General features: G+C 39.4%; 6 protein-coding genes across 6 annotated transcripts; 5 read left to right on the forward strand and 1 right to left on the reverse strand.

The window, feature by feature from the left end:
- The first annotated feature begins 23,412 nt into the window (after positions 1–23,412).
- LOC137277600 (neuronal acetylcholine receptor subunit alpha-10-like) lies at positions 23,413–48,000 on the forward strand. Its single transcript, XM_067809406.1, has 8 exons — positions 23,413–23,548; positions 38,183–38,322; positions 39,545–39,589; positions 41,645–41,754; positions 42,510–43,045; positions 43,534–43,763; positions 45,023–47,317; positions 47,361–48,000. The coding sequence occupies exons 1-7, from the start codon at positions 23,488–23,490 to the stop codon at positions 45,308–45,310; spliced, it is 1,410 nt and encodes a 469-aa protein (XP_067665507.1). The 5' UTR covers positions 23,413–23,487; the 3' UTR covers positions 45,311–47,317; positions 47,361–48,000.
- Positions 48,001–51,763: 3,763 nt separating this feature from the next.
- Positions 51,764–66,559, forward strand: LOC137277602 (neuronal acetylcholine receptor subunit alpha-10-like). Its single transcript, XM_067809408.1, has 7 exons — positions 51,764–51,803; positions 53,423–53,562; positions 54,166–54,210; positions 63,776–63,885; positions 64,006–64,541; positions 65,146–65,375; positions 66,066–66,559. The coding sequence occupies exons 1-7, from the start codon at positions 51,764–51,766 to the stop codon at positions 66,315–66,317; spliced, it is 1,353 nt and encodes a 450-aa protein (XP_067665509.1). The 3' UTR covers positions 66,318–66,559.
- A 4,963-nt stretch (positions 66,560–71,522) lies between these two features.
- On the forward strand, positions 71,523–79,001 carry LOC137278745 (neuronal acetylcholine receptor subunit alpha-10-like). The gene is made up of 7 exons (XM_067811260.1): positions 71,523–71,562; positions 73,453–73,592; positions 74,047–74,091; positions 76,846–76,955; positions 77,493–78,028; positions 78,425–78,618; positions 78,714–79,001. Exons 1-7 carry the CDS (start codon positions 71,523–71,525, stop codon positions 78,999–79,001), a joined length of 1,353 nt encoding a protein of 450 aa, XP_067667361.1.
- Positions 79,002–84,838: 5,837 nt separating this feature from the next.
- Positions 84,839–90,369, forward strand: LOC137278746 (neuronal acetylcholine receptor subunit alpha-10-like). The gene is made up of 7 exons (XM_067811261.1): positions 84,839–84,884; positions 85,841–85,980; positions 86,393–86,437; positions 86,878–86,987; positions 87,831–88,366; positions 88,962–89,176; positions 90,094–90,369. The coding sequence occupies exons 1-7, from the start codon at positions 84,839–84,841 to the stop codon at positions 90,367–90,369; spliced, it is 1,368 nt and encodes a 455-aa protein (XP_067667362.1).
- Positions 90,370–94,535: 4,166 nt separating this feature from the next.
- On the forward strand, positions 94,536–105,243 carry LOC137279286 (protein C1orf43 homolog). The gene is made up of 8 exons (XM_067811803.1): positions 94,536–94,616; positions 96,044–96,183; positions 96,634–96,735; positions 97,275–97,374; positions 98,379–98,432; positions 99,675–99,844; positions 100,502–100,560; positions 101,538–105,243. The coding sequence occupies exons 2-8, from the start codon at positions 96,130–96,132 to the stop codon at positions 101,854–101,856; spliced, it is 858 nt and encodes a 285-aa protein (XP_067667904.1). The 5' UTR covers positions 94,536–94,616; positions 96,044–96,129; the 3' UTR covers positions 101,857–105,243.
- A 13,474-nt stretch (positions 105,244–118,717) lies between these two features.
- Positions 118,718–134,457, reverse strand: LOC137277603 (cholesterol 25-hydroxylase-like protein 1, member 2). The gene is made up of 2 exons (XM_067809409.1): positions 133,799–134,457; positions 118,718–122,302 (listed from the first exon to the last, which is right to left on the reverse strand). The coding sequence occupies exons 1-2, from the start codon at positions 134,222–134,224 to the stop codon at positions 121,868–121,870; spliced, it is 861 nt and encodes a 286-aa protein (XP_067665510.1). The 5' UTR covers positions 134,225–134,457; the 3' UTR covers positions 118,718–121,867.
- Between the last annotated feature and the right edge of the window lie 3,111 nt (positions 134,458–137,568).

The following is a 137,568-nucleotide window of genomic DNA, read 5'->3' on the forward strand; positions in this document are numbered from 1 at the left end:
CAACTTCCACTCCCACCATTCTACCAGTTTATCCAGAGTTACAAATATGTGTTTCAACGGCATAGTACCTATGTGTCTTACACCGAACATTCCCAATGGTTAAACAGCATTATACTAAATGCGGATATAAAATGTTCTCTCACTTGCTCAATAATCATACATGACTATTTGTTGTTCTTCACAACTCATGAAGATTTTTTTGTTGTTGTTCCAGGTCGCAATAGGAGACAATAACATGTATCAGCCAAGTCGGCGACTGTCGACATTGGTATATTTGATTTGAAAAACTGACAAATGCAGCATATTTCTAAATCACAAGTATAAAACAATAAATCTTGGGAATGTTGTTTTGATCCTTCCCTACCTTCACCGAACCAGTGCTCTTTTGATAGTGATTTATGATGCGTTCAATATCAACGCAACGCCATATAGACAATAATGAAGGGTGGCCTCATCTTTTTGAGTATTTGAGCAAAAACCTTTCTTTCATATTATGTGCCCAGAAATGACTCCCGGGGTTCCATATTACCTTAACAGGTTCTAACCTGCTCGCAAATCTGACCTCTGGATATCTGAACTAATGCTTGGAATGTGCAAACCAGTCAATGAGTGAGTGAGCATGGTGTTACATCCATTTATGCATGAAATGGGCTTCACTCATTAGGAATCGAACCCCGGCGTGACAAACGCTCTTACCACTAGGCTAGGCGCGTAGCAAGCCATTATTTTCGTGTAAGCCCGATACGCTGCAAAGCTTCGTGTTTAGATAGTCCTGAGTGCTTGTCTAACTTTTCAAGCTAATGCTTAGCAAAACTCATGTGTAAGCCTGGGGTCTTTTAATAATGGTATCTACGTCCCTGCAGTCTGCCCCATTTCAACAATTCTCTCGGCCAGATTATCCATAATTTCATATATCTCGTTAGTTATTTTCCGTTTCGGTATATGATGTTCGTGCTGAGTCGGTGAGCCACTCATTAACATGTTATGCCACGCACGAGAATGGCTTTAAGCTCAACTAGATCCTTTATATAATCTGACGAAATGTTAAGATTGCCACCAGGTCGGCAGTGACAACATAGGAATGTTTAATATCCACGAAATCAATATTGTTGCAATTAACTGCATAGTTACGATTGCATTTGAAATGAGCACCTTTGATACAACTACTTTAAAAATGTTCATATAATCTTGCCGCTTGTTATCAAATGTTTTGATACCGTGTTTAGAAAACGCCGTTTGATTTAAGAGATAACTGTAGTAATATAAAATTATTAACGGGAATTTTATACGGGAAGAGAAACAATTGAAAGTTTTGATACTGAACAAATCTAATAACGCAAATTTTGAAAAATTGTTTTCGGTGTACTTCTGTACATCTGGCATTGGAACACCCATAAACCTACAGCGAACTGACAATGTTTTGTACTGTGGCCCTTTGTGGCAGTCATATGCAAGTCTTCAGTAACCTACTTCCTAGGTACGTCTGCAGTAGCATACTTCCTCTGTTTTTCTGTAGTAACATATTCCGTGTGTTTGTCTGTTGTAACATACTTCCTCTACTTGTCTGCTGTAGCATACTTTCTCTGTTTATCTGTAGTAACATATTTCATGTGTTTGTCTGTTGTAACATACTTCCTCTGCTTGTCTGCTGTAACATACTTCCTCTGCTTGTCTGCAGTAACAAACGTCCTGGCTAGTCTGCAGTAAGGGGTGTGCGATCTAATGTTTGTTTAGAAGTCAGGGTAAGGAATGAGAAGTGGTGTCACATATTTGTTGAGTGCTGATTTAGAGGCACGATCAGCCATTGTGTTCCCAGAAATGCCAACGTGACTGGGTAGCCAACAGAATATGACGTGCTAGTGGTCAGAAGCAGGCTCCTTATTTACTTCAACAATATTGAAAGAAAGTGGATGTTTCCCAGAAATATTTTTAGTACGTGGAGGCAAGAAAGATGATATGAAAATATGATAATTGTTTATATCTAGGATGACGTTTAATGTATTTAAGAGATGTTGATGTACTGGTATCATTTGCCTCTGCCGTGAAAACAGTCATGGCCTAGTAATCTACCAGAGACAGTTCTGGATCCTTCAAGCCGTTCTGCCACATCCTTGGGTCCATCTATAAATAAGGATATTTAGATTACATTTACATTTATGTTAATTAGTTATGCAATTGTTTATATTGTAATTCAGTAGTGTCTGATCTTGTTCTGAATGTTGTCACAGTAAGGTAAACTTCTGACCTAACCAGTTGCCAAGGAGAAGCAAGAAGACATACTTTCTCTGCTTGTCTGCAGTAACAAACGTCCTGGCTAGTCTGCAGTAAGACACCCCCCCCCCCCCCCCCTTCACTTGTTATAACACACTAACCCACAGGTCTGCAGTGACACACATTCCCTCGTAGTTTTTAAAAAGTCCTTTTATATATTAATCTGCAGTAACATTCTGCACCAAATAGGGTGCAGCCTCTTAATGTAAGGGTGCACCCATGAAGGTTAAATAATTACGAACACACTGCTACGCTTTGTGCTGTCAAAAGAAAGTAGGTGTCCTCTATCAGTACACCTCATGGGGAACATACATGCATGAACGTCGCATTGTTCGTCAACGTTGACTTCATCCATTAACCTCAATTTCATAACCAAGAGTCAAATGGTTAGAATAACTCATCCAAATGAGTTCCATTATTATTGCCAGCGGTTTGCAAGAGCGCCGTTTATTGTGCACACACGCGGATTAAGGAGTGAGTGGTATTTAAAGCTATCCTCACCAGTTATGCACCTGTGGTGACACTGAGGGCACGGGCATGTTGCTGGAAAATTGATCATAATCAAGATGAATCTGGTATAACAAAAAGGCACACAGTGACTTGTGATATCGTTACAGGTAAAATACTGACAATCAGTTTGGACTCCTTACCACAGGGTGATTTGAACTAAGTAGAACCCGACTAACGACAATCTTAACGCTAATATCGTTTTGTTCAACTGGTCCCTGCTCATTTGAACAGTCAGGTAACAAGAATCTGGACACACCGTTCTTAATGATTTTGTTGACCAGTCATGTAACGAATGTGTGCGGTATTGCCATATCACTACTTGCAGTATTGACTAGTGGAATAGTTTATATGCCCTTTGTGGATCATTAAACATGATTAAATTTCACGTAATTACACCGTCTGTTCCGATATGAGAAGCACACAGAGAACCCTTCTGAAGAGATCGTTAGGTATCAACAGCCACAGTCGTTACTAACTATAGTTCCCTATCGATTCCCAGACAACGTGTTTGTATAAACAACAATTACAACCTTCAGGGCATGGAATAATTCCTGATCTGTTGCTTTGTAAATATTTAGTCCTGAAAATAGACAGAAAGACTTTTGGAAGACTGAAAGGATTTGGGTAATACGTTTCTAATGGTATTCACACACGGATAAATCTTTACACTTGGTTGAAAATTACTTTGTGTAGATGTTATTTAGATGTTATTTAGATGTTATTTAGATGTTATTTAGATGTTATGTGCTCCTGATGTATAGGTAATACCTATTCTGCCGCTGTTGAAAAGTGCGGATTCATTAGATTTATTGATTTATGTATATAAGTCTGATGTTGTTAGCTGGGGTCCTAGCATTCACATCTGACTGTAACTGGGTACTTTTCAATCCTCGTGCGGTCATTGTTTTATTGTATAGATGTTTTTATAACTTCTTTATCTAAAGATATATATTTTCGGTGGCTTAACACGTGTATATATTAATACCCAACCTGCAATTTCTTCTGCTAAATTGATAAGCGCAGCCCTTGACATTTGCATAATGAACTACCGTTTCATTAATCACTCTCGAACTCCTAAACTGATCTTCATATAGCAACGATTAAGAGAGGAACGACAGTGGTGGGCTATGTTTCACATGTGATCCTTCTAGGGAGCAGTCAAGACTCTGGATGCCTATATTTGTCCATTTATCTGCTACAAGGAAAGGCAATGAGTGAGTAACTTGAAAAGTTATGTCACATCGGCAATATTTCAGCCATATCGTAACTACAAGTTCAAATTTTACAAGAAATATGGTCAATTATTTTATACAAAAAACTGTCAGCAAAGGACAATAAAAAGGTATATCACAGATTTCAATTCAAAACTAGTATTTTGACATTTTAACTATTGATTACAATACAAAATACAAACAGGCTGCATATTGCCAACATCCGAGGATCACCGCGCTAGAGGCGGTGGGCACTTACAGTACTCTTGCTTCCAGGTTTAAATTTACTATGAATATAATGGGTCTTACATACCCTTTGAGGAGGACAATAATATTAAATAACACAATCATTTTTAGGGAACAGCCACTAACAATCTAAGTTACTAATCTAAAAATACATCTATTTGCAGAACATATTAATCAGAATCCATCAACGAATGGGTGGATCCATCAATATCGTTTCAAGAAACAATAAGTAAATGAGAATTAACAGTGGTAAAAAAATCCTTAACAGTTTCCACATTGAAATATTTATCCCTTATGATGGAGAATTCAACGCAGTCAAGCAGGATATGGACCCCCTGATCACAACGGATACATAACGGAGGATCTTCACCATTTAACAAGTATTTGTGAGAATAACACGTATGGCCAATGCGATATCATCGCATGATGACCGCCTCAAATCTGGACTGACACCCCAAGTAGGTGTAACCAATATAAGGTTGTATTTCATGTTAGTTATTTATACCTACTTGGTCGTGCCACATCTTCTGCATCGGATCACGGATGTGCGATCTAATGGTTGTTTAGTAGTCAGGGTAAGGAATGAGAAGTGGTGTCACATATTTGTTGAGTGCTGCTTTAGAGGCAAGATCAGCCATTGTGGTCCCAGAAATGCCAACGTGACTGGGTAACCAACAGAATATGACGTGCTAGTGGTCAGAAGCAAGATCCTTATTTACTTCAACAATATTGAAAGAAAGTGGATGTTTCCCAGAAATATTTTTAGTACGTGGAGGCAAGAAAGATGATATGAAAATATGATAATTGTTTATATTTAGGATGATGTTTAATATATTTAAGAGACGTTGATATACTAGTATCATTTGCCTCTGCCGTGAAAACAGAGTCATGGCCTAGTAATCTAGCAGAGACAGTTCTGGATCCTTCCAGCCATTCTGCCACATCCTTGGGTGCATCTATAAATAAGGATATTGTCACATACCAAAGTAACCACAACAGAAGAATAGTTTGTTTTGCAAAACTTTATTCCTCCCCTTAAGATATAAGTAACCCCAATACCTATACTAAACTAATTCTACAGGTGCAAATACAACTAACTAATCTAATTACCTAACCTAGCTACATATACAGTTCTGTCTACCACTTATATTGCTAAAGTTCTAATACTACTACTACTACTACTAACTACACTAAAATCCTAATACCCTCACTAATATAGATAATGATTACATATAATCCCAATCAGAAACTAAACAATTGAACTAAATAACAATAAAGGAATTAGCCACTCAGAGAGAACACTTTCTCTTTACAATGTAATCAGAATGTCAGTGCACTTTGGTTCCACTTGGTGACGTCATGGTATTTGTGTGGTATCCCTCACACCCAGGCGATGGTTTCCCTCACGGAGTTTAAGGGGCCTGTGTAATGGTTGATGGCTGTGCCATCCACATCTCACATTACTAGGAGATACATGCTCCTTGTACAACAGGGAAGACTCTTGTCTGTCTCCTTACAGGCGGAGATAATACCCCTCTCCTTACTTTAAGGATAACCGGCCAGTTCCGGGACACTACAATACAATATAAGTAACTACAGTTACTCAGTAAGACATGTGTCAATGTCTTATACTTTATGCATGTACTTTACTCCGATTTACATATTTGAAAGTGGAACAGTTTTTGTGGAACGATAACATTCAAATTTTGAATGGCTTTGTGGCTATATAGTGTTACAATATGCACATATATCTAGAAATACTACATCAGTAAAACAATTTCTTGCTACATCTACTCAATCAATAAATACAAAAGTAATAATGATAATAAAAACTTACGCCAGCCAGCGTGAGATGCAATCCCATACAAAAGTTGAACCCATACAGGTGAACACAGTGGTGATTCTGGCTGACTGTGCAGATTACTACCCTTCCTCACTATTTATATTGACCTCCCATACCCAAGCTACTCAACACCTCTCTATTGTTTACAAATTAACACCCCAGCTCTCTGGCCATACCTGGTCACGCTTCCCTGAACATAACCCTGTTCCCATAGTATTACCGAACATAATCTAACAACAACTCCCAACAATATATAACACACTCTAACAATACCATACTACATCTATTTACAGTACCATAAACTAATTATATAAACGAAATCATCTGTGATCTTGACATCACTCCCCTCTTCAAGTAATTGTACACAAGTACAATTATATATTACACTCAAGATCACATTTAAGTTTGTTTTAATGCATAAATATCATAAAACACAATTGTCTAAATGTACAATAGCACAGTAATACATAAGAAATAACTGCTGACAAATAATCTGGATATGCAGAGAGTACATTATTTACACACTGCCATACACATAGTATGACTAGGGTGAACACCGGCTCAAGAGATCAGCCCCAACATTCTCACTTCCTTTGATTGCACGAATTAGAAATCTGTAGGGTTGCAAAGTCAGGGCCCACCTCATCACTCGTCCATTGGTCATTTTTGCCTTGGTCATCCATATTAAGGGCTGATGGTCAGTCTCCAAAATAAATTCTCTCCCATACAGATATCTTTCTAACTTCTGTATTGCCCACACAATAGCCAAACACTCTTTTTCTATTGTAGAATACGCTCTCTCACGATCTACTAACTTCCGACTCACAAACAATATTGGAAATCGCTCACCTTCCTGTTCTTGTAGCAGTATGATGTCGTCTATGAAGTTGTCTGTATTTGGTATGTTGTGCAATACTTGTCTCATCAGTCGGGAAAATACTGCAGGTGCATTAACTACTCCAAATGGCATCACCTTCCATTGGTATAATCCATCAGGAGTTATAAATGCTGTCAGTTCTTTGCTACTCTCTTCCATTGGAATCTGCCAATATGCTTTGCTTACATCAATTTTGGTAAGATATTTACAGTTCCGTAACCGTGCAAAGATGGAATCAGCTAATGGAATTGGTTCGGCATCAAATACGGTCACCTGATTCAGTTTGCGAAAATCGGTACAAAATCTGTAAGTCGAGTCAGGCTTCTTCACAAGTACAATGGGGGATGCATATGGTGACTGAGAAGGTTCTATCACCCCCATGTCTAACATTAGCTGTATCTCCTTAGCTACAACATCTCTCATATGATGAGGAAGTGGATAGGGCTTGGATCGTATAGGCTCATTACATGTCAGCTTGATCTTATATTCCATACAATTTACCTTCCCTGGTAAATCACTCAGTACATCTTTGAATTCACTTATGAGCTCCTTCACCTCATTTTGTTGCTCCTCTGTCAAATCTTCAGAAATGTCTACATCCTGATACGTTTCCTTAGAAACTAAAGAAGGTGAAGCTATGTCTAACATACTCACCTCTTCAGCCTTGACATCCACCAGACCAGCACTGACATGCACAAGTTGAGCTATGCTGACGTCACATACAGCTGTGTCCTTGACCTCCTCTCTCTCAATGTACCTTTTCAGTAGATTGGCATGATAGGTTTTAATCTTGTTACCAACCTGTATTCTGTAATTGCCAATGCCAAAGGTATCCAGTATTTCATATGGCCCTTTCCACTGCAGCAACAGTTTGTTTGAATCAGTGGGCAACAGAATTAATACTTTATCACCAACCTTCATTTTTCTTGGCTTGGACTTCACATCAAAGAACTTTTTGTATTTACATGCTTTCTTTTGAAGTTCTTGCTGTGCTACGTGAATAGTCTCCTCAAGACGGTTTTGAAGATCTAGCACATACTCATATGTGGTTCTTACCTCTGGATTTGGTATATCTCTTGTCCAGATTTCCCTCAGAATCTGTACTGGTCCTCTCACAGTGCGTCCATATAAGAGTTCAAATGGGGCAAAACCCAAACTCTCTTGAGGTACCTCTCGGTAAGCAAATAACAAAGCAGGTACATACCTGTCCCAGTCATTTGGTCGTTCTGCACACATCCGTTTCAGCATCGTCTTCAAGGTTCCATTGAACTTCTCCACTAGGCCATTGCACATTGGATGATAAGGGGAAGTAGTAAGCTGATGTATGGACAATAGTCTACTTACCTCCTTCATCACGCCTGACGTGAACTGGGCTCCCATGTCTGTTAATATCTCCTTGGGGATACCAACCCTACTGAATATCTCGAACAGAGCTTCGGCAACATATTCCGTCTCTACTCTGGGTAAAGCTACTGCTTCTGGGTATCGTGTTGCATAATCAACCACCGTCAGTATATACCTATTACCCTTGTCTGTGACAGGATACAATGGACCAATCAAATCAACAGCTACCCTCTCAAATGGCACTTCAATTAATGGCATTTGTCCCAGTGGTATTTTCCTTACCTTTCCCTTCGGCATGGTACGTTGACAAATATCACAAGACTGAACATGTCTTCTGACATCACCAATTACTCCTGGCCAATAAAACTGTGAGATTACCCTATCTAGAGTCTTCTTGATTCCAAGATGTCCACCCATCAGTGCTTCATGACATACCTTCATTACCTGTGTGCGCAATCCAACCGGTACTACTGCCTGTACAACTTGTTTACCATTGTCCATTTTATTGGAAGTATGCTTCCTATACAGCATATCATTCTCCACAAAGTAAGAGGAAGTACTATGTCGGGTCTCCCTAATCTTACCTTCTTCCACTAATTTTCTTATTTTGTTCAGACTTGAATCCTGATGTTGTAGGGATACGAACTCACCTCGACTCAGTGTCAACCCAACAGGTTCCAATGTCTTCAAGGGTTCCATGCCTACTTGGCGTACTCTTCTCTGGCTCCTTGTCTCTACAGCACCTACTGTTTTAATGTCCTGCTTATCCCACATCAAGTCGGGATCTCCTGGCTCTCTAACTCCGGGAATATTGCCTAATATTAAGTCACAGATTGGTGTGTCCATACATGCTGCTCTCACCATACCCGTGTAAAAGGGCGTATTTACAGTAATCCATGCTACCGGAAGTGTCAAGATCCTGCTATCTGCTAATTTACAAGATTGTGTTTCTGAAGTCAAACATGCATCTTTTACCATTGACCTCCTCACTATTACACCGTTACATCCCGTGTCTCTAAGCACATCTACTGGAGTGTCGTTTACCTTTCCCTGATAAAATGGCATGCGGTGATCTTTGGTAAGCACACTCCCTGAGGCTACATCTGCTTTAGTAACCTCCTCTGAAGTTGCTGCATCACCATCTAGAAGTTCATGTATGCAGGGCTCTACTTTTGTGTTATCTGGATGTATTAGAGACATGTTTGTGTTGTCTTCACTCACCTGGATACTTGCCACTTTAAACTTGGGTTTCTTGCACTGTGCTGCCAAATGCCCAGTTTGATTGCAGTTGTAACATGTCCTTTCCTTAATAGGAACAAATTGTTTGGAACAAGTACCATGTTTACCTGATGCGCTACCCTCGACTATTTTCCCTTTGGAAACCTGCTTGTCAGTTTGACCTGGAATAACTGGTCTATTGTATCTTCCATGACTCGTACCTCTAGCTTCTATAAATTGCTCTGCTAGTCTAGCCATTTCCATCGCGTCTTTTGGCTTTCTCTCTCTCAAGAATATACCCAGATCCCTTCCAGTCACATTCAAAATCTGTTCACGCAGCAGCAAATCTCTCACACCTTCGAACGTCTTTTGTGTACCACTTAGTTCAATCCATCTGTTGAAATAGTTCTCAATTCTAACTACAAATTGTGTGAAAATCTCACCTGTTTCAGTTTTAGCAGTCCTAAATTTCTGATGGAATCCATCCTCAGTCATTTCATAGCGTTTAAGTAATGCAGTTTTAACTGCATTGTAATTTTCAGCCTCAAAGGCATTTAACCGGGAGTATACTTCTAAAGCCTTACCTTTCAGCAGAGTACACAGGTAAGCTGCCCAATGGGACGGGTCCCAGCCTTGCGCTGTAGCTACACGTTCAAACCTTTGCAGATATGCATCAATATTGTCATTGTGGTCGTCAAATGGAGGCATTTTAGGCATCTTGGGAATGGCTGCCGATCTATTCTCTCCTACCTGCCCTTCTTGATTTCCTGCCGCACTCTTTTCTAACTTGGCTAGTTCTATTCTTTCATTTGACTGTATTTTACACTTTTCTTTCTCCAATTCTAATCGTTCTCTCTCTCGTTCCCATTCTAACCTTTCTTTCTCCTTTCTTTCCTCCAGTTCTAACTTTTTAATCTCCCGCTCCCTAGCTCTTTCCTCCCGTTCGAGCCTGTCCTTTTCTTTCTCATTCTCCAACTCCATTTGCTCTTTCACAAACACTCTCAAATCATCTTTCTCATACCCTAAACTCTGACCCAGTTTGATAAGTTTGTCAATGTCCATAATTGTCTGTATGAGGGCAAAGCAGGGTACACAAAAAGTCAAACTGTCTGGAATAAATAGGGATCCTACCAAGAATAAAACCGGAGGTGATTTCCCATATATCCCAATGTTCAAAATGTTCACGACGAACCAATGGCCTTAACTGACCAATAACCACAATACACCCTCCACCCTTGAATTCCAAATCATACACTCAAGGACGCAGAAGTGGTGCCGTATGTTCTAACCCTTCTTTATGGACACAAAGATTCTGCAGCGATATACAATCAACAACGCTACATCAAATGCGCTACAGAACACAACTAGGGTTCCCTTTGATAGTGACAAATAATCTAATTATCCCACCGCTGCCACCAAAAATGTCACATACCAAAGTAACCACAACAGAAGAATAGTTTGTTTTGCAAAACTTTATTCCTCCCCTTAAGATATAAGTAACCCCAATACCTATACTAAACTAATTCTACAGGTGCAAATACAACTAACTAATCTAATTACCTAACCTAGCTACATATACAGTTCTGTCTACCACTTATATTGCTAAAGTTCTAATACTACTACTACTACTACTAACTACACTAAAATCCTAATACCCTCACTAATATAGATAATGATTACATATAATCCCAATCAGAAACTAAACAATTGAACTAAATAACAATAAAGGAATTAGCCACTCAGAGAGAACACTTTCTCTTTACAATGTAATCAGAATGTCAGTGCACTTTGGTTCCACTTGGTGACGTCATGGTATTTGTGTGGTATCCCTCACACCCAGGCGATGGTTTCCCTCACGGAGTTTAAGGGGCCTGTGTAATGGTTGATGGCTGTGCCATCCACATCTCACATTACTAGGAGATACATGCTCCTTGTACAACAGGGAAGACTCTTGTCTGTCTCCTTACAGGCGGAGATAATACCCCTCTCCTTACTTTAAGGATAACCGGCCAGTTCCGGGACACTACAATACAATATAAGTAACTACAGTTACTCAGTAAGACATGTGTCAATGTCTTATACTTTATGCATGTACTTTACTCCGATTTACATATTTGAAAGTGGAACAGTTTTTGTGGAACGATAACATTCAAATTTTGAATGGCTTTGTGGCTATATAGTGTTACAATATGCACATATATCTAGAAATACTACATCAGTAAAACAATTTCTTGCTACATCTACTCAATCAATAAATACAAAAGTAATAATGATAATAAAAACTTACGCCAGCCAGCGTGAGATGCAATCCCATACAAAAGTTGAACCCATACAGGTGAACACAGTGGTGATTCTGGCTGACTGTGCAGATTACTACCCTTCCTCACTATTTATATTGACCTCCCATACCCAAGCTACTCAACACCTCTCTATTGTTTACAAATTAACACCCCAGCTCTCTGGCCATACCTGGTCACGCTTCCCTGAACATAACCCTGTTCCCATAGTATTACCGAACATAATCTAACAACAACTCCCAACAATATATAACACACTCTAACAATACCATACTACATCTATTTACAGTACCATAAACTAATTATATAAACGAAATCATCTGTGATCTTGACAGATATTTAGATTACATTTACATTTATTTTAATTAATTATGCAATTGTTTATATTGTAATTCAGTAGTGTCTGATCTTGTTTTGAATGTTGGCACAGTAAGGTCAACTTCTGACCTAACCAGTTGCCAAGGAGAAGCAAGAAGACAGGGGAGAGAGATATTTTCAACTTCATCAACCAAATGTGCAAACGTTTTGAACTGCTGCTAATTTCCAACCCGATCGTCGTCAATGCCCTCATTTATAATTACCGTCAAGAAAATAGTTGACACTATTATACCTGTAGGTGAAGATGACAAAAAAATCTCAGAACAATTTGGAAATGTTTTTCGAGTTTTTGAAGGTAACAGGTCTTTCTTTAGAAACCTCGTTGTCAAGAAGAAAAACTTTACACACCTGTAACAAATGGATCTAAAACTGCTTGTAAAACATGACTCATTAACTGAATCATTTTCTCGGAGTGATTGCTGCCAGCCAGTATTGAATCAGTCATTAAACGCCCCTGTAAACAACCAATGTATTCAAATGCAATATGGTCTAATCATTTCACAGATGCAGGTTAGATAAGCAGATGTGTGTAAATACACCCACAAATGATGGAACCGCGATGAAAAATATTCATTTGTCATTTGTCGCTGTCCATATGGAAAGTCCGACAATCTAATCCGTCTTAAAATCAATTCTTTCTCGATTGCAGGCCGGACAACACGTTCAGCATGTTACATATGGGCATGAGCTGACAGTGAACTGATGATCACATGACTATTGCATATATCTCCAGGTTCAATTAGCAGCTACCTTTTTTAAGCTGTTATCACCTTTAAATAGTTAAAAGCAATATTTCGTGACACCATCACAAGATGTAGCAGTTAAACAGAAATTTATAGACGAAGCTGTTACCATGATTGCATGTATACTGAGGATGTCGTTTTGTCCTTTATCGTTTTTTTTCTGGATTTGATAAATAATTTTCCTAACGGGTTTTACCGATAACGTTGGGCTACGTTGCTACGTTAACTTATACTGTGATCAAATGAGATCGCTTTAAACAGAGACCGTGCTTAACAGTATGTGGCCCATTCCCACGCCACGTGTAGACCATATCAATGTTTCCATTTCGAAGGAACGCCATACTGGTGTAGTGTTGAGTAGAGATTAATTGTGAGGTCGATAATCTACGGAACCATTTAGTAGAAAAACAATGCGAGTAGTTGATATTTTGAATTGGTTTTCTTGCAGTTGACAAAAGGCTCCCTCGTCAAGACCCTCATTTGTATTTTATTGATACATATCACATTAAGTTCCATAAGGTTAAATAAAAACGTAAATGTTTTCGGGCATCGGCGTCTCACTTTTATTTGTGCGCTTAACATTTTCCCATTGCCTTTAAAAGAAATAATTTTGACTTGGCCGCGTTTTGATCATCCATTTGTCCACTATAAGAATACGTGTCAGTAAGAACGAGTGTGACAGAATCTCCAACTCATTAACACTTTCTAAACTTCCCAAGCTGCATTTCTGAGAGAGAGAAAAAGTAAAAATATATTCCTCCCTCGTCACCTTTTTTCTGTCAAGAGTTAAAAGAAAAGTTTACCGCCCTTGTCACTTTTGGATAAAATATGCCCAAGAAACATTTGATTTTATATGCAGCCTAAATAGAACCTCACTTCGCTATTGCCAAACTTTGTAGTGGCAACTTAACGACACACGAGGACAAAGTAAGTAAAGTAAATTGATCACATTAATCCACACTGTCCAATATTTACCATGTATGTGTACATAGTACAATGTGTCATTGAGTATCGACATTACGACAAGGCTACGAGTATGCACTAAGTAAATTATGTGGATGGTAGGTGCTACGGGTAGGACACGTTATCCTTTTCACAAACACCTGATGTGATAACTGATTTGGGGGTTTTAGTTTTAGATTATCACACTGAGATCATTGCGACATTTACATCAAATGAAATTTGTTTCAAAAGATAGCATTTACATCAAATGAAATTTGTTTCAAAAGATAGCCAAGACTGGGTTAGTCTTTCATTGGCTTTAATATAATCTTTTACATAGGCTTTGATAATAGAAATCTTACAAATCACAATTCAAATGTTGCATTTTAGTAGGGACGGAAGGCAGGCCTAGGATACCCGAGAATCTGGCTGGGTAAACACAGGAATGATCCTTGTTGCTTTTAATGTCACCTTAACCTTGTCAACCAATCAAAAACAATGTAAGTAAACAAGAGCACAAATGTCTATTCCTTACACACATTTATTTATTATATGGCTTAAGTAAACATTTGGGAAGGTTTTGATATGGTTAATCGAATTTTCCTGTGTTGGTAATGTTTACATTTAGTTGGAAAGAACTGGAAGTGCATGAAAAATATCTGGTGACGCGAAAACATATGTTGACACATGACGTATCCTCTATATCATCATTGTGAATCAAATATTGTCTATAACACGTGTGAATATTAATATCACTTTGGCGTTTACGCCACTCGTGAAACATATCACATTATTTCACGTCACTTGATGACAGACATCATATTGCACATGACACATGAAATAGCATCTATACATAAAAGAAAACAAGTTTGAAAACTATCAGAAAATATCATAACAGCAATGCCAGAGATCCTCTTTGTTACGCATTCGACCTGGATTTCGTCACCCGCTGATGATTGTAAAATTCTCTGCCGTATGGTTCGCGATACCAAGTGTCATTCAAAGAGCACGGAGAGTGTCATATGGCACTAGCCTGTATTTAGTTGAATATATTCATCAATATCATCAAGTACGTATGGTTAATATCATACGCGTGTTTCAAGAGATAATGCTTTCCTTGAAACCGAAAACTATTTAGAAGACGCGTGTCATATAGTTGGGAATTCAAACTATAGGACATTTAGCGACCACTAAAGTTTAACAATGATATTTATGATGGTAATAGTTGTTTTCCCAGTGTGCTTATGTGACAAAATGATACAATAAAGAAAATACAATGCGAGTACAGTATAAAAGCCATGCATCCTTGTTGCTAAAGCCTCAGTCACACACATAACACACATGCAAGCACACACGGACACATGTGTTTAGACACCAAGAGCCAACGTGTGGTCAACTGGTGTTTAATTTTTGCATTTACAACCATCCATGTTAAAATCACAACGAATGGGGTAATATGAAATGACATAACATAATTAAGGTCACAACATTCCAGTCGTTTCAGATTACCTTTATGAATCTCGACAGGCACGGTGATTGTCTATGTTCGGTTGGCAGTTAATTCCATAATTTAACAGACTCTGGAAGAAGAGACCTTGCATCATTTACAGTTTTACAGTTTGTAGTCTGAAGATTTGAGTCATGGTGAATAGTGTAACCAGTGACGCGTAATACTCTAGGCGGCAGAGGGTTACGAAGACAGGTTGATGTACTGTTATCTTAGTTAGCTGGTACCAAAACAGCACCACCACGGCTGGCTGGCTGGCTGTTTAGTACAATTATCCCATCATTTCTGATGACTGCAGTAATCAAAAACTGGTAATATAAACTGTTTCTACATGGTTTCTAACGTTTTCTTAGACTGTCACCATTGATGCAAACTTTTTAGCACAGACGTTAATGTGTTTATAAAATCCTGCTGAATTATTAGACCTAAATGTTTATTAATTTGAACGGAATTAATGACATTACCATTCATGGTTAGATTTATCATTGGGGCTGGTTGCTGTTTACGAGTGAGACGTACTGACAGGCGTACTGTCTTATTGAGATTAAAAGATAATCTCTGGAAATAGACGTATATTTATAATTTACTATTAATACCCTCAACTATACTATATATCGAAGTAACAGACAAGAGCGGCCCCAATACTGAACCCTGGGGTACACCAGCAAAAACTTCATTATCAGATGTAAATCCATTAACTACGACACGGTGTCCTCTATTTTCAGGTTAACTCTCAAACCATATTAACAAATTACCATTTATACCATATCTTGTTAATTTTTATTTGATACCCTTGTGCCAGTCCCCTTGGAATGCTTTGCTTACATCACAAAATACTGTTGTTTCATTGTTCTTTATCTACTGCACCAGCAGTGAAGTAATATAGACACATTAATTGACTAGAGGTAGAATCTCATTGGTAGAATCCTGATTGGAGATTAAAAACTATGTCGCCATCGCCAACATAAAACAATTGAAGACGTGTCTGAAAACGCAATTTTCAAGGTTTTGCCAGAATTCTTGTGAATGCAACGGATCTATAATTGGGAGAGTCAGATTAATCCTTCTTTTCATGAACAGGGGCGACAAAGGCTTCCTTCCAAACTCGAGGAAAGGTATTTTCAGCAATGGACTGGTTAAAGACATATATGGAAGATTTTAATTACATCACCTCCATCATCCCCAACATCACCTTGCCTTTGTGGCCATAACTATGAAGACTCTGGTGATTCTTTCATTTCATGTACTCTTTACAACGATATACGTAAAGTTATATATGTCTATGCTAGAGGGTTAGACCGAAAATCAATTTTGTCTTGAAACCAAACTGTTGCTCAATAATAGCAAAGAACCTTTCATTTCAGTGCACTAGTTTACAAATAAATATCAGGGAGATTTGATCCAAAATAATTTGCTTATATGACAAATACTGTTTAACAATGATTGGAGTTATTTCTCGTTTTTGCAACCTTTATATATCATTCGCATTGTGCATTCATCATGACATGTCTATTCGTCATTCCAATGTATCTCGAATCTCTTATTTACATAAGCTTATACTTGTTTACAAATCCAATTCCTTTAATTGGAAATAAATATACTTAAAGCACACAAGAAAATATAGAAACGCGATGTAATGATCTTAATTGGCAACAGGCTGTCCACAGTGTTTCGGAGTATACATGAATAGTCGGTGACAGACACGTCAATAGTGATTGTATGACCTACAAACTGGCACGATGAGTATTGATCATAGCTTCCAGTGCTGGACGTCCACGTTTTGCAACATGTTCCAATTAGGAGATAAACATCATGTGTTGGCCAATTTCCGGGTGTTATTGAGTATTTGAAGTACGGGAATGCATTTGGAACCGACGGCGGCAGCCGGAGGTTTCAAATGAAATATTCCCGTGCTTCAAATACTCAATAACACCCGGAAAATGGCCAACACATGATGTTTATCGACATTGTAAACACAAAAGTAAACCAAAGGGGTTTTAGTGTCTGCACTCGTTTACATCGAATACGGACACAGCAGTGAAGTGTCATCAGCTGGCCGTTTCAGCTGGTTCTCATGGTAGCATCTGGAGTTGCTCATTTGTGACGTCATTCTAACTTTATGTCACAATATGATTTGAATGAAGTCACCACTGTTGACGACACAACAAAACAATTGTTTACGTGTCAATACGCGGTGTATAGTCTTTGAGTTTCCGGGAATCTGATACCATCATGTTTTTCAACCAATCAGATTACAGAACACAGTAACTTTTGGTTTACAATACATGTTCGTACAGGGGAATTTATGGTTAATGCATTTAAGGAAAATATGGTATGTTCCTCAAATGTTAATCAGTGTCCTTGTTTGCAAAAAATCAAATTCCGGAAGGTGTGTCTTCTTCTGATTTAAGAAGAATGAAAGATCCCAAGTCAATGTCAAGAACTATATTTGCCATCAATTGTTCCATTGATTCTAATGTACAACCGACCCATTTTCCTACACTGCTTGTCCATGTGAAATATCGCACACAAACGCATAGTTTATTACATTTAGTTAGCATTTGAAGTCATGATTTTGAAGGTACAAAATGATGACATCAAATGATAACTAAATAATAACTAATTAATAGCGAAACCTAAACCAGTAGATGAAAAAATATATTAATAAATAAGTACTCTGTGATCTGCACTGTGGGTTCTGCATATTTGCAATATGTGATAACGTTTGAAGGCATTTAATGTCTTCCAGCGACACTGGGCACATTCTTTACCATAAGGCACGTGGAGCACACAGTTGAATGTAGTGAGTAAGTAAGTGGGTCATTTGGAGTTCAGCATCTCTTTTGGAAGTATTCGAACTGGCCTGTCCTCAATGGTCTACATCCCATTTTGCTGGAATGTAAGAAAGATTATACTCAGTGCAGCGTCTAAATATTTGTAAACGTAATGTTTATTATATAACACATACATAAGTTGATCAAATTCAATCTCCGGTAGGTGAGTTCACTTGCATGATGTTCAGTGGTGCATACATTTGTTTTCATACCACCGTAAGCGATACGAGGTGTGTGCCAAATGAGGACAAACCTCCTAGGAAGCGTTAATGTGGAAGGCAGGCCGTGGAGGGCTGCAGGTGTCAGGTTTAAGAGCTTTGGCGGAAAAACTAGAAACACGATCAGGGCGAATCCTTCAAACATAGATTTTCGAACAAGAAGCGGACCTCTGCACTCTGTCGATGATTTTTCCTTGATTTCCTATTAAATGGGCTATATTCAAGAATATTACATGAGCAGTATCATTTTCTTCACTTCTTCATCTCTGCAATCGCCATTTAAGAATGTGTGATGAAATGCAAGTTTTCTCCAACTTCTTCTTCCTCCTCCAACTAAATGATGCTCAGTTTCCGAGACGACACAATTCGAACCTTGATGTTTGATTTAACTGACTGATTCTGAATTCGGGTTCATTGTTTCTCCAAAATAACCCAGTCCCTGTCAGAAGTAAATTCTCTGTAAATTCGATGTATTCCGTTTTCAAAAGTTCTGTGAAAATTGTTTTAACTGTAAAGTTAGATTTAATTTACAATCGCCAGTTGGTTTTCAAAAATGGGATCAGCTTTGAAACTGTTTGTTCCGCACGAATGGCGGCATGTATGGTTTCGTAAGAAAAACGTCATGAGCACGTGTACAGAGCATTTGGTTAATGATGTTTAGCAAATCAGCAAACAGCGAGGAAACGCGCATGCAGAAAAAAAACATGCACGCACGCACAAATGGAGAGACAACATAATGTATAAACAGGAGTATTAATTAAGCACCACCCATATTCATGCTATAAGATTGTATTTAACACACTGGTCATTCATGATATGGAAACCAAACATATGATTATAATTTCGTTAACTGAACCATCTAAGGTGTCAATCCATCAAATTCCAACTATGCTGCTACTTTCGGCTGTAATTTATTGACGGTCGTATGAGGGCACGAAAAACGTTATCAGTAATCATGTCCCAAACTATGGTCACACAGACAATGTCTGTGGTCCAACGCTGACAAAGTTCTCAAAAAACGTTCGGTGTTCAATCCTAAGCCAACAATAATGGTGATATCAGTGTTTGGTGTATCCTCCCCTCGCACGGATAACTGCTGCAACCCTCCTCCTCATGCTGGAAATCAAACGCCGAATGCCACTCCTCATGAAGACCATGGGCTAATTCCTGTAGATTTTGCACAGGTGGATCCCTTTACTTAAACTTGACGCCCCAGATGGTCCCGTAAATGCTCAAATGGGTTGAGATCAGGGCTTCTCGCAGGGAAAGTTAATCTGTCAAGTGCGTTGTTCTGCAAGTATGCGATAACAGCTCTGGAACGATGGGGCCTAGCATTATCGTCCATAAATACTGACCGAGTGGCGAGGGGGTGGTTATCAACATGCGGGACAACAGCAACTTCCAGTACTTCCTGTTGGTCTGTCTGACCATTGAGTGTCCCATGAATGGTGATGAGATTCAGCTTACAGTCATAGGCGATACACCCCCACACCATTACAGAGTCACCGCAAAAATGGTTCAGCTGCATGGATCATCCAATGTTAATAAGCCTCGTTACTCCTTCTCCAAACTCGCCAACGGCCATTAGTAACACGAAGAAGAAAACGGCTTTCATCGGACCAATGGATCCTGCGCCATGTCCTCAGATTGTTGTTTCGTCGTTGATTGCACCACGCCAAACGTTGAGCCTTGTGTCTATCAGTGAGAAAGGGGCGTCTGTTTGGATGACGTGCACCTGAGCCTCCTTTGGATGGTGCTGGCTGAGAGACGAACACCCTCTCTCCATTGTTCTCTGAGATCTTTGGCATTGGTCATGGCGAACTAGTGCACGGTCTTCACGGGGAGTGGTCTTTCTCGGCCTTCCTGATGGTGGACGCTCCTTGACGTAACCAGTGACCGCATGTTTCCTTACAAGGCGTTTAATGACAGTGTGATTGATATTCAATCTGGACCCAATGCTGGGACAGGACAAACCAGTTCCATGCATACCAGTAATCTGCCATCTGGTATTTTCAGAAAGCCTACGCCTCGGCATTACCAAACATGTTCAATTTCAGCACTGTTCACTTATTCGATAAGAAAGCAATGAGAATACTTCATTTCACCTTTTTATACCCCTCGGTCGTTTGTACCATGACAGAACTTTAGCATGAAAAGCATGCATATGAGTCAGCACGTGAATTTCATGCTAACTGCATGTGTATTTAGATGTAACTGGTTGATTTCTTTGTTTTGATCCGTTTTCGTTACAATCGACAATTAGTTTTGGTGGTGCTTAATTAGCGCCCATGTACATATATATAGTACTATATCGTCACTGCACCTTCGGCTTCTTTGTTTCCATAAAACCACCATTGGTGGTACAAGAGTAAAGAATACACAGTATTAACAAATGTAGAGAAGCACTTAAGTGGTGCTTAACAGAAACTCATTCAATCATATCCAATATCACTAACACTGTAACAACATTTGACCATAAGAGAGATTAGACATGATTGAAAAGGATTTTGACACATTAATGGACCGCGATGTTTTTGCTGATTGATGATATCGACTTCGTACGATCACGCCACGCCCACACATCACAATACAACACCAAAGTCTGCTATTGAAATGGAACAGGTATTCAGGACTAATTGAAGAACAATTTAGGGATGTTCACTCGCATTTCCTCGATTAAGCAATTTCATTACGTTCATAGGTCCATCTGAGAATTCTCATACAAGCAATTTTGATCTCCCATTGATACCTAGGGAGTGCTTGCTTGTTTAATATTTATGAATGAAGTAAATGATCGTGAGTAGGAAATGACGAGAAGTCACTAGTGATGTTCTGGAAATGGGGCATTCATCATAGAACTTGGACATTCATGATAACAAACAACAGGGAGTTGTTTCGGTTCGTTTCCCAGTAACAATAAACCTCATAAATGTGCATAATACAATGGTGTTTCACCTTATCAGTTTTACAGTTTGTCTGGAGTTGAACTGATAGTCCAAATCACAAAAGTATGTATCGTATTAAGTGGTTTTACATGTTTATACAAACGACAAAACTGTCAAATAAACTGAACTAAACGTCCATGATTCCGACAGTATCGTAAAAATCTGTTGAATGAATGTATTAATTTTGTTATTGTTCTTCAGCACTGACACCAAGATGTAACCCTGAGGGACTGAACAGAGATATGATATGGATGTGTCATACCGCATACGCATGCATAACCTTTGTATAAAATGAACTCAGTTCAACCATTATATGTTCAATATATCAAGAGCAGTTAAATGTGAACCATCGAGTTAAGCAAAAACGTCAAAGATTTTCGATTTTCAGTCAGCTTATTACATCCTGTTCAAACCGTGTCAGTTTGCTGCATGGCAACATCTGTGACATGAGTATTGTATACACACCGTGTACAAACCATTACATGTCAAAAAGGTCATCTACTGCGGCTATGATCACATTCATACTCCACAAAAGCAGGTTGAGCTGTAATAGAACCAAGTGAAACAGTGTCCATATAGCTTCAGTGGTATTTTAGGAGTTGTTGAAGTAAAATAATGGAGACTACATTGATTAGATCACTGCAAAGCAATGATGTTGGTTCCGTTGTCAGTATATCGAGAATCTCACCAAGTGTCTGCTGATATCAAATATATCAACACGAGTTGATAAAGTAACAAATATCCGAGGCTCGACGAGGATACTTTTAGCTTATAAACGAGTGTTGATATAGCTGACATCAGTAGACACGAGGGTGGGATTCTATTTATCATCCAGAATCATTCTTCATTAGTTGTCAATGAAAAATTACAGATCTGAACACAGTGCTGCCATTAGATTTGCAATGCTGCGATGTCAGTGCATCGTGACATCATCAAGTTCATGACGTCATAGCATTGTCAGGGCAATGTACAAAATCTACTGTCAAAACGATATAAGCGATATCTAATGTGGATCACATTTGTGGATGATAAATAAATATACATCCCTTCTCTTCATGTTACATTCCTGCTTGACAATGACAGAGAAATCTGCATCGAAACGTCACACTCACAAAATAAGAGAAGTTGTTTTCCTTATATTTGTCTCTAGCGGGTTCCTTGTAATGACACAATCATATGTTATGAAAAGCATGTTTACCTAGGCTGCCCCTTATCGATACAGATTTGTGACATTATCTATGATGCTATTTATGACGTAAGTTAATACGCTCCAGATGCGTTCTGTATGACATTAGCCTCTGCTCGTAAGGAGGCGACACGCGGTCCTTTAGCGTAGGTCACAAATCAACAGAAAGTCTTTATCAAGTTCCATGAACAGTAACGTGTACAGGTATATCTGTACTAAGTAACTGGCGGTACCAGCACTGTATTCTTGTTAAAAAGTGCTCGATTTTACGTCAAAAGTTGTGAAACGTAAACACCAAAGGCTGGACCTGCAGGCACATTGTTGTGCATAAAGAGAAGTGTGACTATTAGAAACTTGAAACTGAGCCATTACCATGAACAGTTACATGAAATTATTTGCAGTGATATGTTGATGTTGTTTCATACCAACAAACGGATGATTGTTCGATTGTCACTGCTTATAGTTGTATCGGAATATGTAATTACAATAGATTTTCCAATCTCAATGGCTCTGCATAGAGAAACAGGAAATATGTTTAAATGTTTGATGACAAGGCTCTCACAAATCGCATTAAGCACCATGTGTCTGATAGTTAGATATTGTTGACATCGTTGCTATGACAATGAGCGTTGCCTCATGAGAATGTCCCACAGCACAATGCGTCTGTTTGCCGTAAACACACGGACAGTTCCCCGACAGTCGATGATTATTTTGCGCCTCCGGTCTCATTCTGAGAAATCAAACGCTAACAGTCATATTAGGCGTACGGCCATAAGTTCCAGAGCGCGCTCGACTACTGGCGATAATAGTGCTCTGTCTGAACTCTCTACACAGTTTTTAAACCATCGATTTTGTGTGTCCCTAAAGTTGCTGAACAGTCCATGTGGTAGGACAGAGATTCAGACACACTCTATTCAATGGTTTGTGGAACTACCCCTATGGCTAATGTGCGAGTTGTCGTTATCATTGGAATGTTAGGTAAGTCAGCTTGAAATCAAATGTTAGTTGTTGTTTTTCCCATTATACATACGCTGTGCGTTTCATACACAATACTGATTAATTAACATTGTTATTTGTTATTTGTACTAAGCGAAGCGTAACTCTGCGTCATACACACAACTCCATGTGCAACCAGAGTACCAAGCTGTTTGTGCCTGGATGTTGAATACCAACTGGTATCATGTGAGATAATGTCATTATACAGGTGACTGACAGATCGTAACTGTGAATGTAGAAGCTACCCATGTACCCATGTACGATCGTCTCATCATACAACATGCTTACATATTCACATACTGACATGCTGTATGTGCCTGTGTTTTCTTCGCAGTGCTACATGTACGATCATGACATTACACAACATACTTACATACTGACATAATGGTGTGTTGTATGTACCTGAATGTGTGATACCAGGTGCAACGATGTACGATCATGACATTACACAACATACTTACATACTGACATAATGGTGTGTTGTATGTACCTGAATGTGTGATACCAGGTGCAACGATGTACGATCATGACATTACACAACATACTTACATACTGACATAATGGTGTGTTGTATGTACCTGAATGTGTGATACCAGGTGCAACGATGTACGATCATGACATTACACAACACACTTACATACTGACATAATGGTGTGTTGTATGTACCTGAATGTGTGATACCAGGTGCACCGATGTACGATCATGACATTACACAACACACTTACATACTGACATAATGGTGTGTTGTATGTACCTGAATGTGTGATACCAGGTGCACCGATGTACGATCATGACATTACACAACACACTTACATACTGACATAATGGTGTGTTGTATGTACCTGAATGTGTGATACCAGGTGCAACGATGTACGATCATGACATTACACAACATACTTACATACTGACATAATGGTGTGTTGTATGTACCTGAATGTGTGATACCAGGTGCAACGATGTACGATCATGACATTACACAACATACTTACATACTGACATAATGGTGTGTTGTATGTACCTGAATGTGTGATACCAGGTGCAACGATGTACGATCATGACATTACACAACATACTTACATACTGACATAATGGTGTGTTGTATGTACCTGAATGTGTGATACCAGGTGCAACGATGTACGATCATGACATTACACAACATACTTACATACTGACATAATGATGGGTTGTATGTACCTGAATGTGTGATACCAGGTGCAACGATGTACGATCATGACATTACACAACATACTTACATACTGACATAATGGTGTGTTGTATGTACCTGAATGTGTGATACCAGGTGCAACGATGTACGATCATGACATTACACAACATACTTACATACTGACATAATGATGTGTTGTATGTACCTGAATGTGTGATACCAGGTGCAACGATGTACCATGTGGCGTGTAGTCCTTTGCATAGGGCTCAGGTCACAATCAGAAGACGTTAAGCAGCGACGGGTGCGGGCAGTGCTCAGGTGCGTGACCGACAGCTTTACTCCTGAGAGTTTCTAGAACTTCAGTCCTGCCCCACAACGAAGCACAAATGATACATGTGCTCTCACCTTAGGCAAGTGTGTTTGTTCAAAATTGCCTCTGTTCACCCAGCGGAAAATGGGTACCCGATGGGATAAATCATGTGGCTATAACATTCCAGCGTCTAACAGGCGGCTTGATTTGTTCGGGGTAATAAACAAAAAGTATGCCTTGTTTGACTGTTAGTGCTGTAAGCATTCACCGCGTGAATGGAGTTTGGAGCAATATAAATGCGCATATTATTATTGTTTCATTATCATGTGAGTACACAACATACATACATACATACCTAATTTCATGTTGTATGGGCCTGAATGTGTGATACCCAGTGCTGCGATGTATGATGATTTCATTATACAGCACACTTACATACAGATATAATGGCACGTTGTATGTTGGTTTAAATATATTTATTCGTGAAAAACGAGTGGGTTGGCAAACAAGCTAGAAGCTTATGTTAATGCCTCTCCAATCCAATACATTTTACAAAAGTAAATACACCAAAGTTCTAATACAGGATAGTCACATGACAAACCACAAGGTAAATGCACATGAAACTATTAATGGTTAATGTCTCAATACAACCAATATATTTCTTAGAGCTATTAATTCTCAACCACATTTAGTATCAAATCTACGAGAATCAGTGACGAAGAGGTTGACAGATTTTAAGATTGCTGGCTTATCAAGATCAGATAATTCACTATTTCCATATAAGATTGTCTTTAAGCTGTATCCATGTTTGTAATATTCTGCATCATTTCTTAGTATAGTGTAATTAGGACAGACAAGTAGATAGTGTTGGGCATCTTCTATGACAGCTCAAATCACTACAGCCCTGACGAAGCCTGCAGTGAATAATTTGGCAAAATCGACTTCCAGAAATCCAAATGTATGTCCAGGTTGTGGGGTTATTTTTTCAATAAATGATTTTTGGGATTGTATCATTTTAACGTCATTTGGTAAAGCATTCCAAAGATCTACCGTACTTGGTAAAAATAATCTTGAAAAAAGAATTGTTTTTACGCGAATGTTTTTTAAGTTTGGTGAATCTCTTAAGTTGTATGAATTACTGGCCGGAACGCTGTCCTGGACAAGAGCACATAAGTAGTCTGGTACTTTGTCGTTTATCATTTTATGAAGAGGGTTAATTTATGTATACGTCTTCTCTCAATAAGAGCGATGAACTTAGTTTCTGCAGATAGTTTGTTATGGCTTGTTCCTCTTGTTTCCCCACAGATTGTCCTTAATGCATCTAAATGTAATTTTTCTAAAACGGTATTCTGACCAGAGGTGCAGTTGTCCCAATCCTCCAGTAATCAAATAATGGCAGAATGAAAGACTGGAACATGAACTGAAGTTATCTACGTGATAAACGATATTTCAAACTTCTCAAGCAGTTTATCATAGGAGTAACTCTATCTACAATATTATTAATAATTTCAGCAGCCCAATTAGCATCCTTTTGAAATATAAGACCAAAGTGTTTATGTTCATCAACTTCATTTATAGGAATCCCTTCCATAAATAATGGGGGCCTAGGGCTGGCAATCCGTTTTCTGCTAAATTGAATTGTTTCCGTTTTTTTGTTGTATGTGCTCGAATGTTTCATACCCAGTCCTACCATGTACGACCATGTCATTATACAACACACTTACATACCGATATAATGGCACGTTGTATGGCACTGTTACCTTTATGTGGAACAGTTAATAATTTACATATTTGGACTTAATATTTTGTCTACTACTGACGAACATGCTTGTAACGCTGAAGTCAAATATTGTATCACTAACTGTTGTAATGATACTATACTGAACCACTTTAAAAACATCATCTTCCTATTTCTGAATTTACTGTATGATTGAACATACAATGAACATGACGCTGTTACTGCAAATCAGCAGCAACTTTAGTGTCGAACTTCACCCTCGCATATGCTCATAGCGTTAAGTTATGAAACAAGGGACATAATCTTTACACAGGTGTTGCTGTAATTCCTTCATTTCTTTTCCAAATGCAATTTGAAAAGGTATGTTTTCAGGTGACAAAAAGTAATGATTCTTTTTTTCACATAATCCTGTATTTCTAAATGGCGGAACATTTTGAGGACAAAAGTGAAAGGGAGTGAAAATTTCGATCTGACGATGTTTTATGAAAGCGAAAGATTAAAACACAGTTTAGCTGTCCTCAATGAGCATATCGAACTGTGTTTGGACATTGACATGGGGATGATACAGTAATACACCTGACGAAGGAGCAAGCCTACTCTCTGACACTTCGTGTTATTTACAATAAAGAAGTTGGCATCAATAAATCTTGTTTTCTAGTGCATTTCACATCTAAATGCCCTTCAGAGATAGGAACCTTGAGTGATATAAGACGTGATCTGCACGAGCTGATAATGGACGTAGCCAAATTGGTTCGGAAAACGGAAATAGAGAATGAATTCGTTCAGCAGTAAATCTTTTTGAGGTTAGGTTAACGTACCACACAACTTATGTACAGATGATCTGAAGTCTGAATAAAGGAGTGATTAGTGAATGGGCATTTCTTACATACTATAGCTGTACCTGGAGCAAATAGGTAACGACTCGTGTTACTAATATGCAGTAACAGTGTGTATCACTATGGAATATGTATCCAGCATAAAAGTATTGTGATGTTTCAAAAAAGATTCCAATAGTATCGACATTGCGTTATCTAGATGATAGACATAATGTTTTTGTTTTTAAAAATGTTTTCTTTATTACATTCCACCGATTGCTGAACGTGCTATTAGCAACAAAATGATAGGATGACTCGAACCGACTGTGAATACACTGCTTTGCTCTAATCCACTTTCAGCGCGTCATTATATAAACACATTTCTTCCACTAAACACGTCAACAAACAAATATGACACGTCATTGGGGGACTGGTGGTTGCAGGAGTTGTATGTTCATAGGGTTATGAAGGGGTCGTGATGGAGTGATATAGCTGTAGTTATTATATATTATGAATATACAGGTATTACATATGCAGCATATGTCTTCTGGATGTATCAAATGTCTCGGTGTTTTGCCAGGTTTCTGGATGCTGCAGTACCTGAATATTTCATGACTACGTATATAAGAAGCATCAGCAGGGAATCCTATTTAGTGAGGCGTTCGTGAAGGGCAACAGAAACTATATTGTTATGAAGCACAAAGAGCTTTCATTTACCCTACAAGATGTGAACAACTGGCGTCATAAATATGATATGTTCGCTGGGTTGACAGTATTGGGAAAATCCTTATCCAGTGAACGGTGAATATAGCCCTACAGGATATCAATGACACATCATATATGAAAGTAATCACTAAATCAGATCACTAAAACAGGGGTCCCCAGACAAATTGATATCTGCTTGCAGTGGTCGTCAACAAAGAAGTAAAAAAACGAACAATACCACTTTGTACATTAAGGATAAAACACAACTGTCTTAGTCGTTTCAGATGCTACAAATCTATAGAACTTAAGTCTGTAAGGATAACGGGGATTGATATCTAATGGCCACTTCAAAGGGAACCTATGTTTGCCTCACGTAGCAAGGCTCAAATGTCGATCGTATTGAGGACTAGGCCGAAGAAAAAGAATATGTCTGTAACTTGGACTTGAATTGACTTCATCATTTTATATTTCCGTGGATTGTCGCTTAAGTACATGGCCATTTAGAATATGGACACTAGGGAGTTTAAACAGCAAAACGTTTAGACGATTTCAAAACGGTTGCATCATAATGGATTATTTTCTGTACCTATGAGAATGTGTTTAAGTCAAGTAGCAATTAAGTAGGAATTTAAGCGGGTGTAGTGAGTGAGTGAGTTTAGTTTTACGCCGTACTTAGCAATATCCCAGCCTATATGACAGCGGTGTGTAAATAATCGAGTCTGGACCAGACAATCCAGTGACCAACAACATGGGCATCGATGTGCGCATGTGTCAACCAAGTCAGCGAGCCTGACCATCTGATCCCGTTAGTCGCCTCTTATGACAAGCACAGTCACCTTTTATGGCAAACAGGGTTTGCTGAAGGTCCATTCTACCCCGGGACCTTCACGGGTCGAAAGGCAGGTGTAAGGATGATTAGAGACAAAATAGAACATTTCTTTAAACACAAACTTGGAAGACATGGGAAGGAAATGTCCATCAGTGACGAAAATGATGCCCGATGTAATTCCCTATTTTGATTTATACCACACGTTCCCAAATTATTTCAGGTGGACTAGACATAGCATATGTCTATAACGAGTGCCACCGGTGGGGCAGGATACACTCACCTCTGTGAACACCTGCTATCAGGGCTATTTTATAGTGATTCATAAACATATGCTCTGTCATCGTAACGCATGGTGACAATCCTGGATTGTCTAGTCCAAATTCGAAGTGTTTGCAAATGTGTTTACTCATGATACAGTCACAGTTGCTTTTAGCAGAGGGTTTTGTAGTTTCTATTATGACAGTGTCAAAATCGGCATAATTTACTTCCAGTTTTACTACAATTCGAAAATACTCTACAATGTATATTTGACTTATTTTACCTGGCAGCTGGTATAACATCACTTATTACCTCAAGATGCGAACTGCCACGTGCAAGTAGAGTTAGTCAGAGTAACATAAAGTCATTTATACATCGTAGAGTATTTTCGAATTTTGGTGAGAACTGGAAAAAATATGCCGATTTTGACACGTTATACTAGTATAACAAATGTGACCAGGAAGTCTGTTATTTAGGAACGAAGTACTATCACCTTTCACAACATTTCAGACTATGAGTATTTTAAAAGAAAATGCTTCTATAATTTACTTACTTTTGGTTCTACACGAAACATCTTGATTCTTATCTCTTACAATTCATGAGCTGTTGATGGTCCTGTCACTTGTTATTTCATTAAATGAGCACATCTTATATTCTTTTATGCTGTCAGACCTGTTTGTAACAATACATGACTCCCTAAATACTTTCTTGTTGGACATTGTAAAAATGTCACACCTTGAAGAATATTAATACGTGTAGGAGTATAAATTATAAAAGTAGTGTGCGTACGCTACACATGGATACAATTTACAATACAGTTAATCCTAAGCCGATTGCTTCGTAATCCAGGCAAATGAATGCAAGCCCTAATGTGAAATGAATTATTAATATTGATTCATAAGGGAACTTGGACATATTGCATGTACTATACCTATTAGGAGTAATAAACATACCATCCATACATGCATTAGCCTTAGCACCTACTAAATCATTAAGTAGGAATTGTCATATTTGACACCTTGTATGGTGGTATATTGAGATTGATAGTTAGAGTTTTTCAGGAACAGGATGAACGGTAATTGGATAGTTACGTTCATTGTGCGTCCCAAAATCGTAACATCCAGACCTGATTACGATTAGTAGTGTGTAAGCAACCATCCTCTGAGATTTCAACAAAGTGATTAACGTCAACAACTTGCTTTGTCCAATGTTTGTTTGTCTGCCCGTTTGTTGCACGATTTAATCCAGTTCAATCTGAATCAGTGATCGATATTGTGAACAAACATCTACGTCAGGGTACGACCTCACGCAAACATCCAAGAACCGTGCTTAGCTAGCCGATTCATTGGGGACTCATCTTAAACCCCAAAATCCTGCGCATGCATTAGTCGTTATTATTAGCAAGCCTTGAGCACATAGTAGTTGCGTGGATATGTGCACTTTAAAGATGTCTTAGAAAAGGTATTGCTGCATGTGTGTATTGATGAATCAAAACAGAATTTTCTAAAGCCTGATTCACAACGTTGTTCAGCTTTCACGCTAGCTCTGTGTTTTCACGTCCTGTTGTTAAATATGTGTAAAAGTCATAAACACTCTCATATATGATCGTGTTTTATAATATATGAGGTACACGTTTACATATCCCCTTTTAGCCTGACAATCTGCAGTGTACGCTTGGCCACTCTTTTGTCCTGGACACAGGGTTCCCTCTATCTCATCTTTCAATGCTTGACGATACTAAAACGTCTCCACTAATTGCAATAAAGTATTAAGCTTGACACTGATCTTTCAATGGCCTGTTCCAAGCCTTGGTAGCTTAATTCATGCCACCAAGGCAAACAAATAACCAATAATAGATATTTAATACACAGTGGCTGAGTGGATGTTATCGCAGGTGTCCCAGATGGGACTCAATCCAAATATAAAACTGTATTTTCCAGATAAAGTGTAATTAAAAATGTAACATATGTCACGAGCATAGTTTGAGGAACAAGTGAATTGTAATTAGGTTAAACAGGTACAGCTGGGTTGATGCAGTACATTGTCACATCACGCACCCATTATGGACTTAAGTATTATTCATCCAGTCGAATGTGTTTACTGTGCATGTAAATGGGTTTTAGTAATGTCTTTAGTCGCTGTTCAGTCGTGCCAGTACTCCCTGTTGTGAGAGTCCCAGAAAGACCTACAGAAAACTGACCATGTTGTCCAACTGAGTGAACAGGTGAATATCGTTTTACGTCGCTTAAGCAATAAGTACACAGTGTCCCGGGTGGGAATTCATCACAAAGGATTGTTCAGGCTTGTTGGAACTGTATGATGGAGCTTTGGGGTGGGTGTCGAAATGTGGTGGATTAGTAATGCATGGAATCAGCATCAAACAATACGTGTAGGCCCTCGAAATCTACATATAGTGCTGAGTTTAGGGATACAAATGAAGATGTCTTAAACTGATCTTACTGTACCACGTCATTTAAAGGAACGTTGTCTGTGTAAGATCACTGAGTCATTTCCATGTTCATATCAAAAATATTTAAACCAGTCGACACTGATAGTGCCATTAGAAAGCGATGCTCGGTATGAACGAAATAATTATTTTCACGTTCATAAAGCATCTGTAGTCATATTTATTTTGGGAATCTTTGAACGATGACGTTCAGAAAACACCCATGTGTAATGCTCATTTATGCAGAAACTGAATGGACATTTTCAGCTTTGTTCATCATTGAACTCCCCGAACAGTCATCCATACAACTTGGAATGATTCTCATGATTGCATTATTTTATTTCATGAAACTGAATAGGGTAATCCCCTTTTATTGCCAACGACAATCTTGGCAGTAACTGCATCACGCGACTTCAACAAGATCAGTTCCACAACTTGTAAGTTATCCACGTTTTGAATGCAGTCTAAATTGTACCACTGAGACATTTGGTCTGACAAATGGACCTCATTTGATCTTGTAATTTTACCATTTGTCTTACTTTCTACCCTAAATGCTTGTGTAATTCTGATGAAAGGAGGTCCAAACACCGACTTGAGTATTAGCTAGAGGTATCAATTACTTCTCTCATATATAAACAAGTGTTACACGAGTGTAACAAGACATCGATTCCTTCGCCTTCGCATAACTACATCCCACAGAGGAAGATCACAAACTAGTGTCTTCTCTTTAACAGAGATAATTTCATTCTTGAACTCATAAATCTATGCTACAACTGATTTCCACCAATCCACCCTTGTTCCAAGCGGCGTCTGAGCTGATGACATAGTGATACTTCCTGACGTGGTTGATATGAATGCAAATTTGAGTTGCCGACAGCAATGCGCATAATTTCATTTTCGGGATGTTCTGAGTCAGACTTGACTTTGTACAAGCATCCATAACCTTGACATAATTAAAACACAATTATCACTTATTTATGACTTATAAGTTACATTGTTGACTGTGAAAGAGCAAATGAACAAAATTATGAGCAATCAAAAGTGAATCAAAAGTGCAATATTTTGTTCTTGGGTGTATTTTCCTGGAAACGAAGTCCCCGGGAGGCCTAACTCACTCAGAGCGAGTAGGTGCGCACTAAAGTGTAACGAGTTGCCGACAGCAATGCGCATAATTTCATTTCCGTAATGTTCTGAGTCAGACTTGACTGTGTACAAGCATCCATAACTTCAACATAATTAAAACACAATTATCACTTATTCACGACATATAATATACACTTTTGATTGTAATAAACAAATTTATGAGCGATCAAAAGTGAAGCAAAAGTGCAATATTTCGTACTTTGGTTTATTTTCCTCAAAACGAAAGCCTAACTCAGTCAGATAGTGTAGGTATGCACAGAAGTGTAATGACGTCTTTCATTGGCAGGTTCATTTGCCGATACACTGTGGTTTCATTGTGTGCATATAGAGATGATCTTGTTGATTGGCATTTTAGAAGTATGGTGAGTAATACGAGAGTAAGATTCTTTGTGGATAACAACGTCTGTTACTGTATATCATGCGTCGTTTCGGTATTGATTCGTATACCGTTGTCAAGCAAGAGCGTTTGTTACAATATAGTTTATTCAATGTTCAAACGGATTGGGCACAAGTTATGTAACTTGTTACCGCAAACATTAAAAAAATGAAAGGACGCGATGAACAGACACAAGAATATCAAGACATCGTATTCATAAGTCGAAGCGCATGCGTCGTACAATGCATTGATGCACATGACTGAAGATATTTTCATTAATAGTATTTTGGCAGAGCAGGATTGCCCTAAGGTATGGTATCAATGTCTAAGGGAACATTTGATAATTTAAAGTCCTGCTTCAGATCAAAACGACAGTGGACAAATTTTGGACATTTTAAAAAGAAATGGTTAGCAACGTCCACTGGAGCACCACAATTGCAAGCTTTATTCTCTGATAATGTGACACGAAAAAGATTTGCATGCGATGAACTATAGCAATGTCTTAACGTTCATATGAAGTACGTTTGTCTTTGTTTCACCAAATAGAAAATATTTTGGAACTTTGTCATTTTTTCAAAAATCTTTGATGTAAACATTGATAATGAATTTGTGCATCTTTTTGTAGATGAGAGATCTTCCATTAAACATGCAGAATCATAAATAAAAGACTTTTGCAGAATTGAGGAGCGAAATTTCGGAATAGTCAAATCTGATTTGTTAAGCATGTTGTATCCGGAAATGGCTTCAGTAAAAGGTGGACGTAAATCTACCAGGTAATCAAGAATCTGCATATTAACCATTTTGTAGTTTTGTTTAGTTTTCTTTAAGTTCATTTTTCGATGACAACCATCTATATCTTGAAGCTAATTTAGGCAATCCGGTTACAATTCTTAGTGTTTCAAGTTGTAACATTTCACGTTTCAAATAGAGCTAGGACAATTATCCCAGACCTCAGATGCACATTTCATACATACTAGGAAGGATATATGAAGGTAATACGTAGTTTAGCCTCCGTAATGAGGAAATAATTTTTAGGCCTTTTCCGTGTTAACAGATACATGGCGAGACCATCTTGTATTGTCCGAAAAGATAACACCGAGGTGAATATGTTGATGTGCACGTTCCAAATGTTCATTATTGAAACTCAAGTCAGAACTTGTGGGCAATGTCCAATTTTAAAAAGCAGTTTGCAGTTTCATGTAGCCATACGAGAAATAAGGATGCAGTTTGTTTGTAACCCACAGACATAAAAAAATAAACAATTATAATTATGTCATTTGTACAGGTATCACGTGTACAAAAAAGATGGTAAGATGGTTAATTTGTTGTTATTTCATTGCTGAGATCCGTGTGATGTACTCAATACACTGACAGTGCCACAATCAGTTCCATTAGGCTACACTGCCGTTCCAAATCATGGGTATACAGCATGTCAAGACACAAGAATAAAAAATCGAATTTTTTCAGTTCAGTATTGTGTATGGCCGCCTCGCGCGCATTCACCACTGCCAAACACCGTCCCCTCATCGACTGCCTGATGCCTGTGAACACGTGGTTAGGGATTCTGCACCATTGCTCTTGCAAGGCAGCGCAAAGCGCAGACCATGAAGCCTTCTCCCAAGTGCATCCCAAACGTGCCCTGTTGGATTAATGTCAGGGGACCTCGATGGCCAGTCCATTACGTTGATTCCAGCGTTTACAAGGACATTTCGAGTCAACATCGCGGTATGCGGCCGAGCATTATCATGCTGAAATTGTAGAATTTGGCCATGAGCCGCCATGAAAGGAACGAGTTCAGGGATGAGCACCTGGTCGCGGTAAGAAGCAGCTGTAAGGTTTCCACAGATCACCAGAAGTCGGGAACGGTTGTTCCCACAGAAAGCACCTCAAACCATGCAACTTCCGCCCCCGAATCTGTCGACATCCTGTACACAACACTGGCCATACCGTTCACGACGTCGTCTCCAGACTCTATGAGAGCCGTCCGCGAATCTGAGAGTAAACCTTGATTCATCACTAAAGACGACTCGATTCCTGTCTCTCTGGGTCCATCGGAGGTGACGTTGGGACGTCGAGAATGGAGATTGGCATCCCGCAGCTGATTTCGAATGGCCTGTGAGGACAGTCGACCTCTAAACATCACAGCCCTTGTTCGTGTAGCCGGCAGAAATCTGTCACGTATTTGACGGTCTTCTGCTCGTGACGTCACACGTGGACGACCCGACCTTGGGAAGTGTCAGAAGTGGTGCTAGTTTGTTGTAGATGACCTAGCAAGTCATACACGGTGTGACGGGTGCATCCCATTGCTCTAGCGACGTCAATAATGATCTTCCCGCTTGCAACATGCCAACGGTACGTTCACGTTGCACATTTGACAATCGTGGCATTTTTTCAATTCTTGAGGCCAATGCAAACACGTGCAAATGAAGAAAAATTCGATGCGAAGATCACATGATCGACCGCACATGCAAAACCTGATTAGGTACTAACGTCATTTGCACAACGAATGGATGGGTTTGAGTGGGTTTTTCTAGAGTCGAAAGATAGGGCCCATTCGGATGAATAGATGTATCATCAGAGAAAAATTATTCATTATTTTTAGAAATTACATTTTGTGAAATGTTTTTGGACTTTTTTATATATGAAATGTGACAGAGACAGAACTCATATGCACGAGCTATAAATCAATGTGGTTTGTTTGACAATGTGGTGAATAGCCTGATAGGTGTTGTGTATTGCATATTGTCATGACAGGCAGACAGACACATAGGTGTCCATAAAACAGAGTTTTGTCTCTGATCATGACAGCTTTTCACAATCACCATATCTGTCCATGTTTCCAAAGGCATGTATTAAAGCATTTCAGCTGCAGTTTTCAAGCTATGCAATAGCAAAGAATGAAATTAGTATTTATAATGCTATACTTTTATTGGCAACTTGATTTGTAAATCTGCAACCAAGCGTGGGACCAGTGTATTTTTATGACTGCAGGAACAAGATGCTTGTAATCACAAGGAACATCTCTTGCTATCCTACTTTGACCGCAGCGATAATCCTTGCACGTGTCACTTGTGTTTTTACGAGTCGCCTTCGCGGTTCAAGCCGCGCAAAACTAGGCATGAGCTTAGCGCAGCAACAACTCTTGAAACCACTTTTCAACCCTGCGCTGAAATTAGTGAATCGCTTGAACTCCCCGATTTCGCTGGGGGTTTTTTCATCACATTATTTTTCACCTTTCTAAGTTGAATTTGTATTTTTGATAATTTGCTACTGTAAGTCCATACCGAAAGGTATCAGAATCCACAGTTGTGTTTTCCGTTGCCTGTGAACCTTTAAACATCAAACAAGAGGTTATTCCATAACCGACCATAACAATATCGGTATTGTCTTTGTTTGATCTGGCACTACTGTAGTCTTTCCCATTGATCCCCAGAAAGCTGAAACAGCTGTGAATCATACATACATCCTACATTGTATGACATATACAATGGTACCAATATCGAGTCGCACTATTTACAAAAACATGCTTTTCGTAATAATTAGTCTCCTCGAAAAGTCTAACACATGTTGCTGTACTCTGTTATCAAATGACACCACAATATTGACGTAATGTTAGTTCTATAGCCTTTTGTTATTGAATAACAAAGTGTGTTACTTTCTTTTGTCGTTAGTGCATTGGAATCATATCTCAATATTTAGTGATTAAAACTAGTTCAGTTTTGCTCTCACTGTTAGTTCTCGTTAAAGGCACAACTGCACACATTTCACACATAATTTGTCCTGTACTCTATATATTGGGGCATATGCAACCGCTTTACCTTCCTATTGACTTGCTGAAATCAATAATTTAAAAAAGCGAATAGAGAAACAGAGAGCACTTGTCACATATGGAATGAAAACAAATGATCCGTATATCGAAAACTGTCGCACGATTTGTTATGGGTGTTTGTCGCACTGGTCTCAATCACCAATCACTTCACTCACAATGTGCGCGGTATATATATATATATTTTTTTTTCTTCGTTGTGTTTTTTTGTTTTGTTTTTTTGTTTTGTTTTTTTTTTTTTTTTTTTTTGTTGTTTTTTTTTGTTTTTTTTTTGTTTTTGTTTTTTTTGGGGGGGTTTGGGTGGGGGGATGGGGTTGTTTGTGGTTTTTTTCTTTTGTTAATTAGACCCAGCATCATTTAGTTTAGGACTGCGTTCTATCTCCAAAGGACTTGTAGGATATTCAAAAAGAGCGCTCCAAGGGACATGATCCCATTGGTTTCGCTTGAAACGATGTTTTGTTGCGTTAATTCACTCGAAGCATTGCATTAATTCATTCGAACTCATTAATTTAATATTGTAATCTAAATACCGTAACGTAATTGTTTTGGAAATAAATGATAATGTAGCTCTTAGCCAGTACTTTTTAGAGCAGTGCATTATATATTTTCAGAGATGTTCGCGCAGTGTGGAACAGTGACTTCAAGTTATACATTTGCAAATTGAGAATTGTTTCTGACCATGTCCAACCAAAGATTTACTCAAAGGCCTACTGGATATAATTAGGCTATATGGTATATCTATATCTCTCTTGATTCCAAAGAACAATGTCATATTTTGTTTTTATTTATTTTTATTTTTTTTGTATTCATTTTAACTTTTCATTTTATTGGGGTTTTTTAAAGTTGTTTTTTTTTTTAAATGCCAAGAATGTGGAATATTTTCCTTTGATGCCACTGTTTTTATCTTATTGATGTATTTTCCAATATAATTATTCATGACGGGGTGCAAATTATTTTCGATCCAGGTGTTTCATATTAATGTGGAATGTTTATCTTTCCCTTCAGTAATAAGTGTCCATGGCAACCAGACAGCACTGATGGACAAAGTGTTTGACCAATACCACAAAGAGGTTCGGCCAATCTGCGGAACAGATGCTCCTATAGAAGTCAAAATCGGCATCGCCATCAGACAAGTCATTGAACTTGTGAGTGTTCAAATAATTGTTCTTTCAAAATTCAGAATAACTTTATGTAGCTCATGTGTAAGTATTGAGTTACATACACTGATGTGTGCGTGCAAGGGAACCACACTGAAACACAATTATTGCAGTATTCTTGTTTCAGGAATACACAATAACACTCCTGCAGAAACCTAGTAAGCTGAAAATGATTAATATTTTAGCATTTCAGCTCCTAATTATCATTTTTGATCGAAATAGGAGCTACCATGTAAATAAAGGTGATGACACATATCGACAGGAGCTTACGATAGCATTTGCATCTGACAAAAATATCCAAGTAGGTGTGTACGTTTAATCAATGAAACAGGTATTCAGTTTTCGAAATGGTCTTGTGAGCAGTTGCATGTGTGTCGAGTGTGTACACATCAGAAGTATACGTACCAGCTGACGGGAATGGCTGTTCACTTGGTGCAATTTACGCAATTCGACCTTTTATACAGCATGTGCACTGTTTCAAACATTCTAAAATATTTTAGCGAAATCTGTTTGCAATATACCAACCCAGTGTGTTACAGAAATTGCATGTTGAGAATATAAACACAGTGTTATAATTATATATACTTAATTACACTTTAAACTTTTTATGCTCAAAATATCCAAGAATTTTTAAATGTTATCCAATAGCTTCATGGTTTGGATACTATAAACATAGTTTTTATCACTTTCTATGTAAAGAAATCATTGCTTTTTAAATTTCGTTGATTGCACCTTTACACAGTACATATGTGCATAGTACATTTTGTAACAAAAATGGTGAAAGAAAAATAGCATTGCCAACAGCGTTCTGATAGCATGACCTGACAGAAATGAAACAAACGTCTAAGCAAAGCTAAGTACTGATTAACCTAAACTGAACTATAAAAGAAAGTACACACCTCGTGTTTGAGAATAATATTAAATGCTCAAACTGATATCCCATTCACAAAGCTGTAAAGGATATCTGTGGTGTTTTGGCAACATCCACATCATGTTTGCAATTTGTAAGTCACAATTAAAACAATTTTCAAAATATTTACGTTGCCTTTTGGAAAATGCCAAGGTAACAAATGTGTACTTTCTTTTGTGCGTCAGTTTAATTAGACGCTTCTCATTTATATCAAGATTGGTTGTACTTTAAATGAATCCTTTGAGACGAATACCTGTCCCTATTATATTGACCTCTCCATGATATTATTCTTCGTTCCAGGATGAACCTAAACAAATATTGACACTCAACGCATGGCTTCGATTGGTAAGTGCCGCTGCATCCTTTATTTAATCATGCACGTTTATTGGATGGTTTCCTAATAGAAACCCAATACAGTCGTAGAACCGTGTCTGTGTTGTTTCCGTGACCATTGTTCTAACTGCTCGGGATGACGTAGCTCTCATTTCATTTGTTTTGTCTGAACGATTACTGGGGTACTCTGTATGTGAATTAAAATAATATCCCCAAGGTGCCAGAGGTGCGGACGGAAAGATAGTTATTGACAACGGATTGGCTGTGGCTGAGTTATAGTATTGAGAACGCATTAACTACCCTGTCCCTTTGAAATGATGAGTGTTTGTTGAAAGGGTTGGTAACAGTGGTCTCTGAATAAAACATCAGTCGTGAATATTGACATCCTAATGTGGGTTGAGGTCTCTTTATCATTCCTCGACAAGTCTGAGCCATATCGTATTGACAAAACCGTCAGATACAAGATTTGGTCTGTATTAAAACTTACACCACAAGTTGACGATAGAGATGTACTGACAAGGAAATACACAGGAATACTTATCACATGCTACAGGCCAAAACTGGCAATTGATTCAGGCTTCAATATGATCATTGAAGTGGCTGCCTGTTTGTTTGGCACCTTTTTCAGCATTTCTAATGACTGTGCGTAATGCATATGGCCACCTGTTGTTTTTTCTCCTTACAAATTATTGTTTCTGCATTAGAACTTATGTTTCGACAGCTTGTTATCAAAATGAACACCGTAATGACTGAATTAGTTTGACTGCATAATGAATTTCGAATGTTTGAGCTGAGCTATAGCATCGGACACATGACCCAGTCATCATGATTATTTATGAAATCTTCAGTACCCATATAACACCAAGGAATACGCGTGCACCTGGTCACAGTGGTGAACCAGGGTAAGTGTTTGTCATGGCTGAGCTCTTGTGTTAACATTTGTAAATAGAGACATAATACGTGATGAAATATTATCATCTATATACACTCGTGGAAACAAATAAGGGAACACCTCAAAGTACAAGTCTTCCTTTATTTTTTTTACAGAATTTCACCCACAGTGTAATACAAAGCTTGTAGAGAAATTTGGAAAAGAATAAAGGAGCATTTGTACGTTCAGGTGTTCCCTTATCCATTTCAAAGAGTATATACTCAACGGGAGACTAAAGTGATTAAATGGGATGAAAGCCAATAGTCATTGGTAAATATCACTGATACATATCATTGAACAACTATGAACAAGTCATAAACTATGCGAGCGTGTTCCAGTTAATGCACAAGATTGTTAAACCTAAGAAAGTCAATCAGTTCAGAAGACAAACAGCAAGACGCACCGACACCTAATAAACCGACCGTGAACAAAAGACTCAAAGACATTACCATCCGTAACGACTCAATAACCCCGGCTGTCTGGACGCAAGTATAAAATGTCTGTCCTCCATGGATGCTAAAATGAGAGATGGGTACCGTGATTCACACCTACCGAGTCTCCGGATAGAGTGTCCGCAAGATACATCTACAGAGTATCAAGTCAATGTCAACGTATGAAACAGGTTTCATGATACATATATGTACAAAGAGAGACAGAGCGTTGATGTGGGAGACTGTTCACCTGACCAGTCTCAAATATAACCTGCCACACTGTCAACAAAAGGTTGAAACCTCCTTATCTGTATACTATTATATATTTATCTTTCCAAAAGTGTGATACTAGCGGAGTGTTCAGGAGTTAGGATAAACATCCAAGACTTCCTCATCAACTTGCGAGACAACAATGACATTTCATTGGATAACAACCTGTTTTACTTCGTAGGAGCGACGCTTGGACACAGAATCAAGAATCTGAATGAAACCTCACACTTGCAACATAAGACAAGTTGTTACCGCAGAGATGTCACTACTGAACTTCTCAACTTCAAAATGTCACTCAAGCAACCTTAAGGGTCTATTAAATAAGGTTAAATAGACATCCTATTCAATAAATGTGATTCATCATATATTTATTACCAGTTCCGCATTATAATTTTTTTAAATCAAGATTAACGCCATGTATGTTTTTATATGTAGAACTGGTATGACTGTCAGTTGAAATGGAACGCTACTGAGTATGGAGGGATCTCATCACTAAGTCTTCCCTACAACACAGTGTGGACACCGGATATTACCCTGTATGACAAGTAAGTACGCTTCACGTAAATATGTTGACAGCCCACAACACTGAGCTGAAGTTTAATTCTACAACAGTCAAAGGGTCTCCACTGGTTTAACGATTAATGGATTAAATTATCAAACACTCGTTCCTTTGTCTTCAACCTGACGAAAATGCTCTGTATCAAATTGAGTAACTTCACAATTTCCACAGTTTTGTTGTTCTAACAACCTTAATATATCAATCTGTGTGTCCCCATGAGTGTTTTTAGCTGTTTTCTTTGTCAACTTTGTGTTGTTTGTAGTCTCGTCGTAAACCTCTATTCTCATATATCCTGTATATTTTTACCACGCTTAAAGGATAATCGTGAAGATAGGAATTCGAACTGGTTTTCAGAAATCCATGCTTGTCAGAAGAGGCGACTAGCGGAGTGCAACATTCATATCCGAGTGGTGTAGATCTTAGTTATTGAAGCCAAACACTGGATTGCCTAGTGCACACTATACACTATACAGCTATATATACTATACATATATAATATATTGGTCGCATAGCTCTGGGCACAACGTTAAGCCGCAACAGTACATCGTACAAGTGTATCCACATGCTGCGGTGTATGTGTCTTATGTCCCTTCTGTCACATGTTCCCACAAACTGGCACTAATTCACTTCTTCACCCGTACACCTGGTCACCGTCTGTTCACTTCATCTCACCTTCATCCCTGTGTCTTTCCTGCATGACCTGTACTGTTCTAATTACTTCTCCTGGACGCTATCACCCAGTGCTGCTGAAGAACTTGTCGGACTGAAGGACTACCGCCCCGTCATCAACTCAGATGGTTCTGCCTCATACAACTTCCCCACAATTATAACAAGCCTCTGCAAGGTCGACGTCACCTACTTCCCCTTTGACACTCAAACATGTGCGCTCAAGTTCGGCTCCTGGGCCTACCATGGACTGCAGATCAACTCCACCAATAGATCATCTGCCGGAGACATGTCCAGCTTCAAGGTCAACACCGAGTGGGACCTGATCGGTGTTCCGGTTAAACGACATGTGGTGCACTATGCGTGTTGTCCAGAGCCTTACCCCGATGTGACGTTCTACGTCAAACTGCGCCGCAAGCCGCTATTCTATATGTTGAACTTGCTGTTTCCGTGTATTTTGATCACTACCGTGGCTCTACTGGGCTTTCTGTTGCCTCCTGACTCCGGGGAAAAGGTGTCACTGGAGATTACCGTGTTGCTGTCTCTGGCAGTGTTCCTGCTGGTGGTATCTGAGACGTTGCCGCCTACTTCTGAAGACTTCCCCTTGATAGGTACGTACCTGACGGTATAAACAATACTTTCCTGTTCTTGAGCGAAATAAGAACATGTTTATAGTTAGAGTAGACCATTTGATATTGTAGCTCACATTTCCGCCGACCGCCACGTGCAAATAGAGCGAGTGTGTAGGTGGATATTGGTAAAAGGATATGAAACTGTTTGAATAGTGTTATAAGCGGGGTAAAATCAACCTCACTCATTAACTCACTTCCAAGGATGAGACGAATAATGCGTCCAACTGAAATATAGGAGACTAAAGTATCCAGATCAGTATACTCTATACATCTTTTCTATTGCGCTGAAGACATCGACGTGAGTGACCATTAACCTTCAGGTGTAACGCATAGCTTAAAAACAGACGAGTGCGTTTCCTTTCAACGACTATATGACTTTTGCTTCCGGTTAGATTTACAAATTAGACAATTCACCTGACAGGTCTTTTGTCATACGTTGAGACCACTAAACATTTTTCCCTCCACAGGAATCTACTTCTGTCTGGCTATGATGTTGGTCACCTTCTCCACGGTCCTCACAGTGATTGTGTTAAACGTGCACTTCAAAGGTCAGCATGGTATCGGCGTGCCTCGATGGGCGAGGAATCTGTTCCTCGGGCCACTTGCAAGGTTCCTTTGTGTCAAGAAAGAAATGACAGTCCATCCAATCAAGATAGCAGTCAATGGTGATCTTGACCTTTTCCTCGAAAGTCATACGGTAAGGAAAGAAGATCAGAGTTCAATGTCAGTCAGTCATTTATAGAAAGTGTAAGCAAACATATTTATATTTTCTTCACAACTGTATCTTCTCTTTCATTACAGAGAAAATACCTTCAAAGCTTATGTTGCGAGGACAAGGTAAAATACTAACATTATCACCAAACATGGTCTAATTCATATTATGCATTATCAGTATTTACCTAGCTTTTAGATCTTTATTTCGCGGATTCCCAATTCTCTGAAGAATTTTCTTGGATGTGGCTTCTTTAGACCGTTTTTTGTGTGTTTAGCTTCAAGGTTTTGCTTAGTGAAGTGAACCTGAAATGGCAAAACAAACGATGCGCAATTGCTTGCTTTTGTAGCCTTTACCATTGACGCCAACCAAACATAGATATACTCCTTACAACCCTGTATAGCAATAATAGAAATTGGTACCTACTTCATGTCATTTCGACATCTGTATTTTGTGGTATTGTTATGTCCTAAAATTGTTCGGTCAGGTTGATGCCAATTAACTGAGCTTGAATACATCTGAGTTCTAACAACACGCTTTTTGCTGAAATTACTCTTTAGAATCCATTGTGTGTAGATGTCCAGAAATGTCCCTTTAGAGAGGGTGTGATGACGTGAGGTTCTCTTTCCTTCGATGTATCGTTTTCACCACTCACAAGTTATGGTCTACGGATACATTTCCAATTGGGGGAATCGAATCTGCACGAGTTTTAATCACTTGGCTACCATGCTGCCTGATTTTTCGTTGTGAGTGCTGAACACGTATGGTCCAGCTTGGGTTTCCACCAGTATCAGGCTAGTATCCCCATATACAATCATCTATCACAACAACCGATCGATTCCTCACATTTGATGCAATAATTTATTACCGCTGTGGATATTATACCTGCGAAAAATTGCCTAAATAAATTTAATTCGTGTGGTGTAAGAACAATACGTACTTCTTTTTTTGATATAATTCAGGTAACTGTTGGCGTGATAAAGTATTTCTGGATTCACTTGGGGGGTGGGGGCAGGGGGCAATCTGCTGTCATACGTTGCCGCTACTATTCACACCTAAGACCTGTCATCTTGCGCTTCTATCACCAGTTCGCCCTTGATGATGTTGGATGGCACTCACAGTAGTAGACATGTAGGTCCAGTATCACACTGCAATAAGCTCTTAGATCGAGATGTAACTGCTTTAGGGCCTTAAACTCACCTTAATCCCGTCACCTGGGTCACGTTTCTCCGATTCTGTTTCAGGACGATTTGAACAAGACAAATCAGAACGGAGTGAAGCAGTTTGACTCTCGCGACTCTGAAGTACACGACCTCCGGGAGTTGTCTCCCCTGAAGAAGGTCATGAAGGAACAACTGGCTGTCCTGAAAAAGATCAACAGTCGGTACGCTGAGAAGCATAAAATTGAAACGATTGGCGAGGAGTGGAAGAAAGTTGCAATCGTGATGGACAGATTGTTCCTGGTCATATTTTTCCTCCTGTCTGTCGTTTGTACTTTGGGGGTTTTGCTGCAGTGTGTTAACAGTAGGTGAAACGGTTCAGTGATCGGCAGGACATATCGCAAACAATTGTGTCTGTAATATTCATGAGTGTTGTCTGGTCGGGGATGGGTGGGATGTCACACCAGATAACACACACCGTTTACAGCACTGATATTCCGAGGCGACGTTACATTCACGAACTTAGTACACTTAAGAACCACAGTTGGTCGGTATGGTGCCAGAGTCCATCTTGTCTAAAGCCTCCCTCATCCGCTACATCATCATCAGCTTAATTATCACATACACTTGTGCATATCAAAACTATATTGTATAATACAGACGGTATACTCTTCAGAAGTGTCTAGACCAGTTACTGGTTGAAAACGACAATTGGCACCTGAAGCTGACGACGAGACAATTGTACGGTAAGCACAAGGGCGAGATATGTTACACTTGGGGCGTATTTTTGGTGGATGAGTTTATTTTTACACCGCACTCAACGATATTCCGGCTATATGGAGGCGGTCTGTAATTAATAGAGTCGGGACCAGACAATCCAGTGATCAACATCATGAACATCTATCTCGCAGTTGAGACACGATGAGGTGTCAACCAAGTTAGAGATCCTGACGACTCATCCGTTTATCGCCTCTTAAGACAAGTAGGTGTTACCGAAGACTAATTCTAACATGAGATTTGTTTTGATCCGAAACCTCTTGCCGTCAAGCATCATGTGTTCTGGGGGTTGAAATTGAAGGGTTTTGTGAATGGGCACTTCCAATCCGCATGGGATACATGCTAAATTTGTTCTCCATGCCTTACAATGCATGACGAAACGTGTTTATTTAACATGTTTCGTCAAATTGTTGTCATCAAGTGGAAAGAAAGGATATTAACTGGCTGTAAATGAAAGGGTCGAAAAAGGTTTATCGATACTGATGTGATTGATACGGGTACTATGATTGCAGACGTCATCGCATTGTCTGCAGCCTCGTAGCGTATAGTGACTCGTAAGGTGGGGTTGTATTGTTTTGGTCAAATAAAACTGCCAAGACGCCAGCATATATGTTCAGACAGACAAAAATGTGTCCTGTGATAGTTTTCTATGTCAGCCACAGGAAATCTTATGCGTGACAAAAGGCCATCAACTGTCAGGAAAAAGAGAAGATGACTTATATATATCCCGATATTTTCATACATACCGTTTCTATGGATCGTATAACAAATATATTTCCTGGTTTTTATATGCACACACTGGTAGGGTTCGGCAAGTATATGTGAATGTATCGACAAAGCCATGGTAGCATAAAAAGACTAGCATCACTTCAGTCAGTCTACAGGAAAGGGGAAATCTATTTGCCAAATGATGTTCCAGTTGATGGAAGTGCTTTGTACATATTGCGATATATGTATTTGCTTTAAAACGTTGTAACCAAGAAGGACATTTGGAACATCTTTCCGCCGAACCAAAATAGGAATTTGTTTGGTTTTGACTCACGATTTTACTCCGTACGTCCGAACCCTTTCATGCCAAGCCAGTTCTGTATGATATGTATGAAACACAAAGTCCTTTGGCATCGACCATGTTTATTGAGAAACATCGGAGTGTTGGATGACAGTTGAGTCAAATATGTATTTGCAAAATACTTGATAGTAGTTTACGCTTACGCTACGTGTGTCCATTGATTCATGTGCCAGTGTGTAGTTGTTTACTAGCTGCTAGAGATCCTTGAATGTAAAGCCAATACTTAGTATTTCGTTACCTCTACGATTGAGTATTTCAGCGGGAGCCAGAAGCGATACAGATAGAGGCGAGAATCTAAAGATGTCAGCTTCGTCTTTTTTAGAACACATAAGATGTCAGCTTCTGTCTTTTGAGAAGCACACATGAATGTCATCTTCGGTTTCGATGAACACACCGAATGCCAGCTTCTTTATTTTGAGAAACATACAGGATGTCGACTTCTCTCTTTTGTGGAATACACTGAATGACACCCTATCAATACTGGAAGATAAGATTGCAAACAATGCTGTAGCCCTATCAATACTTGGAAAAAGGTTTGCAAACAACGCAGTAAATTCTGTCAATACTTGTGAAAAGGTTTGCAAACTACCTGCCACATTACCAAACTTGCAATTATACAAGCGGGTTCAGGGGTGCTTCGAGGAACTCTCTGAATGCCAACTTCTATATTTCGATGAAAACACAGAGATGTTAACGTCTTTTGAGAAAACACTGAATTCAAACTGCTTTACTTTCAGAAACACGAAGGCACATCAACTTCTTTATTTTGAGGAACACACATGAATGTCGCCTTCTATTTTGAGGAACACTCAAAACGTTCGCAAACCAAAAAAACTGACATCCTCAATTTTCGCATTTACTGCTGTGGTTATTTGGCCGTTGGTTACATAACGTTTAAGAACAAGTGACCGCCTGGTCCTGATACACTCTGTTTGTCTCAAACTATACATAATTTGGATTACTTTTCATGATCGTAGAAATTTGATTCACTAACATTGCCGTGAAACGTATCACACATACGTGCATTGTGTAGTTAGAAGTTAGATGTACCATATGTTTGTTTGTCAGGAAAGTTCTGTCTAACTATCAGTTGGTATTAACGACACACGATAATGGTCTGAATAATGTGCAATGATGTATTTTCGTCTTGACATACATTTTCATCACATGTGATAAATTATATCTTTTGTAAATAAAAACAAATACAGATCTGTTACGTTTTGTCCGATCTCGACTAAAAGTCGTGTCAGGTTTACACCTCCATGGTGTAGATTGACACTGTCAATTACTGTGGTGTGTTGAATGACTGTGGTTTTATGTGCTTTAGCGATATTCCAGTATCACGATGGGGGACACGCGAGATTGGATTTTCTTAGTACCCATGCAGAGAATCGAGCCCAGGTCTCCAGCGTGCCCAGCGGACGGTCTAACCATGAGGCTACCCACCGCTCAAATAGAAAACAATGTCACTGCACCACATCACCATGTTCATGTCACCACGAGGGTTTTCTGTTTTATGAAAAGATAGCACTAACAACTGTTTTGATATCCAACTTGTATAATGCGTAAATGTAGGTAACTGTAATCACTTCTCATTGAAAATAAGAAAGAAATGTGCTTTCGAAACATTCGTATCGTGGTATAAGTTTTGGGACGAGTATGGTTTTACACCTCTTTTAGCAATATTCCAGCAATATGACGGTGGGGGGCACCAGAAATGGGCTTCACACACTGTACTGATGTGTTTTCACCACTAGGCTACTCCCTCGCCACTACCGGTTTTGAGTGAGTGAGTGAGTGAGGTAACAGGACTTTTGCTGCTATTACTGCTGAATAAGGCGTCAAACAAACACATACTCATGATGAAGTCCAAACTGTGCTTTTAGCAGAGATTTCTCAAGGGTTTTGTCATTTCCGTTTACTTTTACCATTAAATTTACTTTTAATTTCTGTGAACAGAATAGGGTATGAACAATCACAGATAGAGAACTGAATGGGGCCCATTTCTAAAACCTAAATGCTTGTAAGTCGTCTTATCGTTAAAATGAATGCCGTTGTCTGAAATGCTACTGTGAGCAGCTTCGTAAATACAAGCCAAGGGTTTCAATTCTTCAAACCAGGGCAGTCGACGAACGTATCCAATCACTGTCGGTTTGCGAATATCATTCACGCATCAAAGAATTACATATTCGCTGTACACTCTAGCCGTACTAGAAAATAAGATTGCAAACAGTGCAGTAAGTCCGATCAATACTTGCGAAAAGGTTTGCAGACAACGAAATAACTTCTGTCCACAAATGTGAAAAGGTTTGCAAATGGTCCGCCAATTGCCAAATTTGTACTTATACACGCAGATTCAGGAGTCCTTTGTCACTCTATGTTCTCCTTATGGATGTAAAATCCCAGATGAATGCACATTTAATATTACAATCAAGAGCACATATATTTGAATGAATAAAAACAGGCACACTAGCGTACTATACATAATGGCTAAAAATGAGTTAGCAGAAACTCGATTAAAATGTATATGATAATACCTACAACTACATGTTTCTGATGACGTTATCTTTAATCCAGTCAGGTATTACATTTTCAACTATTCTTCTTTAACTATTTTCATAGAATCATGCCTTGAAATAACTTCACCCACCACCAGCCTCGCCCGCCAGTTCGTCTTTCTGGCATCCTGGATCCCTGAATATCAGCGGTCACACCAGAAGGTGTTCATGAAAAGAGTAGGCATGTCTTGATCAGTCAACATCCGTCACACACCCACTTCTTATAAAACAAATGTTTGTTCGTTGTCACAGAAATGCCGTGGCCGTCACTGTAGCCTTTCAACAAACCAGACAGGAAACTCCAGTAATACGATGGAAGCGGTGTGGAAGGTTTCAATTAAAGGAAAACATTTTCCCTGACACGTGATATCTGCAGTACATTTGTGAATGGTTATTAAAATCAACGAATGACTATACTCGTAACCAGCAGTCTTACAAGCATCGTCAATCATATGTGCCCAGTAGGGTTTCATGGTGCGGATAGGACCCAAGTATGGCATGAGTGTGTTTAGGGCCAAGTAAAGAGCATCTCGTAAAGATCATCTGGCGACTGGTGATATATCAGCTGCTGCTTTCTCTGACCATATTCGGTTATTTACTGGCTACAGAGCTGTGGTACTTTTGACTTGCAAGAACATACCTTTCCTATTTCCTTTACATATTCCAATATAATTCTGTACCGCCGAGTTCAATATGCATACAATGCGACAGAATGTACAGTTTTTGTCCATATCCCAAATGACATTTGTCTTAAACCAAGCAAGCAAGCAAGCTAGTAGATGGCTGGGGAATCAATCAATCAATCAATCAATCAATCAATCAATCAATCAATCAATCAATCAATCAATCCAAAGCGCTAATATAATTAAACACTATATTCATTTTCCACTCAAGGCTGCCTTGACAAGCTTTCTAGCCAAGTAGTAGCAGGTTAATAGTCACAATGACCATTGTAAACCCTAGTAACTGGTGGCTGAACTAGAGGGTAACAAAGCCTATTGCCATAGGAGACACCGTACGTGTATATTGTGCTTCTGTGTGTCTATATATATTTCTGTATTGGCAGGCAAAGGCAATGCATTGGATAATGAGTAACAGACTCACTTTCACACTCATGAGAAACATCATTTTACGATCACGACTTAACAAATGCATAAATGTCTACAAACAACAGTGATATTGATTATTCCAGATTATTTGGGACACTGTGACCGTGTAATTGACTACCATCACAGTTACATCCATTACATAGGGAGTCTGTCTTCCACAGACACTAGGTTGTTATGTTTGGGAGTTTGAATCACACATGGTGCTGGTGTGTTTCAACACCCTTATTATTCGCTGTTTTTGAAAAGGTTTCATTTTACTCAAGTCAATGAATATTGAAACAGTTGCTTCCCTGCAAGTTCTAACATGTCGTTTAAAGTGCCCATTAAGCACACAAAAATGTGTATGTAGTATATATTTCGGTGAAAAATTATAGATGATGAATAAAGACTATAAAGAATCCATTGAGCTATCTTATAAGTTTATAATTGACTAAGTACATTTCACTCACTTGTATGTACATATGCTTGTAGATACCAGTGAGTAATATTGCTTTGTGCCGTTTTCAGCAATGTCACAACAATATCACGGCGGGGACACCAGGGTCTCACACATTGTGCTAAAATTGGGAATCGAACTCAGGTCGAACTTCAGCTTGAGGACACCACGATTAAACCATTAGGCTACCTATAAATACAAAAGATGTGACAATGCCATTGTGACAAGCAGTCCATTGTGACAAGCAGCCCGTTGCCTCATTTGTTTACAGTTATTTAGCAATTATTATAGAATGTAAGGTTAAATTGAAGGAAGGAAAAAGATTGCAAACCCAACAATGAGAGAACGCCGTACATGGCCAGTAAATGCCCTGCCCTAGGCCAGGCAAATCAGAGATTAACACAACAGATCCACTAAATCGCCCGATAAGACCTACATGGAGTGCTTACGACCAGTTCTGAACTGTATGATTATAGAAATATATGGTCAACAGATGGATGTGCCTTACAAACACATCAAGGTGTTTTTTTCTGTTTGACCGAAGCCACAAGTCCTATCGTTAATACTCATTGTTTCTGCTTTGTATCAACACTTATGCAAGAAATAGAAATACATTTAGCAGAACGTACGTGATAATGCGATTACCAGAGACGATTAACGTATACCTCAGACTCGGAGTCAGATACCCCATGCTTCATTAATTAGAAAAGGTGCTACCATGAAATAATACCTGTTTTCATGCGTTTGATTTAACGACGCTTTTAAACATGACCTATTTGTATTTTCCCCATTCTTTACTGTGCCACCCATACAAGGGTTAGGACAGCACTCCACTTACACACTTGCATGTGAAGCGTTCTGAGAACGTCCGCAAATATGGCTTACTTAGGGGTGGCAATCCTCCTGGGTATGGTGGGTAAGTGACCATTATGTTTGTTTGTTGCTGTTTACCTTTTCTTTAACGCTGCAATCAACAGTGTTTCAGCTATTTGTAAACGATCGAGTCTGGAACAGACAATCTGACATTGGCATCACGAGCGATTGGAATACAATAACATGCATGTATCAGATCATGTACCACACTACCCGATCGCTTCTTATGGGAAACATGCCTTGATCCAAATCATTTGTAAACCGGATCGTCACGGTATTCTGCGAATACACTTCTGATCCGGACTCAAGTTTTCCGTTTCCCGCGCGTGACCTTGCTGTGTGTTAAATAATTCAGAACTAAAACATTTGAAACAAGCATATGAGCATTCCACTAAATTCATAGATCGTTGTTTCAGGTTTTGTAATGCGGCGTTTGGGTACAACTGCCGGGTTCATATCAAACATGTTATATCCCTTACCATTAAACGAAACCACATCATCGTTCTACTGTCATCATTACACTCCCTCTCAATCAAGTTCTTTGCGTTGTGAATACATCTGACGTAGTACTTTCGTTGCCGGATTGGGATTTTGGGTATGATTACGTTTTGGGGGGAATTAGTAGCAGCAGAATGGCCACGACTGACTGACACCTTAAAGAACAAACCATGCCTCATAGTGACAGGCAATGTAAAGTTTCACGTGATTTTACAGTAGATACAGTATATTACAAACGTACATTAAACATAAAAGCACCCGATCATTTGACCTATAAGGCACCATTGTGACAGTAAATAATACCATAAAATATGAGAATACAAACAAAACACATCAGTATATAGATTTCAGATTGATAGCATATTTTGTTTACACATGTAAGAATGCACTCGTTACCACACCTATCAACCATACTGACGCAAGCATATGCACTCACACACTCCACTCACGCAACCATACATTCGCACCAACTGTACAATCTCGCACTCACACACACAATCACAGGCTTACGCTATTGCACTCTCAAGCTATGAGATTCTCATACAAAAATATACGCATACACAATAACGTACTCGTGCGCACCTACGTCTACATATATCTATAAGAGGGCATACACCGAATACATTTGCTGAATACATTACATAGAATTTCGGTGCACTTTGGGCATATATTTAAACAAATAAATCGGTTGAATAAATAAAGTTTTAAAGAAAGTTAGTGAAATGACTTTGTCTATGACACATTTACAGATCAAGCTCCTGGTATCTCTCTGAACTTCTCAATGTGCAATCCCATATCAGAACTCTCAGATCTCAAGATCACTGTCTTTCCAACAAGTTGGTCCTAATCTGAGGAATTCTCTCTCCACATAAAGCCGACTCCATCATTGGAAACTTTCAAAATTACTTCTGTTTCTCAGAAGCCCATTTTCTAAAATCAATCTTTTTGTCAGCAGTTTTGATGTATACTTATTTTACTATTTAACCTTTTGTATGAAATGTATGTAGCTCTTTTATGAAAAATATCCGTTATTATTGTTAATAATAAATGGAGAAAAGAATTAGTTATTCTGCTGTTGAATACAGAGAACTGACAATCAGATTAAGCGTTTTGGCATGTATGCCTTTCCGTGACAAATATTTAACATATATTTGTTTCTAACAGTGGTCAGTGTCCATGGCAACCAGACAGCACTGTTAAACGATCTGTTTGCCAACTATAAAAGTGACGTGCGGCCAATCTGTGGAACGGACGCTCCAATAGAGGTTAAAGTGGGCTTGGCTGTCCGACAGGTCATGGGGCTGGTTAGTACTTCATCATGTGTCACACTTTGGTCCTACTCATTACGTCAGATTTACTAACTTTTGTGCAATCATGTGTATACGTTCGATGTCAGTGATATTACAGCATTTGCTTCCGATGGTGTCAGTATTGCTTGTCCCAAAGTGTCAAACCTCTTCGACAGTACTGCTGGTTTTCCTCTGTCAACAAGCTGACACACCTCGCTGTATCCGAGCTACTGCTCGAAGCGACGTCAAACAAGACTTACTGACAAATCATCCAAATTCAAAGTATCAGTGAATCATGTGATCTCGGGCTCACAAAAAAAACACGGGTCGGTGGGGTAGCCAGATGGTTAAAGCGTTCGCTTGTCACGCCGAAGATGCGGGTTAGATTCCCCATATGGGTACAATGTGTGAACTCATTTTCGGTGTCCTCCGCCATCATATTGCTGGAATATTGCTAAAAGTGGTATAAACCTAATTCGCTCACTTACAATCATACACGAAACGGACTGTGTGAGGCTTGTCATGCGGAATATTTTCGAAGTTTCCTTTACTTTATCCAATTCCTGTTTCGCCAGTGTTTTAATGTAGCCATGAAGATGTGTTTTGGGTACATTCCAGGATGAGCCCAACCAAATACTGACTGTCAACGCCTGGATTCGATTGGTATGTACTGCTGAACTCTTTATATAGTAAATAAAATCAATACAAAAATGTTCCTTTCCAAACCCAAATCACGCATATATTTGTCCCGACGTCATAATTATTGTCATTATCATATTTAGCGTCATACTGTGGTATTTTATGATTCACTGACTGGTATGGAGAATATGAATCAAGGAATTCATCTAGACTGGTATTCAGATGATAAAACAAGGACTGCATCTAGACTGGTATACAGAGGATGCAACAAGAAATTCATCTAGACTGGTATTCAGAGGATGAAACAAGAAATTCATCTGGACTGGTATTCAGAGGATAAACCAAGGAATTCATCTAGAGAGGTGTTCAGGGGATAAAACCACGACTTCATCTAGACTGGTATTCAGATGATAAAACAAGGAATTCATCGAGACTGGTATTCAGAGTGTCAAGATCACAGATGATTTCGTTTATATAATTAGTTTATGGTACTGTAAATAGATGTAGTATGGTATTGTTAGAGTGTGTTATATATTGTTGGGAGTTGTTGTTAGATTATGTTCGGTAATACTATGGGAACAGGGTTATGTTCAGGGAAGCGTGACCAGGTATGGCCAGAGAGCTGGGGTGTTAATTTGTAAACAATAGAGAGGTGTTGAGTAGCTTGGGTATGGGAGGTCAATATAAATAGTGAGGAAGGGTAGTAATCTGCACAGTCAGCCAGAATCACCACTGTGTTCACCTGTATGGGTTCAACTTTTGTATGGGATTGCATCTCACGCTGGCTGGCTGTCCCGGAACTGGCCGGTTATCCTTAAAGTAAGGAGAGGGGTATTATCTCCGCCTGTAAGGAGACAGACAAGAGTCTTCCCTGTTGTACAAGGAGCATGTATCTCCTAGTAATGTGAGATGTGGATGGCACAGCCATCAACCATTACACAGGCCCCTTAAACTCCGTGAGGGAAACCATCGCCTGGGTGTGAGGGATACCACACAAATACCATGACGTCACCAAGTGGAACCAAAGTGCACTGACATTCTGATTACATTGTAAAGAGAAAGTGTTCTCTCTGAGTGGCTAATTCCTTTATTGTTATTTAGTTCAATTGTTTAGTTTCTGATTGGGATTATATGTAATCATTATCTATATTAGTGAGGGTATTAGGATTTTAGTGTAGTTAGTAGTAGTAGTAGTATTATTAGAACTTTAGCAATATAAGTGGTAGACAGAACTGTATATGTAGCTAGGTTAGGTAATTAGATTAGTTAGTTGTATTTGCACCTGTAGAATTAGTTTAGTATAGGTATTGGGGTTACTTATATCTTAAGGGGAGGAATAAAGTTTTGCAAAACAAACTATTCTTCTGTTGTGGTTACTTTGGTATGTGACATTTTGGTGGCAGCGGTGGGATAATTAGATTATTTGTCACTATCAAAGGGAACCCTAGTTGTGTTCTGTAGCGCATTTGATGTAGCGTTGTTGATTGTATATCGCTGCAGAATCTTTGTGTCCATAAAGAAGGGTTAGAACATACGGCACCACTTCTGCGTCCTTGAGTGTATGATTTGGAATTCAAGGGTGGAGGGTGTATTGTGGTTATTGGTCAGTTAAGGCCATTGGTTCGTCGTGAACATTTTGAACATTGGGATATATGGGAAATCACCTCCGGTTTTATTCTTGGTAGGATCCCTATTTATTCCAGACAGTTTGACTTTTTGTGTACCCTGCTTTGCCCTCATACAGACAATTATGGACATTGACAAACTTATCAAACTGGGTCAGAGTTTAGGGTATGAGAAAGATGATTTGAGAGTGTTTGTGAAAGAGCAAATGGAGTTGGAGAATGAGAAAGAAAAGGACAGGCTCGAACGGGAGGAAAGAGCTAGGGAGCGGGAGATTAAAAAGTTAGAACTGGAGGAAAGAAAGGAGAAAGAAAGGTTAGAATGGGAACGAGAGAGAGAACGATTAGAATTGGAGAAAGAAAAGTGTAAAATACAGTCAAATGAAAGAATAGAACTAGCCAAGTTAGAAAAGAGTGCGGCAGGAAATCAAGAAGGGCAGGTAGGAGAGAATAGATCGGCAGCCATTCCCAAGATGCCTAAAATGCCTCCATTTGACGACCACAATGACAATATTGATGCATATCTGCAAAGGTTTGAACGTGTAGCTACAGCGCAAGGCTGGGACCCGTCCCATTAGGCAGCTTACCTGTGTACTCTGCTGAAAGGTAAGGCTTTAGAAGTATACTCCCGGTTAAATGCCTTTGAGGCTGAAAATTACAATGCAGTTAAAACTGCATTACTTAAACGCTATGAAATGACTGAGGATGGATTCCATCAGAAATTTAGGACTGCTAAAACTGAAACAGGTGAGATTTTCACACAATTTGTAGTTAGAATTGAGAACTATTTCAACAGATGGATTGAACTAAGTGGTACACAAAAGACGTTCGAAGGTGTGAGAGATTTGCTGCTGCGTGAACAGATTTTGAATGTGACTGGAAGGGATCTGGGTATATTCTTGAGAGAGAGAAAGCCAAAAGACGCGATGGAAATGGCTAGACTAGCAGAGCAATTTATAGAAGCTAGAGGTACGAGTCATGGAAGATACAATAGACCAGTTATTCCAGGTCAAACTGACAAGCAGGTTTCCAAAGGGAAAATAGTCGAGGGTAGCGCATCAGGTAAACATGGTACTTGTTCCAAACAATTTGTTCCTATTAAGGAAAGGACATGTTACAACTGCAATCAAACTGGGCATTTGGCAGCACAGTGCAAGAAACCCAAGTTTAAAGTGGCAAGTATCCAGGTGAGTGAAGACAACACAAACATGTCTCTAATACATCCAGATAACACAAAAGTAGAGCCCTGCATACATGAAGTTCTAGATGGTGATGCAGCAACTTCAGAGGAGGTTACTAAAGCAGATGTAGCCTCAGGGAGTGTGCTTACCAAAGATCACCGCATGCCATTTTATCAGGGAAAGGTAAACGACACTCCAGTAGATGTGCTTAGAGACACGGGATGTAACGGTGTAATAGTGAGGAGGTCAATGGTAAAAGATGCATGTTTGACTTCAGAAACACAATCTTGTAAATTAGCAGATAGCAGGATCTTGACACTTCCGGTAGCATGGATTACTGTAAATACGCCCTTTTACACGGGTATGGTGAGAGCAGCATGTATGGACACACCAATCTGTGACTTAATATTAGGCAATATTCCCGGAGTTAGAGAGCCAGGAGATCCAGACTTGATGTGGGATAAGCAGGACATTAAAACAGTAGGTGCTGTAGAGACAAGGAGCCAGAGAAGAGTACGCCAAGTAGGCATGGAACCCTTGAAGACATTGGAACCTGTTGGGTTGACACTGAGTCGAGGTGAGTTCGTATCCCTACAACATCAGGATTCAAGTCTGAACAAAATAAGAAAATTAGTGGAAGAAGGTAAGATTAGGGAGACCCGACATAGTACTTCCTCTTACTTTGTAGAGAATGATATGCTGTATAGGAAGCATACTTCCAATAAAATGGACAATGGTAAACAAGTTGTACAGGCAGTAGTACCGGTTGGATTGCGCACACAGGTAATGAAGGTATGTCATGAAGCACTGATGGGTGGACATCTTGGAATCAAGAAGACTCTAGATAGGGTAATCTCACAGTTTTATTGGCCAGGAGTAATTGGTGATGTCAGAAGACATGTTCAGTCTTGTGATATTTGTCAACGTACCATGCCGAAGGGAAAGGTAAGGAAAATACCACTGGGACAAATGCCATTAATTGAAGTGCCATTTGAGAGGGTAGCTGTTGATTTGATTGGTCCATTGTATCCTGTCACAGACAAGGGTAATAGGTATATACTGACGGTGGTTGATTATGCAACACGATACCCAGAAGCAGTAGCTTTACCCAGAGTAGAGACGGAATATGTTGCCGAAGCTCTGTTCCAGATATTCAGTAGGGTTGGTATCCCCAAGGAGATATTAACAGACATGGGAGCCCAGTTCACGTCAGGCGTGATGAAGGAGGTAAGTAGACTATTGTCCATACATCAGCTTACTACTTCCCCTTATCATCCAATGTGCAATGGCCTAGTGGAGAAGTTCAATGGAACCTTGAAGACGATGCTGAAACGGATGTGTGCAGAACGACCAAATGACTGGGACAGGTATGTACCTGCTTTGTTATTTGCTTACCGAGAGGTACCTCAAGAGAGTTTGGGTTTTGCCCCATTTGAACTCTTATATGGACGCACTGTGAGAGGACCAGTACAGATTCTGAGGGAAATCTGGACAAGAGATATACCAAATCCAGAGGTAAGAACCACATATGAGTATGTGCTAGATCTTCAAAACCGTCTTGAGGAGACTATTCACGTAGCACAGCAAGAACTTCAAAAGAAAGCATGTAAATACAAAAAGTTCTTTGATGTGAAGTCCAAGCCAAGAAAAATGAAGGTTGGTGATAAAGTATTAATTCTGTTGCCCACTGATTCAAACAAACTGTTGCTGCAGTGGAAAGGGCCATATGAAATACTGGATACCTTTGGCATTGGCAATTACAGAATACAGGTTGGTAACAAGATTAAAACCTATCATGCCAATCTACTGAAAAGGTACATTGAGAGAGAGGAGGTCAAGGACACAGCTGTATGTGACGTCAGCATAGCTCAACTTGTGCATGTCAGTGCTGGTCTGGTGGATGTCAAGGCTGAAGAGGTGAGTATGTTAGACATAGCTTCACCTTCTTTAGTTTCTAAGGAAACGTATCAGGATGTAGACATTTCTGAAGATTTGACAGAGGAGCAACAAAATGAGGTGAAGGAGCTCATAAGTGAATTCAAAGATGTACTGAGTGATTTACCAGGGAAGGTAGATTGTATGGAATATAAGATCAAGCTGACATGTAATGAGCCTATACGATCCAAGCCCTATCCACTTCCTCATCATATGAGAGATGTTGTAGCTAAGGAGATACAGCTAATGTTAGACATGGGGGTGATAGAACCTTCTCAGTCACCATATGCATCCCCCATTGTACTTGTGAAGAAGCCTGACTCGACTTACAGATTTTGTACCGATTTTCGCAAACTGAATCAGGTGACCGTATTTGATGCCGAACCAATTCCATTAGCTGATTCCATCTTTGCACGGTTACGGAACTGTAAATATCTTACCAAAATTGATGTAAGCAAAGCATATTGGCAGATTCCAATGGAAGAGAGTAGCAAAGAACTGACAGCATTTATAACTCCTGATGGATTATACCAATGGAAGGTGATGCCATTTGGAGTAGTTAATGCACCTGCAGTATTTTCCCGACTGATGAGACAAGTATTGCACAACATACCAAATACAGACAACTTCATAGACGACATCATAGAAGGAACTGAGAACTGGTCACACCACATGGTAAGTCTGAGAGCAATATTTACGAGGTTAAGACAATTCCATCTTACAGCTCGACCTTCAAAGGTAAAAGTGGGATATAAACATCTGGACTTTTTAGGGCACAAGGTGGGTAGTGGTCTAATTCGACCAGAAGGTAAGAATGTAGAAAAGATCCTAAATGTGGAGCGACCTCAAACCAAGAAACAAGTGAGAGCGTTGTTGGGACTGACCGGGTACTACCGGAAATTTATCCCAAACTATGCAGCCATAGCAGTTCCGTTAACTGATCTCACAAAGAAAGGAAAGCCAAACAAGGTAATATGGACAGAAAGCCAGGAATTAGCTTTCACTACGTTAAGAACCCATATGTCAAGTTTTCCTATCTTGAAACTACCCGACTTGAAGAAACCATTCTTGGTAAGAACAGACGCTTCTGACGTTGGAATCGGAGCTGTACTGCTACAAGAACAGGAAGGTGAGCGATTTCCAATATTGTTTGTGAGTCGGAAGTTAGTAGATCGTGAGAGAGCGTATTCTACAATAGAAAAAGAGTGTTTGGCTATTGTGTGGGCAATACAGAAGTTAGAAAGATATCTGTATGGGAGAGAATTTATTTTGGAGACTGACCATCAGCCCTTAATATGGATGACCAAGGCAAAAATGACCAATGGACGAGTGATGAGGTGGGCCCTGACTTTGCAACCCTACAGATTTCTAATTCGTGCAATCAAAGGAAGTGAGAATGTTGGGGCTGATCTCTTGAGCCGGTGTTCACCCTAGTCATACTATGTGTATGGTAGTGTGTAAATAATGTACTCTCTGCATATCCAGATTATTTGTCAGCAGTTATTTCTTATGTATTACTGTGCTATTGTACATTTAGACAATTGTGTTTTATGATATTTATGCATTAAAACAAACTTAAATGTGATCTTGAGTGTAATATATAATTGTACTTGTGTACAATTACTTGAAGAGGGGAGTGATGTCAAGATCACAGATGATTTCGTTTATATAATTAGTTTATGGTACTGTAAATAGATGTAGTATGGTATTGTTAGAGTGTGTTATATATTGTTGGGAGTTGTTGTTAGATTATGTTCGGTAATACTATGGGAACAGGGTTATGTTCAGGGAAGCGTGACCAGGTATGGCCAGAGAGCTGGGGTGTTAATTTGTAAACAATAGAGAGGTGTTGAGTAGCTTGGGTATGGGAGGTCAATATAAATAGTGAGGAAGGGTAGTAATCTGCACAGTCAGCCAGAATCACCACTGTGTTCACCTGTATGGGTTCAACTTTTGTATGGGATTGCATCTCACGCTGGCTGGCTGTCCCGGAACTGGCCGGTTATCCTTAAAGTAAGGAGAGGGGTATTATCTCCGCCTGTAAGGAGACAGACAAGAGTCTTCCCTGTTGTACAAGGAGCATGTATCTCCTAGTAATGTGAGATGTGGATGGCACAGCCATCAACCATTACACAGGCCCCTTAAACTCCGTGAGGGAAACCATCGCCTGGGTGTGAGGGATACCACACAAATACCATGACGTCACCAAGTGGAACCAAAGTGCACTGACATTCTGATTACATTGTAAAGAGAAAGTGTTCTCTCTGAGTGGCTAATTCCTTTATTGTTATTTAGTTCAATTGTTTAGTTTCTGATTGGGATTATATGTAATCATTATCTATATTAGTGAGGGTATTAGGATTTTAGTGTAGTTAGTAGTAGTAGTAGTATTATTAGAACTTTAGCAATATAAGTGGTAGACAGAACTGTATATGTAGCTAGGTTAGGTAATTAGATTAGTTAGTTGTATTTGCACCTGTAGAATTAGTTTAGTATAGGTATTGGGGTTACTTATATCTTAAGGGGAGGAATAAAGTTTTGCAAAACAAACTATTCTTCTGTTGTGGTTACTTTGGTATGTGACACAGAGGATGAAACAAGATATTCATCTAGACTGGCATTCAGTGGATAAAACAACGACTTCATCTAAACCAGTATTCAGGTGATAAAACAAGGAATTCATCTAGACTGGTATACAGAGGGTAACACAAAGAATTCATCTAGACCGGTGTTCAGGGGATGAAACAAGGACTTCATCTAAACCGATATTCAGATAATACAACAAGGAATTTATCTAGACTGGTATTCAGCGGATAAAACAACGACTTCATCTAGACCAGTATTCAGGTGATAAAACAAGGAATTCATCTAGACTGGTATACAGAGGATAACACAAAGAATTCATCTAGACCGGTGTTCAGGGGATGAAACAGGGACTTCATCTAGACCGATATTCAGATAATACAACAAGGAATTCATCTAGACTGGTATCAGAGGATAAAACAAGGAATTCATTTAGACTGGTATTCAGAGGATAAAACCAGGACTTCATCCTGACTGATGCTCACGCTGCTTTCCATTTTTTACAAAGCTGGTTCTTTGGCAATCTCCAAGAGAACAAAATCTGTTCTTAGCAGCATCATTAACGAGGTAAAAAAGGATTCATGACAGGAAGATATACAAGTGAAATTACAAGACTTGGCGATGGCTTAATGGAATATACAGAATGTTATCTGGTTCCAGGACAATTAGAACTTATAAATTTTGAAAATGCTCTCGACACTGTAGACTGGAAATTCTTAGATAATCTTGCAAGGCAAACATGTTAATTATGATGGAAAGGTCTAAAATGCCAAAACGGGATGATATTATATTCCGCCATAAATCTCCCCTTTGTAGAAACACTGTGTTAAAATCACTAATTTTGGCAAAACTCAGAGCATGTGTTTATAACATACAAATATTTTATTCGGTGAAAGGACACTGGCCAAAAATACATTCATAAATATATATATTGCTTGAGTTGCAGAAAAGTTGAGTTTTACAGAAAAACAACAGATTTGTTTTCTATTTTCCTGGCATTATATTAAAATAGGCAAAAATTACAACATTAATATTTGTTGAAGTCATTATATTAAGAAAACTGTGTTGTGAAAGAGGAGGTTTCAAACATTTATCAAGAGATGTATCCCTTACAATTAAGTATTTTTTACAATGAAGTAAAACATGTATTCGATCGTCAGTTAACTTAAGATAAATGTTTTGGCAAGAGGACAAAATATTATATCATAAGGGACATGGTTGCATCTACTAATCTAACTAAGTTTAAACTTACGACATCTAAATATTGTCAAACCGTTTTCTAATATAGTGTTCAATATTCAAACTGAGATTAGTCTCAACATCTACGTGGTACTTCAAGGTATATAATAAGAACACTTGGTTGTATTGTGTAGGGATGAATGCCAATCTGGTGGAAGATTAACAGTCTCTGCTTAAGAACTGAAGGAAGCCATCAATATCTCCAATATCCTTGGAAATCTTAACAAAGCCATCCAAAAATCTAAAGGAAGTATTCTTTATATGTGATGCCCCACATCGTGCGTCCAGATTTACCCAAAAACTTAAACATGAAATAAAACTGATGATGTAATCTACAACTTTGAGTCAAAAGTCGGCTCTAATATTTAACTGCCCTTGACATATAAGTAAGCTGAAGAGGGAATATGTCACATTCACATAGAATCGTATTGTTAAAAGCATTTTTGCCAACTTTTAAGAAATATCTGCATGTTTGTATCTGAATTTGTTCAATGATTTTGAACCCCAAATTTCTGAACTGTAACTGTAACATAATATTTTGAAAAGTTCCACACATGACAAATATGCTACTCTTTTTTGGTATATACAGATTGCCATAAGGGCTTTATTGGCTTGAGAAGTAAGAGTTGTGTAAGTTTAATCCATACTTGCCTAGGAGTGAACACAAAATCCTAACATTTGTAGTATGAAATAACTTCCAATCTAGAATGGTGTAGCCTAGTGGTTAAGACGTCCGGTTCCATTCCCCACATGGGCACAATATGTGTCCCCCACCGTGTTATTGCTGAAATGTTGCTGGTAGCGGCTTAAAACTAAACTCAGTCAATCAGTTCAATCTGGCATGTATTTTATGAATCACTACTGAAACAGTGATGATATAAGGTGAGCGTATCCTGCCCCACGGGTGGCTCCCGTCACAAACATGTACAGTCTCACCTGACAGAAATCGGGAACTCAAAATAGGGAATTGCATCGGAGTCAACTGTCACATTATTGAGTTCCATTTATTAATCAATATTTATGTTGTAGAACTGGTACGACTGTCAGATGGTATGGAACGCCACTGAGTACGGAGGCATCTCACAGCTTATCCTTCCTTTTGAGAAGATGTGGACACCAGACATTACCCTATATGACACGTGAGTGAACTACAGATACTGAATGTATTTTTGTAACTTATAGTGAGGTTAACCATTGTACCTTAAAACAGTTCACCATACATATGTTCATTTCGTAAGCTTCATCTTGAATATTTCCAGTAATGTAGAAGAAATTCCTGGCCTTAAGGACTATCGCCCAAGCTATAACTCAGACGGGTTTGTGACCTACAACTTCCCAACAGTTATAACAAGCCTCTGCAAAGTCGACGTCACCTACTTCCCCTTCGACACTCAAACATGTGCGCTCAAGTTCGGTTCCTGGGCCTACCATGGACTCCAGATCAATATCACCAACAGATCCTCTGCCGGGGACATGTCCAGCTTCAAAGTCAACACCGAGTGGGATCTGGTCAGTGTTCCAGTAGAACGACATGTACTGTACTACGGTTGTTGTCCAGAGCCTTACCCTGACGTCACGTTCTACGTCAACCTACGCCGCAAGCCGTTCTTCTACTTAGTCAACCTGCTGTTTCCCTGTATACTGATCACAGCTGTGGGTCTGCTGGGCTTTCTGTTGCCTCCAGATGCCGGGGAGAAGGTGTCTTTGGAAATCACCGTGTTGCTGTCGCTGGCGGTGTTCATGCTGGTGGTGTCTGACACATTACCGCCAACGTCAGAAACTTTTCCGTTTATAGGTATGACAATGTATCCATTTTGTGTATTATTCTTAATTTTCCTAACTCACCAGTCTTACATTTGTTGGCAAAGCATTTTAATAGATGACGAAATTATATGTGAAGCTGAAATATACATGTGTTCGAGTATGACAAGATGCAACTTTAAAACCAGTGTAACCCATAAGGATCTGGTTTAGAATTGGTTCTCAGCAACCCGTTTTTATCGTAAGAGTCATCTAACGGCCCGCTGGCTTGGTTGACACATGTCACTGTATCCCAAGCGCGTAGATCGAGGCTCAACATGTTGATCACTTGGATGTCTGGTCTAGATTCGATTATTTACAGTCAACCGTCATATAAATGTATTGCCCTGTACAGCGTTAATGAACAAATAAATTATCATAATAACAGAATAATATTCACTAACGTCCACATGGCTTACCTAACCTGTTTCCACACTCTGGCTAAACGATCTTGAGTTCCACATGAGTCTGTCTCACAAAAGCATAACAGTTGACATGCACTACCGTGTGTCCGTTACTCCACACTATGGCCACATAACAAACATACGTCACACGACACGCCTACCATGAATCCATTAAAACACTCTTTTCCTCCACAGGAATCTACTTCCTTCTGGCTATGATGATGGTCACTTTATCAACCGTCTTCACTGTGATAGTGATAAACGTGCACTTCAAAGGACAACACGGTAGAGGTGTCCCTCGATGGATGAAGAAATGGTTTCTCGGGACGCTTGCACAGATCCTTTGTTATAGGAAAGAAATGCCAGTCCATCCAATGACGACATCCGTCAACGACGACAGTGGCCTTCACATCCAAGACTGCACGGTAAGAAATGTACAGCAAGAGTTCAAGTCAAGCCAGTCGCTACTATGAAGGTACTATACCTTCAATTGTAGTGAGTGAGTGAGTTAAAAATTTACATCACATCGGCACTATTACAGCCATTTAGCGACGAAAGGAAGGTAATCAATTTAAATTATCAGTCGACAAAGGACAGTAAAGCAGATTAGATTATGAAGCTAGCTCACCATATTAGGAACCATGGGGTCTTATATTACTTCGGCTACCTGCATGGACCCTAGCTGGGTTTATAGCATCCTTTCAGCCGCTGGTGATGGTGGGAAATGTTTGCCTACATTTAAATTAACAATAATACTACATTTAAAAAATGGTGATTTTAAACGTTACTTTGAAAGTTTTGGGACTTAAGTACCCTTTCAGGAGGACAATAATTTTACAATATCCATCAATTGTAAAATCAAAACGGTGCCTTTTCTGTAGTAAATAAAATATGTATGTCATGATTTCTTGAACAAACTTTGATTGGTAATATTTAATAATCAAACAGCCTTTTCGCCGAAGTCTTTACGGTATCTTTAACCATTCCAGTCCCGATTTTGCAAAACACATGTCAACAATAGTAGCATGTAAAATCATTCGATTATCTTTGGTATAAACGTTCTCTTTTTCCTTTTTCACACTAGGATAAAACTCATAGATTTCAAATTGTTTCAGGGAGATGTCAAAGGGGAAAGCACAAATGTACTGAATTATGAAAGTGAATTGACACAAGTGATGAAAGAGCAGCTAATTGTCCTGAAGGAGATCAACAGTCGGTACGCTCAGAAGGATGAGTCTGAAGCGGTGGAGGAGGAATGGAAGAAGGTGGCAGTAGTGATGGACAGATTATGCCTTGTCGTCTTCTTCATTTTCTCTGTAGTCTGCACTTTAGGTATTTTGCTGCAGTGTATCGTCGAAAGTGGATGAGCTTCCCAACTTCATCACTGCTTGTTTGTTTAATAAGAGAGGACGACCTGGAGTAACGCTAGTGTCAAATGTGCCCTACTTTGGTGTAACCCACAGGTATGGTAGTGACAAATCAAGAAACATAATCAGGAAAGACCGACATTTACACCCTCGACCACAGCTTTTTGATATCTCCAAGGGACGTGACTCTGCCAACGAATTAAGGCACCTTGGACCATTCAGTGTGCTATGTTCTCTTACCCCTTGACAACAGAACATTGTTCACATATATATTACATTACTCTTTGTGGAGACATGGTTATTCATGAACGAAAAATAAATATTAATGTCCATCATTTAGCAGGTGATGTTACTGATGTCAAAATCACACTTACAAAACCGTAAACCAAGATAATGCTGTGACTGGTTTCTGTTTTCACAGATCAAATGAAAGGTGCCAAGTCATCATTACCATGTCTTTCCCTTTGTACTTATTTGTAGAAAGCTCCTATCTTATATGATTTGGAATAAAAAAAATGGGAACTTTTCAGTTCCAGAAAAGGCATTTCTGTATCTACCTTTCTCTCCATATATTTTATGTTAATTACACAGGTGCAATGTAGCATATGTTTGTCAGGGTCATAACTCATGTGATGAAACTATGAGGGCAGGTGAATTATTCAAGCATATACTCGGTGCCGTTTTTAATCGAAACATGAGGTGTTAGATGTCACAAGAAAATTATGTACGGGTAAGAAAATTGCTCATCGATCGAGCTGAAACGTCTAATATTTCAGCGCAAATATTATGTTCACAAGATAAATAATAACTTCAGAAAAACATCAATAATTAAACGATTTTAGAGTGAAATCAACAAACATCAAAGAAATATTCTACAATTAACTACGTTTATTTGTCAGAAGTGTGGAATTTCACTGGTGTTACAAGAAAAAGTGCACATTATGGCATAAAAGGAAACAACAGTTGTAGTAGGTCAATACCAGCAGTGATAATCACCTAGCAACATCTCTGTTCAATCTTCGAAAACAGACCCAGACTGGGTGTTCACTGTGAGAATGACGTGGATTACAGACTGATAGTCTGAAGCGTGAAACACTGGCTGAACAGAGAGATGTGCGCTTGTCCATTACATATGCTCTAAATCTCTTCAGGAACATTATGGTAGAGAGGTAGCCGTATGGTTTATGCGTTCGTTCGTCACGCCGAGGTCCCGGGTACGCTTCCCACCATGGGTACAATATGTGAAGCCCATTTCTGGTGTCCCCCGCCGTGGTATTGCTGGAATACTATTAATAGTGGTGGCACCATAACATGCTGGATTAAACTATGCTAGTCAAGACTCCCATGTTCTGGAATCTTCCAGACTGCAGTTGACTTCCAGTTTAAATAGAGTAACACACACACATACATACGTACAAACACACATACACATACATACATACATACATACATACATACATACATACATACATACATACATACATACATACATACATACATACATACATACATACATACAAATACATACATACATACATACACACACATACATACATACATACATACATACATACATACATACACACACACATACATACATACACACACATACACGCACATATACACAAGTACACACACACATACATACACACACATACATACACACACATATACACACGTACACACACACTCAACCGATTCACTAATCCCTGATTATCCCAGGAATGTAAGTGGATTTGATCAGCGTACTCGAGTCAAGGAAATAAAGTTGCATTCAAGTTAACAAGGCTAATCATAAATTAACCACTGTGAAATAATCTTGATTCATGAATCTTTATGTACATATGAAACCCTAAAACATTAACAGGGAATCACGATGACCCTTGTTACGATATTACATCCTATGTGGGAATTATGTATGGTATTTCCAAACACAACAGTCAAAAACAATGATGTGCTCTGGACATTCTGTAAAATCAGGGGCATTTAAGGCCATTAGATGGATGGATGGATACAGCTTACTAGAAAGGAAGGACGACAGAACAACATTAAATGGCCATACACCTTCATTGTCAATACCATTACATTGGCAGGGTGAACTCCGTATCACTGGTAGAAGGCACCAAAACAATAACACTGACGTTGCCTTAACCACGGTCAAACCTCCCTGGACTGGAAATACAGTGCGAAAATACTGATCTATTAGATCTTCCTCAAACGAGTGTTTTGACTGCCATGTGAAAAGATATGCCCATTCTGCTCTTACAGCTTGAATGATTACTCGTGACTCCAAATCTAATATGGAAACAAGCAGTTCTCCCCTCTGTTGAGTCGTAACGAAAGGTAATACAATTTAACTGTTGAACCATGAGTATCACCGCCACCTAAGAATCATAAATCAGTGTTATATTGTTTGGTTCATGACAGTCTGCACTGGCGTGGTTTAAGGTCAAATGTGAATTCATATTTAGATGTGAAAATGTGAATATGTATTTAGATAAGTTTTATAATAATTTAACCGCATCTGCGGTCCTTGGTTAAATCAGCTTTGTTTGCGACCAAGCCAGGTATGGCACTGTGATGATAAACAGTTTAATTCATTGAGTGTATGCATAGTAACACGAATACAAGTGGTATCGGATGCACATGCACATCAATGAGGTAAGTAAACACAAAGTGGTACTGTGTGAAAACATTCACACCAGGCCCCGATTTCTCGAGTGTTTACTCAAATCTCAAACTGAGTTTGACAATTTGAACCAGCTGAATATTTAACTAAACCGCATTTTCTTGAATAAAAAGTCTAAACAACTAAAGAAATTTGTACACCAAACTCAGATTGTCTACTAAGTTTGAGTAAGATACTGATACAGTTCATTCTGGAAAATGCATGTTCCTGCTTTTTCGCAAATCTGAGCTAAAAACTGAAGTTAAGTCAAAACTCAGGCTTAAGTTTGTTTAGAGAAATCGGGGCCAGAACCATATTCCGGAGTAGTGAGTGGGTGAGTTCACATTGACGCCGCACTAAGCAATATTCCATATGTTAGTTTACATCTGTATTGTAAACCAGCCGCGAATAGAGCGCTTGTGTTGATTTGAGTCAACTGTTGATTAAGTAATGTTTTGTCAGCTATATTTAATCAAAATGCTGTAAATAAAATCTACTCATTCTAATTCACAATTCCCTATTTCCGGTTCTTCGATCACCTGATTTTCCGGTTTGAGTTCAGGCCGCCCTCGCTTGGCTGGGGTATGCGCGGAGTCAAAGGTATTTCTCATCATCACACCAAAAGGAATCTGTCTGCATTGACCTTTATATATTTGATGAAGTATAGGTGGTATGCCTGTTAGTTATTGTATTTATTTACAGACAGCGATATACCGCAAAACGTGACTCAATCCCTACCCCCTAAATGTGTAGCGATGGGCGCGTCTTCTCTCGCCTGATCTGTTGTTCGTGTCCTATTTTGTGTTTATATAGATCAAGGCAAATGGGTATCCTATTCATTATGATTATTAATATAAAATTCATTATATTATTTTGTCCCTTTAGTAAACACCATATCAGTTTCCCATAGCAAGTTAGTCACATTTAACAATGCCTTGGGGCATGACGGAACAAAAGAATCAAGTACACTTCCGGAAAGTGTAAACTGAGATAAAACAATGTTTGAGCAAGATATGTTCTCTAACCAGAGAAGCTTATTTTAGCTGGAAATAGTCGGAGTATCGATGATACATGTATTTTTATGGCAGTGTGTTTATTCATAGATATATTTACAGAAACTTACATTCTTTCTGGCATGAAATCCACATAAAGCATCCTGTTGTCCCACTTATCATGTGTAGGGCAAAGGGGTGAATGTGCTGGGTTCGGATCACAGTATAAACAATATTTCCGTTAAAAATGGAGGGGTCACATTGATGTGAAAATCCGAAACTTGTTTAAAATTTTAGATGCATGTATACCTTTTGACTAACATCATTTTAAGAAATATTGATCTTTTTGAGAAATATTAACAATCTTCGCTGCTTACTTCAAATTTGGAAATTCAGTGCAGATGCTCCTCAGTGAGATCAAGTTCATCCTCATCTACGTGTTCTGGGTCGGGGTAGCCATGTGGTTAAAGCGTTCGCTCGTCACGCCAAAGGCCCTGCTTCAACTCTCCACATGGGCACAATGTGTGAAGCCTATTTCTAGTGTCCCATGTCGTGATATTGCAAAATATTGCTAAAACTGTAGTCTACAGTTTAGTTTCACTTCAATCCACACACTAATTGTCTTCTGAAAAGGTGTTATATGCCCGCAGGACAAATACGGTCCCGACTAAACTATAACATCGGGTAACTCGATGCATCAACCTAATGTAACACACGTACTACTTGTTTCACAGGTGCTGGTTAGGAATAATATGTTTGTGGATTATCCACAACAACCAGTGTAAATTGGTAACGACTTGTCAAGCAGGTCACCAGTACATAAATACCATGACTTGTTTGAGTGGAAGGTTAACAAGTTGGACAAGCATACGGGGATAAAGAAGTTGCCATCTAAATGTACTTGTTCTACCATAAATACACAGTTACTGATGGAAGGCCGGGATAGTGCCTCATATTTACACCCTGCCAAACAGGTCTTACAGCTTCAATCACTGTTAGCAGTATTCCAAAGCCAACAACTGAACTGTTGACTGCTTATTTGACTCGAATCACAAATACATCATATCAGTCTATAACCAAGCGGGGTACTAATAACAAGATCGAGAAGAGAATAAAATAGAAATGTCCCCCTATCCACAATTTCAAAACGTTAGTCACCCCTTCTCCTTTCAGAAAATACATACTTATACAGGTTTACTAAACCCTTCTTGCGTACGAACGCCAAAGAATGTATGGGCGTCATCCACACGAGGACCAAATCCTTTGGTACATTACACCTAAATACACTAGCTAACAGTCTTTCCCTCAAATGTGTCCCTTCTGGTTTCCGTTCAAAGACCTTACTTTCTTTCACACGCGTAACAATCCATAACAATTGGCCAGCAATTACGGGTATGGTCAGGCAACGGGTATAACGAGATGAAACCGGTCCGTGCATATCTAAATTTAGGTTGGGATATACGCTACCTTCTCCCCATGTGAACAATAGCGGACCGGATCGTAACAAGCTCACGGAGAGGGATGCAAGGTGAAAGGCATACTGACATGGCTAACTTAGGATTTGTCGTACTCTTGGGAATGTTTGGTAAGTCATACGATATGGTAAAGTTACGCCACGTTTTGAAATATTTTAGTTCTGAACGTTGGAAATATATGTAAAGACACAGCTGCTTATGTGTTCTATCTGTTAGCAATATTCTAGTTCCAAAAACGGAAAACAACGGATATATGCCACATTTTATTTCAAACATTTTAGATATGGTCATGTAATCTGAAGATGTAATAAGTAATCAGTAGATATGAGCACATTTACATCACTGCCTTGTTCTTTTTCCACGAAACATGAAACAAGAGACAAAGGTCAGGACACAAAAAATCTCACACTCGTGATTTTAAATTCAAATATATCACTACGGGTTTGTATATATTTGTTATCAAAAGACACGTGGTCGAGGGTCTGTTTACCATGCAATATTATGCTTTATTTGTTGTTCAAGAGAAAGTAAAAGCGAAACATCACCTGAAACAAGTTCATTTGCAGAAATGCGTTTGGATATAAGCAAGTGAACAAGAGTGTTGGAAGAAATAACGAGTAACACCATTACGTCATTAAAACAAGCCCATTAAATGTACTGCCAATACAGTTGCTTTGAATTTTGCAATGCCCAAGTTTCACCATTTCTTGATGGCATTTTAAATAAATTTTTATAAAAAAAAACATGTCAAAAATGAATTTATTGTGGTGGCCGTCTTTGTTTACAGATAAGACAGCTAATGATGAAAATATTGACCAATCAGTAATTAGTTCAAAAGTTACCTAAACGATATCGCTTAGGAGTCATCTCTTAATCTTCAACAAGCAATATGTCGTCTGGAAATCAGTACTGGATGATAAAATGTCTAAGACTGTGAAGGTCATCGAAGCCATTATAAACTGTTGAGCAAAGATACACAAATGATTAACATTGTGTTTCTGTAAGAATGTGTTGTTAATATCACACAGTAATTATTGTAGACGGGATGAAGATGCATTAAGAAGCAGATCTAGACGAATATTATTCTTTTCATTCAACAGTGACGTTTCGTAACCGTCAAACAGGAGACCAAGGCCAGGATTATGGCTTAAATACCTCGCTATGACTTGCTTCTGTGAAGAACTGACAGCTAAACAAATGTTAGGTCCGGTCATACTTAGACGCCAAGTGTGTGAGGATCATGTTCCCAACGCATCGAATCGAATGCTCCCAAATATCGATATGGTCTGCATATCACACAATCGTTAGTGTTCACATACGACATAAGTAAGAGGCTTCTTACTTGAACGTGTGGTCAGGCTCGCAGTCATTGTTCACTCATCGTATCGCACGGCGTAGATGTTCATGAAGTCCATCGCTGCACAGCTCATTGATCAGAACCAGTGACACCTTACTGATTTCTGACAAACACAAATACCAGTGACACCTTACTGATTTCTGACAAACACAAATACCAGTGACATCTCACTCATTTCTGACAAGCACAAAAACTAGTGACAATTTACTGATTTCTGACAGTTTAGTGACTTCTGACAAAAACATGAACCAGTGACACCTTACTGAATTCTGACAACCACACGAACCACTGACACCTTATGGATGTCTGACAAACCCACAAACCAACGACACCTTACGGGTGTTTGACAAATGAACGAACCAGTGAAACTTTCCTGATTTCTGACAAACACACGAACCACTGACACCTAACTGATTTCTGGCAAACGAACAAACCAGTGACACCTTTCTGACATCTAACAAACACGAACCATTTACACTTTACTGATTTATGACAAACACACGAACAAGTGACACCCTACTGACGAACGAACGAACCGGAGCTGCCTCACTGATTGCATGCCCTAGATAATGTGCATAGAGCATGAAATGCTCTTTCCAAAGCAATATACTCAATATACGGCAATAAATATTTTTCCTTGCAGTGACTGGTTCCTGTGGCAACCAGAAAGAACTTATTGACAAACTGTTCACAAATTACAAAAGCAGCGTGCGGCCAATATGTGGCACGGATGTTCCTATAGAAGTTAAAATTGGAATAGCCATCAGACAGGTCATTGAACTGGTTAGTACATCATTTGATTATATCGTGCAGAGTATAGATTCATTAATTTGAACAAATGACAATTGATTTTCGTGGTTATAAATGTGTGACTATATTGTTTCTTCAAACGTTTAAGAGATATTACCTCATGTTCAAATTACTTTTCTCTCGGGGTGACGGCGGTACCCATTATATGGGCACAGTGAGTAAAGCCTATTTTGATATCGGCGAGGTACTGCTAGCACTGACTCCGTTTCAAGCATGCATGTACTTTATATGCGATGTAATCAAATGTTAACTCGATTATCAACTATCTGGAATGTACCAATAAAAAAATATTTACAAAAAGACCATAATGCAAGTTTCAACTCTGGTCACCATAATCAGTCCATTAGTTGTACACTCTGTGATTGTCTTGAATGCAATGACTTCATGGCGTTACTCTTATGGTGCCTCTGTGTCTCTTCCATTACAGGATGAACCCAACCAAATACTGACTCTCAACGCCTGGATTCGACTGGTATGTACTTCCTCCTATTGTGCCTAATCACTCCAGTAGCATGAGTACCATGTATGTGTCCAGCATCAGATACATCTTGCTGGCACGGTAGGTGTGGCGAAACGGGGGTTTAACGTCGCATTTAAGAATATTTCGTTTCAAAGACGACGCGTGTATATGTGGTTGCGTGTACCAATCCAGACCTTAGCTGGTTTTATAGTGTTACTGAGATACCATGCCCCAATTAAGCATGAATATCCTACTCACATCAGACCTGTCCTTGTTTTATACATTAGTGTATGGTACTAGCAGGGACCAGCAAGTACCATATTCCATCAAGCCCGCGACCTTTCGTTCTCCTGGCGGACGCTCTAACCACTACACCACGCGGTGTTTGCACTGTGAGCTGATAAATCTTCACATAAACGCCTGCGCAAGCATACAAGCGTGAGTTCACAACAGTGAGACACAAGAAGACACTCTTTTTCCTTGAATGTTTGATCTCGTGTCCCCGAGTTATTTTATGCTTGGATTCGTTTCGGGGATCGTTTCTGAAATTACAATCTATGAAACAGTTCTGTGATCTTCCAATCTGACAATTAATTCATGGGATGTTATGCACAATAATTACAAACGCCATGTTCACTCTCTCAGTGTAAAAAGCTGAAATCAAGATCCAACAATAGCATTCGTTTTTACCCACATGTCGGATCTCGTATGTATTAAATCGTCCACTGCCGACACAGATAGATATGACATCGTAAGCTATTCCCCCTCTTTCTCTATTCCAGTATGAAAATTCTAGAATCAAATCCCAACTTTTTTCAAACCTTTTTAAAAAGGGGACAGCTGCCCCCCATCAACCCACCGCTCTCTAGATTTGTTTAAAGATTACTTTTTATGCATCAAAGTATTGATGCAATGTTCTTTTAACGTTGATATTGTGCCCCTTATTAATAAAAATCAACAACGGCCCTTACATCTGTGAGAAACATATCAACAATTAATCTTCACATCGCCCTCAATTGTATTATGCATTTCAGACACACCAAACTGTAGCTGACCAGTTACTTTGTGAGTGTTCTTTTGATGGATTCGGATACAAATACTAATAAACATAGCACGTATCGGTGTTATTACACTTCTGTGTTTTTACTTGACATACAGATTATAGCATATATAATACTGTGTGTTATGTATTGATCTTAGAGGTTGTATCATGTACTATGTTGTACGCGAGGTGTTTTAACAAACTGTAGCAGCTTATTAACCAATTACCATTCATTTATTTAACACAGATGTGTTTAAATAAAAAATACATCATATTTATGGCTTTGATGACAGCCTGTTGAAACCTCTGTGGTACAATATCGAATACAATAAAGTGCAGAAACGTTAAAAGTCGTTTTACAATAGTCTCGCTTCGACGTGAAAGTCCTGGCATCGAGGTATATATTGTCTCTCTCGGGGTCTTAACGCTGTATAAACGTCCTGGCATCGAGGTATATATTGTCTCTCTTGGGGTCTTATCGCTGTGTAAAAGTCCTGGCATCAACACACTATCTATCAGGAGCCTCACTTCTTTCATTCACCATTGTCAGTCAAATATTCAAACATTTGAACTTAATTTACCAATTTCAACAACGCAGTTATGGGGGTGAGTGCGTTGCGTAGACATATCGCAACCGTTCCAACTGAGTGAATTTAGGTTTACACCGTACTCAGCAATATTCCAGCTCTATGGTGAAGGTCTGTAAATAATCGAGTCTGGGCCAGACAATCTAGTGATAAACAGAACAAGCATCCAGTTAGTCGCTTCTTACAAGAATGGGTTACTCACGGCCAACATTCCAACCCTTACCTTCACGCGATCATCAGGTTATGGGCTGATTGGACAATTCGTCCGTTTCTATAAATCTAAGAAAAAGTAATTTATGTACCCAGATTGGTATATGTTTGCAGCTTGGCTTTGTTCAAAACGGCAATAATATGAAAATGGGAAAGAAAAATAAACTCGAAACTGCTAAGAAGGTAATTATATAACTCATGTGGAATTAGAAGACATTTGGCATATATTATTGTGAAAATATCAACGTAACATCGTATCTCCTGTATTGTACACAAATTCATATTACGCGTGGTGTTATACAGTTGCGAGATTGCTCGATTCTTGTCGTAAGAGGCGACTAACGGGAACCGGTGGTCAGGCTCGGTGACTTAGTTTACCCATGTCATCGGATCCCAGTTGCGTAAACCTGTTTTTGATCACAGGATTGTCTGGTCCAGACTCGATTTGTTACAGACCGCCACCACATACCTGAAATATCCCTGGATACGGCGTAAAACTAACTCCCTCCCTCCCTCCTTGTTTGAATTCTGCTCGATCAAAATAAAGGATTACCCTATAAACATCAGGTATCTCGAAGATCTGATATTGTGCCACAACAGTGAAGTCGATAATGGCAAGAAGTGTAATCGGGTACTAACAACTACACATTCTCATGCCAGAGCAGGAATCATGCAGCCATTTCCTTAGAACATGTTTCCAGTGCAGTTCCGAGGGGTCATAGTCTGCATCACGTTAACACAGCAGTGTTAACATAACAAGCGTTGAAATTATAACCCTGTTACTATCAGTATCATGATACCATCTGGTCAGTCTTCATGTGAAATGACCAACAGCTTCTGGTGCTCGGAAATTCCACATCCATATTGCAATGAGATATGCTGTGATGTTGTTGTGCCTCGGCTTCAGGTCCTTCTTGTGTCTTTTAGAACTGGCACGACTGTCACATGACGTGGAACTCTACTGAGTATGGGGGCATCTCACAGCTTATCCTACCCTTTAAAAAGGTTTGGACACCGGATATAACTCTATATGACAAGTGAGTATTGTTTTCTATTTTTTTAATTCTTGTTGTACATTTTCTTCTTGATATGTTTTTCCTGTGAATATCCGACCTGTGATGGTGCAGGTTAGAATACTGGGCCTTCCGTAACGTCTTCCGGGTTAGGTTTAAGTCTCACTTACTCACATTAAAAGCAGTTCAGTGGAAACATGTGTTCTATATATCATCCTCTGTTTCGTCTGGCATTCTCAACTATTGAAATATACATGTAGTTAACTGTTGTATTTGAGTGAGATTAGTAATCGGATTCTATGTAGCAGTTAGTAAATACATAAGTGGGCAATGATATACTGAACAGCAAAAGAAACGCAACTTTTTGCTTTATTTGTTTTGTTTTGTTTTGTTTTGTTTTTCGTTGTTGTTTTTTTTAATAGAACACCTCAACATGAACGCTTACTTTTATGAGATCATATTTCTCGAAACTTGCGTTTCTTGTTCTATTCAGTATATCATGATTCAACCACATCACCATGATACCACCATGTCACTCAGCATCACTCTTTTTATCACCAGTGCAGGAGAAGAACTTGTCGGACTCAAGGACTACCGCCCGGTCATCAACTCAGACGGGTCTGTAACCTACAACTTCCCAACAGTTATAACAAGCCTCTGCAAAGTCGACGTTACCCACTTCCCCTTCGACACTCAAACGTGTGCGCTCAAGTTCGGTTCCTGGGCCTACCATGGACTGCAGATCAACTCCACCACTAGATCCTCTGCCGGGGACATGTCCAGCTTCAAAGTCAACACCGAGTGGGATCTGGTCAGTGTTCCAGTAGAACGACATGTACTGTACTACGGTTGTTGTCCAGAGCCTTACCCTGACGTCACGTTTTACGTCAACCTACGCCGCAAGCCATTCTTCTATTTAGTCAACCTGCTGTTTCCCTGTATACTGATCACAGCTGTGGGTCTGCTGGGCTTCTTGTTGCCTCCAGATACCGGGGAGAAGGTGGCGCTGGAAATCACCGTGTTGCTGTCGCTGGCTGTGTTCATGGTGGTCGTGTCTGACACATTACCGCCAACGTCAGAAACATTCCCCTATCTAGGTAAAAACAAATTAATTTCTATTCATCTGATTTGGGTATCAAATGTACGCAGTGCGCCAGTTAAAGCATGCATAACAAAAGCAAATAGAACCAAATTCATGACATATTTTCCAAACAGCAGTGAAAAGTAATTACCCATTACTTAATTAATTGTTTTACTGATCTATGGCTTCAACCAAATGATGATAAGGAAATCTAAATGTGACTTTTGCGCCGTCACAATTTTTCAACACCTAGACAACCATGTGGATAAATCATACGAGGACGACGCTATGTAACCACTAAATGCCCTTGACATCCAAGAAGACATGCTTGACAAATCATACCAACTGATATTTGGGGGATATTCACACAATATTTCTATTGCGAGACCACTTAACATTTTTCCCTCCACAGGAATCTACTTCTGTCTGACTATGATGTTGGTCACCTTATCCACGGTCCTCACAGTGATTGTGTTAAACGTGCACTTCAAAGGTCAGCACGGTATCGGTGTGCCTCGATGGATGAGAAGTCTCTGTCTTGGGACGCTCGCACGCCTTCTCTGTGTGAGTACAGGAATGCCAGGTCATCCCAACAACGAGATTAAGGTAAGGGCGTTTACCCTTCCCTTCATCATGTGTATTTCAGGTGGGTGGTGTATGTTTAACTGACAAAAATCCCAATACATTCTTCATTGTTGCAGAAACTTTTCAAAGAGATTGGCCAAAACAGATTAAAGCACAACAACTCAAACGTTAGTTTACACCACAACCAGCAGCAGCAGCAGCCATGCGCCTTGAGCAAAGTGATGGAAGAGCAGCTTGTGGTCCTGAAGGAGATAAACAGTCGGTACGCCCAGAAGGATGAAGTAGCATCTATTGAAGAGGAATGGAAGAAAGTGGCTGTTGTGATGGACAGATTGTTCCTCGTCGTATTCTTTGTTTTGTCTGTAGGTTGTACTTTGGGGATCTTGCTACAGTATATGTTGTAAAAGTGGATGCGTTAGGCACAATCTTCACTATGAGTGACTGACATCGGATTAACACTGCAAGTAACTGTATCCGTTATATCTTGGCACATTAGCAAGGAGGGTATGGTCCTAGATGTTTGCCACTTAAATTAAATCAACGAGCACAGGTATCGTGCAGCTAAAGCGAGAAATATGATACTTGAGATCACTGGATCCTGTAGTACCAAAGGAAAGTAACTCTGTTCAACGAAATGTGGTTCCTTACACGGCTTGGCCAACCATACCCATGTCAGCACTACAGACAGCATGACAGTTCAGATATTGCCATGTCACGGTTTGTGGTCCATGGCTATTCTATATTGCATATACCATGAGACGTGTCAGAGACACCAGCCGGTGTGTCTGGATACAATTCACCACCTGCATCGCATGTGTCACAGAGATGTATCATATAGACACCAGCAGCTTCCTTTGGATGAACATTTTCATCATCGTCGTGCACTCAAGAACCCTGTCTAGTAGGTGCTTGCACAGGCGGATCCAGAGTTGGGGTTCAGTTGTGCTTGAGTGGGAGGGTGCTGTTTAACACCATATCGGCATTTTTGCGACGTTTTGCATTTCCGTCGTGTTTTGTTTCTCAGCATGTTGAGATACATAATTCAGGTAATTTTGAAAACCCTAAATTTCAGCATATCAGAGTTAGCCGGCATACCTGTACATGTTTGGGCTGTGCTTGGCATGTCTTTGACTTCTATCTGCAATTATTACATTTTGTTTTGTCAAGTATATGTCGATTTTAATGTGCAAAGTTTCTTGTAGGCCTTAAGGCCGGTATTTCTTTACCACGCTTTTATATGTGCAAATATTGTCACATGTGGCGTTGTAATAAAATATAATGTCTTCTTTTTCTACTGTATTACTGACAATAACAACGGCCTTTTGAACGGGGTCTTCCCACTTCCCACCTATTGTTTACAAGTTCCAGATCAGTGAAACGCTATAATTCCTGAGAACAAATGGTGAACTTTTTATTTTGATCCCAAGTCGATCTGTGATATTTGGTCACCCTAACCGGTCAGAGGCATAATCTCATAAAACACTTCTTTATTTATGCACGCATTATACATTACATACAGTTATTTCACGTTTTTCATATTGCATAGTACTTATTAAACATTCTACATGTACACAAATAATTTACATAATTATAGAGCACTTTCAAAAAGTCATTCTCATATCATGCATTTATTGCACTGCATAGCACTTTCACATCTACATATCGTACAGTTACATGTTACATTACAGTGGAATCTGTCAAATCAGTACTCTGTTCAATGCGGTTTTCTCCCCAAACCGGACGAAAATTGGGTTCCGGCAAAACTGGTCTCAATTTAGCATTAACGCTTGATTTTTAATCCGGACTTTCTCAATTACGGATTGCGGACTAAAATAACAATCCCGACATTTCAATTGCTATGAGAGCAATACTCTGTAACCCGGAAATAGCTGACTAAAACAACAGTCAACTGAATAAACATTACATTTTTATATTAATTCTCTCTTAGTGGCAGTTTTTAATAATAGACACACATACATCTCAAACGATTATTAATGCCCGGTAAAATGTGACACTGCAGAGATATGAAATACATTTCTTACTGTCTATTGTACAGAGACCAGACATTATCATTTTACGATATCTCCGCTTACGAGGTGATTTACAACCATCAACACGAAGCTGCAGTACGCTTGTCTCCCTGTGTGCTTGTTCATTTTTGATAAAGTCTATGGATTTGAAAATGTTCGGATGTGAGCTGGCTATCTAAAGTTTCAGCTTACGGTGCCAGCCTTCCACATGGTTGGTGGTATGTGACCCCACTGTATCATAATGCCCCCACAAACGCCGCCCGTGGTTTCCTTACATCCGCAACTTTGTCATGTAGCCAATAGTGTGTCCAGCATTTCGATCATCGGGGTCTTGTTCTAAAGTACTAGTCTTCCACCAAACATCATTCACTAAATCAGCAGGCACTAGCGGCAGTGCTATCGCCCGTCTCACCAGGACCGACATAGCAGAGTTGTTCTTGTAGTGGTTGGTAAAGTTCCAATTCTGCACATGCTTCCACACAGCATGGATATTGTGAAAGAAACATTCGTTCAATATAGACGCGGGGAACATTCATCTCAGAGCACTCATAGTCGGTAAGATGTTGATGAGGGCAAGGCGGAGGTTCACCTGATTTGCCCGAGTGTTGATCAAGTAGAAGAACCGATTGTGTGCCTGCTATGACTTACTCGGGAAAATCCCATAAACTAAGGGACACGTCTTCTACAAAGACGTGGTTGGTGTACAGTTGGTAGAAGAAAGAATAGAAGGACCTTTGTCCACTTCCAAAATATTGAATCAACGTCTCCAAGGAGTAGCAGATGCTTGTCGGAAGTGAAGATGGAGATCTTGTCGTCGTCGCCGTCGGAAGCCACCGGGAAGTCTTTACCGGCCGTTGTTTTGGTGTAGACTTGGGGCATGTGACATGACAACCATTTTACGAAAACAAGCGCAACGAAGAAGGATATCGCTATGACTAAAATCTTCTGTTGACTGGAAACATGTGAAAACATTCCGTGTTGCCATAGAGACTGATACGTTTAACAAACATGTTTTCACGCACTTCCATAGACTTGGTACTGAAGTGCAGTAGCGTCGTCTTCAGAGGAAAGTAAGAAATGTGTGTCTGTGTTTATGAGAAACGCCATACAAAGACTGTTTATAACATGGGCTTAACAAGGAAGTCCTGTTTTGCATGAGAGACCACTAGCGGGGTTCGGTGGTCAGGCTCGTTGACTTCACTGAAACATGTCATCGTATTCCAGCTCCGTTAACAAGCGCTCATGGTGTGAATCGGGGGATCGTCTATTACAGACTGAGTATTGTATAACGGCCGTTCTAAAGCTGGGAGACAGCTGGCTTTGCCTACTTGAGTCTCGAATACCGTTTAAACGACGTTTGACCCGTGAAGATCTGGGTAAAAACTGTTCTTCAGTAAACTATGCTTTGTCGTGAGAGGCAACTAACTATTGATCACTGGATTATCTGGCCCATACTCGATTATTTACTGAGCACAACCATATACCGGAATATTGCTGAGTGCGGCGTTTACCGTGTACTTTGCCTACTTGAATCTCGCATACTGTTCAAACGGCGTTTATAGATGGACCTTTCCCGGTTAAGTCTCGAATAATGTTCAACCACTTCCATTGTGTTGACACCATACTGATAAAATCGCTGCTATTAGCTGAAGAATCCACTTCTTTGACATCTTCCGTCACAGTATATTACATCGCTTATGAAGATCCGGTTACAAGTGATCTACAGTAAACCATGCTTCGTCGTAAAAGGCGACTAACGGGATCGGTGACTTGGTTGACAAATGTCATCGTATGCCATTTGCGTCGATCGATGCTTGTGCTGTTGATCACTGGATTATCTGGCCCAGACTCGATCATTTTTAATGAGCACAGCCATATACAGGGAATATTGCTGAGTGTGGCGTTTACCGTGGACTTTCCCTATTTGAATCTCGCATACTGTTCAAACGGCGTTTATCCATGGACCTTGAATGCTTGAGTCTCGAATAATGTTCAAACACCTCCATTTTTTTGACACCAGACTGATAAAATCGCTGCTATTAGCTGAAGAATCTACTTCTTTGACAACTTCAAGCACATTATATCACATCGCTCACAAATTCTCAATTCCCTAGCTATGTTTCAGTGTCAACCTCAGCCGTAAGTCTCGATTATAAGATGAGTGTTGCATCTGGATTATGCCAGACCATTCGAAACATTTACATCAAACAAGTACAATTCTGGGGAAAGATGTGTTTTAAGAAGTCTGTAATAAGTATATAAAACAATTACATGAATGGTTGCTCACGACCAATTTTAACACAGATATCTTCTTTGTGAGATCACGATTATCTGAGATTTGGTGCAGAATTCCGAATCCTGAGACGGGCGTACTACCCTCGCATACCGCCAAAGATACACATCGATAGTCATACAAACAATCAAATAGAAGCCTCGTTATCCACCATCCGTTTGACAGTGACTAAAAGACAATCTGCTAATTATTCCAACTGGACTCCACCAACTGGGCGTTGCTTGGAATGGTTGGACTTGCTTGGAATGTCACATACCACCTCTGTGAGCCGTATCTAAGACCTCACTGGTCGTCAGAACTTCAGTAATTACAGTGAGAGCCTTGCCAGTCCGTCACCAGATATAAGTAGATGTTAATTAGGTTAGGATTTCTGTAACTGCATTATATCACATTTCTCAGAAATACGTATTTATCCCATTCCACATTCGTTATGTAAATCACTGGGTTTTCCGGTCAGTGAGCTTAACAACCCATTAGGACGCGTTTCATACAGGGTTTATAATTATGTACATTTTATAGGCAGCTTGGGTTATCCGGGGTAATAATAATCCCTGTTGCGTAGAGATTAGCGCATTATAAGACTTCTCAATAGTATATACAGCTGTAGCAGGACCCGGAGTCATCCCATAGATGACATCCTTACCTTGTCAACTTGCTGACGGGGTTAACCTCTTGGTCATGTGGACAAGGCGTCCGACTTCGGATCAGAAATCCGTCTTTCGAATCCCAGAACGGGACTCGGAAATTTTATGGCCGCTACATTGGCGCCCAACGTGGGGCTGAGCACGTTCAAATCAAATTTGAACAAAATAAGGCTCAGTATCCAACTATGCGGCCCGGGACTTGCCTTATGTTGACGGGGGAGGACTTACAACTGCACTGACAAGCCATGTGGTGAATGAAGCCAGGTTTGGGTACACACCAGCAATCGAACCAAAATACTGAAACAACATCGGTTAAGACATGTTCCCGTTCATGCATTTGTATGTAGATTCTTTGAATGACATTTATAAGTGATACACGTAAAGGTGATACTTGATGTATGTTAATTCATACATTTGATGTCTGGTATACCAGGACAGGATATAAAGACTTGTCATTCCAGTTTACCTTGGTATAAAAAAAAAACGAGACTATACAAGACAAATGTCAGCCACGTAGAATATATTCGTGCGTAACTTACACTAACAACTATATTTAGAAACTAACAACGTTGGCACCTAAGATGCAACATCAGAAAAACGTAATTCTATCATAACAAAATAATTGCAGTTGAGTATGAGTGGCAGCAACTCAACTAGGAAACTATTACGCCCACGTCAGGTTTCGAGGTTTCGATTGTAGGACCAAATAAAACCTTGTGGACGCAAGCCGCAAAGGGAAAAAACCCAACAGCGCGTTCGCAACTCTTCGTCCCTTTCCGTAACTAGTAATAAGGTAACGGAAAGGGGGGGAGTACTTACGAATGACGAACGGCGGTGGATGCAGCGCCACCTGGTAGTCACTCGAGGTCCTGCCTCCTTTGTCCAGGGACCTGTTGCCCTTAATTAACAGCATTGTCTAGATAAGACTACTCAGAAGTAGACTGCTTGGGGATTAGCCCACGGCAAGGATGCTATCAAAGCAGGTTCAATGACACGTAATTTTATACAAGTAGTTACATAATAGATCAATGTTTCAAAATGATACTGAACACGGTTACGTAATGCCTTGGCGACACCATAAACCTTTTCTCGCATGTTTAATCGGCAGTTTGGGCAAACTATTTAGTTTAATACAATCGGATTCACTGGAAGGGCTCATCAATTCGGTTGCATACGAAAGTGAAACCCTGTCTAAAACTATTATCCTGAATCAAATCACTGGGTATTGTAACAGTGCTGCCGTCAAGTTAAGATCCATTGGAAAGTTTGCTGAAATGGCTAACATCGGAATATACATTGTTGTTTTCCTAGGAATACAAGGTAGGTACTGATACGGATTTTTGACCTTTGAACATATTATAAGCATACGTTTTGACGTCCAAAGTTTGCAACAATTTTCACAAAGCCAAAATACTTTGGTAAGACTTCTGCCTGTATCCCCACTTCTAGTCATATCACCTGAATGCATATTCCCCGATGAGTTTTCAACGTGTTTCTTTAATCTTATCTTAACATACTGAAACACATACCCAACTTTAAAAATACGACACTCAATGTTACAATTTCGGGGGATATGGGTGGAAGTCTCACGACAAGCAGAATATTTCGTTGATAATACTTTCACCTTTTTATTGCTAAGCGTTCTGTGAATTCCAGTCTGGAAATCTGTTTTCAGGATGGCACCACTAAGTCACAAATCTTACGTAGTTCACGGTTGAGAAAAGTCTTGCTATTGTTCATACGAACCGGAGCGGAATTGATGCAGTTTCCTTTTGCTTTTTTTTCTACTCCGCGATTGTTTGGGGAAAATGTCTTTAAACAATGTGTATCGTGTGACCAAATTTGGCCTGGCCACGAATTACAACGAGGAACTCACTAAAACAGTTTTCTCCACTTTCCAGACTCGAAAGGACAGATCATAATGTATGGGTGAATGGGGAGAGGGGAGGTTTTTTTATGGAAAAGCATGTGCAGTGTTCTAAAATCTATGTACAAAGTTAGTCCCCCCACCCACCCATCGTGTTCAAAATCTGTAACACCCCACACCACACCACCTCACACAGTTTTAAGCAGTTTTTTAACACTCACCCTTTAATCAGCATCAAACCACCACCCACACCCATTCAGCCATTTATTTTGAACAGTCTCTAAGTACGATTTATGCATTTCGTTATGTGGCAATTCGTAAGAATTTGATTCCACAAACCATCACTTTATCAAATATGGTGACGTGTGTTGGACATGTATTCTTTTCACATTGTATACTCTTTTTGTAGTAACATGTATCCATGGCAACCAGACAGCACTGATGGAGAAACTGTTTTCAAATTATACCAAAGATGTGCGGCCAATCTGTGAAACTGACGCTCCTGTTGAGCTCAAAATTGGCATCGCTGTAAGGCAAATCATTGAACTGGTAAGTAGGGAAATTGACAAGCATGCCGAAACTGTGACACTGTCGTTTAAAGTAATTGACACAGTCGCATTTATCTGTTAAAGATCACATAAAACACGTCACAATCTGATCCTGCTCTCACAAAAAGAATTTTCAGATTTGCTCAGTATTCACGTTGGAGGTTGTATCTATTCAGGATACAATTTATTTTTTATCTTTCCCATAAAAACTAAAAAGAACCACTTACCCATTCCAAGACCTCATCCGACTGGGCTTAGCAGTAGAGGATTAATCACCAAGTAGCCTGCAAACACTCCTGAATAATATTCGATTCATTACAACTTTTCGGTATGAGAATTTCACTGCAATAATCATTGTCTGTTTTTACTGTTGCTGTCGTATGGAACTAATCAGTTTGTCTGTTGTCTTCCAGGACGAGCCGAATCAAATATTGACAGTCAACGCCTGGATTCGTTTGGTAAGTCAGTGTCTGTCTTCTCCGTGAAGGAGATATGATGAATTTCTCCACTCTTCACTTGCACATGTAATGAATCGAATCAAGTTTAAGTTGGAATAAAATCAATACTGTGCTCTAGAAGTGATTTTTACTTGAATGGTTTGTTTGCCACATTGTTACAGAAATACAGCTGAGCGGAGCCAGGAAGTGGCGCCTGCTTACTGTGGGACAGGCCATGTTTAGACATTTTGTGGGCACCTGGTGTCGTTTAAATGATATAATCGATAATCTTTTCTCATTTCTAATACAATCCTAATACCTTGACAATGTGTAGATTGTTTCACGAGCTAAAATGTTCTGACTGCTTAACAGATGATTCGACTCTTCAGATCGGAACCTGTGACATCCACAGCAGCAATCACCCGAACCATGTAAATATTTCCGTCATATCCATGTTGTAGAACTGGTACGACTGTCAGATGGTATGGAACGCTACTGAGTATGGAGGCATCTCTCAGCTTATTCTTCCCTTTGCGAAAGTGTGGACACCGGATATTGCTCTGTATGACAAGTAAGTCACTTGTAGTTCATCCGCTGTGTTACATTCTAATTCTATTTGTTTGTTTTTAAACATTGTCGCATGGTAATTCCTGTTTTGCTTGCGAGTCACTGAGATACAGTAATATGTATTCTGTTACTTATTTTGTTGAGACCGGGATTGTTTCATAAGCATTATAACCGTCACCCATAAAATGTATTAAGCATCTAGAATCTTCCGACTACAAAATGCCCACTATAGAAAACAGACAATTATTTATAGCAGAACTCTTGCTGTCTTAAACCTGCATGCTCTCTTGACTTTAAACGTCAGTATATATCCTCAAATCAGTTGTAAATACTGCTCTTCTCCCATAGACGGAATTGTGAAGATCATGCTTAGAACAGGTCTTCGACAACCCACAGTTTTCGGGTGGTCAATCTAGCAGACATCGTTGATACGCGTTATCGTGTCACAATTGCGTTGATCGATACTCACGGCAGCGATCTGCGTGATCACTTGAGTCAATCACAGGCATGGCTAGTCCAGACTGGAGTATGTACTGATGGTCATATAGCTTCAATATTGTTAAAACCCTTGATTCCAGCCCCTGCCAATCCCCGATCACCAAAGTTTAGCTTGTTTCCTGGGGCGGTGGGGTAGCCTAGTGGTTAAAGCGTTCGCTCGTCACGCCGAAGACCAGGGTTCGATTCCCCACATGGGTACAGTGTGTGAGGCCCATTTTCTTGTGTCCCCCGCCGTGATATCGCTGGAATATTGCTAAAAGCGGCGTAAAACCAAACCCACTCACTAGCTTGTTTCCTGGGTATGTTTGATTTGTTGTGATCTTAGACTAATAATCTCATTTTCATCCAGTGCCGGAGATGAACTTGTCGGACTCAAGGACTACCGCCCCACCTTCTACTCAGACGGTTCTGTGACCTACAACTTCCCCACCGTCATACAAAGCTTGTGCAAAGTGGACGTCACCTACTTCCCCTTCGATAGTCAAACATGTGCCCTGCGGTTTGGTTCCTGGGCCCATCACGGTCTGCAGATCAACTGCACCCTTAGGGACAGCTCAGGGGACATGTCCAGCTTCAAGGTCAACACCGAGTGGGATCTGGTCAGTGTTCCAGTAGAACGACATGTGCTGTACTACGGTTGTTGTCCAGAGCCTTACCCTGACGTCACGTTTTACGTCAACCTACGCCGCAAGCCATTCTTCTACTTGGTGAACCTTCTGTTCCCCTGTATACTAATTTCTGCTATGGCTCTGTTGGGTTTTATCTTGCCCCCAGATGCCGGGGAGAAGGTGTCGGTAGAGATCACCGTGTTGTTGTCGCTGTCAGTGTTCATGTTGGTGATATCCGATTCGTTGCCACCAACGTCTGACAACTTCCCTTATTTAGGTATGTTTTCTAAACTACTTCCGCTTGGTAATATAAAAAATCTTATAAAAACGCACAAGCTTATAACATTCCAAATCCGCTCCATAAAGCGCACTCATCGCGCTACATTATTACCCATGGATAATGGATCAGTGAGCGCTTGATTTATATTCTCAGCTCCCTAAGGAGTATTCAACCCAACCTAGAATACGGTAGAAGTCCGATTAGCCAGTACTCATTTACTGCTTGGTGAATTACGAACAAAACAAATCGCCTAGAGAGACCCCACATGTGAATGAGTGAATCAGTAAACCTGCCCCAGAATTATAGGTCTTTGACGACGGGTTTATTTTTATTCAAAAGAAATAATGTGCATAACCATTTATGAGTTAATTGTCGGTATGAATAACGGGCACGAAACGTGGCAAAATTGAAATATACTCTTTTTTTGTCAATATTCTAAATACAAGGCATAAATATGAACGCTTGCTTTTATGAGATTTCAATTTTCGATAGTTGCATCTCGTTTTCTGTTCTGTATATATTGAAATATTAGTTACATCCTCATACTGAAGTCAATATGTACTTGACCACTGAATATCCTTGACCCTCGCAGGAATCTACTTCTGCCTGTCTATGGCACTGGTGACCCTCTCAACGGTCTTAACAGTGCTCGTGCTGAACGTCCACTACCGGGGTAACAATGGTGTCCGCGTTCCTCGTTGGTTAAAGACACTCTTCAGGCTTTCGAAGAGTGAACTGCAAGATCACCATATGAAGATAATTCCCAAGGGCGAACTTTACCAAAAGGTTCAAAACGTAAGTCAAAGTGTCAAGTCCGAGTGACTTCTCCTGTAGCATGAAAACATTTGGAACCGTGTTAGATCTGGTTTTCAGCATCCTATGCCTATCCTGGCTCACTGATTTGAGTGATGCATATCTGTGTATTTCATTGCAACAATTGATGCTCATGGTGTCAATCACTGGACTGTCTGGTCCAGACTCGATTATTTACTGACCAACGTCATAAAACTGAATTATGGCTGAATGGGCTTTAAACGACACATAAAAGCAACATTTGCTTACTTAGTTCATTCTACACGGATCTATGACTTCTTTGCCATGCTCCTGGGCCTTGAAACACCAGCTTTCCTGCCTTAAGTAATCTGGATCTAAACTAGCAATAAACGGGTACTCGACCAACGTCACCGTGTGTGTAAAATCCATCCTATGTCACCTGCCACTGAATTACTTCCGGCCCGTCAAGATCTGTGATAGAATAGGTATTCAGCAACCCATGCTTGCCACAAAAGGCGACTATGCTTGTCGTAAGAGGCGACTAACGGGATCGGGTGGTCAGGCTCAGATCGACGTTTATGCTGTTGATCACTGGACTGTCTGGTCCAGACTCCATTATTTATGGAATATTGCTAAGTGAGGCGTAAAAGCAGACTCGCTCACTGCATTATTTCCACCTGGGATTCAGGACAGGAACCGTTACCCACCAACCATCCAGTGCTAGTCGAGGCGACCAAAAAGATGAGAGGGCAGGCGCGGTGTCCTTATATCCCATCGGTGTGGAACTTTGCTCATAACAATCAAGACCCTCATCGTTTACATGCTACCGTAAAACAGCCGATGTTGCTAGGTTCACTAAAACCTTGAAAAGAAATCTAGATTTTCCTCAGAGGACAGGTATTACTTGTATGGACCAACCTATCAATCTCGCATCACTGATATTGTTTCAGGGTCTTTTCAAAAAGATAAATCAAACTGGAACCAATCAAACTAATTCCCCAAGAGGTCGAGAGCCACTCTCTCCTTTGAACAAGGTGATGGAAGAGCAACTAGGGGTCCTGAAGGAGATAAACAGTCGGTACGCCCAGAAGGATGAAGTAGCATCTATTGAAGAGGAATGGAAGAAAGTGGCTGTTGTGATGGACAGATTGTTTCTCGTCGTATTCTCCATTTTGTCTTTGGTTTGCACTTTGGGGGTGTTGATGCAGTGTTTCATTGAAGCTTGAGCTTCGGACAAGCAGCGATTCATGTCCATGGTCTTCTTGTCACTTAAAGATTGACTCTTTCTCCACAGACATTACAAGTGACATTCTTTGGTATCCAAGTTGTAAATTACCTGTACTATTTATTTAATCGTGCTTCATACCTGCAAGGAACTGTGGAGTCTGATTAGCCCTGGAACACAGAAATGATTCATGGTGTGAGTGGGAAATATCCGTCCATCTATCCTCATTGATACAGCTCCTGTTTGGTGGATTATGAATTGAACAGGGAGACTGTTAGGAAACCAATATTACATTGGAACGGGGTTCACATGACACCATGTGAAGTCAGATTGACTTACGTGTAACTTAACAGTAGACATGACAAAGAGTTTATGTCTGAAAACATGTAAATAAATAATTAGTGAGCAATAACCGCTGCGGACTTGAATCAATACAGTCACCTTAAATGCCTTGGGTATTGCCTTTTGAATTCATACAGGTATTATCATTATGTTTTTAACTTCTTGTAAATAGGGTGATGGGGTGGCCTAACGGTTAAAGCATCCGCGTCGAAGACCCGGGTTCTATTCTCAATATGAGTACAGTGTGTGAAGCCCATTTCTGGTGTCCCCCGCCGTGATATTGCTGGAATATTGCTGAAGGTGGCGTAAAACCATACTCACTCACTTATACTGTTGCTGGTACCCTCCTGTTCTGTAGTGCAAAACTTAGTGCTAAACTGACATAAACACATTCAGACACACACTGGTGATATAAACCCCCGTATATAGCAAGGCGTGAAGAACTAGCTTAGAATATGATCTTCAGTATAGCCAATGCTTGACGTAAGAGGCGACTAACGGGATCGGGTGGACATGATGATCTTGTGGGTCAAACATGGATCAGTTTTGGAATACATGGCTCTAACAGTTTCGGTATCATCCAAGGAACAACACGTGGGTCACATGTCAAACAGCGGAATTAACGGACAGCACGAGCGGTAGATGTATTTGGGTAACATTTGTCAGATAGGGAAAGTGCAATCGAGATGCAGTCAAACAACTATGAGTACATCCGATTATCACATAATAAAGCGAAGTGCATTTCGTACACCAAGAGGTACACGTTTCCTGGCCATTTATTTTACGAAATGACCATTCGTGTTCCCCACTGGACCTTCGACTTCATCACGTACAAGCCAGTTCGGCTCTTACAATCTGGTACATCCCGCCTTTGACACATGTGACGTCTCTGCACGACCTCACAACAGATACTTATTTTCGGCGAAATACAGTTGTACGATTTTCCGCACAACCGGATTGGATGTTAAGAAGATGGAGACTTTCAGAATACATGTTAAATGCTCATTAAGAATGTTGACTGTTATATTTTACAATAAAGAGTCAAAGGCAGAATACGCACACGCACACGCACACGCACACGCACACGCACACGCACACGCACACGCACACGGTAACCATCAACCGGAGACATCCACATTCTTCCGGATGATTCGTACTCCACTTTCAGCTACAAGGCCTTGATCGTAGATTACCAGACATGACTTGAATCAGTAATCAGTGATCGTATCTGTCAAATGACACGTGTAATATGCATGTACGTTTGTATTAGTATGTCACAAGTCCCGGACCATATATGTCCACTCCCATCCTTAGCTTATTGCCATCTTAGCGAGCTTATCATAGAGGCTTTTTTCAAATTAATTCAAGAAGTTTTTGCTCTTTGTTCAAATGCAAATGCTGGTGTTAATTTACAAAGATGGTTTTATCGACCCTGTCCACCGAGATGCCTTGAGGAAGGTAATACCGACTTTCCCCGGGTCGGATAGTTCTAGTAACAACAGGTAACATTTCTTGATGTCGTTTGGTATGACACGACCATAGATCGACCAACGACCAACGACCAACGACCATCGACCATCGACATTCCGCTCTGCGTGTGCACAGCTTCGTAGAATAGGCAAATGGGTGGTCTTTAACTTCAAAGATTCACACACAAAAATATGATTCAGAATCATGCTTCGAGATGTCATCCATGAGCCAGTATCCTGAACTATTCCAAGTAACACTGCGCCTTTCATATACAGGAGCACTACAAAGCCGCACGTATATTGACTGAAGAAATATGGCGGTTTGAGGGTGTGGAATGCATGTTTTGTATGGAATTCGTAATGTTTACCCAAAAAACAAAGCATTGGTTTCACGTTGCTTTAATGTTTGATCATTTGTAATCCATGAGCCTTGTTTCAACAAGAGTCGGAACCATTTTGGTGAAATGTTTGAGCTTAAGTATTCTATAGCCATACAACACAGGTCTCGACATTGTGCAGTTAAAATCGAGGACTATAGGGAGTACTTGAATATGCAAGCAACAAGCAACCATTGGGTTTGATGAAAGCTGCTGCTCAGTTTGATTAAATACTGACTGATTAAATCCAAATAAGTGCACCTCGTGTAAATAGATTGAGAATACAATGAAAACAATACGCCCGAGCATCACGCGACGGCAGTCTATTGTTTGGTAAAGGTCAATGGATTTTTCTTACGACATACATAGATCTTATTGTTTGTTTTTCATAAGCCTTGAGTATTAGATGACATGTCTGTCGGCCTATGCTGGTCTTTAGTATCAGATGACTGATGATGGAATACACAAATGGATTTAATATGAAGGTTTTGTTTTGCTTGGGGATTGAGTGTGTGGTGGTGTGGGTGTTTTTCTTTTGATTAGCGTCGCACTGCATTTATGTAAATATTTATAAATTCATGGAAATAATGAGGAGTCTGCATGTACCAGACAAGCCAGTGATTGACTTTTCCACATGGTCAGTCATGTTCCCGTGACAACCGAACAACCCAGTGCCGTTTACGAATGATTCACAGACCGCTTCTATTGAAATATCGGGCGTTTGCTAATCACGCTATTATATTAACCGTTAGTCATTTCGCCTCATAGTTATTGCCTCAGTCTGTAAGCCATGTGCTTCAACAACACACGATTTCATCATATTTCCTCTGCGTCAAGCACGTATTTCCCAAACCATTATGCTAAAAACCTAATGTGTTGAGATTTAACGAATTGTTTAACTCTGAATGAATGGATCATGAAAACTGTACAATCTTTCTTGTAAACCATACCATGTATTCTCAAATGTACCCTTGTACCTGTTATGCCAAATATCACGGTCTGAGCGTTCTCACGTTCTCAAGTTCTCTTCTGTTCTGATCCTGTGTAAGTATATCATCATTTTACCCGTAAAGGTACGGGCCCCAACTTCACTCTGAAACGGAGATATATTTTTCGGGGTTTTTTTTTTGTTTTGTTTGTTTGGGTTTTTGTTTTTGTTTTTTTATTGTTTTTGTTTTTTTGGGGGGGGAGGTGTTTTGTTTTTGTTTTGTTTTGTTGTTTGTTTGTTTGTGTGTTTGTTTGTTTGTGTGTTTGTTGTTGTTTGGGGTTTTTTTTTGCTTTTTCTTTCTTTCTGTCTTTTTTGTTGTTGTTTTGTTTGTTTTGTTTTGTTTTGTTTTGTTTTGTCGGTTTATGTAATTAACCATTTGAGGTGCAAACTGTGTGTTTGTTTCACTTAAGTATTAGAAGCGTATGTAAAATCCTGACCCTTCTCGCGACTTTTCGCTTTACATACATTTGTCATTTTGTCATCGTATCAAAACACTAAAATGAAAATTTGTAAAACACTGAATAGGTTTCTAGGATTAATTCTGATTGTACTTTTTCTTGAGTTAAGAACATGATCGTACATCCTTTGTGGTGATATTTTAAGCTCATTAATACAGAACATCTTCAGATTGAATATTTTTCATAAAACGTATCTAAATTACACTTCGATATGACTTACTTTTGTAGAAACTGAAGTTCACTAGTTCTTTACAAATTTTTGTCAAATATCATATCTGGTTGCACTATTAGAAAATAAGCAGATAAATTGGTATTTCGTTCAGCTTGAAAAAGTAAATGTTTTGTTTGTATGGCAGACGGACAGTTTCGTGTTAGATAAAATTGCAAATTGACACAGTCATCTTTCGTGTGACAGGGAAAGGAAAACGGTAAAAATGCCGATGTGTGACGGGCGAACCTAACATTGGGATTCTATGCATTTCCTTTACGATCCCACTTTTGCATGACTGTTCGTTTTGAGACAACCAACATGGCGGCGGATTGATTTCCGGTTATTAATTTTTCTCCGGTAAATATGTGTTTACCGCTAGTTTCCTTTTATTCGGAGAATCAAGGTAAGCGATGTATCTTGCAACTGTGTAATGAAGACAAGTTAACGTTCGGTGGCTTATGTATGCTCAGATAATTAACTCGTCAAATATTTTACCTTGGCTTTGCCTGCGATAGGTGATCGACCTCGACTTGCTGAATTAGTGAATATCCCACATTGAAATGTGATGTTCGTGTTTTGTCGTTTTCCACGATTGTTCGTGCGTGAAATGGCAATACCTTTAAACGCCAGATTCACAACCGAACTGTAAATACACACGTTTTCACTGATATGTCAATGTAAAACAAGCAAAGAGGGAAGACAACAGTGTTGAAACTAGTAATAGTAGTATACTAGTAATGGACAGGTGGAGTTCACGTGTAACACATCAGATGAAATTGTGTTTAGAAGAATCAGATATGTGTGTAGTTTGGAGGCATCATGAAATTGTCACTTTAGACGTGATAAATATTCGTATTCCAATATTTATGTTAAGAATACTATCACGACAGTTAATTTGCACTATTCATACACAGCTGACAATGATGTTTAACTCACGTGACTGGTTAATTTAACTTTCATTCAGATAATGTTATCGATTTAGCTGTTTGACTATAGCATGACAGTCAGTTTAACTTTTAAGACTAGCCCATACATTTACTTGAAGATTCAAGTTCGAATTGGTCTTAGCTGTCTAAAGGCATGATTGGTTAGTGGACATCATTTTATCCTTCTTGCATCGATAAATGATCACTATGTCAGTTAACTAGATTGTCTGATCCAGGGTCAATTGTTCAACAACTGTAGTCATGTAAGTGAACCCTGCTTAAAGAGTGATGATCCCATACAACAGTGAAACCCACGTAAATTGAAATATATGTCACAGTAAATACTATTAATAAATCACAATTTCAACTATTTTAGGACAAAAAGTTAACATCACAAGTTGGAGCGTTTAGAGCAACATTCAGCAATATTTTAGGTACGTCAGTCTTCTGCAATAATCCAGCAGACACTCCAGGAATTTATTTAACAACCATCAATCTATACAAATTGGATACAAATATTACAATGACATGCATCAAGTGACTCAGCTAACCTGAACATTCAAACCCATTCATCACTTCTTTCAAGCACATGTTGTTGGAGACCTAGATTCCTAATTTTACCTAGTTATACTTGTGTATATTTCATCTTGCCATTTTTTAAATCAGAATTCAGTTAGCATGGATAGTTGATGTTTCTGCAAGCATTTCCAATTTTTTGTTGTTTTTGACTCAGAATGCAGTTAGTTGATATTTCTGCAAGCATTTCCAATTTCACCATCATGTTAACACTAACCAGGTGATCACACCACAACAGTTTTCATGTCTTTTCATGACATTCATTTGGCTAGGAAAGTTGTTGAATAGGTGATGTCTTACTATTTACTGTTTTCCACTTTCATTTCAGATTGGCATTCAGACATGAAGTGCTTCACAGATTAAGTAGCTCCATCATGGTTTATATGATCAAACTGTGTTTATCAGTTTCTGGACATGGCTGAATTGTCAATTGTCAGTGTAGTCCTATTCATAGCGTCAGGGGGCTTGGTAAGCTGTTTTTATTCAGTCACTTCCATTCTACGTGTTAAACTTATTAAAGCGTAGTAGAAATTCAGAATGTGCTGTTAAGACATTCCTGATGCAAAACAGTTTGAGCTGAGCAGTGGAGGCAATCATTCTAATGCCGCTTTCATGTGTGTTATGTTGTTTTGTTTTATTTCTTCTTCTTTCTTTTGTTGGCAGTGGCCTAATTGTTAAACTATTTGTTCATCACACTGAAGACCCACATTTGATTCCAAAATGGATACAACATGTGAAGTCCATTTCTTGTGTCTCTCATCATGATATTGCTGGAATAGTGCTAAAAGTAGCATAAAACTAAACTCGTTTCTTTCTTTTGTATGAGTGCCATATGTCTTGATATGTGTTTCATTATGCAGATCTAAAGATGATGAAGGAAAACTGTATTGTCACATTGCACCATTTCTGCATTTAAAGGTTTTCATCCTACTCTTCCTGTTTGCGAAGCGTCAGATTACAAGATTCACACTCAAGTCTGCTAGGAGACCTCATGTCAACATTGGAACAGATGCACCCAAGGTATATTGCACTTCTCATTGATCACATGCACTGTTTCAGTCAATGGTCCTTGAGAGATGTGTTATTTTCTGAAACAATTTCAACCAATCACAAATACAAAAAACAGAGTGCAGAGAAAGAGACGGCTGGATGTGCGAGAAAGGATGGAGACGGCACAGCGCAGGTTAATGAATCAAAAACTTTATCAGCATTTGCGTCTGTGCTGTAACAAACAGTGAGCTGTGTCAATATTTGAATGAGGAACTTTTCATTTTTTTCAGGACAAAAAATCTACAAAAACCTCAAAGAGTTGGTATGATGTGTTGTTATGATCAGCGTTTCATTGAGCATGTTTATTAGTCTCTGAGTTAGATTGCAATTCATCAGTCTGCTTTTGAGCCAAACAGATTCTGGAAGGTGTGTTCTTATTTGCAATGCAGGATATTGTAGAAGTCATGTTATGATTTTGTTATTTGTCAAATTGAACGTGCTCAAACAGTGTTTTGGTGTTTTTTTACATGTATCCAACACTAACACTGAAGTGATGTTATTCTGTTTAGATCATGAGACAGGAGATCAAGAGACGCCTGGATCGAGTGGAGCATTTTATGTATGAACCAGTGCTGCTGACCGAGAAAGTCCAGATCGTGGCTTCCTCAGGTAGGTCATTCTCCTGTCTGTTCAAGCTCAGTGACCAAATGTCGTCAGCATAGTGTGACCAGTTTGTGACTTTCTCAGGTTTTTCATACTCAGTGTTTGACTTGTTTATAGCAGCATCTACGAGGATCCGCTGTTCTTGAGTTTAAATTTGTGATGATGTGTTCATTGGCTTGTGTACGCCTCACACAGGTATGTGATAATGATGTGCAGCAATTTCGGGATGATATTTAAACAATCACAGGCATCCCTCTGGCTGTTCATCATGAAATATTTGTTCACCAGGATATTTCAGTCTTCATTTCTTTTACTATTTTTTTGTTTAGATTTTTACTAAACTTATGCTTCCATCCCTAGCAAACTTTGAGAAGTACCTGGTGAAGGTGCAGGTGAAGCTAAATACACTCACTTTTCCATGTAGTCATACTGATAGGTGGGGTAGCCTATTGTTAAAGTGGTTGTCACTCCAATGTGGTATGGCAAGGCTTTGCTGGAATGTTGCTGAAAGCGGTGTAAAACCATACACAATCACTGTTGAATGTTACATTCTAACTTTTTGTGATTTGGATGTCAACAATGTGTTTGTCTGTATTTGAATGTTTGATGTTACTACAGAGCTAGGTGATTGTTGGAATATTGAAAGCATTTCTCTTTAACATCACAATTCCCATCAATCAAAGCAGCAGTGCATGTACCATTATGTCTTGATAACACATACCTATTGTTTACAGTTCTCTGGTTATTATTTGTAATATATTGACACCTATGAAACACTAACATTGTAAGATCCATGGTTTGACTTCCCCATTGGTAACTAATGTTGAATATACACATTCATGATTGCGTCATTGATACTTTTCAACCAGACTGTTACATGTGATATAATAGTGACTGCAGTCCACATGACTGGCATGTTCACAGCTATGTAGTATATAGAAATATTAATGAAACATTGTTTGTCCCGTTCCTTAACTTATATATTTTTATTCCTCTGGTTTTTTTTTTAGTTCCCAACCATTACTACTACAGAATGAAGGCTCTGGATGCTTACACTAATGCAAGTAAGTAGACGGAAAACAGTTTCTTGGACTAAGTTGGAGTTAACCAATCAACCTTCAACTTGGCTGTAGCGGAAATTTTGTTTTCAGTACTGGATGATATTTTTTGTGTCATCCCCTTCCAGAATTATGCATATAGGTTATCACACTTGTGTGTTTTGGGATGGTTAATATCCTGCATTAGGAATAAACTCTGTATTCAGCAAGCCTTGGCAGGCTAAATCATAGAGTTTATTCCTAGTGCAGGATATTGACCATCCCAAAACACACAAGTGTGATAACTTATTCATCATAAAATGTCATGGTTGTTTTATGTTTAAAAATATGCGCTTTTGTTTGCTACAGATCATGAAACTCAACTTCATTGGTTGTGCCCGCATATATATGTCACAAATATGTGTGTAGTAACATGTCTCGTCACAAGTTCGTTGACACATTTTTCTACTGATCACTCATTTGACTGCGTTACATTATCTAGTTCCCAGTAAGGTTTTATGTTAAAGAGCATTGACAAATAACAACAGAAACTTGCATGGAAATTCAGAAAATTTCAATAAACCTTTCGAACAAGAAAGACACTTTAATGTTTACATGACACTGTGCACCTGGATTCCTCTACTGCCCTCTCCCTATCACTGATAGTCGGTCGGGAAGCTGTTGTTGGTATCTTTGCAAACCTATGGATTTCTATCTTCGCTTTGTGATCTACTCCATTTACCATAACCAAGTATGAGTTTTCTCATATCAAAGCACCGACAGAACCATAACCATGGTCATCACTGCAGACACGATCATCAACCCTTGATGCCATGTTTGTTTACACTCTGAAAGTAGTCCCTAAAATTTGCATATGATCCCAACAGATACCAAAAATATCATTTGGCTCTATCCAGCCGAGAACACTATCCATTGTATGATAAAATCAGTTCCTTTGGGCAGCAGGGTAACCTATCAAGTGTTAGCTCAATGTGCATAAGTTTGATCCCCTATGTGGTACCAAGTGTAAAGTCCTAAATCTTGTGTCATGTAATGTGCTTTTGTTTGATTTTTCCTAAATTTGGCTCAAAACCATTCCCACAACCTCAAACTGTTTCTTGAAAAAAAATCTTTCTGCCTTGTATGTGTTGTTGACTTGAAGTTGAATTGGAACCCGTTCCGACACCTGAAGTTTTGTCACATCCCCATAATAAGGTGTGACGACAAGATGCTGCCCTCATCTGATACTTCTAACCCTTCCCTCCACAGTCGAGAGTCTGCGTGAGAATGAACCCACAATGGAGATGCGACACCCGACACAGACTATCCTCCAGTACCTGTTTTCTCTCTGTCCATCAGCGATCACAGGACCTGCTCACAAGTCGGACATCCTCCACCGATTCGCTGATGGCTATGTTCAAGCCAGGCATGACCCAGCTGTAAGTAGCAATCATCCTCTTTTAGACACAGGACCACTTGAACATGTATTAAAATTAGGGTGATCTCCATGGGATTCAAGATCAAGATGAACCTTTTGCTTGCATTTATGTTTGTTTAACCTTTATGTGTCATCCCAGCTGTTAACCCTTGTGTGTCATCCCAGCTATGTTAAGCCTTGTGTGTCATACCAGCTACACTGACACTCGTGTGTCATCCCACCTGTGTTAACCCTTGTGTGTCATCCTAGGCATGTTAACCCTTGTGTATCCACCCAGGTATTTTAAGTTTTGTGTGTAATCCCAGCTATGTTAACCCTTGTGTATCATTCGAGCCATGTGAACACTTGTGTATCATCCCACCTATGTTAACCCTTGTGTGTCATCCCAGCTACGTTAACACTTGTGTGTCATCCCAGCTACGTTAACACTTGTGTGTCACATGTAATATATTACAGATGTTACTGTTTGGTTAGTGTGTTGTTTATGGTGTGGACCAGACAATCCAGATATCATTTTGCAGCAACATGAGTATTATAGGAATCCGATGACATGTGTCAACTATGTACTGATCCTGTTAGTCAGCTCTTAAAAAAAGCATGGGTTACTAAGGATGAGTTCTATTCTGTGTGTTAGGTTTTACAATGTTGTATGTTTCAGGTGTTTGAAGGGGAGCAGTTCATCAACTACATGGAGCTGCTGGACCAGGTGATTCGCCTGTAAGTAGCAAGTGGAGACAAACATGGTTTACACTGACTGCAAAGTTTAACAATAAGGCAGGTAATAAGGCATTTACCAGTAACATCTTGTTCAGAGGTATGATAGAAAACAGCCTGCACATGTTTGTATAATCCTCATAAACTAGAAAAAGGATAAGATAATAACATCACATACATCCTTGTTTCTGTCCATATGGTTAAAAATAATATAAATTGGAATCGCATGCAAGTCTCTCTCACCCACTCACTCCTGTTTGCATCATACAGACATCATTTGTGTCACTTTTTTGTGTGAAAAGTGTGACTTGCTCACTCACTCACTCATTCACTCACTCATGTTTGCATCATACAGACATCACTTGTCACATTTTTATGTGATAATTGTGGCTCGCTCGCTCACTCACTCACTCACTCACTCACTCACTCACTCACTCACTCACTCACTCACTCATGTTTGCATCATCCAGACAGCAGACCTGATTTAGGGAACTCAAGTAAGAATGTTTGTATGACCACGAGTGAGTGAGTGAATTTAGTTTTACAACCCACTCAGCAATATTCCAGCAGCAGCGGAGTGTAAATAGTCCAGCCTGGACTGGACAGTCCAGTGATCAACAGCATGAGGTATAGCCATGACTACACTCACTCTGTCTCAATAGTACCTATGTAGACAACCCTTTCTTGTCGTAAGAGGGTAAAACTGAATCAGGTGGTCAGGCTCGTTCACTTGGCTGACTCTTGTCATCATATGTGAGTTGCGTAGATTGACAGATTTTTGGGCAAGACTCAGTTATTCACAGACCGCCACCTTAGAGCTGGAATATTGCAGCATTAAACAACAAACAAAGCCACTAACATTGATGGTTTATACATACAAGGATTCTGTCACTCAGTACATAAATCAGTGTGACACTCATGATCACATAAAGTCTACATATAATTATTCTTGAATTTCTTCTGTTGCTGTCTTTCTCCAGCATCAAGCAAGATGCTGATAAGCGCTCCAGCACAGCAGTGTGGTTCAGCAAGAATGTCAAGGACACAGAAGTGGTCTACCAGCCGGGCAAAAAAGGTTTCGAAGATGGCACAGTTACCGTCCAAGCCTCCAAGTCTCACAAAGACACAGAACCAAAGACAGAGACTCGGAACCGGCGCCCAGACAGTCTGGAACATATCAATCTGGTGGACAGTGGCAAGTCCAGCGGCTACAGCAGTACGGACAGGTCAAGCAGCAGCAGAGGGAGCGTGGAGAAACTCATCCCTGTCCGAGAAGCTGAGAAGGAAGATCCTGTGTAAACACTAGAAGATCCTGTGTAAACACTGGAGGATCCTGTGTAAACACTGGAAGATCCTGTGTAAACACTGGAGGATCCTGTGTAAACACTGGAAGATCCTATGTACAGAATTTTATGTACCCCTGAACCTCCTGGTGTTACCATGACTTTTAGGGATATATGAATCTTGGAGAGGATTAGAGAATGTTTGGTGAAGAAGTGTGATATGTTTGATTCATTCATCTTGAATGTTTTATAGAACAGTGTAGTTAGTATACTGAAGGGCAAAAGTAACTAAACATGTACAGGTTTATGATTATGTTGTGGTGAAACAACCAGTTAGTAATTTTTATTCTGGGATTGTAGATTTGTATATACTCTTATCTATTCTGCAGGAACAACGACATTCACCATTGCGTTTTCTTTTTCACAATGTTCTCCTCCTCTTATTCCACTGGGATTCTTCAGGGTAAATAGTTCAGCAAATATATAGACTAATCTCAGAGGGGTTAATTAAGTAACTGTTTGTATTAATTTTCTTCCAAACTTGGTAGGTTTCTAGTTTGTCTTGTACGCTATACATTCATAAGTCCACACATCATAGTGGATAGTAATTTGCATGTAACTTGTTGTGGTAAGTGTTGGATAGGTGGTACACTATGGTGGTAACAGTACACAGTTTCTATTGTGATCATACACATGGTTTAGTGGCAGCCATTACTGCCTTTAAAGGGAGATAATTTAACTGTGGTTCATATTTTTTTTTCATCTTCTGCCCACAGAGTAGGTCTGAAGAAATGTTTGCATCTAACTGATAATGAAACTAAGGTTTCTGTTGTATAACATGTATAAGCTTGAGTATTTGAAACATAGGTTCACAGAAGGATGAATGCCTAATGAATGAATGTCATTAACACAGATGGCTGATGTCTTATTCAGTAAAACTAATGATTCAGTGCCTAATGTGACTTGTCTACTCAACACCCTCATACACCCTCAAGATGTTATCATCTTGTATAAGCAAATCCACATTGATTCTTGTTGTTTACAGGAGATAAAATTATCATGCAGAACAGTATTTATACCAAGCACACCTCACTGTGACATTTCGCGAAAACAGGACTTTCCTTGTACACAGAACAGTTTTTTCACTCTAACAGCACAAGGATGTTTTAGTGTACACAAAACATGCATTTGGACTGTATTGAACCCAGAAATCCATGATGACGCAACCGTTGCTCTTAGGAACGTCAGTGAGCACTAAGCTGTATTATATCTTTCTGGCCTTGAGACAATGTCTGTTAGGAGCATACCGGTATATATTTTCATAGGACATTTTTCAGTGTTTGTACATATGCATGATTCTTTGATCCAGAATTTGAAAATCCTAAATTTGTAAAATTGATGTGTGTTATGACAACATTTTAACTAGTTATGGATATATTTCCTCATGTAATGACCATAAGACAGTGGGTGCAATTGTTCCTGAACAGGGCTTAAGTGGGACATATACCTCATTGCTCACAAACTTGTTTTGGTTTTATTATTTTGTCATCATTATTCACCATTGTTCACCATTCCCTTGCAAACTGCAAATCTAAATTGCATATTTTACTTTGTTTTATCATACTAACATACCCACATTTTTCTTTTTCATTATTAACATGGTTGATGTATTTTTACAAATATTTATTTTAGAAGGAACATTAACAACGACAATGTGATATTTGCATTTTCGTGATGATGTGTGTGTGTACATATGTAGATATCAATGTAAGTCATGTTCCACTAGGTTGTCTTTGTGGTGTGACAGTTGTTGATCTGTTCTTTGATAAATACTTATGATAGTCTTAGCACTGAGGTAGGTTCGTGGAACTGGGTACCATACAATAGTATCTTATCGCTGTTTGTAACCATGGTAACCGATGAATGCTTTGATAGTGAGAAGAATGTTAGTGAGTAAGTTTTGTGTTGGGTCTATAAGCAACAAGCTATGATAAGATAGGTCTCCTTTGATCAAAGAGACCAAAACAGTTCATATTTTAGAAAATTCAGAATTTCTCTGATTTACTGGCATTTTATCCATTAAATGTTTTACCATGGTGTTGTTATGTTAATGAAAGAAAAATTGTAAGTTGAACACTTTCATAAACTGCTGTAGAAACTTTTCAGACACATTTTTAGTTTGCTTCCAGTAGAGGTGCATAGTGGCCATATTTTAAACTTGAAATGTTTGCAATTGACTAAGGTAAATGAAAATAACTTTTACTCGCAACAGAATTTATTACAAGGCCTTGTGTTGGAGTGAAAGTCACAGTTATTTCATGGGATGGCCAAAAATAGCACATGAAAAACATAAAAACCGACAGGGGCTTTGCTAAAATGGATGATGGATTTCTTGCCATCAGTTTTGTATTATCACCAGCACCAGGTCCTCTCTTGAACATTATTATTCAGTCTGTCTTAGTGCAACAGAAACCATTTCAGTGCCATTCACCTTCGGTGATATCATAAGCATTGGATGAATATGAAATACTTGTGAAGTAAACATGTTTTGTCTCCCACTGGCACAAAACACCCATATGATGCTGAATTCTGAATGAGGTTGGCAATTACTTGAAGCTAGGAACATCTATCAGATGTGAGCACCATCGTTGGATAATAGACAGAGAACGTAAGCCATGCTGACCAAATGCTTTCTGCATATGATATTGACCACTTAAATAGTGAACAGTGATGTAAATGTAGAATATAAGAACAATAATCGGTTTATAATCCACTGTTCTAAGGCATCTACTTTCTCTCATTTTTTTCATGTATGACTGTCATTGCTAAACTGGTCACTGAAGAAGGCTTTACAGGAGATCTGTGGCCTCCTTTCACAAAGCACTAAGGTGATAATATGTCACTAAGGTAACTTTAGTACAATGTTAAAGAATGGGAGTTAACCTATCCTTAGTAAAGGTTGCTCTATGAAAGGAGTCCATAGCACCGTAATGAAGACTCAGGTGTCTCCAAATTGTGGTGCCAGTGTTTGGTAGCAGTCACCATGACGATTCTGAAATAATGCTAAATGACCAATATTCTCACCATTAAATGTTTTGTCCAAAATCTGTGATGGATTGACTTTAAATAATCACATTCCATGCCCACAGATTGATGTTTCATGAAAACAGAATCATGTTCCATGTATACAGCTCTGTGCTTGTGTATCTGTGATATGATCCCTCACACAGAGCAGTGGCTGAAAACCACAGCTCATATATACATAATCTGTAATAGGTAGAGTTCATGTAGTGTCTGAGATTGTACAAGGGAACACTTCGTTTAGAAAGTAGACAGTATTTTCTATTGACACCATTTACCCTTATATCTAACATGTCTACAATCAGACCTACCAGATTCATATAGAAGAAAAACATTTAGAGTTAAAACAATATGTTATCACATTTATCAAGTTTATTTTTAATTTATCATTTCATATTTGTCTGTGAAATCTAAACTGGAATTCTATATGAAAGGTTTCCAGACAATATAAAAATGCAATTATAATTTTGTTCTCGCTATCATCAACATCTTAAATATTATGTATGGATAATAAACTTGTAAGTACCTTTATTCAGCTGTGTCAGCTGTACATATGTATGTGTGTCAAGCGAACTTGGTATTTTATCGCACATAAAGTGAATGTGTGTTTGTGTGTGTGGTGTGTATACACACTATATATTGAACAGGTTTAGTGGTACTACCTCATATTTACACACGTCAACACTCAGTCTTGTTCCTGCACACAATACTATGTAATATCAGTTTAAAATACCGGGTATAATTTCTTGGTGTCTTTTTTCCAAATAACCTGTTGGACAATTCTGTCCTCACTATTCACTTAACAACTCCAGTTAATACAAGTTGGACTGAGGAATCTGTTTGTTTGAGAACTGGCATTCAAAGCATTATCATGAGGCCACAAACATTGATTCTTGATCAACACTTTTAAAAAAGTTGTATGGGTGACTTCAGGATTTTGTTTCAATATGAAAAGGACTTCCGCGTGTGAGCATTTTCCTAGGTCTTCCAGGAGTAAAGAGCCTTTTCATTGCATATGTTCATTTTTATGAACTTTGAAATTTTTTAATTCAATCTTTTAACTGAAGGGTAGTCACTCTCGCCATTGTCACCTAGTACACAAGAGAAAGCTGCTATGTATTTATGTACCTTCATAATCAATAGATAACACCATGATTCAGTGAAGGTTAGAGTTCACCCTAAACACAGATGTTAATTCCTGCAGCCTTAATTTTTCAGAGATCTGGATGAAATAAATTAATCAGTTGATGCCTAGTGTTACCTTGGATAAAAGTCTGACTATGAATCTATTTAGTTAATGTGTTAATGTTGGTGTAGATATATCAAGTAATAAATTTAAGTCTACCGTAAGCTAGGATTGAAATGGAATAATTTATTGATAACTCAGGTAAATTTGTGATAACAGAGACTGTAGTGATATTAACCTTTTTAACAACATTACAAGGAACACCACTGACACGTGTGTTGAGTTATCTTTATATTAAAACACTTTTCTCAATAATGTCAAAAAATTCATTTGTGACCTCAATGGTATAAAGATCAACTTTTCTTGACAAATTTCACTTTATCCCCAAACGTCACCTTAAGCAAGAAGTTCATAATATGCAAAATTATATGACATGTTGTACTTATTTCTCATATATTACTATAATACTTAGAAGTCAAGGTATCTGGTATTGCAAACTTAATGACTTCATACACAGGGCAAATATGGTGATATTGTCACGCTACTCTTGCAATAAATAGGTGGTATTATATTGATATTATATTGAGATGTACATAGCATCAGTCACTGCATTGGATGATGTGTCAGATGTAAGTTGTCACCTCATTTGTGTTTTTATCATCTAAACCCTGTGTGTTTATACATTGTCAGTAATTGGTTGATAGTTTTTTTTCAAAATGATATTTTCTTGAGACTTATGTTGATGTGTTTTGCAAGTTGTTTTTCTGTGTGACATATAAACTGATAATGTCACAGAAATGTTTGAATATTTATAACATATTTTTATTGGTGTAAGTAGAGTTTGTGGTATTTGCCAAGTCTTAGTGAGATACCTATTCAAAATGTCAATAGTGATGTAATTACGGAATGATAGTATCTTTTTAGACAAAACCCGTGAAAATGGTATTAGAGCTGATTTAGTACTGTAGTACTATTGTATGGATCATTATTATTATTTACATGGTAATGCCTTTGTTTTCATATTGTCTGAATCCTCTATGATAGCTGTACATTTGGTCCCTTTAGGTGGTCATTAAATAAGGTTACTTAGATTTGAATATAGTAGTGAATGGGTTTATAACCTATGTATATTTATAGTATTTTATGTGCTAAATCATCTTCCTGTAAATTTTGTCACCTGCCTACTGTTTTGTCAAGTGCCCTCTAGTATGCCTTAATGCTTGTTATTCAGTCAGGAACTGAAAGTATATTAAGCTGATGTCGCCACAAGTTTACATGCACCTAGTAACAGACACCTGACATAAACTGTCCATTCTGTAAGAAGTACATGCAGTATAGTGATGCATTCTCTTCAGCCATTGTCTGTTGCACAAATTCTTTGTCTGACTGAGAAGTTTGACATATAGTACCCCCACAGGATCTTTCTATATCTGCCATTTCTGTGGTACCGGTGTTCCAGTGATCAAAGGCTAGTAAGAGTTGTGTCCCTTACAAACAAAAACAAAGGATTGCTGACTTTGGGTTTGAATCCCGCATTGAGGCTTCTCAGTTCAAATTCAAAGGCTCATAACACATATCCTCTCTAACACTGAAATTTTTCAATTGTTAAAGTTCCATTGTTTTGTGGGCTTGTTATTGTGTGCCCTTGGTGTTCGGCTTTTGAGGATACTCATTGACTTCATGCTGGTATGTCTGTCACACTTGTCCATGTGGTAAACTTTATCATTGTACCCAACCAACAGCTAGATAAACAGAATTGTACCACATCCTTTGATACACGGGTGCTCCTAAACTTGTCTTTCTTGCAAATGTCTGTTCTTCATTCTGAGTAGAAACGAGGAATTGAGATATACATGTTTAGATGTGTGTGTCCTGATATAACCTATTCATGCGCAGTACTATTTATTCCTATGGTATGATCAGAAAGAGGATGTAAGAATTTTTCAGTCAATGCTGATTTTGCTTTCATGGATTTTTTGTCCAAGATAAACATCCAACAAATGCCATGTATACTATGTTGTAAATATGCACGATAATTGTACAAACTGTATGCAAACCCCTTGTACATATGTACAAAGATTGTCAAGCACCTCAAGAATTGTATACTTAACTTCTGAGAGTGATACTGAATTGTGATTACAAATTTTATTTGTAGCTCAGAGGTTCAATTATAATTTTTTTTAAAATTGAAGACCAGAAGAGTTACTGTTTAATGTGTTTTCCAGCTAGTTATATACTTTCAGTAGTTCAATGAATTTTACCTGTCTCTTTTGATGACGTTGTCATTGTAACTTTTCATCGGTAATTTATAAATAAATAACAGGGAAGGTTTGAAGGATATACAGCTTCTTTATTATTAATGTAAGTAAAATATTGGTGTAGCTGCTATATCATTATCAAGCAAGTTCTTAATGAATCTCTAAGAAGTATTTATGAATAAATAGATGTCATCTATAATAGTTTGACGATATGGATTTTTAATAATTCCTTACATATTTAGAACTATAACATAATGGAAACATTCCACCTAAATAAATAATTAGTAAAGAGGGCATCTCGGATTTTGAGATGCATTTGGTAAAGGGGGGTAACTCCTACAACCCCTAGTGATATTTAAAATTTACCAGTGGTAGTTCCACCAGCAGCTGCGATAAACTTGAAGTTCATGTGTGATCTTAGCATAGTCCCCAACAACAGGTGTTGTCACAAGAGGCAGCAGACTGGATCTAGTGATCAGAGTTGATTGATGCATTTTGCATAGAAGGGTAATGATGTTGATCACAGGTCTATCATGACTTAGCTATTTATAGACTGTTGTCATTCAAGTGGACTATTGCAGAGTGTAGTATTATTATTAATTAACAAAGACCACTTTGCAAGTATACATGTATTTGATAAGATAGTATGAGGGTCCCGTTCCTCAAAGCAGTTTTAGCGCTACGACCGTCGTAAGTCGGTGATAAATGTGGGAGTTGCGATCATTTTTGCGCAGCGATCGCCTTGAGGAACGGGGCCCAGGGCAGTCCATAAACAGATGATAACAATACAGATGTATTTTGTTTTCCTTCGCTGCATCTTCATTTTTTACCAATGGTGGCTTTGTTACTGGCAGTACACAAATGTAATAAATCGTAAGTTCTGTGCAAAGTGTTAACACTTTTATACCAGAATTTCTTCTCATTCACTGTCGCTAATTTGCCCAATTGTTTTTTTACATTATGTGGCAGTTTGCTGTGTTGTTATAGTTTCCATAAATTGGACGAGGTGAACAAGATCAGAAATAAATATTAAACAGAAACGTTTGTCAGTTGTGTATTTTCCACCTGCCAGGAAAAGCAGTTTTAGGAGTTTGGATACCGTGGTTTGTGCACATACCGTATGCGGCGGGATGCGACAATAGGAGCTCGTATTAATGCAGTAGCAGTACTGAGCCAGTCTGTAAATATCGGATTCGAATCCTGCAAACTAGAGTCTTGACATGTGAGCATCCAAGTGAACGAGTCTGACAGCCACTTTTGTCTTTCGGCGAACTTATAACAAAGTTTTACATCAGTCCCCATCCGGTTCTAGAAAATCTATGTGCATGTTTTGCCAGTGCCCAAATGAATATCCAATAATTAAGGGTTTAAAACGTCATTAGTGTTCGCGTTTCCCCTTCTCCCAAGCTAGGAACGGGCCCGAATCTTAATTTGATGCACATACTAGGGGATGTCAAGTTTTAAGCCTTGAGCATTTTTCATACCCAGGTGTCACAGCCTATGGTACGACATTGAACCTTGGGGTGTAGCTGATGTGATATATAAGGTTTGGTATCCTACTCTCAGAAGTTATTGAACAGCTCACATTGACAGAAAGAGACCCCCCTCACGGCAATGAAAATGAATAAAATTGAGAATAGAGCAGTAATTAAGTTTTTAGTTCTTGAAGGAAACTCGGCGAAGAACATTGAAGAAAGGCTTTAAGCAGTTTATGGGAAGTCTTCCCCTTCATCGGCTACGATCAAACGATGGGTCAATGAATTTAAGCATGGTAGAGAGAGTCTTGAAGATGACCCCCGTCCAGGTCGCCCAACAACAAGCACTAGTCAGGAAAACATTGACAGAGTGCATAGACTTGTGCTGGAAAATCGTCGAATCACACTCCATGAGTTAGAGGAGACCACAGGCATTTCACACGGATCCATCGAGACAATTCTTCATGAACATCTCGTCATGTCTAAGGTGTGCGCAAAATGGGTGCCAAGAATGCTTACAGATGAAATGAAGCAACCAAGGGTCACCATAAGCAACTCCACGCTAACCAGATACAACATGAATCCAGAAGATTTTCACTTTAGGCTAGTAACCTGTGATGAAACCTGGATCCACCACTATGATCCTGAGGGCAAACAAGAATCCATGGAATGGAAACATGTCACTTCTCCCAGGACCAAAAGTTCAAAGCCTCCAGATCAGTGCAGAAGGTAATGGCGACAGTCTTCTGGGATAGCAAAGGCGTCATCCACATAGATTACTTACCAAAAGGAAGAACATTGAATGGGGAATATTACGCTAACTTGTTGAGGCAAGTGCGACAGTCAAACAAGGAGAAGCGCCGGGGCAAGATCAGACATGGCATTCTTCTACATCAAGACAATGCTCCAGTACACACCTCTCGCGTTGCAGGCGCTGCTGTCCAGGAATGCGGGTACAAAATCTTGCCGCATCCCCTCTACTCTCCAGACCTGGCACCAAGTGATTACCATCTGTTCCCAAATCTCAAGAAACACTTGCATGGTCGTAGATTGCAGGATGATAATGAGCTTATTGCTGCTAGTGAGGCTTGGTGTGAGGACTAAAATGGCGCCTTCTACAGAGATGGCATCAGCGACTGGCAGAAAAGATGGAACAAGTGTCTTGACTCACAAGGGGACTATGTTGAAAAATAAATGTGGTTCATGCCAATATTTTGTGTTTTTCTATGCAAGGCTAAATACTTATTGACATCCCCTCGTACGTGCAGTTCGACTGGGCAACCATGCCACAGCATACACAAATGAAGAAGCCAACTTCTGTTGTCCCATGTCTTCATATTATCGGAAGATTGCTAAGAGCGGCATGGAACTGAACTCACACAGTCGTCTTCCGCGATGGCTTCTGGGTATGGCATAGTGCATAGGGCCGGGTAGCGGTTAAAACGTTTGGTCGTCATGCTGAAGACCAGGGTTCCATTCGCCACATGGGCAATAAATATGAAGCCCATTTTTGGAGTCTCCCAGATATACATGTATTGCTAAAATTTTAGCCACGTAAAACTAAACTCACTTACTCACTCACCCTTTTTCATGGGGTCAAGTCTAAACGTCATTTGGACCGGGACCCCAGTGGGTGAACACTGTATGTTTACTCGACCTTCAGTGGTCATTTAACGAATTTTCAGAGCAAAAAGGTGGGTATGCACCTCTAGATCTGCCTACGGGCTGGAATATTACTGAGTGCGGCGTACATTTCACAACACACGAACTCTTGTCATGATGTCACTGTGCTGGCTGTAGTGTTTCAGTAGTGAAGAACATGCACGCTCCTTCATGGAGACATAACTGCAAATCGAACTGATTATTTATCTGGTTGTGCACAGCGTCTCGTATAGGCTTACGACTTATCGCCATGGTAACAAATTAGCCAGACATGTTTGGCGCATAAAACTGAAATCCAAGATTAACAGCTTTTGCTATATATAGCGTACAGAGCAGACACACTCATCGTCTCAAATCAGATTGACCTTCAGACGCTGCTGAGAGCAGCGAGGGGTCCTACAGTTTACAGTTTGGAAAACATTCTGCCACAGGCGTTGGGCCCTGTTACAGTTCAAAGCGACTCTGGATGTTTCGCGCGGGGAGAGTCAAAGGGAGGTAACCCTCGATACCCGTTTGTCCTGTTGTTCAGTTACAGGATCAGCTCTGTGTTTGCTAGAATTGGGGTTTATTTTAAAGCATCTGCATAATTATTTTATGTTTATATGCCATCGGGACACACTCAACACCCCCTCTAAATTGTTTAAATTACAACGTTCTATAACACGGGACGGACAAACCAGAGACCATATAATAGATATGGTCTCTGGACAAACTGGTATGAAAAAAGTTCAAAGTAAGAAACAATGACATGATGAAATGGAGCCCTGAGACTTTCTTCATTTTCAGACACTAAACAAATCTGATAATTTCTTGGAATTTCCGTACACGTGAAAAAATTCCTATCACCCATTACTGACACGCCGCTGAAAGTGTATGTGACAAGACTTTTTATTGCTCCCCAAAACATCCCCCTACCCAACCTGACCCCTACACTCTTCCACTCCCAGTGTGGTGTCGGCAGTTCAGGGGAAGTATCAAGTGTCTCAACCACATTGCCCAGGGCGGGGAGACTATATTATCCCTGCTCAGGGTTAACATCCCTTGAGATTAATGCAATGGCTGGAAAACTGAATGTATCCAAAGCTATATCAAAGACAGCAACACTGCTAAATATTTCTCCCAAATCGCAATGTTCAGTCTGCATTATGTGTGGCAGTTTGGTTGAAGTCACATGGAACAGGCGAAAACTGTTTATTGGAAGCACTAAGGCAGAGCCATGTCTTCTGATTGAAAACGTCTTAGAAGTAACAGTTAACAGGGAATGTTCCACACACACTGTGTGTAGAAAATGTTTACGTGAAGTCACCCGTATGGACAATACTTTGTGCCGGCTTGTAAAATCCTTTGAAAAGACTGCAATCGATTTGTACCAATCCTGTGGAACTGACTCCGTCACCAAGAGATCCTAGGACGATTCTGAATCAATGGACTCGCTCAGGATGTCTTTATTCCAGGAAAAAATATCAGTAATCTCGGATATAACCGACACTTCACCTACTTTCACCTGTACCAGGGATACAGAATCAGTAAGAGTATGTACAATATTATCACATTTTGAAACTTGTAAATTGCACCCATTTTGTTGTGAGAGAAGTTTGGAACCATCAATATTATAGCATATATACTGTTATAACATTCATCAAAAGAATCGGGCATAATTTCATGATTTTATTGAACAGACAAAAAGATATAAAACTGATCACTGCAACATTTGCTAGACCTGCGTAGTGCTTTTTGTAGTTGGTGGTGTTTTCTTTACTTTTTTATTTTTTATTTTTTTATATATTTTATTTATTTAGCTTTTTGGTTTTTTTATATATTTGGTTGAGAATCTGTGCGATAGACTAAAATTGGTAGTGTGACAGACACCTGGTGGCTAGCACACTTTGGTAGGCAGAAGCCCAGTTACGTTTATGCTCTTTGTTTTGTGTTGAAGCAGTCTCCGGTGTCCAACTGGTGTGTTACGTAACTGGGAATGTTTATCCGGGATCGCTGCGCAATTCTTTAGGCAATTATAGTTATCTCGGTAAGAGGATAGGCGAAGTACGTTGTCTGTTGCTTCAATCTTTACTATCGCTAAAGCGATCGAACAACATGGCGGAACATAGCTAAACCAATTTGAAGTTGACAGAGCTCCAAGATATGCACTGCAATCCTATATTTACCTGACACGGTAGACTACACAAGGACCGTCGACAGATGGTTATCGACTAATATCTTTCACCTATTCTTTACTTACAATCAGATGCAAAATATTGTCTCTCCCTTGAGTTATTGTGTTTGTGTGTGTTTGTCAGTTAAAACTGGTTTAGCGTATCAGCACTGCTATCTCGTTGAGCTGCGAATGATGCAACTTTGGTACCTATAGTTTTCTGTGATCCATGCAAAATGTCATTATATTCACAATCAATACACATTCATCGTACTGTATTCACAAATTGCACATAAGTAATGATAATCAATTGCGCACGATATTGTGTAGGCGTGCGTGATATATTCATGGTGTTGAATTATATTTACGTTGTAGGTCCACAGCTACTGAACAGGTCTGGGCGCGAGTTCTGAGCAAAGTGCAATTGTCACAGCTAAAGGTGGTGGAGATAATCCTATCCAATACTTCACCTGAGCAGTTGACATGGCGTCTGATAAGAAGGTGCATGCAGCGACTAACTGCGAGTTTCTGAAATGAACATAATGAAAAAGTTCATAATACAAAGAATAAACTATAATAAAAAGGGGCCCTGAGACTTTGTTCATTTCCTGAAACTATGGAAATCTAAACTCGCCACATAATCTGGACTTGCATGGTATTGCTTGGATGGGTTTGTTGCAGTGTCTGTATGACAGACTACCGCGGAACCAATACGTCCAATCCCGCTTTTAGCAACATTCTAGCAATATTACGGCGGAGACACCAGAAGTTTCACACATTGCACCCTTGTGGGAATTGAACTCGGGTCTTTAGCGTGATGAGTGGACACTTTAACCATTGGGCTACCCCTACCGCCTTTCTGTAAAGTACATAGTATTCAAGCTTGATACTCGGTGTAATGTTGTAAGGCACATAGTGTATGTTTTGTGGTGCTAATTGTATTGTATATGGTATATGGTGCATATTGTACAGTGCAGTTACGGTGCATACTGCATGCTGTATGATGTATATTCCTTAGTTATAATAAGTGCTTTGCATTTTTAATTTGGTATGTAAATATTGTATTATCTGTATGTGATGTACACGCTTGATGTGTTGTAGATATTTGCCCTGTGTGTGTTTTTATGTTTGTTGTGTTTGTTATGTATAATATTATTTATAAAGTGAACGTAGTTTGCAGATACGAGGTACCTATGCACTGTGCTGTATGTATACTGTATGTTCGCTAAAGTAACTACACATAGCTATATACGCTATGATAACGTGCTATTTTGTGTGTTGCGTGTATCTGGAAGGTAAAGTATAACATGGAGGTTGTATACGAAAAGAGTGGTGTGGAAATATAATGTACATGTATATATGCTGTATAAAACTGTGTATGGTATTTTTAATGTTTTGTGATGTGTCTTACATGTTTCATGAACTAAGCATGACAATGCAGGCAAAACAGTACTTTCTATATCCATACACACATCACATGTAATCTTTAACCGGAAGTTGCCAGCATGTCTAGTGTTGTTACATGCGAGATACACCCACTCAGGTGAACTGAAACCAAATAGAGAAGAGGGCTGTGTTGCTATAGCAACACATATTTATGCTAAGACTGCATGAATCATTTCCACTGAAAATAGACAACAGGAAGCCACGTGCACTAGCCACGTAAAGATGTTGTTTTAGTTTAATATATTACACGTTGGTATTAAAACACAACCGCCATCATGAACCTGACGTGTCGACTGTCCCCGCTTGACTGCAAATGTATTTCAAATGTTTAACACTGAAATAAGCAAGCATATGTTTTAATGATATATTTCTTACGTAACAATATTAAATATAACACATTCATCCGATCTGGCGAGGCATGTGGTAACGTCAGACCACTGGAGTAATCAATGTTTGCCAAGCAACTGCAGCTTATTACTTCCCTGTGTCGTGCCTCAGAGTCTCTTCATGTTGAAATCAAGTGATTTTTTAAATAGCAAAAAACTGGCAGTAGAGAGCTTGAAATGTTTTCGGGGTTTCTACCACTATCTGTTAAAAATCTTCATCCGAATGGGACTGATACTATTGGAAACATACGTCCTCCAACGTAGATATAGATGACATCGTGTAAAGGACGTTTGTTTGTAACCTTCTCCACACCACTTGACATGACTTCTTCTAGTGAATATCAAGCTGTTATATACATTTTAGTTTTAGTTGCTATGACAACGCAATGTTGGCGCAAATTAGTCCTTAACAAAGTGTGCACTTAGAAACTAGCCTGAATGATGTTAAACTGACAACCTCTCATGGATGCTGTACTTTCTAGTCTGCAGATCCTCTTCCCGTTTCTATGAAGACGTTCATTCTATATGTATAGCATGTATTGTACACTTCACCTTGGTGATGTCTTGTTTATTGTATGACGGGCGCTGCATGACGTGTTGTACGTTATCCACCGTATAAATGTATGTCGGGCGCTGCATGACATGCTGTACGTTATCCACTGTATCTTGCTGATGTCTTGCATATTGTATGACTGGCGCTGTCTGAGACATGCTCCATGCTGTACACCGTAGCTTCATGTTTTGAGTGTTGTATTATGGTGAGTGTCTATGTTGTAAGTTGTACTCAGTACTCAGTACAACCTGCCTTGTACGTTGTGCGACATCTGCTGTATTGAGGATTTGTAAAAGGTACCATCTTCATGACGAAGAATCCCGAGCATTTAATGGCCGAACGGAATAACACAGACCATCGAGAGAATCGAACTCAGACTGTTACCTTGTATCATGTTATCCACTGGTTCACTTGGTCCTGCTTCTGTTGTCCAAAACGTATTCAACTTCATTATCCTCAACTTGACCATATAATAATTCTACCAAAACACTCGTAAATTAAGCAAAATGATCACTTTCTCCAGGCTATTATTTTCATGCTAATCTGAAACAATGTCCCTGACCGAAACTGTATCTTTATTTATGAATGATCATGATGTCATTTGGGAAACAATCAAATGAAATCGACTGATAAAGTTCTTACATTCTGAAGGTGTATGTGGCAGGAGAAGCCAAACCACCGTGGTCAGGGAGGTTCACTGTGGACCATGTTGCTGAGAAGCTAATGTTATGGGTATGGGTGTCGAGCCCATGGGTATCGAGGTGTGGTGGGGCAGTCTAGTAGTTTGGGCGTCGGCTTGTCACCCGGGTTCGATTCCTCACATGGGCAAAATGCGTGAAGCCCGTTTCTGGTGTCCACCGCCGTGATGTTGCTGGAATATTGCAAAAAGCAGGTTAAACCTGTACTTACTCACTCACTCATTGGTATGGAAGCTACACGTACATGTATGGGTGTGAAACTCGCCCCTGTGGTTTTCAATAAGTCATCGCCTATATCTGTCAATACTGATTTCTGTCCAAATCCTCAATAGTCAGTATATATCCTCACTCAGCCTGTGCTAGGATTTTACCAACAGTAGGAGGTCGCTATATCGTCCCCTTTAATTATATAGACTGTATACGTAAATGTTTTTTAGATTTACAGTTCTCTTTGGTATATCAGCAACGAAATACAGAAGTATTAACGCAAGCCATATCATTAAATCTTACTTGAAGGTCATATCAACCTGATAGCTCGCTACGTGTTTCAGTTCACCTAGTACAAAAGACTTCACATACGAATGTCCTAAATTTGTTTCATACAAAGTAATAATTCAGTAGATTTATTCAAATGTGGACCTATATATTGATATTTGAGGTATAGTTTCACCTGTGTTTTACAAGTCAAAACACTGATTACAAAACGGTCTCGGTTTCTGTTTACTGGGTTCCGTCCTATTGCGCAGCATTCTGCGATAACCACAACATTTTTAGACTAATTCATTTAACTGGATACGTAAAAATTTATCAGTATGATTTGATACGTCTAAACACTTCTATATTGCAACACCACGCTTCTTCTAATCCTTGCAAACACGTCGTACAGCGTGTTCTGTCGTACAGCAAGCTCTGACAAACGAAAACCTGTAAAACGTGGAAATCTCGAAAGGAGAACAGAACAGTTTGGCGGTCTGGTACGGGACTGATATTATATCAGTCACATTGTGCATTGCATAACTACACTGAATAAGCGCAGAAACCACGTAATGTGCGTAACCAGCGAGTCAGATGCATTGTGAGTGGCACCACTGACATGCAATATGTTGATATACAGAGTTATTTAGTAAATTGTGTCGCAGCTGTTGGCATGGTGTCTCTTTGATGAGATAAACAGTTTAAAACTGCAACACGGACAATGTATCACAGGATTTGTCTTAGCCGTTGAACATCGGTTGGCTGTTAGCTTTGTTAGATGATTAGACAAAGCGCCTCACTGTCCCCCTGGAGTTTTACCCTGAAATTTCAGATTCATCAACGCAGCAGGAATCCGACAATCTTTGTTTGAAATGACATGCAAAGCTTGTTAAAACGTCTACTTGAGTTAAATCAATATTTTCACTTTCAGTCTGTTTCTTACCACTGAAACATATTGTCTCGTTTCACTGTAAATGTCGAAAACATATCAGTAGAAGTTTACTGTTCAGGGCACCTTTGCTTTTCTCCCCATTTAAAGCAGCAGTTAGTTCATAGTTGTATGGTAAAATATAAACCATAAAATAACGTCCGTTATGCAACTGTTCTAGTGTGACATTTCTGTGACACACTGGCTCTCCGACGGCTGTCCGATAATTACAGCTGGTTCCTTTACATAACCTTGCTGCAATACTAACTATCTGAACATTACCATATCCTTTGAGGATGTTAGTCCTTGGCATTTACTTCCGGCAGTTGATATTCAGCTTTATCACCAGCACCGGTGTTCTGTAAACTCATGTCGAGACGAGTAATGGGATCTGGTGGTCAGACTCCTTCACCTAGCTGATGCATGTCATCGTAGGAAAATGGCGTGGATCGATGGTCGGGATGTTGGTTATCTTTATATAGGTGTCGTTATACAGCTAGAGTAGCATTGCTGAGAGCCACGTCACGAAAAAAATGGATCATTGTCCATGGACATTTAAATGATAAGCCAACGCCTTGTCAAGCAGGATAATTTATTTAGCACTATGTTGACGCTGATTCAGTTCTGTTAAGATGCCTTTAAACAACAAAATGGAAACGAGGCGGGTCCCATCGTTTTGGGAATCTGTGCACACATAAGGTTTTCGAAATCAAATTTTGCTTACAGTCTTGATCGAAGTCTCCTCTAAAGGACAATTCCAATATTTCTTTAGTGCTACTAAGTATTTGGTAAACACCGATATAATACCTTTAAGATTAACACCGAAGACGCTCTACCGATATGCCTCGAAGTAAGATGATGTATTTCAGGACAGTTTTTGGAAAGTATTAGACATTCGATTTTAATAATGCAAGGTAGGAGGCATGTTTGTGTTTTGAAAAAATGGTCAAGACATTTGCGTGATGAAATGTCCTCGGATGAAGCAATAATATTTGGTGGAGCAAAAAAGCTTTCACATGTAAATATTTTCTTTGTTGGTAGAAATCAGTGAAGTGAAACTGACGTGAATGAATATCTATTAAATAACCTATCAGGGTCTATCGGAAGACTAGAAACTTATCTCGGGTATTTCTTTCAATTAGTGAGTGAGTATAGATTTGCGCCGCACACAGCAATATTCCAGCTATATGGCGGCAGTCTGGACCAGACAATCCTATGATCAACAGCATAAGCATCAATCTACGCAAATGTCTCAAGCATAATCATGACGTATATGGCTGGTCAGCATGGAAACGGTAACTCGGGAAGTAGACCTATGTTCAGTAGTTGGCAATAAGTGAGTCATCTTTAGTGAAATCTCTTTACACTTACATGTTAATTAACTATTGCAAGAATATTTTTCACAAATTGAGTAGATGTAATGTTATTTTGATTTTTTGCAAGCGTCTTGGAAATCACATGCTACATGTACATAATTGTCTTTCATCTATCCGTTGATTATTTATTATTATAGAATGAGACCTGACAAAGCTCTATATATAGGTTTCAACGTTTACTCTATCCCATAGACAGCCATGTTAAACCTGATTGGTGTTTATAACATATGTTGTTTAAATAGCTACAATTCTTAACAATCATCGGGAAGTGATTCGAACTTATGTGTAAGTAGCTGGGATGATTTCCTAACTGGTAGATATGTACTGATAGAAACTCGACAGAAAGTAAATGTATGAATATTATTGTTACTCCAGGACTTAACATGCAAGTCCATGTGAACTTCACTATTGATGACTCGCGTATGGTCAACGACTGTACCTCTACGGTTTGGCCAAGTGATGTCATTCTGACATTTCAATTTTGTGCTCTGATACCATCAAGGCAATTTTAGCAATTTCGCTTCCACTTAAAGCCATGGAAAATGCTTGAACACATGTATCGCAGGGTGGTAGCCACATTAGCATTCTCAGGAGCTGTTTGACTGGATAAATGTATGGGAATGTCACTCTCACCTGCTAATCGTGACGACTCGTAACTTTCCGGAATATGTATGGATAGAGCTAGTTGAGCTTGACCTGAGCTACATATGCATGACCCAGGAGGTCAAATGGCACAAATGGCAGGTCCAGTTAACGTCATTAAATAGGGAAGCAGAGAATGTCATTAATGTTGCGTTCGTGCCAAGCATGCACAACATGGATTCGTTACAGAACTTGTCTCAGAAAACAACACTTCAGAAAAACCAATTATTTCATGTTTTAACTGAATTGTTCATACAGCCATATGCCATCTAATTTGGTTTACCGGCTTTACACGGTAGAGACGTCTGTTACTTTTACAATCCGATTCACTCTCGCTATCACTCTCTACCATCTGTAGCTTCTTTATTTAAAGAAAGTTAGGACATGTCTGAGGATTTCTCGACAGAGAGATGTCAAACAGCGACCTTGTCTCTGCTGTTCGGACCTGTTCACAATGATAGGCCAAACCAGTTGTGGCACGGTCACGCAATGTATTGGTATTCACCTGATCGGGTCAAGCTGAACTAGCTGTAACATCTATAAACGATTGCATGTATAAATGACAAGTTGCAACATGACTCTCAGGTGACATGAACAGCGCTCCAATCTAAAAATATCACAATTTTCTAAAATGGTTCACAATACAGATATCTAAAGATATCGATAAAATTAGGCAAAAACAACTCGAGGTATCACGAACTAATGAACCCGATAAATACATTCTTCTGTATCTGAAACGTGCTATACCGATGGGCAATAACCAAAACCATTACTGTTCGAATATGAGAATGTGTTCGAGCCAATAATTCGCTATATCAGAAGTTGACTCTATAAATATATGTATATATATATATATTGAGACGATGCATTGACAGAGCTATACCTCACATCGATGGCCACAAGGGCCACGTCATTATGAGGTATGGGCGTGCCAGCCAATGGAATTGCCTCGTAGACGGATAGGACCAAGTCCTTCATACTTGTGCACCAATAAAATGCGTTGAGACTTAAACAGGTAAAATCAACTGAAAACGTTTGTTGTGTAAATTTTGGCAAACAATGATAGAACAAACGAGACAAGTACCATTCTTTAAACAGTGAAAACGATAAAACTTCGAATGACTTAAATTTGAAAATAAAACATTAAAAGGTACCCAGTTTAAATTCTTAAACGTCCATGTGATCAATTTTCAAAGGAAGGTGTCAAATGACAGACTAGAAACATCACACTTCGCAAAGCAAAAAAAAAAAAAGAGAAAAAGGTGAACATAAAGAAACCAGGAAAGTCCAAAGCTGGATCCAGGTGTATAAGGGAGCTGCACAACATATATCTTTATGCAGGGTGAATGCTGTTCTATGACATTTTTATGATGTATACTTGTGGTAATCACACGTAGGTGAGGACGTTATTACATGACATATAGAATAGCATAAACCCCATATTCAATATCAAATACTGCACACGTAAGCTTAATTCAACCAACTCCCTTATATCACTTTCTTAGCATACAGATAGGCTGCTGAAGTCGTATTTGTGTATTTCAGATGGTCAATACATCTTACCTAGGCAATCTGAAACAAAGTTAAGCACACCTAAAGTGAAACGTCCTAGGTTCACGAATGCTTGTAATGAGGCGTTTAAATTTATTGAATTAGTGTCGTATTTTTGACAGACTTCAACAGCACTATCTGTCGCCTCCATCAGGGTATTTAACCCTGTTTCTTTGTCTCGCGGTTCCTTCTCTCATATTCCAGGAGTGCCTTGGTCTTGACCCCACCAGCCCTCATTGGAGGACAGTAGGATCCAAACAGGCGGTCGAGGTGGTTGAAGAAGGGCTGATAGTTGGTCAGGGGCTTCTGGTGATGCATGTCATGCTTCGGAGCGCCACCGAACAGATCGAAAGGGACGAAGTTGTTGGCGGTGAAGGGGAAGTCGAAGCCGCAGTGTCCCTCAACGCTGATGAAGACGCTGAACAGCATGTAGCTCCAGGTAGTGAGACAGTGGGAGTTGAAGAACCAGGTGTTGGTGGTGGTAAGGAAGCCCACGGTCACCAGCTCCCAGGGGTGGAGGTACTGTGTCACCCACGAGAACGTACGGCTGTATCGGTGGTGCAGAGCGTGCACCTGCTTGTACAGGAAACGGAACTGGAACAAAAATATCATAGTTTAATGTTACATCATGGTTTTGTTATGTCATCGGTGTGACTTCATCAAGTCCTGAAGACAGAGAACGGGGTTAAGAAGCTACGTGATTTGCTATGCTGATTTTCATTCGTGCTAGAGCGATTGATAGTTAATCTGTTGATCGATCTCATTTGCGTCAGCAATTCTATATGAACATGGGATACTAACCAATATTCATAAAATAAGAAGCTTCAAGTTACACTTTTAGAAAGCATATTTCTTATTATTCTATTTGTTGCAACAAGACATACATAGTTTCCTGACATACTCGAGTACGTGTCTTAAAAGGAAGTCCCCTCGACCTTCTTGATCACAGTATCAGTTGACCCTTAGCTTGTTTCATGTACACGATGTTGTGATTGTGTCCTGTTATTGCCCACATGGGTTTTGTTGTGAGTTTACGATTATAATCAGTTACTGGCTGATTACTGATCTCCGATTATCGATCTGCGCACGTTGTGTGACCACCCGAACAACTGTAAAGTTAGTGAAAACACCCAAGTCATAATTTGCTAACCATTCACAGGACCGGAACATAGACTGTTACCAACCAAAGGCTGACCTTTGGAAAAAGTGACTATTCAGTGTGCGAAATAGCCACTGGCACTCTTCCCTGTGGCTAGTGAAAATGCAACCGGGCCGGTAAATCTCCACAGTCACTGGCCCTATTGGCTAGTGAATTTTCATGGAGTCATTTTTCTCTCCGACTTGTAATTGCAAAATTTGTATGGCCTGATAAATGGTGTCATTTTACCTTTTTCGTAATATTTTACTATTTCTACAATCAAATTTCCGGCTAGTGAATTATTTTGGCATAGCTAGCCCGACTGGCTGCCAAAACGTGGAAACTATTGCATTGCATGTATGGTCCTTGTATATTAGCAACCGTGTTATCGAATCATTTGGTATTATTCAAACAATGCTGACCTCAATGAAATGGATAAACGCAAATCACATCGCTAAATCTTGCTTGGCAGCCATGTCAACCAGATGGTCTGTACGTCATTTAGTTCACCTACCGTACATATTTACCTTTATCCGCACGGTCTGCAATGTGGTAAATATTACACTGTTGATACTATGAGCAGGATACCATATGACAATCAAATAGTACACTGCGACTGGTGTCCCTATTTCTTTTAACTTATCTCAATAGATATTCATCGATTTGTGAGGAATATGTCTTATCCGTTACACTCACGGGTCCACAGGTCCACGTGACCTATATGCATGTGACATGCTGACACATTCCTTGATCAACACAAATCATAAATACTCTGTAACTGGTACTCTCGGTGTTTGTTTATGTTCCCTGAGACCGAAGGGTACATCGAGGTTACATCAGCCCATGCTCCCCTTGTGACCAGTGAACAATGTATTTATCTTACCGATCGCTTCAATGTTCATTTTGTAATCATGAAGTACAGGTATAAAATATTTGTAGCAATGGCTAGGTCTAGTAGACAAGAAAAACAGATTTAGACGTACATTGTATCTCCCTTTCATCTGTTTGTATGCGCAGTAACATATGTAATTTCCGTCCGTCACACGTGATTGAGTGTTATTCGAGATAAAGACTACTTTAGTCCGTTTGGCTCAAAAGCGGACCGATGAATTACATTTAACTCGGAAACTAATAAGCATAACATACTCAATGAAGCGCTGATCATAAAATCAAAACATCACACCAACTCTGTGAGGCTTTTGTGGAATTTTTGTCCTAATAATAAAAAAGTTGCTTAAAATACTATCATTAAATTATTGACACATTTCACAGTTTATTACGAGGGAGGAGTGCAGAAGAAGGCACAGCCAGGTGTTGGAGAAGCAGAAAGTTAATATATATTCATTGACCTGTGCTGTACTGTCTCCATGCTTTCTCGCATACCTGGCTGTCCCTTTCTCTGCACTCCTCCCGTGTCAATATCTTTATGATAGTTTGTTAAACAATACTGTTTTATTTTAAGGAAAATATTCTGCAAAAAAAAACAGAGTTGGTATGATGTTCGGAATATGATCAGCGTTTCACTGAGTTTGTATGTTTATTAGTTTTCGAGCTAGACAGCAATTCATCGGCCCGCTTTTGAGCCAAACGGACTACACCACGAAGTTGCCAGCGGGGTACATAAGACATGTTACTCGCTTGTAATCGGGAAATAATGAAAGCGCTCAGCCAATCAGAAAGCGACATTTATATGTGAGGGTAGATGATATATATTGTCCACTGGTCACGAGGGGCCCATGGGTTAATGTGCCCTCGATGCTTGTGTATTTTCCCTGAGACTGAATCCCGAAAGGCTCAGGGTACATACACAAACATCGACGGTACATCAACGCATGGGCCCCGAGGGACAAGTGAACAACGTATTTATCTTACCGAACTCCTCCATGTTAATTCTGACCTGTTTGAAGCATGGGTATCGGATCGGACACTACAGCCAACTTGTGTGAATCAAACGATTCGAATCCTGTATTTTGCTGTTTCTCTAGCAGGTATTATCTTAGTAAAATCGTCCAGGTGTAATTCAATTTTAATATTCACAGATACTACATTTGAGCATTTCGTCAATTTTTTATTGGAATGCGAGGCTAATCTTTTCCTAGCCATCACTAGATTTTGCAGATGACACAAGAAAAAAACAAATTTTCCCTTCCATCGATTTGAATTCGCAAAAGATCGGTAATTTCCGTGCATCATGCGTGATTCAATGTTATTCGAGATAAAGAAGTTTAATACTACCCCGAATGAGCTGCCATTGTCAGCGGGGTATATGTCAATGTACCTCGATTGCAAATGGGGTACATTGAAAATAATATTATCAGAAAACAATCAGAAAACGACATTTATGTATGAGGTATATTATTTACTCACATGCGGATCGTTGCATTATTATTTGGTAGCAGTTCTGACTTAGGTTTAAGTGACCCGTGAAGGTCCGGGGTAGAACAGGTCTTCAGCAACCCATGCTTGCCATAAAAGGCGACTGTGCTTGTCATACGAGGCGACTAACGGGATCGAGTGGCCAGGCTCGCTGACTTGGTTGACACATGTCATCGGTTCCCACTTGCACAAATCGATGCTCATGTTGTTGATCACTGGATTGTCTGGTCCAGACTCGATTATTTACAGACCGCCGCCATAGAGCTTGAGTATTGCTTAGTGCGGTGTAAAACAAACGCACTCACTCAGGTTTAAGTACAACTAATGACCATATAAACACGTGTACTAAAAAATATATCAAATGTTTTGAATACGTCAATATTAGGAAAGCTGTGTCTAATAATGCATTTACTGTATGTCGAATGATCTATGCACAAGTGGTGTGACGCACGTGTGAGCATTTCTAAAACCGTCTGTCCATTATCACCGAGATCGTTTCTGCAGTGAAAGCTCATGGTATACGCGTTCTTACTTCAACAAATCAACAGAATACTGACGCACAATGATTTCAATATTTAAGTGTCACTGGCATAAAATAACGGCTTTAACTCACGTGAAAAATGAATGTTATAAATGTCAAACGTATCAAACATCCTGATCTGTCTCGCAGTCCCCGAACCGCATTATTTTCCTTCCCTACAGCTTTCTGCCATGCTACAGCCCTAAATGAAGCAAGTGTATATTTGCTCGGGTTCTGAATCTCCCACCTCACTGGGACTCCTTTTCAATTCCAAAAGAATGACTTATCCCTATGAAACTTATATACATTGACAGACTAGACGTTAGTGTTCTCAATACATCGCAGGGAAAGAAAACTTTTAATAAACCATAAATAAATACGCACTTGTTCAAAAACATGTTCTTGTAATTAATCAGCTTGGAACAACCACAGTGCTGAATCGATTTGTGCAATGGAATTTATGTGTGATTTTAAAAATATCTTAGCCTTGCAAAAATATCTTTGCCTTGCAACCAAACTCTAAGTGATAAACAAATTTATATACCCTTAAATCAGATACTACAAGAATATATTGATGAATACAGAACACAAACCATTACCTTCTACCTAAATAATTAGAATTAAGCGAACACAGAACTGTGCGGCGAGTTGGGAATAACAGGTGAAACATTTCTCACGCTGCCTATTGCCACACATCAGTCCATCCAGTGGTGCTCAGACAACTCAAGTCAGACGTTGCGTCATCTCGGGGAATAATCTAACTTGGTCGCCAGGCACTGTTTTAGTTTAACGTCCTGCAAGGCATTAACAAGGGATGACTAATAACATCCTCGTCTGCTAAAACACACCCACGTTTTCCTATCGTTTAACAGCTATTTTCACAAATACATATCTCTAAAAACATCTATACTTCACTGGATAATCTGGAGAGTGTAAGAAGTAAGGGCGTGAAGAATAACTCTCATTTTATAATGGCGTTTAAAGATTTGTGATATATTAAGACCATGCTGGTTACTGGATGATCCTTTCCGCTGCAGCTGGTTTTCGGATTGGCGAGTCATGTGTTTCGCCGCTTTATCCACTAGACATATACTAGCACACCTGTTACTAGAAATTTAACATTTTAGTTGAAATAATGTGCAGAGAGTTTGTCATGTTTTCTTGCAACAGATCCATATCATGACAGCTAATGTGGAACCTTGGACAAGCCAACCACCGTATGTTGTCGTAGGTGAGGTTCTAACTGTTACCAGCCTAAAATTATGTACTGAGTACGACCTTCCACGCCGTTCCATATAACAAATAATGTGTTAATCCAATGTATTCTATTATTCACTTTACGCACCCATCAAATGACATCTATGTCTCCATCAGATAGATGGTGCATATATATAAGGCAACCAATACCACTTACGCCAAAGTACCACAAATACTCGATACTATCACATCCAATCATACACACACCTATGTGTAGTGTAATGAGTTTTACTCACCAGTGTTCTAGCGGTCCACCAGTCAGCGGTCTGCAAATAATCTGGACCATACAATCCAGTAAGCAACACCATGAGCTTCGACCTACTCAAACTGGATACGATGGTGTGTCAACCAAGTCAGCGAGATCCCATTAGTAGCCTTTTACGACAAGTATGGGTTGCTGAAGAGCAGTTCTAACCCGGGTATCCACATGTCCATTCACACACTTCTTAGTCTGTATCACAGGCTTTGAACTAGACTAACAACTAGTCTCTAAAATGAACATATTTTACTCAAAATGTTCATATTTCAAAATAATAGTATGAAACGGAGCCCAGCGACTTTCTTCATTTCTAAGGGAATCTAGACTTGCCACATTTTCTAGACTAGTCTGGGCTTTCTTGAATATGTGTGCTTCAAGGTCTGTACGACAGACAAGCCTCGAACTGTAGATAAATTGTTCCTCTTTCATCCCTATTTCTACTACTGAACCAAATAAAGTAATTCTTGCTTTTTCCAAATGACTCACCGAGGCTTCTGTCCATTATAAACACAGTTGCTTGTTTTCATCAACATTACATACGATCCTCAACTTCCTTACTTTTACATGTTTTCTTATTTGCTAATTAACGCCGCATTATGTCCATGCTCTCGATCAAGATAAACATCAGAATCAAAATTCCACACGAAACTTTGGAAGAGTAAAAAAAAACCCAAAAGGGCAGGACAGTGTGCATAAATAACGGTTCATGTCCGTCTTGACTTATGGAACTCAACAGACATGTCGTCTGCTGCATGAGCCTCAATTTCTAGATGACGGTCGGGATGATTGCTGCGTTCATTGTAGCGTCAGGATGCACGTCGTAACTGAGCATGTTTTGATGCTTTTTTTATTTCAGTTAATCACCACCTGCAAATGACGTACGTACCTAATAGAACAGTCTCGGTGACAAGGAATCGATGGATCTTACGTACGAGTAATACAATATTAACACAGTCGTTCTGTACTTTCTCATGTATAACACCTTTCCTTTTGTCAAGACTTTTCAGCTTGCAGCATAAAATATCGAGCGATTGTTGTTCGCCTGTCACAAAAGCTTCAGGTGTTCAGCATTGACTAATCGGACTGTCAGCCTAGCATTGCTCCAAGGCTGTACTGAATGTGTAGTCCCCGGATGTATGGAAACTCTATTCTTGAAAGAGGCAAGTCTACTGTTAGCCTAGTTTTGTTCGAAGGTTGTACTGATTGTGTAGTCCATGGAGGTCTGATATATATATATATATATATATATATATATATATATATATATATATATATATATACATATATATACATATATATACTGCCTTTATTTAAACTATTAATTATTATCTTAGTCTACAGCTAGTGATGTTTAAAGAATTGTTACAAATTAAGGTACATGTGACATTTCTGTCGACAATAGTAGTGTTGTTATTGCTCAAACTAATGTACATCTCCTATATGTAGACATTTTGTGTCTAATACTTGCAACACAAGAGGAAAACTTTTTTGTGCTATGGGCCATTTGCCTCCAAGTACCGACACAGTGGGTCATGTCATGTCATGATATCTGCAAATACTCAAACTGTTACATTCAGTTTGTTGATCACAAAATGGGTACGATGACATGTGTCCAAGTCAGCGAGCCTGACCATCCGAGCCCGATAGTAGCTTCCTACAACAATCATAGGTTACTGAAGACCAGTTCTAACTCGAGTCTTGCCGGGTCGCTTTATATTAACGATATGCATGTGTGTCAAATCCACGTTCCAAAGCAAGTGCTACATTATTAATCAGGTTAACAGATTTAAGTGTACTTCGTTATGGCTGATATGTGAGTATAACAACATAAGCCACCTGTGAGGAGCTGTAGTTGACATCTCATCCTTCCGGGTACCCATACATTGTTCAGTAACCAGCTAGAGAGACACCCATGAAACTTACTGTACAATACTGTATATATCAGTACGCCATTTTCCCTTCGCCTGTGAACAATAATAAACACAAGTCACCGAAACTGGTTGGCCTTATCTGACTACCGCCTTATTTGCTTTCATGGGGTCGGGACGATTGCAAAGAAAGAATGAACTAAATATTTGGCGTTAGCCCAAATACATTTACCCCCGCGGTTGAGTGGTAAGCTTCACTCTCCCCTCAGTGCAGGAGTACTGGGCCGAGACAGGACTCGCTAAAACGATGCAAGGAGTGTTTACATGTGAAAGGTCACTGGGTGAAAACAGCGGCATCCTGAGTCGACTGTGAAGTCGAAAGATTACGCTTCCGGATGACACTTGTCCCATTATTTCAGTTTCCTTCCAACTCAGGGATGCACCCTACGCCTAGTCCGACACAATGGCCGTGAAACATGCACCTTAATAAACCATAACCAGATCTTTGAAAGTACCATCAAGGAAGGAAATTTTTCAGGATATTTGTGAAAAGGATTTCACAGACTACAGGCCAGAAAGGCCTGACACAGAGATGTACAAATCCTAACGCCATGGTAACAGAGATCCTGAATATGAGAACTCAGTATAAAAATCAGGATTTGAAAGCGTATATGGATAAATTTAACATAATTATGAGTACATTTAATCATGATATGAAACACATTTTTCAAAATGATTCATATTTTTTTGACGTGTCATAATATCATGGAAATTATCATCAATATTTGTCCCACAGTTCCACAATATTTCAGATTTCCTCAGGTTCAATATCCGAGCTTACTGTAGCTCCTTTTCTCATTAGGTGGAGCTCTTTATTTCCATAAAATCACATATTTTAATAATCTAAGCGACAGTTTAACCATATACTATCGTAGAAAACTCACACAACGCATGTTGGTATGAGGAGACAAACAAACGTCAATGAACATAACTTTCATTGTCACATACAGATTGGTAGTGAAATGATTCCCTTCCAGTCGAATATACTCCTCCCTAGAATGTTCTTTATAACAACACTTCTCCCTTTATCAAATGTATATTGGGTCATGCATCTCACCTCTCACGTATCCAACCCTTTCATTTGAAAAATATCACTCACCAGATCGGGTTGTCAGGCTTGCTGACTGGATTATCAGGTCCAGACTCCATGATGGACAAACCGTCGTCTTATAGCTTGAATACTGATGAGTAGCTAGGGTGGCCGCTTTGCTGGATTTTTCATTATGTAGCCCGCTTTACTGGGGTAGCCCCTTTGTTCCATTTCCCATTATGTAACCCGTTACTGGGGCAGTTCTTTGTTCGATTTTCCATTAAGTAACCCATGTTGTAACCGGTTCTACTGGGGTACCCATTGTGCTGGAATTCCCATTATGTAACCCGCTTTACTGGACAAGCCCTTTTGTTAGATTTTCCATTATATAACCCAGTCATCTGAGATAGGCCTTTTGTTGAAAGTTTCATTATGCAACCCGTTCTATTGAGTACCCCTTTTGTTGTAATTATCATTATGTAACCCGTTCTATTGGGATACTATCCATTTTGTTGAAATTCCCATTATGTAACCCGTTCTCTTGGGATACCATCTCTTTTGTTGAAATTCCCATTATGTAACCCGTTCTCTTGGGATACCATCTCTTTTGTTGAAATTCCCATTATGTAACCCGTTCTTCTGGGTTACCCCTTTTGTTGTAACTTTCATTATGAAACCCGTTCTGCTGGGGTACCCGTTTGTTGTAATCCCCATTATGTAACCGGAATTACAAAGGTACCCCGTTTGTTGTACTTCCAGTTATGGTTCCTTTGAACAAACATATCTGCTTTTAGAGACAACAGAGCTACTGGCTACTACATATCTGGCCATAAATGAGGGCATCATCGCTTCCCGTAGACACCAATATCTCACTGCCTCCTCAAAACGAATCGGTATAAAACCAGGTCCCATACCGCAGCGACACATCACGCTGATTATCGAAGTACTCAAACTCTGGCAAATATCAGAAGTCACCGACGAAGGGACAAAGGAAAGCACAGAAATGTTATGTAGAGAAAAAGGAAGTTGGCATATACAATATTTTGTCTTATACTTGGATACTAACTTCTATATGCCTCTCAAGAACAAAATTACATGTCTTATTACTGATGAAATACGTGTCCAGAAAACTGCCAGGTTCAGTCTGTCGATTCTAAACCAAATGAAGTAGTGACATTGTAACTCATAAATGTGTCGTGGAGTTCAGAAAGGATTCGTTTTGATCTGGACACGGTTACTATGGTAGGGCGATGCAAGTCGCCTTCAGATGGGCTCCCTCCTCTTAAGTCTGTAGTGTTGAAATATACGGAAAGCAGGATATGCCGTGTTAACATAGCATCAGCAAAGGCGTTTCGCAGTCTCAGCTTGTTTACAGGATAAAGCCTCTACAGAAAAACAACACATTAACTTGAATCCTGGACGTTTCACGGGAAACATAGACACAAGATATCTTATTGAACAAGCGTTACATGTAGGAACAGTGGCAATATTCTATAAACTACATAAACGTGATACTAGTTACTGTATATAATAGTCAGAATACATATTTACCTTGGACAATAGAGAGATCTTCTAGATTTTTTGAGTGAGTTTAGTTTTACGCTGCTTCTACCAATATTCTAGCACACACTGTGCCCACGTGAAGATTGGTTGAAGTTTTATACATGACAGCAGATTATTCATGTTTCTGTGCTGTCTGGTTAGTCATCTGTAAAACGTGTTTCTATGCTGTTAAGGCTTTGGAAGGAAAGGGAATCAAATAAGTGTCTCACATCTGAATATTTGCTACAACACATACTGAATATGTTCTCTATTCTTCAGGAATGACAAGTGACAGCTGGCTGTTAGTGACTATCCCGCCCTCGATGCAGACTGTTGATTTTGACAACGGTTCACCTGTTTTATGTGTCATGTCATGACATAGACTACTACTGGATGTGGCTCATCCACCGTCACTGATGGTGTATTTTAGCAAGAATTACAAGTCATAGATATAATTCATTCCTTGTATCACACGTATATCGCATTCCATTGTCAATTTATACTAAGGTGACATCAGCCTCAGATCGGAATGTTGATGTTCTAGTTGTTAAATATGAACGTTAATTTAATATAGACACGAGCTAACTGTTGCCTGAAGTTGACGTTACAACATGCACGAACAGTCGGCCAATTATCTGTCGAACAAAATGAATAGTGAAAAGCACTGCTTCAGTCTTAGTTTTACATGGTGCACTAGCCTGTCTTACAGTCGATAAACCGCAAAATTTTAAGGTCTGTTCAGCCATTTCTCAAAGTCCCCAGCCAACATTCCCTTAAGGTTCTTAATCTCCCTTTCTACTGGGTCTCCTTTTCAATTTAAAAAGGAATGTAAAGGAATGGCTTGTTCCTGTCAAAATTATACATATTTTGAGCCTAACCCTTAGTCAAAGCGTGGACGGACAGACGCGGCCCGTCAGACTAACGACATGGAACAGAGTCTGAGACGACAGAACCAGACTTGCCAGTCCAAAGCTAATCCGCTCATGCTGTTCGGCCAGTGTATGCTGCATGTACATAATAACACGAGAAATACTGGCTATCCCATGCTTACTCTTGTTGCTTGTTGTTTAACTCAGCACTCAGTATAGTTCCTGTTCTATGACCAGGGTGACAGCAGTCTGTAAATAATGCCTCTGGGCCAGACAATCCCGATATTGTTCTCAGATGTGTCTGTTTAACAGTTTACACAACTTGATGGTCCAAGCTACTACACTTAATGCAGCTCTAAAATAATTATGCTGTGTGTTGTTGCACATACCAAAATGTCACCAGACCTGGCAGTAAAGTGACAATATTGTTTCACACTTCCACGGGGTAAGTGGTTTACTATCAATCATTTAAAGTTACATAGGGTCAATACACCCTGGACATACTGAATTTATAAGGAAGGTGCCTACAAACTTTTAGATACTCAAAATATCTAGACTTGCTGCGATAGTATAAAATTGCATGTGTTCTCGGTTAATATTTGACTGTCTCAGTGTGCTAAGGACTGACATCATTAATTCCTCATATCTTCATATTCGGGGAATACATGGCTCCAAAATTTCTAAAATGATGTTAATAATCATTGACCAAATAGGAATGTTATGTAGGCATGATATGACTTAGTCAAGGAGGGTTTGCAACAGATTGCGAACAAATTATTTATGGATCTGTGTGTATGCAAGCGTGACATGTTGTTTATAACATATGTAAGTAACCTATGTGTGATGAAAACGTAATAATAATATATGAGTAATAACCGTTACATGCTCTCGCGGTAAATAGGAATGCCGGAATGGCTTAGCGAGTGGCAATGATTTCACGCCTTTCTGTATTTTAGATTGCACAATTACGATCAGAGCAGAATCTCAAAACTGAACCCCGAAGTAACTCTTTGTTTCTCTACAGGGTAATTAACCGAGTTTGTGAGCCAGCTACAATCTTCACTTTCAATCGCAAAAAAACCAGGCAACGGTTTCAAATTATCCATAAATAGGGCCTTGAATGGAAATGACATGGGCCCAGTCTGAGCGTGTTAATAAATGCGGCTATTACCTTGTGGTGAGTATAGTGCCAGACGAAGTACTGGAAGTCGAAGATGAAGACGCCTGCGGCTTGATGCCAGACAAACTCGAACAGGGTTGGCGCGAGGTCGGGCATGACTGTTGGCGGGGTCCATATCCACTGAGCCATGGCGGTAGGCAGAATGAATAGAACATGGTTCCAGAATGTCACACTCAGGGTATCCATGATCTCAGCTCCTGTCACCTTTTTCGAGGGCTGGATCTTGTATTTCTTGTACCAGCGCATCTCCGAGCAGAAGATGTCGATCAACATCAAGGGGGTACATAGGTATAGATAGAATGAGATGGACAGAAACACCGGGAACAGTGGGGAGCGGAGGTATTCCTCATATCCAATCCGCAGGTCCCACACCGGCTGAAGGATCCTGTCGCTGTGAGCAAGTGAAGCGTTTTCCATACTGCTTGCAGTCTCTGCTGTGGTGCACGGTGACGAGACTTGCTCCACTAAATGTCGTCTGCTCTCTGCTGTATCTGAACCTGCCGCCAGTTCAATGAACACTGATCAGTTGTGGTCATTGAAACAATAATATGCCCCAGTAGCTAAACGTTTGGACTCGAATAGACTCTGCCCGACCTCGCACTGTTTATCAGTCGTCTGCTTCTCCTTTCTCACTCGCCTTTGTGCAGCCCTCTCGCGCTTTCTCGCTTGGAGGTTTGGAAGCTGTCCCGGACTATGACGTCACGCGTCTGATCGATTAGTGCACACGCTGTCTGCCAACGTTGGCGGTTACAACAGAGTTTGAAAAGCATTGGCATGGTGGAAAATCGATATAACATTTATCTAATGGTTATTCCATCACTGTAAACAGTACATTTAACAGTACATACGAACAGTATTATACTGAGTTTAACATGAACGAGGATACCACCCCCATCACTTACCTACCCAATGCATACGTGAGTTTCAAAGGAAAGACCTTCAGATCTTACGGACTGACAGACAGACAGAAAATATAAGATACATGATTACAATTATCATTAAGCGTTACTTTGTGTAGTCGAGTGACAAAATGTATGTTGACGCGGCTGCCGTGGCTCCTATGTGGAAGACTCGGTGGCTTAGTGAGTAACGTCGCTGATTGTGTGCTGAGTGTACTCTTAAAGCTTGGGTTGGAAATTCAAACCTTTAACGTACCGTAAACGGTAGTTTACAGAGACTGTGTAGTTCCAAATGTAACATTTGCTAAATGTGACTACTTTCTGAAAGTTAGTGTGTGCTGACTGAAGTCACTGAACAAATCACACTGTAGAAGACATGCAGAAACATCCATGCCTGTTTATCGTCCAACCAGGAAGTAAATAGGGCTGTACAATATTACCGGTAAGCCGGTATAGTCCTAGGCCAAATGCTAGAAAAGTCCATATCTTTTAAGATCTCTCAGCAGCAGTAAACATGTTAATCAGTAATTAGTATGACACCTCCCACCCTCCAAAACTTCTTCTCTAGCTATAGGAGGTGTCAGATTTCTAAAAACTAACTGGGTTCAGTCCATTGTTAAAACAGTGTCCCCATGTTCATAGACAAACTGCTTGAGTATTGATCACATTGTCTAATGGGTGGTGACAAGAACTGGCGTTCAACATGGTCAAGATATGCAGTATGAGTGATAAGGTAGTATGGGTGACATGGGTATCATATTACCCGATTTTGATGCTATCTCTACATTTGGCTTAGGAGTAGGTACGGTTTCTCGCAAAATGAATATCGCGGTATGGTTCCGATTCTGCTGTATGTTGGACCATCCAGAATTACGCCCCTTTGAATCATCTGCCTCTGATTTCCATAGCACCAAAGTGTGCTCTAAAAGAGTCAAATATTCTTTTAATTTCGTTGGTTTCATGTAACATTTCAAGTACTGAAAGTAACTAAAGTACTGGCTCTAAAAGGGTACAATACTCAACCAAATGTTTCAAGTTTTGTGGGTATAAAATGGTGTCATATGTGACATTTTGGAGGAATGAAGTGACCTCAAATGGACCATTTTTTTATTTGAAATTGTTACTTGAACCTCTAGTTCTGAGTGGCCATTTCACAATTCACATTTTGTTAGTTTCGTTCATTTCATGACAGGACGTATGTTATTCATTTATGACGAAGGCCCAAGTGTTATGGGTTTTATATGACTGTTTAGTGACATTCTGGTCAAGCATCTCAGTTAGTGGGGGTCACATGAGATTTTAAGCTCATGTAGATCACCAAAATCACGTTTTGATTCACTTTGCAATAATTAATATTTATGTAATAATACATTTTTATATGATAGCTGATCCTGCATAAACCATTAACATACGCTAAGAAGTCTTATAACACTGCATTCAGTGAATGGTCTCTGGTTGAACTAAACAACACTGACCATGAAAATCATATTATACCTAAACTTTGTTGCAATACATCAGTTAAGTTTTCCACATTTGGGATTTGTATGATTTCATCTGTCTGTAAACAATTGACATACAGCCATTCACTACGGCGACCAGGAGCCTGAAAGTTTGGTGTTGCAGCAACAAGGGAGACAATGTAGCACACACAGAGTTTTTATGAATTTATGATGAACGCATTTGGGCAGAAAACTTCCAGTTAATATATCGCTGTATGCATTGCAATGTATCTCAGTATGAGAATTTGAGCAATATGAAGCCCTAAATGCAAACATTGTTTATTAGCCTTGCGCCAAGACTGTACTGAGCACTGAGAAGCAAGTCTAGATAAGCGGACAGTCTGATGACCCCAGTCGGTTATATATTTTTCATAAATCCAAACATCTGTTTACTGTGACAAAAGTCATCTTCAGTAACCCATGCAGAATCGGGTGGTCAGACTCGTTGACTTGGTTGACACATGTCATCGTATCCCAGTTGCGTAGATCGATGCTCATGCTGTTGGTCAGTGGATTATGATCCAGACTCGATTATTTACAGACCGCCGCCATAGAGCTGGAATGTTGCTGAATGCGGCGTAAAGCGGAACTCACTCACTCACTCTTAGGAAACTCAGAATATTGCCGTAACGCATTCTTCCGTGCTTAATGGCACACCTACACTAGATACGGCAATAACAAAGTACAGGAATGTGTGTTATCTATACAGATGACACTCCTGCGGCTCAAACACTGGCCCACATAATTTGACCGACTGACAAGGGTCAAACAGATATGCTATCAAATGTTGACATAACACAATATAGGTGAAACAGTTCGCGTGTCCTCAACAAGTCCGTTTGAATTATGGCTTACTGCCGTTAAAATATGTCAGGGTAACTTGACCCTTACATGTCATGGTATGGGGAAAAGGGGGTAACTCTAAATAATTCGCACTGTGCAAATCTCATCAAGCTTACACAAAAACAAATGTTTTCCCAGTGACTTAAATGGCAACGTTATATTGACTTTAAACATAACCAGTCATTAACAGTCATTATGCAATTCCTTTTCCGGCCACAGGAAGTTGAACACACCAACCCTAGTTCCGCACCAAATGAAAATACCACATTCAGCATGAACCATTCCATCCATTCGTAACTACTCCTCTCCTTCCGTGACCTACGAAAAGACGCTATCCGGCTTGCCGGAATGACACGAGTAGTTACGAATGCCATTCCATCAAAACAATGCAGCATTAAATATTGAAAAATTTGGTCAGTTGTAATAACTGGATGTGCGCACATTTCAGAAACACAAAAATCTTTTCATAATCCTCAAATGACAGTTGTCAATGATTCTGTCTGCACCCTGCTAAAAGTGC

This window comes from Haliotis asinina, chromosome 3, assembly GCF_037392515.1.
Source record: "Haliotis asinina isolate JCU_RB_2024 chromosome 3, JCU_Hal_asi_v2, whole genome shotgun sequence".
NCBI lineage: Eukaryota > Metazoa > Mollusca > Gastropoda > Lepetellida > Haliotidae > Haliotis > Haliotis asinina.

What these genes read in the sequence shown, in the direction of transcription:
- LOC137277600 (XM_067809406.1), top strand. Translation starts at nt 23,488, where the DNA reads ATGGTTTGTGGAACTACCCCTATGGCTAATGTGCGAGTTGTCGTTATC. An exon ending in CGTTATCATTGGAATGTTAG is followed by an intron (nt 23,549 to 38,182) that starts GTAAGTCAGCTT and finishes CTTTCCCTTCAG; the next exon opens with TAATAAGTGTCCATGGCAAC. An exon ending in TTTTCCTCGAAAGTCATACG is followed by an intron (nt 43,764 to 45,022) that starts GTAAGGAAAGAA and finishes ATTCTGTTTCAG; the next exon opens with GACGATTTGAACAAGACAAA.
- LOC137277602 (XM_067809408.1), top strand. Translation starts at nt 51,764, where the DNA reads ATGGCTTACTTAGGGGTGGCAATCCTCCTGGGTATGGTGG. An exon ending in TCAACGCCTGGATTCGATTG is followed by an intron (nt 54,211 to 63,775) that starts GTATGTACTGCT and finishes TTTATGTTGTAG; the next exon opens with AACTGGTACGACTGTCAGAT. An exon ending in GACATTACCCTATATGACAC is followed by an intron (nt 63,886 to 64,005) that starts GTGAGTGAACTA and finishes GAATATTTCCAG; the next exon opens with TAATGTAGAAGAAATTCCTG.
- LOC137278745 (XM_067811260.1), top strand. Translation starts at nt 71,523, where the DNA reads ATGGCTAACTTAGGATTTGTCGTACTCTTGGGAATGTTTG. An exon ending in GATATAACTCTATATGACAA is followed by an intron (nt 76,956 to 77,492) that starts GTGAGTATTGTT and finishes TTTTATCACCAG; the next exon opens with TGCAGGAGAAGAACTTGTCG. An exon ending in ATCCCAACAACGAGATTAAG is followed by an intron (nt 78,619 to 78,713) that starts GTAAGGGCGTTT and finishes TCATTGTTGCAG; the next exon opens with AAACTTTTCAAAGAGATTGG.
- LOC137278746 (XM_067811261.1), top strand. Translation starts at nt 84,839, where the DNA reads ATGGCTAACATCGGAATATACATTGTTGTTTTCCTAGGAATACAAG. An exon ending in TGTTTTCCTAGGAATACAAG is followed by an intron (nt 84,885 to 85,840) that starts GTAGGTACTGAT and finishes CTCTTTTTGTAG; the next exon opens with TAACATGTATCCATGGCAAC. An exon ending in TAAGGCAAATCATTGAACTG is followed by an intron (nt 85,981 to 86,392) that starts GTAAGTAGGGAA and finishes GTTGTCTTCCAG; the next exon opens with GACGAGCCGAATCAAATATT.
- LOC137279286 (XM_067811803.1), top strand. Translation starts at nt 96,130, where the DNA reads ATGGCTGAATTGTCAATTGTCAGTGTAGTCCTATTCATAGCGTCAGGG. An exon ending in GGATGCTTACACTAATGCAA is followed by an intron (nt 98,433 to 99,674) that starts GTAAGTAGACGG and finishes TTCCCTCCACAG; the next exon opens with TCGAGAGTCTGCGTGAGAAT. An exon ending in CTGGACCAGGTGATTCGCCT is followed by an intron (nt 100,561 to 101,537) that starts GTAAGTAGCAAG and finishes GTCTTTCTCCAG; the next exon opens with CATCAAGCAAGATGCTGATA.
- LOC137277603 (XM_067809409.1), bottom strand. Translation starts at nt 134,224, where the DNA reads ATGGAAAACGCTTCACTTGCTCACAGCGACAGGATCCTTCAGCCGGTG. An exon ending in GGCACTATACTCACCACAAG is followed by an intron (nt 122,303 to 133,798) that starts GTAATAGCCGCA and finishes TTTTTGTTCCAG; the next exon opens with TTCCGTTTCCTGTACAAGCA.